General features: G+C 36.5%; 9 protein-coding genes across 15 annotated transcripts in view; 1 reads left to right on the forward strand and 8 right to left on the reverse strand.

The window, feature by feature from the left end:
- Window positions 1-1,907: 1,907 nt before the first annotated feature.
- LOC109099498 (zinc finger protein 180-like) lies at window positions 1,908-5,506 on the reverse strand. The gene is made up of 3 exons (XM_019113016.2): window positions 4,878-5,506; window positions 4,701-4,779; window positions 1,908-3,207 (listed from the first exon to the last, which is right to left on the reverse strand). Exons 1-3 carry the CDS (start codon window positions 5,193-5,195, stop codon window positions 2,387-2,389), a joined length of 1,218 nt encoding a protein of 405 aa, XP_018968561.1. The 5' UTR covers window positions 5,196-5,506; the 3' UTR covers window positions 1,908-2,386.
- Window positions 5,507-5,941: 435 nt separating this feature from the next.
- Window positions 5,942-12,262, reverse strand: LOC109099499 (GTP-binding protein 4-like). Its single transcript, XM_019113017.2, has 16 exons — window positions 12,106-12,262; window positions 11,265-11,435; window positions 11,050-11,153; window positions 10,588-10,724; window positions 10,176-10,276; window positions 9,996-10,088; window positions 9,694-9,885; window positions 9,530-9,595; window positions 8,476-8,565; window positions 8,253-8,363; window positions 8,008-8,137; window positions 7,827-7,927; window positions 7,429-7,626; window positions 7,070-7,135; window positions 6,812-6,946; window positions 5,942-6,397 (listed from the first exon to the last, which is right to left on the reverse strand). The coding sequence occupies exons 1-16, from the start codon at window positions 12,151-12,153 to the stop codon at window positions 6,245-6,247; spliced, it is 1,896 nt and encodes a 631-aa protein (XP_018968562.2). The 5' UTR covers window positions 12,154-12,262; the 3' UTR covers window positions 5,942-6,244.
- An 878-nt stretch (window positions 12,263-13,140) lies between these two features.
- LOC109065750 (solute carrier organic anion transporter family member 5A1-like) lies at window positions 13,141-28,874 on the reverse strand. The gene is made up of 11 exons (XM_042778225.1): window positions 28,471-28,874; window positions 27,874-28,281; window positions 21,804-22,247; window positions 20,568-20,700; window positions 20,265-20,470; window positions 19,564-19,728; window positions 19,281-19,479; window positions 19,028-19,187; window positions 16,097-16,332; window positions 15,954-16,018; window positions 13,141-15,456 (listed from the first exon to the last, which is right to left on the reverse strand). Exons 2-11 carry the CDS (start codon window positions 28,253-28,255, stop codon window positions 15,011-15,013), a joined length of 2,436 nt encoding a protein of 811 aa, XP_042634159.1. The 5' UTR covers window positions 28,256-28,281; window positions 28,471-28,874; the 3' UTR covers window positions 13,141-15,010.
- A 93-nt stretch (window positions 28,875-28,967) lies between these two features.
- On the reverse strand, window positions 28,968-32,665 carry LOC109098797 (endoribonuclease LACTB2-like). The gene is made up of 7 exons (XM_042778235.1): window positions 32,421-32,665; window positions 32,144-32,307; window positions 31,839-31,965; window positions 31,237-31,415; window positions 31,006-31,154; window positions 30,349-30,436; window positions 28,968-30,226 (listed from the first exon to the last, which is right to left on the reverse strand). The coding sequence occupies exons 1-7, from the start codon at window positions 32,540-32,542 to the stop codon at window positions 30,186-30,188; spliced, it is 870 nt and encodes a 289-aa protein (XP_042634169.1). The 5' UTR covers window positions 32,543-32,665; the 3' UTR covers window positions 28,968-30,185.
- Window positions 32,666-35,154: 2,489 nt separating this feature from the next.
- LOC109050187 (receptor-type tyrosine-protein phosphatase N2-like) lies at window positions 35,155-57,481 on the reverse strand. 2 transcript variants are annotated; one of them, XM_042778258.1, is made up of 23 exons: window positions 57,204-57,481; window positions 53,537-53,587; window positions 51,864-51,977; window positions 51,608-51,698; window positions 50,340-50,457; window positions 49,550-49,859; window positions 48,636-48,968; window positions 48,519-48,562; window positions 47,879-48,201; window positions 47,156-47,242; window positions 44,005-44,084; window positions 43,835-43,899; window positions 43,023-43,235; window positions 42,741-42,938; window positions 41,743-41,890; window positions 41,526-41,599; window positions 40,847-40,924; window positions 40,502-40,621; window positions 39,123-39,289; window positions 38,036-38,089; window positions 36,691-36,755; window positions 36,510-36,583; window positions 35,155-36,424 (listed from the first exon to the last, which is right to left on the reverse strand). In XM_042778258.1, the coding sequence occupies exons 1-23, from the start codon at window positions 57,277-57,279 to the stop codon at window positions 36,353-36,355; spliced, it is 2,955 nt and encodes a 984-aa protein (XP_042634192.1). In that variant the 5' UTR covers window positions 57,280-57,481; the 3' UTR covers window positions 35,155-36,352. The 2 variants fall into 2 exon arrangements, with proteins under 2 accessions (XP_042634192.1, XP_042634185.1); XM_042778251.1 differs by having other exon boundaries at window positions 47,879-48,204; window positions 57,204-57,480.
- Window positions 57,482-58,041: 560 nt separating this feature from the next.
- Window positions 58,042-81,471, reverse strand: LOC109049689 (extended synaptotagmin-2-like). Of its 4 annotated transcripts, XM_042778265.1 has the most exons (24): window positions 80,643-81,471; window positions 73,536-73,577; window positions 73,293-73,427; window positions 72,714-72,790; window positions 72,550-72,622; window positions 71,889-71,978; window positions 71,095-71,150; window positions 69,413-69,533; window positions 69,153-69,329; window positions 68,988-69,070; window positions 68,813-68,861; window positions 68,251-68,340; window positions 67,688-67,783; window positions 67,402-67,503; window positions 65,281-65,343; window positions 63,980-64,054; window positions 63,579-63,665; window positions 62,536-62,685; window positions 61,089-61,477; window positions 60,884-60,982; window positions 60,658-60,789; window positions 60,392-60,497; window positions 60,183-60,232; window positions 58,042-59,576 (listed from the first exon to the last, which is right to left on the reverse strand). In XM_042778265.1, the coding sequence occupies exons 1-24, from the start codon at window positions 81,021-81,023 to the stop codon at window positions 59,534-59,536; spliced, it is 2,766 nt and encodes a 921-aa protein (XP_042634199.1). In that variant the 5' UTR covers window positions 81,024-81,471; the 3' UTR covers window positions 58,042-59,533. The 4 variants fall into 4 exon arrangements, with proteins under 4 accessions (XP_042634199.1, XP_042634204.1, XP_042634212.1 ...); XM_042778270.1 differs by lacking the exon at window positions 65,281-65,343; XM_042778278.1 differs by lacking the exon at window positions 67,402-67,503 and having other exon boundaries at window positions 80,643-81,470.
- A 658-nt stretch (window positions 81,472-82,129) lies between these two features.
- LOC109049694 (disco-interacting protein 2 homolog C-like) lies at window positions 82,130-114,224 on the reverse strand. Of its 3 annotated transcripts, XM_042778294.1 has the most exons (39): window positions 113,789-114,224; window positions 103,593-103,664; window positions 103,405-103,509; window positions 102,556-102,681; window positions 102,285-102,464; window positions 101,667-101,801; window positions 101,051-101,188; window positions 100,712-100,831; window positions 100,031-100,228; window positions 98,935-99,026; window positions 98,262-98,372; window positions 97,951-98,074; window positions 97,685-97,794; window positions 96,591-96,693; window positions 96,398-96,462; window positions 96,177-96,270; window positions 95,838-95,957; window positions 95,594-95,708; window positions 94,150-94,289; window positions 93,835-93,971; window positions 92,603-92,811; window positions 91,922-92,036; window positions 91,430-91,631; window positions 91,241-91,341; window positions 90,360-90,440; window positions 90,105-90,228; window positions 89,413-89,534; window positions 87,671-87,782; window positions 87,474-87,583; window positions 87,226-87,356; window positions 86,964-87,132; window positions 86,489-86,659; window positions 86,256-86,285; window positions 85,108-85,169; window positions 84,785-84,842; window positions 84,618-84,692; window positions 84,349-84,523; window positions 84,113-84,236; window positions 82,130-83,318 (listed from the first exon to the last, which is right to left on the reverse strand). In XM_042778294.1, exons 1-39 carry the CDS (start codon window positions 113,865-113,867, stop codon window positions 83,066-83,068), a joined length of 4,788 nt encoding a protein of 1,595 aa, XP_042634228.1. In that variant the 5' UTR covers window positions 113,868-114,224; the 3' UTR covers window positions 82,130-83,065. The 3 variants fall into 3 exon arrangements, with proteins under 3 accessions (XP_042634228.1, XP_042634236.1, XP_042634242.1); XM_042778302.1 differs by lacking the exon at window positions 86,256-86,285; XM_042778308.1 differs by lacking the exons at window positions 102,285-102,464; window positions 102,556-102,681; window positions 103,405-103,509; window positions 103,593-103,664; window positions 113,789-114,224 and having other exon boundaries at window positions 101,051-101,184.
- An 8,068-nt stretch (window positions 114,225-122,292) lies between these two features.
- Window positions 122,293-128,025, forward strand: LOC109071471 (E3 ubiquitin-protein ligase MARCHF11-like). Its single transcript, XM_042778320.1, has 4 exons — window positions 122,293-123,089; window positions 124,460-124,615; window positions 125,628-125,820; window positions 126,673-128,025. The coding sequence occupies exons 1-4, from the start codon at window positions 122,736-122,738 to the stop codon at window positions 126,981-126,983; spliced, it is 1,014 nt and encodes a 337-aa protein (XP_042634254.1). The 5' UTR covers window positions 122,293-122,735; the 3' UTR covers window positions 126,984-128,025.
- Window positions 128,026-129,096: 1,071 nt separating this feature from the next.
- The window catches only part of LOC109071473 (unconventional myosin-X-like), a 38,735-nt gene continuing 23,652 nt past the window's right edge, over window positions 129,097-144,179 (reverse strand). Inside the window, exons 20-41 of the mRNA XM_042778323.1 lie at window positions 141,690-141,814; window positions 140,935-141,049; window positions 140,202-140,308; window positions 139,875-140,099; window positions 139,731-139,770; window positions 137,651-138,583; window positions 136,979-137,099; window positions 136,481-136,724; window positions 136,174-136,269; window positions 135,961-136,054; window positions 135,820-135,875; window positions 135,329-135,471; window positions 134,570-134,761; window positions 134,317-134,474; window positions 134,117-134,240; window positions 133,729-134,029; window positions 132,631-132,838; window positions 132,409-132,545; window positions 131,886-132,003; window positions 130,722-131,177; window positions 130,447-130,638; window positions 129,097-129,820 (exon numbers count right to left, since the gene is read on the reverse strand). Of these exons, the coding sequence (XP_042634257.1) occupies window positions 129,719-129,820; window positions 130,447-130,638; window positions 130,722-131,177; window positions 131,886-132,003; window positions 132,409-132,545; window positions 132,631-132,838; window positions 133,729-134,029; window positions 134,117-134,240; window positions 134,317-134,474; window positions 134,570-134,761; window positions 135,329-135,471; window positions 135,820-135,875; window positions 135,961-136,054; window positions 136,174-136,269; window positions 136,481-136,724; window positions 136,979-137,099; window positions 137,651-138,583; window positions 139,731-139,770; window positions 139,875-140,099; window positions 140,202-140,308; window positions 140,935-141,049; window positions 141,690-141,814 (4,287 nt within the window). The 3' untranslated portion in view covers window positions 129,097-129,718. The remainder of the gene's footprint in view (window positions 129,821-130,446; window positions 130,639-130,721; window positions 131,178-131,885; window positions 132,004-132,408; window positions 132,546-132,630; window positions 132,839-133,728; window positions 134,030-134,116; window positions 134,241-134,316; window positions 134,475-134,569; window positions 134,762-135,328; window positions 135,472-135,819; window positions 135,876-135,960; window positions 136,055-136,173; window positions 136,270-136,480; window positions 136,725-136,978; window positions 137,100-137,650; window positions 138,584-139,730; window positions 139,771-139,874; window positions 140,100-140,201; window positions 140,309-140,934; window positions 141,050-141,689; window positions 141,815-144,179) is intronic.

The raw sequence follows: 144,179 nt of genomic DNA on the forward strand, positions 1-144,179 counted from the left end.
GTGGGTCATGATTACCTTTTAAATGTTTTGACTTTTATTTCATGGATAAAGTTACTGTACAGAGGTGCTTCAGTAATGCTTAAGGTGGGAGGGGGGCTGAGTTGCCCAGGATCTGTTAAGAATGGTATTAGGCAGGGTTGTCCACTTTCTACAGGGATTCGATCGATCTCTACGTTTTCTGCAGCAGGTGATAATGGAGGTGTAGAATGCATTACCAGGAACCTGCAGGGAGGCACTGGAAATTAAATCATCTCAGGATTGTGGGAAAGAGTACCAGTTTTCATCTATCAGTGTTTCTGCGGCAGCAAAGGAACGTTAAGATGCTGATGCAATACTATCTTTTAAAACTCCTGAGATATATTTAGTCATTTAGCAGACACTTTTATCCAGATGAGGACAATGCAAGCAATCACACTTAATGCAGTACACGTAGCAAAGTTTTTTTTAAATCATATAATAAATAAAAAAGAAAACAGAGAATAGAAAAAGAATAGAGCAAGCTAGTGTTAGAGGCCTATTTTGCTTTTGTTAATTGTATAATAAATAAAAAGAAAACACATAGAATACAAAAAGATTAGAGAAGCTAGTGTTTGTTTTTTAAAGAAAACAAGCAGTAAATGAATAGAGTGCAAGTCTAAAAGGGGCAATTTTTTTTAGTTAGAGGGTCAAATAAAGATGGAAAAGATGTGTTTTTAGCCAATTCTTGAAGATGGCTAAGGACTCTGCTGCTCGGATTGAGTTGGGCAAAAGTCTGTGAAAGTGATTCTGTGCCTATTTGGGATGGCACAATAAAGCGACGTTCACTTGCAGAACGCAAGCTTCTAGAGGGCACATAAGTCTGAAGTAATGAAATTAGGTAAAGGGGTGTAGAGCCAGTGGTGGTTTTGTAGGCAAACATCAATGCCTTGAATTTTATGCGAGCAGCTATTGGTAGCCAGAGCAAACTGATGAACAGAGGTGTGGCGTGCATTCTTTTTGGCTCATTCAAAATTTATCAATCGACCATTTATTTATGTATAGTCTTTTTTATTGTTTTAAAGAACTGTTTTGAAGATTTAAGTAAAGATTTGTCTAATATTTTATTAGTGGTCCCAAAAAAATGCATATTAAACCTTTTGTTGGGTGTCTCTAAAATGGCGATTTGGAAGACTCAAAAAAATAAGTTAATGGGTATAGGTACAGTAGATGCAGGAAATGCCTTTAGAGGTGAATGCCAGAATTAAAATGGAATAAACAAATTCCAAAATGATTAATGATATTCAAATGTTTTCTGAAATATGGTCTGTGGGAGGAGTTTTGTAAAAGGTTTTGGAAAATGATATGTGGGTTTTAAAGTTTTAAAGATGTGTGCATGTATAAGTATATAAAGTAAAAATGTATAAATGTGTATATATTATTGTGTTATTATAGGATAATTTTGTTAATGGATTATATTGTCAGATAAAAAATGCGCAAGAATTTTCTAATAATGCAACAGACCGGAGTCAATTATTCCACTTATACTACTCAAGACAAACTACTTTAGCTGTGCGTTTCTCTAAAAATAATTAAAAGGATTCAACAGCCCCATATACATATATATATATATATATATATATATATATATATATATATATATATATATATATATATATATAAACAATTGTTGTTGTGTTTTTATGATTGAAAATCGTGTATTTCTTGATAAACAGATTATTTGTTTATTTTCATCAGCTCACTTTGGATCCAAACCCTGTGAATAAAAAAAAACTTTCTAAAGGGAACAGAGTGATTACTTTGAATCAGTACTGTGGATTTTCCCTCACAGTAACATCACAATAACATACCGTCATATTACACAGAATTATCAGTTTTTTTTCCAACATATCAACCTTGATAAGTCACAAATAAAAGACTCTGAGATGCAATTAACTGTTTGAAACTCAATTAACGGTTTATTTCTATTAAATACAACACCGACAAATCCAGTTAGTGTTTCTGCTGTGACTAGCTGCAAATATAAATGTATAATTATATCTAATTTAGATCATAAACTCTTTGAACAACACATCCTGTACATTTTAGGTACATCTGCTATTCAGGTCAAAGTGAATATTTCATGTTGAAAGTATTAATCTTAATGTGCTCACACAAGCTTTCTAATGTTGGCTTTCATATGGTCTTCCTGCAGTATGTATACATAATGTATAATGCATCTCACTGCTTTAGTTTTGGCAAAATGACCTGTTTAAAGTTTAAATGACTGGACACTGCAACATTACACTTGGAACTGGCTGAACGTCTTGTAGGACACTTGCAAACAACAACAGAATATATAAAATATATTCATACTACTAAAACATCAAAAGTGGTGTCCTGCACTCTCTGTTGTGAGCATGTGTATCTTTCAGGGTAACGTGTCCTGCTGTGTGTGGGTCTGTATATGAGAGAGCGCGTGCAAGTCAGGGTGGTGTTTCTTGGTGTGTATGCGGAGGTACTGTTTCCCTGCGAATCGTTTTCCACAGCGGGTGCATTCGTAAGGTCTTTCTCCGGTGTGGACAGTCTGGTGAGCAGTGAGGTGCCCGGACTGCGTGAAACGCTTCCCACACTGCTCACAGCGGTACGGCCGTTCTCCAGTGTGAATGCGCATGTGTGTTTCCAAACTCTGCGATGTGGTGAAACTCTTCCCACAGATTGAGCAGATGAAGTGTCGCTTGCCGGCTTCACCTGTCCGTAGAGTGCCCAACCGGCCATAGAGACCCAGCCCTGAGACGTTACCCAGAGCAACGAGCCGCTGTGCAGCAAACAATGGAGAATTATGGGATATGAGAGAGTCTGACCCGCCAACCCTCTGTGGAGAGGTCTGCAAGTGTGTGAGCGTGTTACGGACAGAGTGTGTGGCCCAATCAGATACCGGATCCATATCAGCTTTCATGCACAAGTCTTCATGAAACACTCGATGGACTTGGGAAGCGCGTGTATCCGATGAGGTTTGCGCAAGGGAGAAGGAAGCATTATCTGAAGCAGCCAAGTCGACGCTGGAGTGCTGGGACTCATCAGCGCCCGAGTGTGTGTCTGCAAACGTGAGAGTGTGAGAGTGTGTGTCATGGTCAGGGGAGTGTGAGAGTGTGTGAGAATCCTGTCCCGAAAGGTCAGCAACATCTGGTTTCGGAGAATCGTGAGTTACTGCAGAAACACTTTCACCTTCATCCTCATCGTCATCATCATCTGTTGAGAAACACACACAGTATGAACTCATTTTAAAGGGTTAGTTATGAACATTCCTAGTATGCAGTATATTTTCATGTCCCCTCATAGATGCACTAATATATTGGATCATTTTTAACAAATTTGGTTGACAGTAAAAAATTTTTTTAATAATGTAGAAAAGTTATAAATCTTAATTGGTTGCTTCACCATATGCAATAATTATATATTTTACTAAAACAATATTTAATCTTACTGTAAAAGTTGTAAAAAAAAAAAAAAAGGCAAGTATGAATTACTGGAAAGTTAAAGTAACAATTGCCATATATATATTATATTTATAGGGAATAAGCATACTTTAAGTATGCAAAGTAATATGCATGCATATGTGTCACCTTCGGCTTGGTCAGTTGGAACTTAATAAAGACAATTAATATTCAGAAAATGTTATCAATCTAACTGTATTGAAACTATCGGGAAAAAAAACAAAACTGAGCTGAATAATGACAATTGTTTTCTGTAGAGCTGTTTAGTAGCTCTGTTTCATAATTAATTAACTGCATCCTTAAAAGTATTTTTGAACTGAAGCTTAAACTAAATTGGGAAAAATATTGAGACTATTGCCTTCTGTAGAGCTGGTTTACAGCTGAAACTGGAGCTTTGCAACACTGACACTCTGTTGAACTAAATACGGCTGAAATTGAGGTCATTTCATAACTTATGACACTGATATTTCTAACTGTTCCTATTTTTCTGTTTATTATTGTGAAGCTGCTTTGAAACAATCTGTATTGTATAAAGTAAATAAATATGACTTCAGTATGAATTACTTAAAAGTTAAATTATTAATTTACATAGAAAATATGCAACGGTAAATACTGAAAAGGCAATATACATAAAGCATACCTATCTCATATTTGGCTTGGTCAGCTGGGGCTTAAAAGACAATATTCAGAAAATATTAAAAAAATACTGACACTAAGAGATGAGAACACAAAACCTGAACTGAGCCGATCAATAAACAAGCTCTTCTGTAAGGCTGTTTTATAGCAGAAAATGAGGTCGTTTCATAATTGATGAAGTCTGCAGCATCTACACTTTTATTGAACTGAACTGAATCAACACTCAGCTGACTTGAGTTGAATGACACTTTTGTCTTCTGCACAGATGCATCTGATGAATGGAGAGATAAATCTGACGTCATTTCATAATTCATGAACTGCCACATTGATGAACTGAATCAACATTGACCTGAATAATTACAATATTGTCTTCTGAAGAACTGCTTTATAGCTGAAATTCGGGTTAAGTATCAAGTATGCATCGTCTTATAATCTATTCCTTGTGTTGAACCGTGACATTTGTTTGTATTTTATTGCAGTTGTGTGCTTTGCCATAAAGTCTGATGAAGCATTGTATTTCCTTGAATTACAACACAAGCACATTATTATTTATTTTTTTAATTAGTGAGTTTCAGTGGTAATGCATAACAGGAATGACCCGAAGCGCCTCACCTCCAAGCGACGGCTGCTCGAGACCTTCCTCTTTGATCTGCATTTGGATCAAATCTCCTTCCTCACGAAACTCACGCGTCTGGAATCCGAGCAAAAACAAATAATAATTGCTTTTACACACATATTATTTTACTTGCACTATAATCACAAAATACCCAAAACAACTGGTCATCTAACCTCTGCCACTGTACCCCGGCTGCTGGACTCCCCGCCTCCGGGCGTTTTTCTGCCAACTAGCGATTCGAGAGCACTACCATCACACCGACCGTCTCGCGCTACCGTTTTCTCGTCGCTGTAACCCCGCGCCGCAACGATGGACTCTATGAGCTGCAGTTTCCGTCGGAGTTCCTCGTTTTCTTTCTGGTGGCGTGAGATCTCGATGTGTAAAACGGCGTAACCATCGTCCACAAGCTCGCAGATTTCTGCCACCGCCGCACGAGTCAGAGTCTCCATGATGGTCGCGAGCTGGGTGTGAAACGCCCGGTAATTCGCCATTCTTCGCGTTTGGGCCGCCTGCAGGTCCCGCGGAAAACCGTTTACGTTGTTGCAGTACGTGTTTAATGTACGGAGATAACAGAGTTCGTTGTCGGTAAAACAAGACTCTTCTGTGTTTTGATTTTCGGTCTGAACGCTTGACACTGTTGCAAGTGGAGGCTGATGTCGTTTCCGGGGGGGCTTCGCTCAGGTGTTTTGCCAAAATAAAAGTCACGTTAACTATTTTTTTGTGACGTTCAATCTATCATAAATTGCCAATATAATTATTACCGATTAATTGTCTGATAACTGAACAGGTAAGTAGGACAAAGATAATGTACAAAAACATATGATCTAAAAATTTAACCTCCTGAAAAAGTTTTTTTCTTTAGTTACACTAAACAAATATGGGCAAATTGTGGTCCTTTGTTTGTTTGTGTGTGCGTGTAAATGTGTGTGTGTTTATATATATATATATATATATATATATATATGTGTGTGCGTATATATATATATATATATATATATATATATATATATACACACACACACAGACATGCAATTTTAACACAATCGCAGCGGTTCTGATATACAGTAACTTTACTCATGCTCTGAGATTCGCTTAAGTATATTAGAAATGAATACAGAAATCTTAATCCAAGTACATTGGTTAGATGTACATAGGTTCTGGACCCCCCACACGTAAAGACAAACATCACAAGACTAACATGACTCAAATTTAAGAGAGAGACAATTTCACACATGAATTTCAGGTTCAATACTTTGTGTGTGGTTTATTTGACTCCCACTGCAAACAACAGCTTTAGATCATTTCTTTTGTAAGTAATGAGTTCAAAATCATGATCCTGTACATTTCTTTATCATTCTGCATGATACAAGAAATTTCCAATTATGCAAATAACATGCATTTCAATAACTAATTCTTTCATGGTTACAGGTGTATTGTCATCTGTATCAGAAAGAACTATTAAAAGAATATAACATTTATTAATCATGGCATAAGGGCAGGTATGAGTACATAAGACAGAACTAAGTGAATAAGGCTGCATTTATCTGCGGCTGGTGCTTCCAGATTTCCTCTTCCCAGCAAGGAGATGTTTAGGTTTTACATCAAACACATGTCGATCAGATTCACCCTTCCTTCCCTGCCTGTTCATGTCCTTCTGCGAGTTCTTCATCATGGTCTTTACCTTCTTCAACATCTGGGACAAATGAGACATAATAAAATAAATCAGGAATCTGATTTTGATTGAAATAAGTATGAATAAATATATTTATTAAGCATTTATAACACAAGTTAAAAATGGCATGCTATTTGGCGGGTATTGTGTTAAAGTCAATCTTGTTATTCATGCAGTTATAACTGTTTACCAATAATTAACTAATTACTAGTCATTAATGAACACCTTAATAAACCCTTTACGAAGGGAACCTTTGTGTTATCAAAACCTCTATAACCTGCTATATGATTTAACTACCTTTCCTAATTTCACTTCATATTTGTCTTGAAAATTAATTTACATTAATATCCATTTTATTTATAAGACTATCTATAATATTGATTTCAAAATATGATTTGTTAAAGAAGATTATGCATAAGGTAACGTAGGCACTACCTTGGCATCTCTGACTCCTGACTGGTCCCTTGGTGGCCTCGAGGCGCTCTGACTGCGAGTGCGTGACGTTGGTGGTGCAGAGACTTCCCTCTTCCTCTTTCGGACCAGAGAGCGAGATCTCCGAGCATAATGGCTCTAGAAGGACCAGAAATGGATCACCATTATCAAGTGGCATACCAAATCAAGTGAGTTACCAATACAGTTTCAGACAAAAGGAAAATCTTAAAAAAATAAAAATTTATGTAAGAAAATTCTTACATCATCTTTATCGGTCATGTCCAAACCCAGATCAGCCATCTCCTTCTCCAGAGTCGCTCTATCCACCTGCACCACGTATACCAATCAGATCAATCCATCTTTAATCATCTTTATCTTATGATTAGGGTTAGTTGAATGTAATTATGCATACTTTACGTTATTACTACAGTAAGTACATGTAATCTGTAACAAGGTTAACATAAAATAGTGTTACCAAACGTTAATAAAAATATGGGTTTTTGAAATGATTAATCTTAACTATACACTTTACCTAAAATATGTAAGTAATATCTGATATAAAACTACTTGCTATCATTTAAACGTATACAAGAATAAGACCGCTGGACAGAAAGACTGACCTTCTTGGCCGTGCGGGGCATTCTGGATCCCTGTGTGTCTTTCTCTTTGGACGCAAGAATCTTCAGCTTCCGTTTCTCTCGAATCTGACTGGCGAGTTGCCGGATCTCCTTCATCTCTTCATCCTCACTCTCCTCGTCAGAGTCGTACTCTCCAGCCTTCTCACGCAGCTCCTCTTCCTGCTCCAAATCCTCCAGCCTCTGAGAATGAGAGAAGGGACAGAAATTCAAAACATCGTCTGAAACAAGGATGTAACCAAATATTCAATACTGAGGCCACAAAAACACAATTTTGAAAAAAAAAATCCATATGAGCAACCACTAATCTGATTTTCAGGAGGCATTTTTTTGGTTTACACTTTACAGTAATGAAAAGAATATCTAATGCATTTTTTTCATACCTTCATGATCTCTGGGTCAATGTAGTCAGCAATATTGTGACCCTCCCAAATCTCAGGAATCTTATCCTGCTTTTCTTCTGGATTCATCAAGTCCCAGTATTCTGAATACACAAGACAACATATTTAGACGCGTCTGGAATGTATGTGTGTGTACATGTGTATGTGTGTGTTTATATCTTACTCTGTAGATCCAGTGTGTAATCGTCTCCCAGCTCAACCTCCACGTCTCTCTCCAGTTTGCGTTTGGGAGCATTTGTCTCCATCGCCTTCCTACGGAGCAGAGCCCCCTCGGGAATAAATGGAGGCCTTTCCTGCACAAACCAAATCAAAACCTTATACAAATGCAGTACGCTTGCAGGAAGCATTTAAAGGAAATATGCTTATGACCAAGCGGACACTGATCTAAGAAGTGTGAAGAGCATGTACCTTCTGATCTCTCTTGCTGGGCATTGCCAGATGGAGTCTGTTCAAAACATCATGGACCTTCTTGGTTTTCATCTTCGTGTCCACACGGTGAGCCAGCAGCCGATCACATGCCTGTAAACCACCAATCTACATCAGCCTACAATACTCTTACTATCTAAATTGGAACATGAAACGAACAGGCTGATTTCAGTGAGCATGTGTGAGTGACTGGTTGTGATCTTACCTCAGCCTTCACCTGCATCACTCCCTCTTCCGTCAGAGAGCTGGTCTCAATCACTACGATCCCCTCAGCAGTAAGATCCGTAAAGACTTTCTACATTCACACATAGAGCTCAGTTTCAGTGTCACTGCAGAAAGCTTCAACCATTCTCTCAGGATTTCTCCTATCATCCTCTAAACTGTTTGAGATTAAATTAACATACATCTTAGTCAAATGATGAAATAGTACGATTATGAAGCTAGGAAAATGAAAACTGGTGATTATAAAACTTCTGATAAATTGAAACTGAAAATTGCCTCAAAATCTGTGTGTGGTTACTTTGTTAAAAGGTGAATCTTCCCACCTAAAGTTCATAAAAGAACCAAAAGCACCATAAAATAATTTTAAAATGTGTTTGAAAGAAGTCTCTTATGCACACCAAGGCAAGAGCAGTAAAATACGTTTAATACATATTACAATTTAAAATATATTTTCTGTTTTATTATATTTAAAAATAGAATTTATTTCTGTGATGGAAGGCTTAATTTTTAGCAGTCACTACACCCGTTTTCAGTGTCACACGATCCTTCAGAAATCATACTAATATGATGATTTAGTGCTTAAATATTTCTTATGATCCTTAATGTTGGAAACCATGATGCATGTTTTTCAGGATTATTAGACTACTGTCAAATAAAAAGATTTCTGTCCATTTTGATCAATTTAACAGCCCTATGAATAAAAGCATTAGTTTCTTAATACTTAAATAATACTTAAAAAGTACTTAAGAGTCATCCTGTTCTTTAGGACGTTTATTTACATATTGGTTTGAAGTGCTTGAGTTCATCTGTCAGATTTTCATAAGGCTTTAGACTCCTCTGAATATAATGCGTAAACCTGGACCTATGTTTTATGATGCTTTTTTCCACATTTTTGAAGCTAAACAGATGTGTTCACTATGAATTGTCACTGTATGGGAGAGTCTAGTCATACTAGATTCTTAAGAGTAAATAATGACAGACCCACTTTAAATTTCATTCAGCTCCAGGAACTGAATAAGATTTAGAATCTCAGTTACCTGATTCTCCTCTGAGAGTTCACTGATCTTCCTCACGTCACACTTATTGGCCATCACGATCAGAGGCTGCATCACAGAAATACTCATCACTGCCATCCTTCAGCACAACAAAACTATATGCTGTTTTACTGCTTTTAAATTGACATCTTTATATGTGTGCGTACCTTGTTGGCAAACAGCGGCCGTATATTGTTGAAGAGCTCTAGTTGTTGTGAGAGCGTGTGTCCGCACTGCTCTGACACATCCATGACATAGAGGACAGCAGCACGCAGGTGAGCCAGAGCGGTGATGGCCTGCATTTCTATGGTATTCCTTTCTTCAAGAGGATGATCCAGAATACCAGGGGTATCAACCACCTAAAAACACACAGCCATAATTATCAGGTATAACATCAGTTTAGTAACATTTTCATATTCATATGCAGTTAAATATTTTCTAAAAAACCATGCATTTTTCTAACACTCACCTGCCAGCGCAAGTATCTGTAATCCATATGACCCACAAACAAAGATTTGGTGGTGAAGGCATACGGCTGGACCTCAACATCAGCACGGGTCACCTGTACACACATACTCCATTAAAACTTAATATTAAAAACAGAGCACACACTTGACATTTAATCTACAAATCACATGCACAAACAAACCTTGTTGATAAAGCTGGACTTGCCGACGTTGGGGTAACCACACAGCAGGAGGGTTCTGGTGTTGGGGTCAATAGTGGGTAAACGGGACAGATGCTGCCGCACTGTGATGAAATAAATATGCATTTATAATGTGCAAATGTGCATGTAAAATGATGTAAAAGAGTTTGTGCTTATTTTTTATTACATTTATGCTTTGAACAAAGAAGCCAAATATTCCTTCAGAAGTATATAATTCAAGTGTTCAAAAAACATTTGAAAAATTCTTACAGAACCCAAATGTTTGAGCACTACAGTAAAGCATTTTAATTCAATGATTCAGTATCTGTACAACATAATCTGGCCATGGTCTGTGTTTCAGTAGAAAATTGTCTTATGTTGGAAAGTATCTGTGGATCTGTGTAAGTTTTTGTACCTTGTTCTAAATACTCCAGGCTCTGTTTCTGTCGCTTTAAGATGGTGCACATGCGTCCCAGTGCGGCTCGTTTCAGCTGCTTGCAACGATACAGCGAGTCTCCATATTTCATCAGCCGCACATAATCTTTAGCAACACTATAAATGCACAGACATACAGTTTTGCTCAGTTAAATTAACATTTACATTTCATTTAATCATTTAGCAGACGCTTTTATCCAAAGCGACTTACAAATGAGAACAGTAGAAACAATCAGATCAACGAGAACAACAACGGTATACAAGTGCTATGACAAGTCTCAGTTAGTCTAGTACAGAACACGTAGCCAGAGTTTTTTTTTTTTGGGAATATGATAGAAAAGAAAAAAGGTAAGTACAAAAGAACCAACATATTTTATTAAACCAACCACAAATGAATGCTAAAAAGTAATGTGCATGATGTTGATAAATTCAACAGACTCACTTGTCAATAAGGTTTTTGGCGATGTTGATCTGACCCAAAGCCAGTTTATAATGATCTTTATCATACAGCACATTCATCAGATCAGCGTAGAAGGGGTGAATGTCCTGAAACACACACATTGGAAGTCATTAATCTATTAAACAAGGGATGATTAAGGAGGATGAACACATATAACCTTTGTCCTGTGTGTGTTGTGAAGTCAGTGTGATACTTACGTCCAGTTTGGGAAAGTCGGTGAGGATCTGTGACAGTCGATCATGGTAGTTCTGCTGGGTGAATTTGACTTTGCGCATATAGAAATGTCTAATTCGGTGGATCTGGTAGTGTTTGTGTATAACAGTGGGAGTTTTTCGCTGGGTTTTTGATAAAGTCAGATCTATGAAATCCTGCAGGAAGAAAATAAGACAAATAAAGATGTGTTTGATTTTTTTTTAATAATAAAAAAAACTTCAAAGTTACCATTCTGAGACACACCAGGGTTCCCAGATATACAGAGAAAATTACTTTCCATGACATGATTATTCTAGCATTAATGATTACTTTTATATAAGATTTATATAATAAACATGATATTAAATGATTTTAATAAAAGGTTGCACTGACAAAAATCCATTTTAGACAGTGAAGGGCAACTAGAAGAACGTATAGGCCTATGCACTGAATTTCCACTGTGTCTGCATTTTCCATGAATGGAAAGGAAATTATGAAAAAAAAATATATATATATATGAAATTTTAAGGTTTTCCATGATCATGAGATCCTGGTACAACGATATAAGATTAATCAATTAATCAAAAGATCTTAACCACAAGATCTTCATCCCTCTTCAGGTGTTTTATGTTAGTTAATTTTAACATATGCCGCCAGTAAAAACATGTTGAATGTTAAGTGAATAAATAAAATTACAACACATGAGTTAAATGGCTCAAAACCGCGCGCACACGTGTACAACACAAGCAACATACTGTCAATGTCCGTTATTAACACCAACACCAACAATACTTTCTATAACGTTTAACCCCACACATGTGAGTAAAACACGCTGTCATTTCCTACCTTAGCGGTGGGAACCACCATAATCTTTTTAAAGTTGTACAGAGCCATGGTTGCAGCGCACACGGCTCCTCTACGGAACACGCGGAAGGGCCGAAACACGTAGCAGACTCACGTCAAGAAAAGCAACACACGTGGTGCCGCGCTGACGAGTTCACAGCGTCACCTAGCGGAGGGAGGAGCCACACGCCACTGGAACTGCAGAACCAAGTCGCACTCATTTTATTAAAGATAACACAAGTGCAGTTTTTGGGTAAAACATTTTACAAAAAGAAGTCTGTTAGGAATGAAATGATAAAACTTCAAAATAGATGTTCTGGTTGTCAAACATGTTATGAAGAGAATAGAGAAATGTTGCATGAGAAACCAGAGATATTTCCAGATTCTGGACATGACGCTAAACAAATGTGACCCTGGACCACAAAACTTGTCATAAGGGTAAATTTTTTTGAAATTGAGATTTACGTCACATGAAAGCTGACAAATACGTTTTCCATTGATGTATGATTTGTTTGGATAGGACAATATTTGGCCGATAAACAACTATTTGAAAATCTGGAATCTGAGGGTGCAAAAAAATCAAAATACTGAGAAAATCCGCATTTAAAGTTGTCCAAATGCAAATGCATTTACAAAATATCTTAATGGAACATGATCTTTACTTAATATCCTAATGATTTTTGGCATAAAGGAAAAATCGATAATTTTGACACATACAATGTTTTTTTTGGCTATTGCTAAAAATATACCCAAGTGACTTAAGACTGGTTTTGTGCTCCAGGGTCACAAATATTACATTTTAAACTACATTAATTGCACGTTTGGTTCTATAGGATGACCCTGGGTTCAGTGCCAAGCATTCAAGTCAGGTCACCTTTATTCAAAGGGTAATGAAAATTTTGCAACCTTTGGTTTGCCAACCTGCCTGAAACAGTCTGAGACAGTTATATTTAATGATGACATCAAATGAATGCACTTTGTTATATTCAGCATAGACATGTTAAAACAACAACACCAAATCACACAAAAATCACAGCACAAAATTAAAATCATTTTATTTAGGCATTTTATTGACACAAATCATTTATTTGTTCACCAAAACAATTCATATAGATTTTCTACAGGTTTGCCTCTGATTAGCCAAACCTATAAGTAACTTCAAATAAATAATTGTATCAATGTGCCTTCTTTTCGCAAACAGAGCACAGTAACATAGGAAGGGTCAGGAAAAAGTGGGAGAGGCAAATGAAACACAATGTTTCCTCAGCAGTGGTTCAGTACTCGTGTGTATTCTGCTCTGTTTCTACTGAAATCCTGCAGCGATCAGAAATTCAGCAGATTTCTGCTCAGATCTGGTGTTGATAGTCGTCACTTGCGTCACCATCAACACCACTAATACTGGCTCAATGTCAGCGCAAACAGAACACCATCTACAGGGACGTGAGAGCATGTCTTCAGGACTATACATGATGTGTGTGAACATGAGATGACTTGTCTCCTATACAGTATGTGTGTTGTTTTTGTGTGTATGTTATTTACTAAGATGACTATTTACGATCAAGGCCAACAGAAGGAAACATTTCAAATACTGATATGATGCACAGACGTTATGAAAAAAAAAGACACAGAAAGCTTAACAGATGTGTGCACTGCACCAACTGTTGCAAAACAGTTCAGGAGGAGTCAGTACAGCAGCTTACATTGTGGGTGTGACTTAAATTGTTGGCAGGAAGGTTGTTTAAGGGGAGGAGTTCGTAGTTTGAGAGGGTCCACAGCTTATGTGGAGACAATACTGTGGGTGGAGTCTACACTCCAGAAGTGGTCAGTAGAGAGGCTGTTTTAGGGGAGGGGTTTTAAAGTTTGGGAGGGGCTATTATGATTCCGGAGTGGTCAGTGGGAGGAGTCTGCAGTCTGGGTGTGGCCAAAAGAGTTGGTAGGGAGGTAGTTTAATGATCGGCACTGCGCAGGTCAATCGGCGTATGACATCATAGTCCTGCAAGAGCAGTTCAAAAGATTAAAGAGCCGTCTACTCTCTAATCACACTCGTGGTACTTTGATGTCATATGCCGATCGGTCTGCGCAACACCGATGCATCTCGAACAAGCCTAAAGGTGTTTGACTTGAAGCGGCGCTGCGCAGATCGGTCTGTGAATGACATAAAAGTACCATAAGAGTGATTTTAAAGCATAGGTAGTCGTCTGCTCTCTATAGCTCTCGTGGTACTTTGATGACATTCACAGATCAATCTGCGCAGTGCTGCTTTAAGTCTAACACAAGGACCTAAGGACCAAACTGTGGGAGGAGTTTACAGTATGGGTGTGGAAAAAATGGTTGGTATGGAGGTTGTTTTGCAGTGGGAAGAGTTTACACTCTGGGCGTGGGTAGAGAAGTTGTTTTAGGGGAGGGGTTTGACGTTTGGGAGTAGTTAATGTTAGATTCAGTGCGATGGGATGAGTTTGCATGGTAAAGTTTGCAGTCTCTTTCCCATCACTGTTGAAAAATTAATAGATGAATCAATGAGGTAAACAAATACAAGTATCTGTCTGCTGTACAGGAGAAGCAAAAGAGTATGTGCACAACTAACAATATAGATAACTAGATGAGATGACCATGTTATATGTGTTAGAGGATGTTTGCATTTGTATGTGATGATGAACAGAGGTATTCGTCCTGCTGAGGTATTGTGTCAAAAAAAGTTTTATTTCTAATCAGTGCTTCACACAAATTCCGTGATAATGTGTCTTAGAAGTGTGTGTGTGTGTGTGTGTGTGTGTGTTTAAAAAAAAAGGCACCAGCAATGGCTATAAGCGGTGTGGTACGTTTCTATTTACATAATCGGCCCTCATTATTGTATGATGTTTGCATGCATGTGTGTGTGTGTGTGTGTGTGTGTGCATGGCTGCAATCCTCACACCGCCACTTTTTCAAGTGACCGTATGGGTGGAGTTATTGCTTTCAGGCCATTGCCAGGGCAACTGTTACCACGGCTAAGGGCCTGTCCAGTTGTCATGGCAGCGTGGGAGTGTTCAGGTGGGCGTGGCAGGAATACAGGACAGGAGCGTGTGCGGGCGTGGCCTTTGTGACCTCCTGCGTGACAGATGAGGTGGCTCACCGTGTCCAGCGGGGAAAGCGTGTGTGTGTGTGTCTGCTCCTCGCACTGCTTCAGCGAATACCAGGTGAGGAAAATGAACAGGAAGCCCAGGAACTTCAAGCTCGCCGCCAGCCCAAAGTAAACAAAACGGAGGGAAGTGACATCATACTCCCAGCAGGACCCATGGAAACCACAATCCTGCTGCCACAGCATACAGGTGGTGTCAATCACAGCTCCAAAATAGATAGGAGTGGGGATGTAGGCTGAAGAGACAGAAAGAAAGAGAAGATATATAAAAAATGGTTTGAATATTTATTAATTTATCAACCCACTGATTAAAACGCTGTTATAGTTGACAGTAGAGCTGGATGAAAAAAATCAAGATATTTTCAGCCTTTTAAATAATATGTATTCTTGATTTTAACATATACCACCGTTCAAAAGTTTGGCCTCTGTAAGTTTTTTTTTATTTTTAAAGAAAGTTATACTTTTATTCAGCAAGGACACATTATGCTATTATAACATCTTGGTCTTAATATTCTTCTAAGTCGTGAGCCAAAGAGTCTACTGATATGGTCTTTGGGAAATGTAAAGGCCAAATAAAAATAGCATTAAAATCAAGCTTAATTCTTAAAGCTTAATACTGTCAGCAAAACAATCCTAAACATGTGATGAATATTATTCAATACTCAATTCGTCCAGCTTTAGTGGACAATCCAAACAATAAAAGATGAATTCAATAAAATCTGTCCAACCCTACCAAGAGTCCTGAGAAGAACAAACTGCATTCCCAAAGCAAAAGGCCTGTCCTCTTCCTCCACTGACCTGCTCAGGGAATAATCAGGATGAGCAAAACAAAGAGGTAAAAAGAGATGATAGCTGAGTACATGGAGAGAGGCAGACCTGAGCGTAACAATGATGACGGACGGCTGACCACAGGCGGTTATGAGAGTGACGATGAAGAGAAAGATGAGGAAGGTGATGAGCGTTCCACATGTGCGCTCACACTTTCCTGCAAGTGCGTAACCGTTCTCGTTCAGGTACGTCTTCACAATCACCACCTGCAGCTCGTGGTTTCCTCCCGACGGAGTGATCACCTGTCTGCTCTGAACGCATGCGCAGTCCGAATAGTTTCTGATCTGAGAAGGAGAAATACACACGTTATGATACACATGAAAAATGTCAACTATACTGACAGACACATCTCGACAACTATTTTTTTCATATAAATATCTACTATTAAAGTGGGGTCTGGGATCCAAGACTCAAGGACAGGGGTCTGAAAATTAATTTAGGACCTTTGATTTTCGCAATAAGGAAAATATGTACTGAATTACAGAATTTAGTCATAAAAATGTCATTTACTGTATAACACGTAATGTCATGTAATTTGGCACATCTTGGATGAATAAAATGGCACTTTGTTTGTACAAACTACTAATGAACTTAAGTTAAATCATAAATTCAGAAAAATTAAAACAGACACAGAATTTCTTTTAAAAAAAAAAAAAAAACATTTCAATGAGGTCCTAAGATTTTAAAAATATAAATAAATTATTAAGTTTTATGACTTACAATTTTTAGGCATGATTTTTAATTATTAAAATTTAATTAATACTTTAAAACTGAATCCAGAAAAATTAAAACGGAAAATGCTGAATTAGGGGTCTGAGTAGAGTACCTTCTGGTCATTTGATTTTCTACTTGAAAAGAAATAAACAGAAATTATAGCTTCAATTGCTGTTGTTTGTAATTGCGAATGTAAATATGTTACCTGTGAGGTTTTTCTTAGGCCTAGAATAAAATGAGTAGGGTAAAATCACCAGGGCTGCCCACATAATCAAGCCGTTCTCCCGGTTTGATTTCATTCGAAATCAAACCGTTCTATTTATCTCTTTTTAAATAGAAAATCAAATGACCAAAAGGTACACGAAACCTTTGGGAACAATAAAATGGAATTTGAGAAAAATAAAATGAATTTCATATAACCTTAAAAATTTTATTTTTGTTAAACTTTTAAAACATGCTTTCTTCTCATCTTCCCAGCCACCCCATCAGTACAGCACCAGTTTACCATCCAACTGGGCTCATCAATGATAATCCCATCGAGTTCGGCCAGGAATCTTGCGGTGATTCTTGATGATCAGCTGATCTTTAAAGATCACATTGCATAAACCGCACGATCATGCAGGTTTGCACTACACAACATCAGGAAGATCAGATCCTTCCTAACAGAGCATGCAACACAGCTTCTCGTCCAGGCCCTTGTCATTTCTAGCTTGGACTCTCTTCTGGCTGGACATCCAACATGTGCAATCAGACCTCTGCAAATGATTCAGAATACAGCAGCACGTCTTGTTTTCAATGAGCCCAAGAGAGCCCATGTCACACTGCTCCTCATCTCTCTGCACTGGCTTCAGGTTGTGGCTTGCATCAAGTTCAAAACATTGGTGCTTGCCTACAGATTTGCTGCACCCTCCTACCTCTGCTCTCTCCTATGCATCTACATCCCCTCCAGAAGCCTGCGGTCGGTAAACAAGCAGTGGCTCGTGGTCCCATCGCAGAGAGGCACAAAATCAGCCTCCTTGAGTCCACCCAAAATGCTGAATCCCTCAAAATTTTCAAGAAACAACTCATCTGTTCTGTGAGCCTCTAACTGCCTCCAATAATAATAATAATAATAATAATAATAATAAAAATAATAATAAAATGCTACGCCTTCACTTTTTCTGTTCTCTTATTATCCTCCTGTCGTAGCATTTTGAGCGATAACTGAAACATGGTATAATGGGTACTTCTCGTGTTTATTGTCATCTTATGCATCATTGATTGCAGTGATCAACATCGCTTGTTGTATACCTCAACTGTAAAAGCGTCTGCCAAATTAATAAATGTAAATGTTTTGTTTACAACAGCTTAATTAACCATTTATACAAGTCCAAGATGAAAACAGAAAAAAAGTGAATCAGAATAAAAAAGGTTCCAATTGCATCTAAGAGTACAAATTGTGCTTAATCAATATTATAGTTATGAGAGCAGACATGTGCCGGTATTCTGTAATGCGATACATCACAATAATGAACATGCACGATATTGTTATCATGGGCACTTCGAATGCATTTTAAGAATACTTTTCCCATCAACTGGTCACAAAGAACACCACCGCTGCGAACTCTCATGTAAATAAGCACGGATGAAAAGCTCATGAGGCACTGAATGAAAGTGCACATTCACTCTCTGACAGCAGGTGGCGCTGAACAGCAGAAATGCAGCTGTTACCCCGGAAACAAAGCAGCAGTGCAGTGCTACCAGAGATTATCTTACTATAGGGAGAAGAGATTGGATGAGTAATAAGGTCTGTATTACTTACTATTGGAGAAAGCGTAACGGCTAACTTGGATCATGTGTCCCTTAATAACCAATCACATTACAGCCTCGACGTCACTGAATTTCAGTCAGAGGTGTTCGACACTTAATCGCCGTTTACAGATACCATAGGAATGAATGAGAAATGACATAAGCTGAATCCCACCTGTCGCAAAAGTCAATGACTTCTCTTATAAAACTGCATTTTTCCGTGGTAAACTAAAAATGGGTCCCTGGCCCCTTTAGCAACATAATGTAACATTAGGATTCTTTTACAAAAAAATAATGATTCAATTATTTTTAAAAGTAAAACAGCATTCATTTTAAAGTAAGAGAACATGCAATCAGTCGGACAACACAGCAAAATAAACCCCAACATGGTTTTGTCATGCCCTGGATTCACTTTTGATCAACATTTCGGTTGACTACAGCCCTTGTTTTAAAAACCCTTGGTTAAAAATGACTCACTCCTGAGGTTTGGTTGGCGATGTTGCTGCAGCCAGCCAGACACGGGTTAAAGTAAGTAATGCCATCAGAGCCACAGACAGGTGCATACTCATGAATCCTACAGCCACAGTTGACGTTACAGCTTCCTGTCAGGTTTCGGTGAGACAGAGTCAGCGTTGGCCTGCAAAAAAAAAAACAGATCGAACATCATTCAGTGCAGCTCATGTTTGCAGGTGATATTTATAGGCATTTCTAGAGGGCTTTACTCCATTACCCGGTGGTGTAAGGGATATTGATTCCACCGAGGTTGATGCTCTCGCAGCCAACAATGAAGAGAGTTGAAAAGCATAGCAGAGATACGCCGCTGCTGATCATGGCCAGCTTTGCTGCTTCTCTTTCACCCAGCTTCAGTTTCTTAATGATGTACCCACCTAAAACAATGCCGACACCTGCACTGGGTACGATGATCAGACCTGCAAATGCACAATTAATAGACACCCATAGTGAGTACTGAGATCAGATTGACACATGTTTGTGTGTGTGTGTTGATGCTGTACCTGTGTATATACTGGCATTAGATGCTGGAACACCAAATTGAGATTCAATGAATTTGGGAATGAAAGTGATGAAGGCTGTGACAATGGCACATTCCGCCGTATATGACAAACTCACGAATAAAAACGTCACGTTACTCAATATACGCACTGCTGCTTTTGGCAAATCTGGAGAGAGACAGAAACAGACAGAGAGAGATAAAAAAAAAATCAGTGTTGTTACTGTTAACTAAAACTATTAAATATATTTTTTTAACTGAAATAAAGCTGAAATAACAAAATATACATATTTGATACATACAATTAAATATCTAAATATAATTGATGTAAAATAAGTAATCTGAAGTATTGAAATTCAAGATAAAAACAAACAAACAGACAGACCAGGGCCATCAAGATAAAGGAATATTGTTTTAAATAAAAGTATGGAAATTAAATGAATAATAATAAAAAAAAACTACCATGTCCAACTTGCTAGCCATTTATAAAAAGCGACTCTTTGGAAATCCTAGCTATGTCAAATATCTAGTGTGACATGATTCTTCAAAGATGACCAAAAGAATGTTGTGAGTGGTTCAAACTACTACAAATCTGCTCATGTAACTTCCAGAGATGTGGGTTTTATAGATAGCTAGCAAGATGGAAAAGAGTTTTTAGATCTGATCCAAACTGAATCAGTTTTTAGATTTGATATTAGGTCTCACCTTTGATATTTTTGCCAAAACCCATGGAGGAGGAGACAGCCTGGCTCTTTTCCTTCATCATCTCGTCATCGCTGGAGACATCACCTGCACCCTTTTTTACATGTCTTTTACTTTTCTTGTGCCGCGGTGGAAGTTTTTTTGGGAAGGAAAACATGGGGAAGATCACCAACAACATTGCCACAGCACACAGGAGAAACCCACTCCACCTGAGAAAGAGAGCCAGACAGAGAGAGGGTTACAGTGCTGTTGGGTTTACTGAATGTTAACTGATAAACGGCAAATGAGAGACAAGATTTTCCTCACCAGTTTCCTACAAACCGTGGGTCACTCTGGTCAATATTGACAATGGTACCGGGGTCAACATAGAATCCGATCAGAATCCCACCCAGCAGATACCCAGCGGCTGGTCCAAGAGCTCCCATTACATACATGATAGCTAAGCATGCACAAAAATGAGAATAATGGAATTTTTTTAGCTGTCGCATGCTACTGTAGGTCAAATCAAGTCACCTTTATTTATATAGCGCTTTAAACAAAACAGATTGTGTCAAAGCAGCTGAACAACATTAATTAGGAAAACAGTGTGTCAATAATGCAAAATGACAGTTAAAGGCAGTTCATCATTGAATTCAGTGATGTCATGCAGCTCAGTTCAGTTTAAATAGTATCTGTGCAATCATTTGCAATCAAGTCAACGATATCGCTGTAAATGAAGTGTGGTTACAGACTTTGCATGGCAGAATTCAGGTCTGGTATAAACAGCTGATATTTGAAATTTTGAGGTTATGAGCAAGGCCTGTTACCATGACCGCTTGGCTAATTAATAGAAGAATGTCAGTTGAATGTTGACTTTTTATTTAAAAATGTTTCTAGAGTAAATTAATTCTGAGTGAATATTAACTACAAACATGAGGCTAAATGTTTTGGTTATTAAACCTGAAGTAAATCTCCTAAAATATTGTTCCATGCATATACAGCATACAGAAGGTAACTAGTAAGACTAACACCCGAATCAAATCAAATCTGATCATATAGGGTGCACAGACTCTATATAAATGTAATTTTTTTTTAAACATAAAACTAAAACTAAACATAATTTTTATTAATTGGAGCAAAGTTGAAGTAAAATAAAATAAAATATAAATATTAGAAAAAAACCCCAAAAAAAAAATAACAAAAATTATTAGAAATTTACAATTATTCATTCCATAGTGACTTACAAATGAGGAATACAACAAGCAATTCATCATAAAGAGACAAATAACACAAGTGCTCATAATACAAAGTCTATATTAAATCTGCTCATCATATAAAGTGATCAAGTCTTTTCAGAAAATTAAACACTTAATTTATAAGGATTAGTTTTACGATCCGTTTATGAACTTTTTTTAAGCAACAAAGTGGTGGTTGCATAGATCCCATGTAAAAAAAAAAAAAAAAGTGGCCCCAAGCAACACACTTTACCTGACTGATTTGACACAGACTGACCCGGCCATCCAATAACACAACCCCATTAGACAAAGCCTCACTTCGACTCACCCAGGTACAGGGATGCATTCTCCTTCTTCACATTGTCATCCAGGTAAGTTGGTCCAAGGGTGTATATGGGAGTCGATCCCATTCCCACGAGGATCTGAGCGCAGATGAACAGCGCCACATACAGGGCGTGCTCACTCTCCTCCCTGTCCCGCTGGCACCTGGACAGTGCCGGCTTCTCCTGCCCACTGCCATTCCCACTGGAACAGAGCCCCTCTCCTCCTACTGTGCTGTTCAGCTCTTCCAGCTGATATGGCGGAGAGATAAAGTGAGGTAGGGAGAAGAGGGCGGCACCCACGGCAATGAACATGCCCCCTACTGCCAGCCAACGCGGCCTCTGACCCCGCCCACCAAAGTAGCTGATGAAGACCACAATGAGGAGACTACCGATGTCAAAACAGCTGACCAGCAGACCTGACTCTGAGCTCCGCAGACTGTACCGCTTTTCTGGAAAACACGGTTCCTTCATTATGAAATTCATAAACATACTCAAATATTTAAATATGATCTGAGGTGAGATATTGTTGATAGGAGAGGATGAGGACTGAGATGAGATTGAGAAGAGATTAAGATGAGATGAGGTTGCGAAATTATAGACTGGAATGTGGTGAGATGGCAGCTGAGATGAGATGTTGTTGAGAGGAGAGAAGATTTAAATTCGATGGAGAAATTTGAGATTGGGGTGAGATGAAAGGAGACCATATGAGACAAGACTGAAATGTTATTGAGAAGAGAGATTGTGATCAGATGGAGATTAAGAAGTTGTTGTCATAAAATGAGACAACGAGAAACAAAGAGATGAGACTAAAATGTTATTAAAAGTAGATGAGATGACATGAGAAATGAAGAAAAATTATTAAGAGATGCGATTGAATATTTGAAATCGTGAGATTAAAATGATATGGAGAATTGAAGATGATAGAAAAGATTAGACTGAAATGTTATTGAGAGCAGATGAGGTTGAGATGTTATTAAAGTGACCCTATTATGCCTTTTCCAGTATTGCCTTTCATGCAGTGTGTAAAGTAGCTGTATGTGAATGTAAACGATCAGCAAAGTTGTAAAGCTGAAAGTGCACGATAAATGAACTTATTGTCTCCCAAAATAAAGAATCGACTCTCTACAGCCTAAACGGGTCATTAGTCATAAAAATTATCATTATTCAAATGATCTATTACTATTATCAAATTACTATTCATTATCACTTATTCAAAACAAACAAAGAAACAAAGGCATAGTTTGATGACGCAGTGACTGAGTGTGGAATCATGGGAGTTGTCATCTTCATCCCCACAACCGACGCAATCAGAGGGGACCATGTATTAAAGATTTATTAACATCGTAACATGAAGCAGAGTGAGGCGGAAAGTAGGGATGGGCGTATCGATCCAAAGTATCAATATATCAATACTGATGGGAGTATCGAAAGTATCAATACTAAGGTGTGTTTTATTTACCAGTGATTTTGTTTAATTAACAAAAAATAATGCATTGAATTGGACGAATAACCTCTGTTAGTAAATAATAGTGTAGGATAGAACTATTTTCCTGCTCATCTGAACACATGCAAATGTTGCAAGACAGAACCAATTCATCACAGGATTGTTCACTTACTTCTGACAGTGCCTTCAAACAGGACTGCGTTTCACAAAAGTATCATAAGAAAACATTAAAGCTTTTGGGAAGGGCAGCCCTGAGCAATGCTTATCAGAGGACAGAAAAAAAAACATACATAATTGAGTTATTTCACAATAAAAAGATTGAAATTAGCCTACATAATTTGTGCAATTACATTTATTGAAATATAATATTGATCATGTTCTATTCTGTAATGTTAATATAAATCATACATTGTCAAAAAAAGGTTGCATTTTATGCGTGCAACAGTCTGTCACTGGCAGTCACTTATGAAAATGAACCATGGTTTTACTAAAGTGACCATAGCTCAACTGTAGTCTAGTATTTGTAGATTTGAATCATGTGTAAACAAAAAACATATTTGAACCATAAGGTGTACTGAATGTTAAAATGGGTTTTAAACAAAGTTAAGTGGCTTTCAATACCCATTTTACTCTTAGTAATTTAATAATTTAATACATTTCATAATTTAAAAGTTTAGTTCAGAAGTATCGTATCGGTATCGATACCGAAAATTAGGGCTGCACGATAATGGTTAAACTGATAATCATGATTATTTTGATTAAAATTATAATCACGATTATTAATAACGATTATCCTATCCTGCTGAAAAAAAAAAACTGCTAAAACCTGCCTAAATTTAGCTGGTTTAAGCTGGTCTCCCAGTTTGGTCAAGCTGGTTTTAGCTGGCTGTTCCAGCTGGTCTCCCAGCCTGACCAGTTAAGGAAGTGGTCAAAACCCCTCTAAAACCAGCCTTCTGACCAGCTTTGACCAGCAAATACCGGGCTGGATGACCAACTAAAATCAGTCAACCAGCTTAGGCTGGGTTTAGCTTTTTTTTTTTTTTTTTTTTTATTAAGCAGGGAAATGCAATAACATTTCATGAGTCCTTTAACCAACCTCCACTGACTATACACTGACTTCATTTAACCAACTATGATAATACAAACTCAAGGTTTTGGTTAGTGTTTTGTCATCTGTATTCACATTACATTTTCTATGTGACAATTTGTTCGCAAATGGGAAAAAGACACTCAGATCGCACAGTAAATTTGCTCAAAGATCGTTAATACACACTGAAAGCTAACATTGCAATGCCATTTTCCACACGAAAACTGGTAAAAACTTTAGAAACTCTTAATATAAATTCCAAAAATTCAAATTTATGTAAATTTTTTCCCATTGTATTGCCACAGGTAGGAAAAGCACATTTATTCCTCAAACAATAGATCCATTACTGAAACTCAGTTAAAGTTTGATCATGGCACATTTGTTAACACAAACAGTACAAATGGCTTGTGAAAAACACACATTGTCTATATGACACTTGCATGTAAGCAGAATATCGCTGTGGAGGGATCGCTAAACTCGTATGTCTTCATATCATCATCAGTGCTTGTTCCGCCATCAGTGAGCTCGCACAGGGTTGCCAGATTGCACAAATTAAATAAAACACCGGGCAGAAAGTGTATTCTTAAAGGAGAAAAGCTCTGTTTTGGGGATCAAGCTCTTCACATCTGGCAACCACAAGCATGAACGCTAGTGAAGACTTGTTAGCAGTGCAAGATAACGCAAATGCCAAATTAAAAACGCATTTCAAATAACGAGCCGGCCAATATCGTGACAATTATTTTTAATTAATCGAGAAAGGTGGATATCGTTATCGAGATTAAAATACGATTAATCGTGCAGCCCTACCGGCAATACTGCCTTGAAAAATATTGGTATAGTATCGAAAACAAAATAAGTGGTATCGCCCATCCATAGCAAAAAGCCGTCAAAGCGAAAAGGTGCCGCTGAAGCAATTGCTAATGAGAGACGAGAGTGACACACGGCTCGAAAGCAGCGGAGCTTTTATTATGCCACACTTTAGCGCGTCTGCTCCTTCTGGTTGTGCATATGTGGGGTAAAGCAGCGCTGTTTTATTATACTAGATAAAAAGTTTGAAAGTTCTGTTATAATGCTACTCTGTGCGGTCGTCACATGTCTAATAAAACGCACAACATATTAAAGCGTCTTTGGTGTCTCCATGTTTTCTACAAAACAAAACAGAAATCAAGGGTGTATGACGTCATTGGCAGGCGCCACAATGACACTATAGACACTGTCCGTGTCACTAGTTAAAAATGCTTATTTCTCTGGATTTAAGCATTCTTCTAAACATTTGGGATAATGTAAGTATACAAGTCAGCAAAATATATAACACTGTTCTTGTGGTTTTGGGATATTTTCAAAAAAAAAAAAAACGTACATATTGTATGGAGACAGATTAGTCTCAAATATAATTCACGCAAAAAACACGATTCACACATGCGTAAACAATTTCACATGCATGAAACCTAATTCACGTACACACAAAAAGAATTCACGTGCGTGAAAAAAAATATACATTCACAAAAAGCAATTCACATGCGCAAAATAAAATTATATATTCATAAAATACATTTCACAAATGCAAAACACAATTCGTAGATATACAACTGTGCACAAAAACCTTTGAATGTTTAAAATGTACGAGTGTCTGAATGTACAAATCGTCATTTACTACGAATCCACTCGGATTTGTGTGTGTGTGTTTTGGAGACTTTCCTGGCAGAGCTCTCTTCCCACGTGGGTCTGTCGAACTCTTTAGCCAATCAGATGCGAGTTTACCATTCAACCAATCATATCATAAGCAACGAAGAGTGCATTCAAGGAGCACGATTCTGCGCACCTTTTGCGCAATATGGATTAATTAGAATGGAAATTAAGCCTTTACATCAGTAATCCCATAGACAGTAAAAGAAATGGACACAGCGACCCAATTGGAACTCAATTGAGACAAGTGAAGCCCATTTTTAGCGATTTTTAGAACTTCCGTTTCTGACGCGCAGACTCAAACTAAGCTTGATGACGTCAGCAACCTGTCTGACAGATGTAAATCTTCTAGTAGCTGTGCGTGCAAACTGCCATCCTTAATCTTGAAGAGACGGCGAGCTTGAGCGGGGAGTTCTTTGGCGTGAGTGAGCAGGAGTAAGTATTCTGATTAATTATTTTGTATAGTATTTTAAAATGTAACGACAGGGCTTCTATGGGCTTCTCTCTTGACGTCTCCCCGATTGCCTGCGAGCTTCTGAATGCACTCTCAGTGGCTTATGATATGATTGGTTGAATGGTAAGCTCACATCTGATTGGCTAAAGAGTATGACAGACCCACGTGGGAAGAGAGCTCTGCCAGGAAAGTCTCAAAAAACACACACACACAAATCCGAGTGGATTCGTAGTAAATGACGATTTGTACATTCAGACACTCGTACATTTTAAACATTCAAAGGTTTTTGTGCACAGTTGTATAGCTACGAATTGTGTTTTGCATTTGTGAAATGTATTTTTATGAATATATAATTTTATTTTGCGCATGTGAATTGCTTTTTGTGAATATATTTTTTTTTTCACTCACGTGAATTTTACTTTGTGTGTACGTGGATTAGGTTTCATGCATGTGAAATTGTTTACGCATGTGTGAATCGTGTTTTTTGCGTGAATTATATTTGAGACTAATCTGTCTCCATAATATTGCGCCTTTAAATGCATATTTTGAGAAAACAAAAGCTTTTTTTGACCTTGTATGCATGTAATCCTATTGTAGGAGACTCCCAAACCAATATAAGGAACCTTAAAAATGGCATAATAGGGGCACTTTAAGAGGAGATGAGATTGGAAAAACTGAAGATTTTAATGGAATGAACATTGTGAGGAGGTTGGGATGACATGAGATAGAGACTGGAATTAGATTTGGTGGAGACTGGAGATTGAGACGTCATTGAGAGCAGAGGGGATGAGACTGAGAGGAGATTAGGATAAAACTAAATTAGAGACTAAAATGCAATGATACAAGATAAGACAGAAACTGAGTGAAGAGATGTTACTCAGAGAACTTTAAAATGAGATGGACTAATTTGAGTTTGGGATGAGAGGAGATGAGACCCCATGAGAAATGAGAGATGAGGGTAGATAGTTTTGAAAACAGATTGAAAAAATGGGAGATTGTGAGGAGATAGGGAAAAAAATTAGATTGAAAAAAGAGGACAGTCAAATAAGAGACATAAATAGATGATGAGACAAACATTATTGAGAGACAGGGACATTGTAATGGGGGGGTTAGGACGAATCCATGGGCCCTGATGAGATGAGACTGAAATTATATTCAGAGTAGATGACAACAAAATGAGACTGAGAGATTAGGAAAATATGAGATGGTGAAATTAAGAAATTGGGATGGATGGAGATTATAGGGTGAGATGAGACAAATTAAGACATGAGACTTTCTAAGTGAAGAGTAGAAATTTAACTGAGTAGAGAAGAGAAGAGAAGAGAAGAGAAGAGAAGAGAAGAGAAGAGAAGAGAAGAGAAGAGAAGAGAAGAGAAGAGATCTGCCAGCTGTCAAGTATGTTACCTATGGTGGTGATGACACTGCTGAGATAGCCGGACACCATCAGAGACTGAATAAAGGTGAGGTAACACATGCAGATCAGAAAGCAGCGCGAGTCCGATAGGATCCCGTCCACATAGCGCCTCACCGGCACCGGCGGCAGCCGGAATGTGAAGAGCGCAGCAACGCCGCGACCCTCCGGCTCACGACACTCTGTCTTGACGGGGGAGCCGCACCGGGGCGAGCTGTGCGGGGCAGAGAGCAGAGTCTGATCCGCGTCCTGCTCCGGAGCCTGACTGTCGCTGAGCACGGGGAGGCTCTTAGATTTCAAACCCTGAGTAGACTCCTCACACAAGTACGGGAACGGTTTCGTGGGTGCGAGGCCCCGTCCAGCACCGGATGCCATCCTGATGCGCAGCGGCTATCCGACCCCTTTATAAGCGCAGTAGAGACGCAGACATTTTGCGCTGGCTCGTTTACAAAACCCCTTAACAGACACTTATAAACATATATGCTTTATAACAACTATATATAAGCACGCTATTTGTTTGTTTACAGCACCATTTTCATTTTCTATTCGACACATATTCACCAAAACAACACAATGAATCGACGGTCGACCTGCAGCCAAGGGCTCACGCGCCTCTTCTCGGATACTGCAGCGGCACAGCGCGCGCACTCGGCCGCATCACACACGCGCATTCTTTCCCGTTATCTGCGCCAGATAAATAACCACGATTAATTCCATCGGCGCCGTTAAACGATAATCTGTCGCCTTCCACACACCATCAGATCTTGTCCGTGTTATTAAAATATCCTTGCCCTTGGATGGCGGGGGTGTCATGGACTGACCGTTATTCACGGTATAGCTGTGAGCAATATCGCCTCCAAGCGCATTCGGTCTGTACGCAGCGGGTACAAGCAAAAAACGTTAACTTCCGGTTCACGATGAGTGCATGTACGGTTTTCCTCAAAATTGCTTTAATTTGACCTTTTAAAAAATGTAATTTTAAAATCAATTTAAAATTACACAAAAGCTTTTAGGCTGGCTGGCTGAAACAATGCCCTCTACTGACAAATAAAAAATAAGGCAACATTTTAGAAAACAACAAGCAAGGTGTCAATCAATGATCATTTATTTAAACATTTTTTAAAGATATTTGCACATTTTACAGTGATTTAGCAGAATACAATTAATTAATGGAATGCTTCAGCCATTAAACATCTAAAATGAAAGGGGTATACAGCATTTAAAATAAAATGTAACACATTAAAGGTGCACTTGTTATTTTTCTCTGATTAAATAATTAGAGCTATAGAAAGGTAAGCAAATTGTATTTTGGAAAAATATGTTTAGAATCATTTACACCAATTTGATATTCCAGTTATATCATTAGCCTCATAAAAGCTGCTTTATTTTACACTTACATGTTATTGTACAGTCTCTCTTTGAATAAATACATTTTTGTTGACTGATGCGCATACTAGTGTTGGGCAATATGCTCTGTAGTCATATCGTCAGCCTGTGAGATTGCCGATACATGATATTATCGTTTTAATTTAATTATTTACTTCGTTTCATAGCTGGAGAATGAACCAACTCCAGCATAAGACTAAAAGCAGTCTAATGTAAGTGTAATCTATCATAACATATTTTTAATATGACTGAATTTGTATTTAACATGATCACAGTTTAACAAAATATTGTAAGTTACTAATTGTAATGCTAACATTTCCTGTTATTTAAACAGCAGCCATAGAAAACGAGCAAAAAATTTACATTACCAAAAAACATCACTGACTAGCGCGAGTTCTTGCACTTTAAAAAACACTCACATTATAATCAGTGAAGCTGTCTACACTGTATGATGAATAAATATCTTATACTTAGTCGCATGTACAGCTGCATTCATAAACTCAACAGAATCGTGTGCGATTGGTTATAATGCGCAACACTGTAAAAATGTGGAAAAAGAAATATGATGGAACATATAAGCCCTTATATAAATTATATAGTATCACTAGCCTGATGATAATAATAATAATCGTCTTGATATTGTTGAAGGCATCAGCGATACACAATACTATCATCTTCACTGTCTTTATGTGATGCTACATTCATCAGATGCCAGTATACGTCCAAGACAACAGTAAAATTTCACTGGATTACAAGGGTCGGTACATTTTTTCCAGTTTATGAATTGTTCTGTGTTGCATGATTTATTTTCGTTTTTTGAACGTGGTCCTTTGTTAAGGCAATTTGGAAAAATGGGTCTGCTAAATAAATGTAAATAGCCTCATATCAGAGCAGGTTTTCACAGCAGGTAAAAAAATGGTCACAAATTGCTTCTCCATTTCTTTTCATTTGTGCCTTCAGCTGCAAGGAAACAAAAACTAATGTTAACACAGTCAGGCAATAGTGCACATGTGCACACACAGACATGCACAAATAAACACCTGCATGCACACACACACACACACACACACACTCACACATACCCAGGCAGATCTTTCCTTCCTTGTGGAGTTTCTTTAAATGGTGCAGCAAGTTAAACTCTGCAGCTCTGTGCAGGTGTTCAGGGGTCTCCTGGCATACAGAAAACAAACAAGCACATGAAAATCATGTAATGTACACAGTTTAGAAATAATAACTTAACATTTATATAAATAATGTTCTCTCATTCTTTGCGCATTGTCTGTTAAAGCAGTCACCACTTAAACAGAACCAACAAATGTAAAGTTAACGTCACATATAACAGGGAACAAGCATCCGAGATCTCTGGTGAAAATGTGTTTCTTTTGAAGTTTTAGGATTTCATACAAATGTTTTCATTACAATTTGCATTATCAGCATAACAAATCAAGGGAAATTTGAATTTATAAAACAAATACAACTTTCAGAATGCCATGTGGATTGTCCCCCATCTGGACAAAGAAGTTCACAAAGTCACATATTTGTATTTATGATTAATGATCTTTTTTTTTTAATTCAATGTCTTATACATTTGGTCCGCACTGTTGTTTCCTTTTCTCTCCTTGTGGGCTGCAGGTTTGACAATGTCAAAATTGTATTACAATGCATTAAATACTAGAAATGTAAAGGTTTTTGGATTTATTCTAATTAAAGAACTAAGATTATTTAGAAAAGAGTTGAACCTTGTACACCACTTTAACCAGTTCGCTGGAGGTGAACGCAGTTCTGTTGTTCTCCTGCAGAACGTTTAGGATCTGCTGTTCTCTTGCATTGCGGTGAGTTATATACTCACAGATCTTAGAACCAGCATCTTGGACCACTGGACCATGACCTGACACACAAATACAAACATTTCTTAGTGTCACATAAAATTTGATGTAGAAAGCACTCTGAAAAAAAGCACACGCACTTACCTGGATATATGAGGCCAGCCTTCACGCTGAGGAGCTTCTGCAGTGAATTCATGTAATCATGGAGGTCCTCAAACACAGCCGTTCCCTCTCCTAGAATACAGTCCCCTGAAAACACAGCTTGCTCCTCCTCCAGGAATAATGCCATGTGATCATCTGTGTGTCCGGGAGTAAACAGCACCCTACATGCACATAAAATATAAAAACAAACTTGCTCAAAACAAAAGAAACAACTAACTACTGTTTTTCATTTATAAACTTACACACTAATTCACCCAATGCATTTATGTAAATACAGGCTTTTAAGGCTCGGGATGTGTGTGAAATTTTTTTATTCTACATTACCGTTCAAAAGTTTGGCATCAGTATTATTTATTTTCAAAAAACTGATACTTTTGTTCCGCAAGGATGGATTAAATTGATCAGAAGTCACAGTAAAGACTTTCATTGTAGCAAAAGATTTCCATTTTAAGCAAATGCTGTTTTTTCAAACTTTCTATTCATCAAAAATATACTGAAAAAATGTATTATAGATTCCACAAAAAAGCACAAGAGTTTTCAACATTGATAATAAAAAGACATGTTTCTTGTGTGTGTGTATTTACCGTAATGTTGCCCCTTCAGCCTTTATCACATCACCATCACTGAGATAGGAGTATTTCTTCTTCTGGTCTCCAATCACTTCTTCCTGTGGTGGGCACCGAGGGAGTTTACTGACCCTCAGCTCTGAATCTGCCACACATGCAGCTACATTATTGAGGAGTTCTCATAGACACAATGGTTTTCATACTAAGATAATGACATTTACTTTACATTATTAAATAATAGCGAGGAGTCCTTAAAATGTAAATTTCATATATCATACATTATACATTCATATAAATGTAAAAAAAAAACACATATTACTCACCTTTGTGAAAGTTTGTGAGTATATCCGGCACTCCTCCAGTGTGGTCGTGATGCCAGTGTGTGATTATAAGGTGCTGTATGGACGTCTCCTGCTGCTTCAGAGTCTCGCGCAGGTTGGCAATATACTCCGGTACCGCGCGCTCGCCTGCATCAATTAACACTCGCCTGACACACACACACACACGCAGACATTAAACATTCACACACTTGTTACGCTCAATAAATAGGTTGTACGTGGCAAATAACTCAAACAGGCACATTTATCTCATGTGTTGTACCTCCTGCCTGTCCCGACCAGGTATGTGTTGGTGCCCTGCAGTGTCATGGGCCCCGGGTTACAGCCCAAAACACGAACAACTCTCGACGACAGCTGCTCGATACGAGGAATTATCGCGGACATTTTCACCAGGACCAGTCAGACACAACACGAACTTTAAAGGACCCCTGGAAATGCTCCTGCTACAGAGCAGACCATAGACAGTAGGGAGCAGACCGATTACACTCAAACTTCCTGTTCAAAAGTCACAATTTACAAAATAAAAGTCTCTGCCACTCAACGTTTGGATGTTTATTTTGCTTCTATAGTTTCTATATTATAATCACGGTAATGGAGCACTTAAACACTACAGTAACATTATATAGTCCCTGTGTTTTCCCAGTGTAATTAATAGAGAGAGAAACTTTCACTTTGACTTTTAACACACTTTATAAAAATATTAAACTTTGACTTTTAACACACTTTATAAAAAACCACTACATTATTATAACCAACACATATCACATTGCATGTGTTCAGTTTCTGACTATCCCTGCGTCTCAAAGTTCATACTATCCATCCTAAATAGTATGTGAGATTAGAATAAATGTGTCCCAAACATAGACAGTAAAAGAAATGGACACAGCGACCCCATTGGAACTCAATTGAGACAAGTGAAGCCCGTTTTTAGCGATTTTTAGAACTTCCGTTTCTGACACGCAGACTCAAACTAAGCTTGATGACGTCAGCAACCTGTCTGACAGATGTAAACCTTCTAGTAGCTGTGCGTGCAAACTGCCATCGTTAATCTTGCAGAGACGGCGAGCTTGAGCGGGGAGTTCTTTGGCGTGAGTGAGCAGGAGTAAGTATTCTGATTAATTATTTTATATAGTATTTTAAAATGTAACGCCAGTACGCCATATCTCTTGACGTCTCCCCGATTGCCTGCAAGCTTCTCCTCCTGTCTGTACGGTAATTTCTCTACTGTGCGACAGAGAGTCGAGTGGTTATGACGCAATCGTTAGCCTATTTTTACAAAAACTGTTTCTACGGGGCCATAATGTAACATAGAAGGTAATGGAGCCCTTTATACATTGGTCGTGTATCTTTAGAAATAAATAATGGACAAATGGAGTCTTTAAACGCCTCAGATGTAAAGTTATTCGCTGTCAAAGTGACGCAAAAATGAATGGGAGTCAATGGGATGCTAACGCAAGTGAAGTTCTGCTACAAGATGGCGGCACGCGGCCGACTTCAACTTCCGGTCGACTTCCTTGGTCCCAAAGCATAGTATGTTGAAAAGAGTATGCCAAAAGTCCCCGGATGGTCTACTATTTCAGGATGATTTTTGAAGTGTGGATCCATGCACACTCTAATGGCTAAAATTGTCAACAAATGCGCTTTGGCGAAGGAATCGGTCCAGAACTATAAACACGAATAAAACGTATTAGAAAAACTACAAACGTGGCGGATGCGCGAGATAGATGGTTAGGTAGAGAGGTTTACAAAAAGGGATTTGAGTTACTAATAATCAACATTTAACCTGGTAAAAATAATAATTATTTATTGTTATTCGTGTTATATTTCTTCTGCAACAGCAATGTGAACTTTTTATAAACATCCATTTGGTCGTTAACTTTTAAATGCATCATTATGTAGTACTTCTTTTCTCTCCAGTAGGAAGTTAAAGTACATTAAATGTGGAGGATGTTAACTGTGACAAGATGATTGAAAGGCCAGTTTACAGTGACAGGATGCGTGTAACAGGTGCGACGGTCCTTTAAAGACGCTATTGTGTGACGTTATAGCATGTCCCAAAGCTTGCCTACTCTTCAACTACACACTCAAAAGTGTGTACTTTTTCTTCACCAAAAGAGTACATACTTTAAGGGCGTAGTATAAGTAGGCACATTGAGACGCAGGGTTAGTGTTTAATATACGTTATTAAGGAAATGAAGCAATAAAGTAAAGAATATGTACTCATTGTGGTGAAATTAAGAAAATAAAAAGATGAGATATTTCAATAAATACCTTCTTTTGCCAGGAGTAAGGAAGTAAGAAGAGAAAACTTAACAGCTGGAAAATAAAAATAAATTAAATTTGCTACCTATTGGAATTGTTTATTAATGTCTACACCTACCCCAACCCTAAACCTAACCTTACAATAATGCAAATACAGTAATTAATTGTTGTTCAGCATCAGCGTGACAAAAATGACACAATATTGATGTGCCCACAGTGCCCATGCCCAGTAGGACAATCTGGCTGTGGCTGTATCCCATCTAGACTTAACCAGAAAATATTGCTCCATAAAATGCATGTGATGCAATAAACTGTATAGAAAATCCAACAGAAACTTAAATTATGAAAAAAGAAAAAAAAAAATCTAATTAATACATGACAGCATCATGCAGTAACTTGCAGAAATTCCCAAATATATTTTTTTTCCTATCATGAACAGATAAAAACAGTTTCTACAAGCATTTCTACAAGGACAGTCTATGTGGTTAAAGTGTGATCTCTGGTGTTACTGGATCTTCTAAAAAACAGCCTGCTAAAACTATAAATAAGGTCTTCTGTAACTGATGTTTCCAAAGATGGCTTAGCTGTGCTAGCTTGAAACAACATAAGCTTTCACCAATGTCAAATGCTAAAATAACTAGTTACATGATTATGTGTTTTGTGAAACTGTGTGTAAACACATGGTTGAGAATGAATGTGCATATGCGTGTTTAAACACTCAGGACACTCGGGACTTTATGCTTTACTTCACAGACACATGAAACTTTATTATGGAGCTGCACAGGATCAAAACAGATTCAGTTGCAATACGCACTGATAGTCTGTTAATGTTGAATTTAAATATCCACAGACTAAACTTAGTCATACAGATGAGCTTGTTAGTAACGATCAATCTTATCACTGAGGTTTTAACAATGATTACTCGTATTGTCAAAACAGACAGGTTAGAGAAACAAACCGGCCCATCACAAAAACTCTTTTACAGCATATCCGCTAATGAATCTTTGCAGACAGTGCAGGAACAGCCTGCTATAGGTTTACATGTTGATGTAGGAGGTGCTTTTGGGGTCAGGCCACATTAGTATCTGTATTAAGAGATGAATTGATACCCACATAGAGCATCAGGATATGCAATACCTCATTCCCTTGTTTGCTTTGATGCTTCTTATTAAAGTGAGAGAATGTTTATTGCTCTTGTGGTTGTTTATTGATCTGAACTCCTCCTTATACTCACAAAACTTCTTGATAACAGCATGGAGATCATACAGTGTATTTGTAATTTGCCAGAATCACACAATAACAATTTAGTCTTTATTTGTTTACATTTTCTATGCACAAGTTTGCTGGAAGTTCATAAAGCACAACTGCACAAGTCTTGCATGCATTTCTACTTGCTTTGTGTGCACAGATTAAATTTTAACACCAAATGGAAGTGGTAGTACTTCAGAGTTTTAGTCTTATAATAAAGGTTCAGGTCAAGTTAAACATCATGATTTAGTGAGCGTTTTTTCATTGGCTTGGAAAGGCAGCAATTGTCTCCATGCAAGATGTTTTGGCTTTGTATGAGTCTCTAATGATCAGATAAACTGTAGTTGTCACAACTCATAGAACACAGTTCTAAATAACAAAGCACATACAGATTAGTTTAATAAATTCAGGTCCAATTAACTATATATTTAGAACAGATCTGGCCAGTTTTCTGTGCGATATGCAAAATAAATAGCAATGATGAGAGAGTAATTAAAATCTGAAACAATGACAGAGAAAAATAAAATGATTTTGTTTTTATAATTACACAAAACTAAAACAATACACAATTCCTAATTACTATTAAATATCATTTACAGACAAAATAGTTTCTATAGGACATATATCTTCTCAGAAATGGGATCATTTTATATACAACCGAGAGTGAGAAAGAGAAAGGAAGTATCACTGTGGCAGGACTTTGAGAATAGCGTTCACCTCTTCAGCTACAGTCGTCAGTGCAAACTCAAACTGATCCTGAGAAAGACACAGATACAGCATGTGTCAGCATGAAAAGAGATTGTGTGTTTCAGAGTATTTGTGGGTATGTGTGTGTATATACCTTGGTCTGAACCATGCCAGGTCTCTGGTCTCTCAGGTGTTCCAGCGTAGCAGCAATATCAATCTCTTTTGCACCTGTAAAGCCAAGCATTTCGTATCAATATTTATACTGACTGTCCACAATGTAAAAAATAGTACTGAACACCCACTGATATCTGATAATCAGCTTTCTTTGTCTTTACCTTTGGCCATTTTATTCAACACCATGTCAATCAAAATGTACGTCCCAGTCCGTCCAGCTCCATCACTGATAGAAAAAAAAAGCAAGATTAAAAAAAAGTAGAAATAATTACATAAAAAAAAAAAGAGAGAGACAAATTACAGACTTACTCATCCTCAGGCCAAGTAGATGATGAGTTTGTTTCTTCATCAGAACAGATTTGGGGAGATTTAGCATTACATCACTTGCTCACCAATGGATCCTCTGCAGTGAATGGGTGCCGTCAGATTGAGAGTCCAAACAGCTGATTAAAACTTCACAATAATCCCTGCAACTGCAGTGCATCAGTTAATGTATTTTGAAGTGAAAAGCTGCGTGTTTGTAAGAAACAAATCCATCATTACAGCCTTTTAACTTTAAAATCCCAGTTCAGTCTATACCAATCCATAATCCATAACAGCACTTCCTCTAGTGAAAAACTCAATACCCTGTTGTCACATCAAAATCAACCGACCTATTTGTTTAGAACTGTTTAGGAGAGTTTTGTTTTCACTGGTGCATATTTCACTCCAGATTCAGGCAAAATTACTTTTTCACTGGAAAAGCAATATTACAGATTATGGACACTTTAATGATGGATTTATTACAAAAAATGCAGCTTTACGCTTCACAAGACATTAACTGATAGGCTTGAGTAGTGTGGATAACTTGTGGATTATTGTGATGTTTTTATCTGCTTTTTGGACTCTTATTCTGATGGCACCTGTTCACTGCAGATCCATTGGTGAGAAAGTAATGTAACAGTATATCTCTCAAAATCTGTTCTGATGAAGAAACAAACTCATCTAAATCTTGGATGGCCTGAATGTGAGTAGATGCATTTTTAGCTATTGTAATCTTAAAACCATGTTTACTAAGCCAAAATTGCCCTGATTATGGCCTGCTGATTTAAACTTTTGCACTTTGAAGGAGGAACATCTGAGAGTTTCTGTTGAGTTTAAAAAAAAAAAAAAAATGTAGTTTATGTTTGTGTATAGGGCTTTTCACTCACAAATGTTTCCAACATTTCATGGCAACAGAAAACCTCTTTTGCTGGCTTATTTTTTTTTATGTTTTAGTAAAACACGTTTTTATTATTGTGCACTGTTACACAAATATGAAAATTATTTAACATCCTTCTTGTTTTTGTCATTTAGTGAACATTTGTTTTGAATACATTATTTATTTACTGTATTTTACTTCTTGCATAAAATATTTTTATAAAGTTGACAGCAGAGGCTGTTTTGTGGCTAGAAGTAATATTACAGCATAAATGTCAAAAACTATATATCAAATATCACATTACTCAAGTGTGTGTTTGTACTTGCCTGCAGTGAACAATGACAGGGCAGGATCTTCCACGGTAGCATTTGTTTACTTTCCTATTGGAAAGAAGTCATACATACAATCATAAACACACACACATACACACAGACATATGAAACCTGAAAATAGATTTCAGATGCAGCTAAGCTCTATAAAAAAGAATGGAGTGCTAAGTATCTTTTATGTAATAAAAAAGTACATTAATAAAAAATGAAATACACTACTGTTCAAAAGTTTGGGGTCAGTAAGAAGTTTTAATATTTAAAAAAGTCTCTTATGCTCACTAAGGCATTAAGAGAAGGTTTTGGCATCAAAATGATTATAAAAACACCATCATTTGAGGATTTAGGGATTAAAGAAGATTAATCACATAGCACAAATCTCACATGTTCTTTGTTTTTCTTTCACGTTGAGAGCTTTCCATTGTCTTCCACTGACTTTATACTAAGCTAACAATATTTTCCATCCCCAATCCCTGAACCTAACCATAATGCACACCTCTCTGCATTTTTTGAATTTCATTCAAACATTATTCATTATTCTATTAATTAATTTATTAAACAATTCTATTTACTTAGCTGTTTGGTCAGCACAGTATAGATAAAACCTGACCCACACAAACATACAGTCCTATTAGCTGCAGATATGTTTCTGGTTTATGCTTATAAACAGTGCTGCTGGGTTTATTCAGATGAGCATGAATGGGGGCAGGGCCAGGAACAAAACACAGCAATTCTGATTGGAGAAACACTGAATAAATAAGAAAGACAGAGAGAGCAGTGAACTGTAGTTAAGAGGGGAAGAAAAGGAGGAAATAATAGGTCAGATGTTAGCAGACAGAAAGGTTGAAAAGATTTAGGGTGATGAGAGAGAGAGGGGCTGGAATCCCAGGGTGCACTTGGATGCAGAGTCGCAGTTGTCAGTGATCACTTTTGTGACTATGCAACTGGAGCCAGTGAACTAGCTGCACGACCACAAAAATGACACTGGCAACCGCTCAGGAGCTGACACACACACACACACACACACACATACGCTTGCACAATGAACAGGCAACACATGCAAACACTCATGCTTTCATAGGCGTACCTGCGGAAGTCAAGCAGGGTTTGGCTGGTTTCGGGTGTTTGGTCGCTCAGCCACGTGTGATAATGGAACTGCGTGACCGTACGGGTCTCGTTAGTCTGCATGTTCTTCAGATAAAAACTCCGAACCAGGAAATCATCACACCACACATGCTCAGAAACCAGATTAACCTACACACACACATACAAGAAAAAAAGAGTTAATATACCAAACAGTATGACACAGCAGTGAAAATATCCCTACACAGAGGGCAGGATAAAAAAAAATACAGAAAGTGAAATCCAAAAGGTTGTCATGTTTTTGTTTTGTGTCTGTCCCATTACAGTGTTCTGAATTTGCATTAAATTGCAGTTATTACTATGTGCTACTTTAAAAGGACACTCCACACAAAAATTAAAATATGAGACATTTTCTCAAAATATATTCCTTTGTGTTCCACAGAAGAGAAAAATTCTTATAGTTCTGAGTGGGAGTAAATGATGACAGAATTTTCATTTTTTTTTTGGTTAACAATAACATTTTGTATTGTAAATTCTTAATAACCTGAATATTCAAAAGCAAGCAATATAAAAAAATAAGCCTCTATAAGGAACAGGGACTCAGAAAATTGTGCATACATGGCAAAAAAAATGCCTCATTCATTTTAAAAAAATGAATTGGCTTGACAAAAACTGTAAACTGTGAAATTTAGTGAGCTTACCAGTGGCTTTGCATTTAAGACAACAACCTTAAACCCTATAATTTAGCTGTTTCCCTCTATTAATGATGCCATAATGCTATTTATATGTTTTACTTATTGATTCTTTAACAACATATTCTTTACTTATATATTCATTTGAGTCACATGATTTTTTTATGTGTTATCTGCCATATTTATGATCATCAGCAGAGCAAAGTAGCAGTGAATACATACAGTGAATGCATGAACAGACCCCCCACCACCACCACCACCACACACACACAAATCACTGGATTTGATCCATACCAACTCCCAGAAAACATTTCTACAGACTTTTTATCAAATTCAATCTCTTTTCATGTGATTCTGTATTCACCGTCATTACTTTTCTCTGGTGATGCTTAAAAATATGGTGTATGAGCTCAAAAAGTTACGTGACTGATACAGATGAACAATAACTGATATATATTGTTTTTTATTCAATGTGGAGTTTTAAAGTTCAAAAATAGTTAAAACTTTGCTGCATCATGTCAAACGTAGGCTGGTGTAATGAAATCCTATCAGCAGAGCTGAACAAATGTGTCCAAATATGACAGAAGCTAATTCTTTTGTCAGTATTTACAACCTAACACAATAACCACGGAACAAAATCCCACAAGCAGTTATCCTCACTCTGCGAGGAGGATATTTACGTCTACAGTACCTCATAAATGTGGTAGAGGTTGGAGCCTTCATCGGGCCAGTAGTGGTAACACTGCTTCACACCGTTCTCATTGAGAGGAGTCAGCATGACAATCACCACACACCCGCTCTCCCAGACCATCTGCAAGAGAACACACACAACATTATACACACACTGCATGACCATCTGCACGAGAACACACACATTACACATACACATCTTGTATGCACACTTCATGACCATCTGCACACACACTGACTCTCCCAGACCTTGTGTTAGAGATCACATACGAACACACTCCCCAACACGATCTACAAGACTGCCCAAACCATCTATGTAAGCTTACAAACAAATAATGCAGTTTACCTGCCAGAAGTCAGCTACGGTGGAGGGCAGCGGGCCCTGAGTGGCAATGTATGCAGGATTACGAGGGTCATGATCCATCTAAGAGTAAGAAAACAACACAACACAATCAACCCCCACTGCATATTACATATACTCTAGCTGAATGTGGTTTAAATAATACACATGAGAAAGAGAATTCAAACACAAAGAATGAATTATGCCCACTAATAGTCTGCATCGTTATCTTGATTCATTTATGCAAATCAGCTAATGCTGCAAACGTGTTAATAAAATCTGTACTGCATACAACTTCCACCATGCAAATTTACCATATTGCATGGTTCTGAGTGATAGGTTTATGGCTAAATATTCTGTAAAATAACATTAACTGTGACAGCAAATAGCAGCCAGTTAAGTGTCTTCCTCAAGGGCATAGTGGTGATAAAGCAAGTCTCAGGTTTTTAGTGGTAACTGGTCCACAGACAATTAATCAATGCCTTCTATCCAAAGTAATTTACTCTAAGTATTTTCTACAGATGCAGTCTCCCTGCAGCAAACTGAAGTTGAAGTTTCCTACACCTAATGGTTTATCCAGTATGTGATGTAATAGTGTTTGCACTCTATATGTAGTGTGCCGTTTGAGCTATAGTTTTTTGCTTTATGCTGAAGTATTGTATGTATATTGTAAGTTTTGGCTCACAATTGGGCTGGCATTGATGTAGTCCGAGTTGCCTTGATTGTTCTCCACCTTCAGAGTTATTCTGCAATGATCATCTAAATAAAAAACAAACAAACACACATTTTATTGTCAAACCTGAAATGCTCAATTACATTACATAAGTTTAATAATACACTAATGGTTACAGTACATAAATGAACAATGCACCTGAAAGTGGATATGTTTGTGTGTGACTCACAGGCTATGACTGTGCTAGCACGGTTTTTCTTGACGTTGCCGTCTCTCTGGCCAATGGTGGTGGCATTGGGCTCAGCCTGGTAAGCACACAGAGCCTCCCACTCCGACTGCAAACGATTCTTATTTTTCAGGTGGTCCTCCATATATGCCTATGTGTGTATATAGAGAAACATTCAGGATGTTTTTGAGAGTATTGTACAATTATCCAGTGGTAAAAGATAATTCAGTTGTCCCCAATGAAATGAAACTTACACTACCATATAAATAGCTTGGAGTCAGTATGTTGTTTATTTTTTTTAAGAAATTAAAAAAAATATTTCAGACAAGTTTATTAGCTGCTGAAAAATCAGCTTTGCCATCACAGAAAAAAATCTAATTGGAAAATATATACAAATAGAAAACAGTTATTTTACTACTGTAATAACTGTAATTCACTATTGTAATTATATTACACAATGTTTAATGCTTTCACTGTTTTTTGATCAAATAAACGCAGCCTTGGTGAGCATAAGTGACCTCTTTCAAACATGAAAAAAAAAGACTGACAATAAACTTTTAAATTAGACATAAACCACTAACAAACAATAACAATCTATTGCCTTTTTACATACCAAAAATATCTGTGCATTTTCATTTTTATAAAACATTAATGAACTTCATTGGTCATTCCTCGCTCTAATAGCTACTACAAATATGGAAATTGAAATAACAATAATACATTTAAAAAAATAAATTACAAAAATAAAATGTTATGATTTTTTAATGTTAATGAAATTTAAACAAGATTTAAAACTACATTGTAATAACATTTTTATTTTTTATCCTTCCATTGGTATTTTACAAGACAATACATAGTGATACATTCAATAAAAAAAAGGTTTTAATGTTTGTGAGTGAAGATATAAGCTTTGCCATGGCACCAGTTATCACTGAATAAAGGAATCTATGTTGCATTTTCAAACTTTAACAGTGTTTTTGTGTGTTGGTTTATGCATGTACCAGTATCATGTGACCAGTAGAGATGTCCATGTTGGAGTGGGCAGGCTCTTCGCTCCAGGAGGAGGTGCTAGTGCGTGCAGAGGGGCTTGGCAATGGGCCGTCACTCAGCTGAGATGACACACTATTTATACGAGAAGAGTGAATAGGATCCAACTTCTCTACAGGAGGTTTTACTGCCATTCGCTGCCTACACAGTTCCTAGAGAGAGATGGAAATCTCATATATCAATCAAGGAAATAATCTCAAACAAACAGCCCTGCACACACACTCTCTCTTTGGTACCTGGTAGGTAGCAGTGGCGTCAGTGGTGGGCTCAGATCCAAGGTTGGTGAGCTTCTCTTTGAGTTTGTGATGAGAGCGGTGACGCAGACAGTAGATCACACTGGATGCCAGCAATACTCCAGTTATACAGATGATGGAAATCACAGTCAGAATCAGAAACTTCAGAGACTCGGAGCGACTGTACTTAGTGGGAATTTGATTCAGTTTGCTCCTCTTTAAAGAAAGAGAAAGATGAAATACATTTATTTCATATGAATATTTTTTTTTTTTAAAGTGCATTTATTTTCTGAAGTCAATATAAATATATTAAGAAGAGGATGCTACATTTATGGTTTAAGTCAAAATGTGTTATTATTTTGTTCTTTATTCCTCAGACACTGGCAGAACCTTGTGGAGAACCTTTAGCCATTCAAGGTGCGTCAGGCAGCAATGCCCAGCAGGTCGACCATCAGACTGTATTATGATAAGTTTTGAAGGTGACAGATCATATTGTGAACTCGGGTAGCTTTATTTCATGTTGCCTCAAAACCTTATGATGTTACTAGGTGAACCATTTGATGTCTTTAGCTGTCTTACAGGACTTACGGGCTCCATTTTGCAAGTTCCTTTAAGAACTTTTTTAGGGTTCTCCATATATGGTTCCACCAATTTTCATTTTTGCATCGATTTGATTACCAACAGGATTTATACAGTTAATTTTAAACATTCATATTACAGAATTGTATTTTATTCCATTTGAATATTAACTTAACAATGGGAATATCAAACATTGGAGAGAGATGACAATGAAATGTAAGTGGAAAGAATCTTACATCAGTGACTCCAGCCTCTACAATCTTGACTTTCACTTCTTTCTCTAATTCATCCTTCTGACTGACTGATATAAGAGAAGAATCAGAATTAGTGGATATCTGAACAGATACATTCATGAAAAAAACTAATCTTGTATAACATGTGCATAGGTAACTCTCACTAAACTAACCTGCCACATTAGCCACATCCGCTGTAGTGATGTTCTGAGCATTTGTACGGACCTGAAATGTCACAGCTGGGCTAACAACACTATACAAATACACAAACACACAGCAAATAATTTTGAGGAATCGTGTCAGTGTCCAAAAAATATTAAATATACCTAATATTAGTGTTTTAACCATATGTCCAGAGTCAGCAGCATCCACAGCACCAGAGCCCTACACTCTGCCCACTAGGTCCCAGTCTCCATGATGTCACTGCTCATCAACCACACACTATTTAAACCTGCACACTTCAGTTCACCGTTGTCTGGTTCCGTCGTTTACTCCTGGACACTTACCTGACGACCTACCTGCATGCACTTACCTGAGCGATCCACACTGACCTCCTTCAGACTTCAGTTGCCCACCTCCTGCTTCAAGATCCATCACAAATACCATTGATCCCAAACCTGAAACAGATAAGACTGTTATCCACTGACACTACCTCTGCATTGATCTATTTACCCATTACTCACCTGCTACATTCAACCTGCAATACACTTGTTGCTTGGATATTACCTTTGTTGCATTCTTCTGTTTTATGACGTAAGACCAGACCAACATGCAACAAAAAAAACGCTTCAAGTGAGGTCAGCAATCCTCCAACAGATCCCTTTCTGGATTTAGTTCAAGCTTCTGTCATGCACACCGGCCACCTGTCACCACTTCTTCGCCATCTGCCTCCACCAGTCCCATGGCTTGACCAATGAAATACTCAGGAGAGGTGGAGGAATGCAGCGGGTTCCTATTACAATGCTCTCTGTTCTTTGAAATGCAGCCACAGTTGTTCGCCAATTACATAATTTCACTGTTATCTGGACGAGCACTGCAGTGGGCACGTGTCATGTGGGATGCGAATGGGCCCGTTACAAACTCTTTAGTGTCTTTTACCATACATTTCAAAGATGTATTTGGACAAACTGACACTTAAATCTCTGTGCACAATCATCTTTTCCAGCTCTATGCTCTTCAGTTCCACATTCTAGCAGCCGTCAGCGGGTGGAATGAGACCGCATTGATCACAACATGCTCCTCTCGTTGGCTGAAACACTGGAGAACTTCAACAGTGGAGTTAGAACTACTTTGTGAACTTGTCAAGAAGACCACATTCAAATAGTTCCATCAGAAATCGACCTCTTCTTCCAGAAATGTTGTCTGTTCCACTACCACTGAGAATCGTACCACCAACAAGAAGCAAGAGATTCCTCAAGAATACTGGGTGTTCCAGGATGTCTTCAGCAGGCAGCGGGCAACTAAACTACCACCTCACCGGCCATGGGACTGGGACTCACTAAAACCCGTTGCTTGGATATTATATTACCTGTATTGCATGCTTCTGTTTCATGACAACGTATAACTTATAAATACAATAAATTGCATTTTTTAAAACAATCACCCATTAAATTATTCTCAGACCTTAAAAAAGTAATGATGTAAATGAAGCAGAAACAGATCTTTTCTTCTGTATTGTGATGTACATTCAAGTGAAATTAATTATTGAAAAATAAAAAAATGTAGGGTAGGGACTTGGTTCTGTGCATAGGTTGTGTAGAATACAGGCAGAACTGAATGCGAGCTTAGAGTTGATTGTAAGAAAGGCTCGAGTTTAAGTGGACGAAATGAGAAGTCAGGAGAAATCAGGCACCAAAGAAAATAAACTCACTGGCCACTTTATTAGGTACACCTTGCTAGTAACAGGTTGGACCCCCTTTTGCCTTCAGAACTAACTTAATTCTTTGTGGCATAGATTCAACAAGGTGTTGCAAACATTCCTCAAAGATTTTGGTCCATATTGACATGATAGCATCACGCAGTTGTTGCAGATTTGTCAGCTGCACATCCATGATGTGAATCTCCCGTTCCACGATACCCCAAAGCTGCCCCTTTGGATTTAGATCTGGTGACTTTGGAGGCCATTTGAGTAAAGTGAACTCATTGTCATGTTCAAGAAACCAGTCTGAGATGATTTGAGCTTTGTGATGGTGCATTATCCTGCTGGAAGTAGCCATCAGAAGATGTGTACACTGTAGTCATAAAAGGATGGACATGGTCAGCAACAATACCCAGGTAGGCTGCGTTTAAACGATGCTCAATTGGTACTAAAGGGCCCAAAGTGTGTCAAGGAAATACCCCCCACACTGTTACATCACCAACACCAGCCTGAACCGTTGAGACAAGGCAGGAGGAATTCATGCTTTCATGTTCTTTACGGGAAATTCTAACCCTACCATCTGAATGCCTCAGCAGACATCGAGACTCATCAGACCAGGCAACGTTTTTTCAATCTTCTATTGTCCAATTTTTGTGAGCCTTTGTGGATTGTAGCCTCCGTTTCCTGTTCTTAGCTGACAGGAGTGGCACCTAGTATGGTCTTCTGCTGCTGTAGCCTATCTGCTTCAGGGTTCGATGTGTTGTACGTTCAGAGATGGTACATTGGTTATTTGGTGGTTACTGGTTACGAGTGGTTATTTGAGTTACTGTTGCCATTCTATCATCTCTAACCAGTCTGCCCATTCTCCTTTGACCTCTGACATCAACAAGGCATTTTCGTCCACACTGCCGCTCACTGGATATTTTCTCTTTTTCAGACCATTCTCTGTAAACCCTAGAGATGGTTGCGCGTGAAAATCCCAGTAGATCAGCAGTTTTTAAAATACTCAGACCAGCCCGTCTGGCACCAACAACCATTCCACGTTCAAAGTCACTTAAATCCCCTTTCTTCCCCATTCTGATGCTCGGTTTGAACTTCAGCAAGTCGTCTTCACCACATCTAGATGCCTAAATGCATTGAGTTGCTGCCATGTGATTGGCTGATAAGCAATTTGTGTTACCAAGCAATTGAATAGGTGTACCTAATAAAGTGGCCGGTGAGTGTATATGAAGTAAATCATTTTTAAAAGATAAAACATATACATGGATAAATCAAAGAAAAACGGAGAACACAGTGAATTTTAATTTCATGCTGACTGTAACAATGTTTATAAAACTACTAGGATTTAAATATGCCTTCCATTATAACTTAACTATATATTTTACTCAACTTAATTTCTAAATTTACAATTATATTCTAAACCTATTCTATCGTGCAAGTTATCAAAATAAAAAATCATGACTCACGAGAGCTCTGAGAAATCCGTCATTTGAATCTTCGCTTTATGAGCCACCAACTCCATCAGATTCAAACCCTTATCAGTGGTAAGTTTCCTGATCCAGGGAGAAAGAAGAATGTTTTTTAAAAAGAGACCTTAAAAAGCTTTTGATTCTAATGCAATAAGAATTATAATGATGAGTAAAGCACAAAACTATAATACAATATTGGGGACTTTAAGATTCTTTTTAATCTTAATTAATACCTTTATTATGCAAGGATGCATTTAATTAATCAAAAGGTACTGTAAATACTGTAGATTTATAATGTTACAAACAATATTTCAAATAAATGCAATTCTTGCAAACTTTTTATTCATCAAACAATCCTGAATCCTTATAAATGTGTTAGCACCAGATCAACACTTTAGAATGCTTTCTGAAGGATCATGTGACACTAAAGACTGCAGTAATGACTGCTGAAAATTCAGCTTTGCCATCACAGGAATAAATTACATTTGAAAATAGTTATTTTAAATTTTAATTATATTTTCTATTTCACATTACTGTTTTTACTGTATTTATTTTTTTATCAAATAAACATAGCCTTGGTGTGGGAACTGTCCCCAGTACAGTATTGTTTATGAACTGACTGAATGCTTTGGCAATATTTTGTGAAGAAACTGGCCAATAAAATTTAACTGAGAGAAAGAAAAAGAGGGAGAGAGAAAGCTTCACATGTAAATATCTCACTCTGTGTCAGTAATAATGTATCCATAGATGTCATTTTTAGCATTTCTTTGGACATCCAGCTGAAGATCCTGTACTTTCATGTTTTTGCGGTGTGGTACAGGGTTTTCTTTCTGCCCAGAGGAGGGTGCTATAGCTGCTGCATGGACCCAGCCTTCTACCTCCTCCACTCTCTCGATGGCCTTTTTCTGCATCCCCACCTCTCTGTGTGTCGTTCGGCTACGAACAGTCTCCACAGACACGCCCTGTCCCCTATCAACAGGTTCTGGTTCTGAGCTAGAGGTTTTATCCAGGTACTCCAGCAGCTTTCCTAAAAAGCCCACATCCTGCTAAAACAGGAAATAAACACAGGTGAATTGTAAATTAATTCCACATCATATTTATGTTATTTTAATTTATTTAACTGAAATGTAATTTTTCTCATTCAATCAATCCCCTACAGGAAAATCTGAAAACCTGAAAAGTTACCAATTCTAATGAATACCAAGAATATCTTTCTAGGTAGATTCTAATTTTTCACTAAATTGAAAATATATTTCTTTCGAGGTTTACAGATCTAACATTACGAGTGGCCAGAAAACATAATGTTTGTGTATTTGCATAAAGTATATTTATAGCCTAATACAACCATCACTGGTACTACCTTGTTGTCCATAGTTCTCTTCTCCTCAACTACTGTCTGTTCCTCTGAAAAAGAAACATGATCGTTATAAATGCTTGTCTATGCATGAGTGAATGTCTTTGCTTCAGAAGATGTTACCTGTCACAGACGGGATGGTTTGGACTGTCTTCTGAGTGACAGATGAATTGTCCTCATCCTCTTTCCTCTGATTCTGAGCATTGTCTTCAGGGGGTTGATTCATTGCATAACTCTCAGGATGCTGGTCATCATATTGCATGTCTTCTGCCTCACCCTCAGAGCTCTGCTGTGTCTCCAGGTCTCTGGGTGTTTCTCCTTGACCTGCCTGCTGTTCCACGACCTGCAGAGCGTCTGCAATAAGCACAGCAAGCTTATCCAGTTCTGTTGCCTTCAGACTCTTTACATCCACACTGTGCCTTCCCACATTACGCAGAACTTTCCAGATGAAGGATTCTGAGAAAAAGTGAATATTTTTTCACATTAAGATCTGGACAGTAATGAGACAGTAATGATAATGATATCAAATTCAAAAAATTCATAAGACAATTACTATTATTTAAATCTAACTAATTTAGAAACATTTTAAAGGTAAAATAAATATATGTTTTTCTGAGGGTCAATCACCAATGCATTTTTTTATTTTATATTTTTATGTTATTTGCTCCACATGCCACATACCAAGATTTTAAAATGACTTACTGCATTATCATGAGGCAACATCATGCAATAGATGGTTGGATGTGAACTGTTTACTTTGTGTCACTAGTGAAATAGCAAAAAACCCAATTTCTTTGCATTACCTTGGGATAGGAGTATTTTTATTTTTTCTACTAAATTAATTAAAAATGACATACTGAACCATTGAATTCTGGCCTGCTCCTCACATAAAGCTATTGTTGGACTGTAATAGTCTAGTCTGCACTTTTTCTATGGTACTGTTTGTTGCTTTATTGTCCTTAGAGAGTATGGAAAAGACAAGCTTTAATATTCTGCATGTGAACCGGTGCAAGAAGGAAAAGAAAATAACATCATACCATCCACAGGTGTAAGAGAGTCACTGGTGGAAGACTTTGTTGATCCATCTTTTAAGTAGAGTCGGTCCGTTCTGGATCTGTCTCCCAGATCAGGCTGAGACGGTTTGTTCTTGGAGAGATACTTCTGAAGAGCAGCTGTGAGCAGGTCTGACCCCTCTTCCTGCTGGGGAACTTGTGCCGCATCGCTCTGGTATCGGCTGAGGTCAGGGTAGGACTTTGATTGATAGGACACCTCTGGAATGAACTCAGGAGGGGAGGAGTCAGATTCTGGGCGTGGTTCTCCAGAGCGATGATACTGAATCTCCACCCCCTACACAGGATGAATATACACATTTAAACTATTTTCAGCTACTATTATCATTTAAAAAAAAAAAAAAAAAAAAAATATATATATATATATATATATATATATATATATATATATATATATATATATATTATATATTTTAAATATATATATATATTTTTTTTTTTTTTTTTTTAAATGATAATAGTAGCTGAAAATAGTTTAAAAAAAAATATATATATTATATATATATATATATATATATATATATATATATTATATATCTATAGTGCATTTTGTGCATTTAGCAAATTGTCAGCTTTACTATTCAATCTGTCATGTTAATTATTTTGCATATTGTTGGGCCTAAATACAAGATTTCTGTTTACTTTGATTTGATAAACAGTTCTACTACTGTGTTCGGTCACCAATTGATGCCCAATGTAAATCTCTGACCTAATGCAAAACCAATACCACAGCCCTAGGACACACACACTTACTCACCTTGTGTGATGTTTTTGGTAGCAGTCCCAGCTGCTGCAGGTATTTCAGGGTCTTCCTAACCTCAGCTTCAGATGATTTCATTCTCCTGTCTCCAACAGCAGCCCCATAACCCTGCCGCCTGTCAGAATATAAAGAGAAGCCATGACTATAGTAATTATTTTGCAGGGCTATCACAGGTAATAATCAGAGATAACTTACATTCTCTGTAAAGCTTCTTTGAAACTTTATGTATTGTGAAACTATACAACTATAACTATGAATGTATTGTGAATAAACCTTGCTAAACCTCTTACCAAGAGGACAGTTTTAATCGAGAAGTTGCTCTTATATCAGTTATGTGTCATTTAAGTAATTTTTACTCAGATAAACTGATATAACTGAACTGAGAATAGACTATAAAAGGCTGTAAAATTAATGTGGTGAGTATAGTAGATCATTTGGTTTAGGAGGATTCCCATGAAAAATGTTCATATTAAATTCTCACTCTGATATTTGATTAGTTTTACAGCAAATCTGAGCACAGTGTGTTAGATTACTGATGTTCTACAACTCTGTTAGAGACAGTCTTTTTTGCAGGAGAAAAGTAGGAGACTTAAGTAAAAGTCTCCATTTCATTTCTTTTAAAATATTAACGCCACCATGAAATAAAAATTGACAATTCATATTTTTATAGAATATTGCAAAATTAATTATAAATGATTTATCTGTGCACATTATTATAATTTTTTTGTTTAAATCTATGTGCCCTCATAACCGTTAACAAAAACATTTAGTCTCATTCACTAACCATGCATGAAATCTGCCTATGAACATTTCCTTCCGTGCTAAAATTTATTTGAACATTTATGGAAAAATGTAGGAACAACAGTAACCACACATACACAAAAATGCTGAGTAGCGTGTTAAGGTGAAATTTCATACATACATACATAAAAATAAGATGGTGCATTATAGTTCGAGCTGCAAGGTTTATCTGCATAAACAAGTCAAATAATCTGCATAAATCTCAAGTCAATGTACAGCTGGCTAATAATGAAGGTTTTTATTGTCTTTGAGCTGGTTTTGAGGATGGTAGCATGCTTGAGCATCTTACTATTTGTCTCTCAGGCAAGTGAACATCTTTAAAGAGCATTCCATGTTAGATGAAAAGCTATAAAAAAAATTCAGTTGTGTGGAAAGCCCTTATATGGAGCTGGTTTAGGCATTGTTTATGCAAATGATTTTTCATTTGTGATGAGAACTAACTGGCAAATGCTGGTGTGCTTTACCTGAGCTCTGGTAATGGTAGGGAAACTTTGTGTAGTTTTGAGAACTCGTTTGATAAAACTTGTTGTGTGACATCATCTTCCCAAGATAACCCTGTGGGAACAGAATGAAAGCAGAACACACACTCATCTTACATGAACTGTCACACACACAGAGTCTCTGAATTGATCCTTGAATTCTGAGGAGCTCTAGTAGCAGCCTTTATAACCATGGTGACAATGATGTGTGCGGTTGCTATGGTGACATTAATGCACCAACCTCTGTGTGCCAGTTTCTGAAGCAGCGTCTGGAATCTCTGTACCGTTGCTGGTGTGACGTCATACGTGTAGACGTCTGTTAGTGGCGCAGCCTCACAGCGGCCGAACATGGCATCTACAGAGAAAATCATATCAACAGCCACTTCAGAATGACAATTTTGTGCACAACTATACTTCATGCTGTGTCTGTGTGTGTTTACATCTATTAAGAGTTTCAGCTTATTAGAAACAGTCACTAGGGGCAGCTGAGACAGGACCAGCTGGAGTCCCCATCACCTGCCTGATAGTAAGATCACACTGTGTGTGTGTGTGTGTGCACAGAAAATTACATTTGCATCTTTATTTTATACTCACACGAGGGGAAACATCTCTCTGTGTCATTATTCGGTAGGCTATGTAATTGGAGCACAGCAAATTATCCTATATGTCGTGACATGCATAGAGTCAAATTGTCATTTATTGCATATGCATAAGAATAATGTCTTTAATTTTAAGGGTTAGATAAAAAGAGAAGAAAATAGAGGTAAAAACTAAATACTACTTCTTGGTGCAATAATTTTTTATTAAAATATTAAATGGATTTTTTTTTTCAATAATTAAACATAAATCTGATGTGTGATTATGTGTTTATATCAGCTATATATATATAAAAAAACGAGTCTAAACTCATTTTTAACTCAAGTGTTACATACTGTGAAACTGCTTTTGCATTGATACCAGACTAATTCATCTGTTATGAACAAGTTTGTTTTACCTATAAATTTCCAAATAAAAAGAAGGAATCAAATGAGACAAAGAACCTTTCATTTGTACAGTATTTAATTCACTAAATTATCTAATAATAGGACTTACACATATTTTTTAATGCGTATTACTATAATAATTGTTTATATTATTTATACAATATGTTTATATGTAATGATATATAATATTTGTATTATTAAACATTTATATTATTATGTACAGTATGTTTATGATACATGAGTCATTTCTGTTCAATTGGGTTTTATTATCAACATTTTGATAATAAAATGTTATTTTGGTCATTTTAAATCAATTTCTTGAAACTTGCTTTGCATCTCCTCATTGTCAACATTATGAACACAAATCCAAAATATTTATTTTTTCTTTTCTTTTCTTTTTTTTTTTTTAAATTGAACAATAGAGAGTTGAAGAAAAAAGTGATGTATTTTCTCTGAAATAAAAAAGAACACACTCATATGAGTCAGAGAGTAGGTTAAGTCTGATTGGCTGATATCGCCTGACCCACATGTAAATGTGAATGATTTCATTCATATTACCCTCTCATTGACGGAATGTGGGAACATTATGCCAACAAAAAATATTGACTTTCAACCTTTGTGGAGGAGAATTTGGAATGGTTGCTAAGCAACACAAAACTGATATTAAACACAGCATGTGTGTTGGTGTTTGATAGGATGAGTGAGAGTCTGTATTTGTTGTGACATAGAGTTAAAATGCATTGTATTTATGATGATGTTAGACACACAAACACACAGCTGCTAAATCCAGATGAAAATAAAAGCAGAGTGCTTGATCAAACAGAATGATGCATGAGATCTACAGAAACTGCAGGTCCCGAATGTGTGTGTGTGTGTGTGTGTGTGTGTGTGTGTGTGTGTGTGAGAGAGAGAGAGAGAGAGAGAGACTCACCATTAAGACAGACTTCATAGTTCAGACACAGACCCTCCTCAAACAGGCAGCCTGAAAAAAAGAGAGAAACATAATTTTAAGAATTAGAAATAAAGGGCCACAAAAAGGACCATAATTATAACGATAACTCAAAGTTTTAATAAATCTTCTAATTCTATTAGAATAGTGATGTCCAGATCACAGAAATAATGATAATGACCCAGAGAACAATACTGTTATAACCACATTCAGATGGATGAATGATAAATACATTGACAGCCTTTTTAAATGTAAACATGCATTAAAAAGGATTTAGTTTTATTTTTTTATTTTTAAGAAAATATCCCTATCAGCTGACCGATATCACTGAATTAGGTGTCAAGAGATATCACTCCTCTACAGTTTTTTAGTGACCTCAACAGTGTCTCAAATTGTGCTCCAATTTGCTACCAAAGTCTGAAATCAAAGGAAAGAGATCTCAGTATGACCTCAAACATTTCTCATCAAATTTGTCCACAAACTATGCTGTCCACATCAGTTTTACAGATCTCTTCTTCTACTGTATATCAGAGAAAAAAACATCTAGGAAAAATTTATACTTCAAAGAATTACAAATGAGAGCTCCAGAGGTATAACAAAGCAACATCTAAGCAATCAGATTTTCCTCTGGTCTGCATAGTGCCTTTGTACCATTGGCATTGCTGTGGTACAACATCTTTGTAGGTGAGGTTTTAGAAGAGGGAGGGCAGAAAAATGTTTAACATCCCTTCACAGCATTTTTGCTTATATTCAGTTGCTCAATATCCTTATCCTAACAGCTGGGATTTCTTGTTTCTTAATCAAACCAGTTGAGACAGATGGCATGACTCTGCTCAGCCTCATCTCACCTGCATAAAGACCAACAACCAAAAACATCACATAATTATGTTGCTATTACTGAAATCTGTCATGAAAATGACGATGTAACTTTATTGTCAGACAATGTCTAAAATGTTTGTTGCTCACTGGTGATGTACTGATGTACTGTATTACCGAAGAGTGTTTGACATTAATACAAATCATTCATAGTAAATTCTGCTCACACAAACCCTCTCACATCAAGTGTCTCAGCAGAAAATAGCTATTTCCCAGGATCAGAATTGTTGATGAGAGGTATAGCATTATCTGACCTCATCTACTCATGTGTGATTAACAAGCCGTGAATCCCTTCTTCTGGTTTTATTTAAGCCTGATTCTTCTTTGCTTCATCTGATCTGGTTTTAACATTGAATGTCATGATTGTGTGTTAAATAAGGTTTTGATTTAAAAAAGAAAGAGCAGCAACAGAGCCCTAAGATGTTCATCCACATTATCAATTAGAAGTAGCTAAACAGCCTGATGGACATATAGCCTAATGTTCACTTGATTTTTATTACTTAGTTAAAAAAATTATAAATTACTTGTTCAATCACCCAAATAATCCACATATAAGTATATAAATAGCTCAACATTTTGAAGGTTAAAACACACACACCCCTCCCATTTTCATAAGGTGCATGATTGTATTTTGACGCATTCACACAAATAGAGCAAACAGGATGCACCCACACATGACACATATACACATAAACAACGTCATAATGCATGCTTGCTTTTATATTTCTATTAAAACCTCTCTGTTACTATGGAGAGCGGTTTGCGTGCTCAGTTTTGGGGGAGGCAGTGTGAAGCTGCAGTCACAGTTCATCAGAATGATGGTGGACAGACTGTCTCCTCACTGACACTCATGACTCATCAACTCAAATTATGAGCCACAGAGGTGAGTTTCCTGTGTAACCATGATGTCAGCTTCTGCATGAGGCAACATCTGAGGGCTGAGTGCAGATGCTTGATTGATGGACAGACCATAAAATCTGTCAACACTGAAACAGCATTTTTTTATGAGTGTAATATGTGCTCTCTGTAACTCCTTTGGCTGTATCTAATCACTTAGGCTTTTTAAATGAGAATTATTTCCAAAAGGTATACCTTCAAAGTGCTATTTCATTTTACAGTAAAAACCTTTCGCCAAATGTTGTATCACATGAATACAACTGCTACCAGTATATGTTTGGTTTAAATCAAAGATTTAGTTTACACAAAATATACAAAATAGACCAAAGAAAAAATATGGGGAAAAACAAAGCATTGAAGCATATCTTCTTTTACAATTTATATTTTTGTTTATAACATTTTTTGTTTGTATTTTAAAAAAAAGTATATTTGATTATTATACATAATTAAAATCTTTCAAAAATTATTAATATTTCTGTGTATTTAATTATTATTCTTTTTAAATATAGGACAGTTTGATATAATGCAACATTTTCCTTTGCTTTACATTTGGCCCATGATCAAGTTTGATATTTGGCTCTTCAAAACAAAAAGTTTGGGCACCTCTGACATAGACAATAAAATAACATTAATAAAAATAAAACAATAAAAATGGCATAAAGCATAGTTTAAAATGTCACCTGGAAACAAACAAACAAATAAATAAATACAGAATAAACTGGAATTTCACTATTAAATGCATCTATTAAAACAGCATTTTGTGCAACAATCAATCAATACAATCAATAAATTAGATTTATCCGGAACTGCAATATCACCCTAAATTTATATTACTTTTACATAATTCTTAATAAGTCTTTGAGCTGACAAACCTCAAGCATAGAGTAAATGAAGTATACATTAAGACATGAAAAATATTTAATTTCAAAAGTGTTTTCATAATTTTTGTCCCCCTAGTTGTAGTCACACCAGATATCTCAATTATATATATATATATATATATATATATATATATATATATATATATATGAATCTTGGAACTCCTGTTTTACCTCTGAGTCCTGATCTTTTATGACTATGATGTCAGTTTATAATGTACATCCATTCATCTATTTATGTGGTATACAGCAATCAGTTCAATATTAAAATTAATAAAGATGCTGCAACCTGTTGCCATGGTTGCAGATGCTCATGACTGACAGCCAGTATGACCTTTTTCTGGGCTGGGTTTCTGACACACACAGACCCCGTATAAACACTATTATTGTGGCTCATGCTGTGAACAGGGGCGAGCTGCAATCTGTGATGCTTCATTTCCTGTGCTGCTGCTGCACTGACTGCAGAAAGAGGCCCTCCTGAACACTCAAACCATCTGATGTTTAGACTAATAATATGATGATTATACAATATAAATAATACTGTGCATTCGTCAAGATAACAGACCATGTAATCGTTTCTCAAGCTCCGGACCCAGTTATGTAATGACCGAAAGACCAGTGTATGAAGTTCTACAGCTTCACAGGCTCTCATTACATGACTTAAAATCATTGAATTTAGAAAATGAAGCTATTTCAGAGAATGAAGCGACTGTTAGATTTGCCCGTGTTAAAATGAAGCGTAATTATGATATTCCCTTCACTGTCACTTTCTTTATTGGCTCAGTAAGGAAGATCCGCGCATCCGCCGTTAGATTAAACACAAACTCTGTCTACAAAACAGTCACGAACCATCGGAATCGACTCGGAGAGCAGACACTGAGTTCGTATCAGTGCGCCTTTAATAGGGACTATATTGACATGGCGCGCGCTTCATCTCGCCCTTTCCCTACGGAAACGCGCACATACACACACACGCACACACACTATAAAACACTTACCGAAATGTCGACCTGCCGCGGAGGCGAGACTGGCCCGAAGCGCGAGGATTGTGAGAAAAAGGTGAAACGATTCCATCCTTCTGATCACACGTCCATCTCATTTGCTCGTTATTAATCCATTCCAACAGAGTATTTCCTTCTTTCCGCGAGGTCTGAGTTGATGGAGGATGGATGGAGACGGTATGTAGATTGAGGGAGAAACGGGAGAGAGAGTGAAAAGAGAGAGGAGGAGACGTCAAGCGTACGCAAAACCTACCGCGCGCCGCTAGAATCAGCACTGAACAGCAACCCGCCTCTGACGTCACGGATACACTAGCGCACTAGTGGTGAGGCTGAAGAAGACAAAATTACAAAAACTTAGACTGTTTTTTTTTTATTCTTTTCCGTCTAATTGTGGGTAAATAAAAAAGGCTATCTATCTATCTATCTATCTATCTATCTATCTATCTATCTATCTATCTATCTATCTATCTATCTATCTATCAGGGTTAAGCCTATTAGTTAACTAAAAATAAAACCAAATAAAAACATTAAATATATAGGTAGCTGCCGAGGTAACGTTTCATTTATTTTAACCTCATATACTTAAATAACTATAACTAAAATAGTATATTCTAAAAACTATATAGACATATTTTGAAGAAAAAAAAATTACAAACGCACACAACGTAATTACTAAAATTTTAAGTGACTTCAAAACAGAAAAGTAAATCATAATATTAATATAAATTATAAATGATATTTGATATTACCAAGTTATTTCAGCTCAATAATTGAAATGCAAACTGTTGCAAAATATGACATCATCACAAAAAATGATTTTCCACCCATTTCAAACTATTTACTGGTATAGAATAAATTGTTTATTGAAAAGAAAACATTATCAAATACAGAGACTTTACAATCCTATATCTGATGCCAAATACCCTCTAAGGTAAGTATATTGTTGGTCATAAGGCACAGGAAATATATATATATACATCAATAAGGCAAGCTCAGCACAGAGAGGTGCTCTGACTGCATATGTTTGCTTTTTGTGATGAGTATTAATCATAATAATAACCATAATAAAATCTGTCATAATATTCACAATAATTTATACAATAAAACACATTCTTGCTGACAGGAATAAAGTCAAAACAGTTTGAGGTTTGACCATCTGCATACCATAAGCTCAGCTCAGTGACACTGCAGTAGACAAAACCACAACCTTCAATTAATATCAGACAATACATGAGACATTTTATATAACTCTGAGATACACATGTTTGAGGAAGCACAGCTGGGTTGCAGTGGGTGAGAGGTGACCAGGTGTTTTTGAAAAAGGAGTGAACATGTGACTGAGTGCTACAGAAAGGCCAAACAAGATTCAGAGTTATGGCAGCATTAGATATCCAGGGTCATGTGACACTGTAGCTAGCTGTCCATCCATGCTTGAGCACTGACAACCAGTGCTGTGATGGTGGTAGCTGAACCGTACCAGAGAACATATAGCATGTGTGTGTGTATATATATATATATATATATGTGTGTGTGTGTGTGTGTGTGTGTGTGTGTGTGTGTGTGTGTGTGTGTGTGTGTGTGTGTGTGTGTGTGTGTGTGTGTGTGTGTGTGTGTTTGTGTGTGTGTGTGTGTGTATATATATATATACACACAGATAGATATTGATATGAACACTTGGGTGTGTAAAACATTTAGGTGCATATTTGGTTTAGTCACACACTTTTTAATGAGCAGAGTACTTCTTTGGTAAATCTGTCTCCTTAAGGGAGCATCTGTAGACATTTACAGATAATATATAACACTTTCATAGCAAGCATGAGTTCAGTGCATGTTCAACACGAACTCTTAGGGTTAATATTTTTCAAACTTTTCCAAATACTAAAATTCTTTTATTTTATATTTACAGTCTGAGCTCAATTATATATTATATAATCTCTCCACCATTAATTTGTGAATGGCGGATGCTGTTAGAGTTTGCCACTCTTGGTTTAGAAGTCTTAATGGGTAAACAACTAATCAATCCAACAGTTGTCACTGAACCGTATCTCTTTTTAACTTTAAAAATCTCTAAACACTCTCACTCTCTCTTTCACTCTTGCTAAGTCCGTGCACATAACCATCAATAGCGTTTTTTCTTCTTCTTTCACACAGTAAATCTGTTAAAAGTGATAAAAACTGAACATCCAACATTTACAAATTTTGCCCACAGGCTAAAACACATGGCTTAAATATGACTGAGGTTTGGAGTCTTGCGTACGGATTTGTAGTTTTTTTTTTTTTTTTTTTAAATACAGTATGTGTAGGCAGTAAGAAGCTGGTTCCTTTGATTAAGGGGATTGTCGCCTCAGCCCATCCACTGAAAGTTCATACCTGCCAAACACATAAACACACACATATTCACATAAAAAATTCTGATATCATGTTCTCACACACTAAATATTAATGAATTTTTTTTTTTTTTTTTTTACTGTGCCATTTTCACGAAAAGAGGCAAGAAATGTCTGGGTCATATTTTACAAAATTTATGCATATATGGCATAATGTAGAAAATGTAGCTTATAACTCCCGTTACTAAAATGTACACAAATAAAGTAGTATTTAACCTTCTAAAGCATGAATTATTAAATCAGAAAGCAAATAAAAAAATGAATGTTTCTTTTTACTTAAAAAAAAAAAACCTAGAATAATATTTATTATAGAATAATAGAATAATTATTATAATAATCAATTTTTATTTATTCATGATATTTAAATAGGGTTCATTGTGCATCAGGTTAAATTGTAAAGAACCACTGTAAAGCACATCTTATGCATATATTACAGTAATGGAAATATTCTGTATACATATTACTGCAATACACTACTGAATAAACTCATTTGAATATGATGATATTTATCACTGCCATACAGCAATCAATATCATCATATTCATATGATTTAATGGCTTACATTTTGTAAATTACATAAAAATATTACCATTGCGTTGAGCTCTTTGATATATCTTCAGAGGTCAGGTCAACTAACACCTGGGAGAAACACACACATAATTTTTATATATGAAAAATTTGTTCCAGAGAGCCAAAAAAAAAAAAAAAAAAAAAAAAAACCTAGAAAAGAATATTCTATAATATACATTAAGAACAATGATATTAAGGGTGTTATGAAGTTAATGTGCGGGATGTCACCTTCCCCAGCAGCCCTCTGTGTTTTGACAGAATTCCTCCTCCATTCTTCACTGCCACATCTAGTGTTCTTCGGTGCAACTCCACAAGTGACACGCTGAATTCAAACCTATACAAACACATGTGCATGCAACACACAAACACTTTATTTAAAACCAACACAAAAGGTGTATTTTTATTCAATGCAAAATAAGAAAACTTGTTTTTTTTTTTTTAAATGCAAGAGCAGACTGGAAGAGGAAAAAAAGTGGGGGAAGAAAGAGACTGACGATTGATCATAAATAGGATTCACTGTTTTCTTCATCGTGTTTGTTTTTCTGCGTCCAGAGCGTCGTTTATCAGGCAGCAAATACAAACGGACGTATGGATCAGAACCATTTTCAGTAGAAGAGATCAGATTCCTGCAAACACACAAATATGAATACTTTCATATTAAAAACATCTTTCAGAAGCACAGAAATACTTCAGATGAATTAAAAGGCATATGTACTTTACCTGCAACGGTGTACCACGACAATTAGTTTGTTTCTTTGGGGACTGTGTCTGATGGTTAACTGAATTTCACCCAATGGAGCGAAACCAGGTGAGGCTCCACTGTAAAAACAGATTATTTTAAACTGTTGTGGAATTGATGTCTCATGAAAACCATGAATGGAACCAGATGGAAAGGTCAAAATATGTTAAAAATGTTCAAACATACTTCTGTAATTGTTGTATTGTCCTCTGGAGATCTTGGGTGGTGCTGGGATTGGAGATGTCAGAAGCTATGCTGGGTGTCGGCTCTTTGTTGTTTAGGTGTAGCTGAGAGCCAGAAATGGCCAGGTTAGACGTGCTCCGCCCCGATTTAGCCAGATGGGTAGGTGAGTCCTCCAATGGCCTGCTGTCGATCAAGGGTTCCACTCGCGGGGAGGGTGTTGGGGTGGGTTTGCTTCTGGGTGCTGGGGTCGGCTGCTGGGTTTTGGATGTTGGGGTGGGCTCTGAAACATTGGCCTGCTGAGGAGAGGGGTTGGGGGTCGTGCTGGAGCTAGGGTGGTGGTTCTGAATTGAGGACGGCTGATTGGATCCAGACAACTTTTCCATAGACAGAATCTGAAATACACGTGTGTATACAGATGTGCGTTGGTTACTGACTGTGTTTTCAGCAAGTCACACTTCCTGCTGAGATGGACCCTCTATACAGGTCAAGGTTTAGTTGTTTCTTTGCTAGTCATGTTTAACCTGCAAACTGAGGCCTTTAAAGGTGCTGTATGTAGGGTTGACACCATGTGGTTGAACTAGGTATTCCAAATGTAAAATATTGGAGAGGGTTTTTTTCACCCAGCCTCTCTTCCTCAGACTTGAGGCATACGCAGGTTGCCAAATTGACGACAAACAGGAACGAGCACACTTGACGATGAATGGAATGAAATGAAATACGCTGTGTTTTCTGCCAACTGGCAACCCGGGGTGCCGAAATACAATTAGTTAAACTGGCAGTGGATGGGTTTCACAAACCAAATCAGAGATCGACATTCCGTCCCGGAACCTACATTTTCAAAGGAGAGTAACTGACTGTAGCATTGTTTTTCAAATAAACAAGTATGTAAACTTAGCATGCTTCTTAAATATCTGCAAACATATTATAGTATTTTTATGCTTTAGTATAGTCAAAAACTTACATATAGCACCTTTAAGGCATTGAAGCTGTGTGGTGTAAAGCATAAAAATGAAGAAATTGATTAGGCTAAGTTTTAATTGTTTTCAACAATGCTGTGGCCACTTTAGTTTTGATCTCATTTAGTAAACATGTATTCTTTTTTGTTATATTTATCTTAATGTAAGGTTTTATAGTTGAGAAATCTACACAACGCTGATAGAGCTAATTACATGTACAATGGTTAAGACACCTGATTTGAAGATTTGCAAAACCTGATATGTAAAATTTTAAATACTGTACCTTTACATTTGACTTAAATTGTGAATTTTTACTCTATCCATCAATACAAAGAGCAGTTTAGATATTTAGCTTGATGAAAGACAAAAACAAAATGATTTATTGTTTATATTTAATTTCAACCACTGTTTTTAGTTTTCCTTTCCTTTTCATTAAATGATTTAATTTCAGTTAACAAAAATGTGTGTGTGATATGTTAATGCATGTGTGTTACCCTAAGTGCCATCTTCATCTTAAGTGTAGCACCGGGTCCTGTGTTCTTGAGTGGGAATCGCTGACTGAGAGTCATCTGATCTTCCTGCAGCAGCTTTGACAGAGGAAGAGAAAACGTCCCAAGGGAACACTCATGCTTCTCATCCTTTACCTGCACACACACACAAAACATCAGACACACCACTGTGCTGTAAACACTGCAACATCCAGACTATATGTTTAGACTTGTCATGAATAGAGTACAATTGAGTACATTCTTATTAATACCTTGATTTCTATGATTTGTTCTTTTCCATACATAAATAAATACACATAAAAATAAATTTAAAAAGATAACAAAACAAATAAACAAGTACCAAAATGGATAGCAGGGAAATAAATCCAGTCTAAATTAGGGCTGCACAATTATGACAAAACTCATAATTGTCGATTATTCCCTTGAAATTGTAATTGCGATAATTAATTACGATTATCACAATTTACATTGAATGATGTTTATACCATTGTTTGATGCAGCTGCATGCTGTATTTTTATATGAAAATAAACAAGCTGAAAACACTCTAAATGAAAAACTTTGTGCTTTTCTACAGTATTAAGACTCAAATGTCAACTAACTTCTTTAAATTATAAAAAAGTAAAAATATGAATAGTATTATAATGTTATACTAAAACTAAAATGAAAATAATGGGAAAAACCTTTAAGATAACATGTAAAAAAGAAAAAAAACTATCTTAAGCATGCAGAATAACATAAGCGGACTTTGAACGATTAATTACCACTTTTAACCATTACGTAATTGTGGCATCCATAATTGTAATCGCGATTATAAACTTGATTAATTGTGTAGCCCTAGTCTAAATACATCACTTAGTAGGGCATAGCTAGTATAAGACCGAAACTGGGTTTGTAATTATTGTCATACTTTCCTATAATATCAAGAACAGTATTTGCTCCCCCTTGCAGTGTACAAATCTTTCACCTTTCAGGGACTATCACAAATTTTTTAACCATTAATTCACAACACCCCATTTTTGTGCTTTACCTCCACTTCAAGTTCTTGAGACTTTGGATTGTGGATCAGGAATGTGAAGGCCTCCTCCCAAACGGGCTCGTTGGTTTTATATCTTGTCTGTAATGAGAAAAGAATGTTAAACATTGAAAACACATAGGCTAAAAAAATCTGACTTGAGCAAACTTGCAGCATCACTTTTTGCAGTGAAATACTGTATACAATGACAGCTAAACATCTACCGTTAAATGTAAAGAATTTATATATTATATATATATATATATATATATATATATATATATATATATATATATATATATATATATATATATATATATATATATGTTTAAATTTGTACCTGTAAGAATAACACAATATGTTATGCATCTCTAAATTTCAATAAAGAGCAATCACTTGTGTGTGTCAATGTTTACCTTGCTCTCAAAGGATTTGTGTCCCACAGTAAACTGGACGAATGGACTGGGCATACTGGCAACCTTTTTACCAGACTACAGACAGAGCATACAAATTGTTTAACAACCCTTCCATATTAAACATATACTGTACAAATAACATTATCAACCTTAAACACACACTTACTAAAGCAAATAACAAGAGGATTGAAATCAAACAATAATCATGTCATCTCAAACATGTAAGAATCTACAGTATATATTTGCACACTAATGACCTGAAATTATGCTTAGTAGTAACCATATTATATTTACTCCCATCTAGATCTGCAATTACTATGAACCCAACCTGGCATGCTGTCGATTATACCACAGAGTTACATGGAAAGCTGAGCAGGCAGCACTGTGAATAAATGTTTAAACTATGCGATTATCACATTATAAGCATAACCAAATTTAAATATTTCATATGCTTGCATAAGATTGTTTACCAACAAGTCTCAAAAGTCATATTCAAACTCCTGTTATGGACCACAGGGAGCTTCCTGATTATGTAGCTTATAAGCATACAAACATAGACCCTATTTACTCGAATTGGAAAAGTCCAAAATCTACAAAACTGATTTTCAAGATTATGTTTTAATAACATATTTTGAATTAGCACTATAATCGAATTAAATGGTATTTTAAATTCTGCTTCTTTTGTTCAAATCACAATATATTAGGCTGGTCCAGCTAATGCACTCGCACATTTAAACAAAAGGGGCAATTTAAAATCAAGTAACAAGGATTTTTACTCCGCAATACAGGCTAAAAATATTATTGTTAAAACTTATAATAGACAGCATGCTACAGATTTTGTTCAGATGTGGTAGACATTAAAGTTGGAAATATTCCATTAGATAGAAAGTTTAAAATATTTGAAAATATTTAGTTTATTTCCCCTTATGAATGTCGTGTACTATATCAATATCAGGACATTAAACTTAAAAACTAGTTGGATTCAAACAAGTTCTTTTAAGTTGCATTTCTGTACAACTGAGTGTATAATTTTGATTCATACTATTACTTGACATCATTTGGTAAAATGAGATTGGAAAGCCTAAAAATAGCCTAGTCTCAGTGGCATTCAGAGTCTGAATTCAGTGTTTTTCAGACAGTCAGATGCACACACAGGTCTGCATGCAGTTAATCAAAGCACACAAACAGCACACATGGTACCTGCTGCAGATCCTAAACTGACATAAACAACCTTGCCAAGTCCTTCTACATCTGTCTATACTGTATGTGTGTGTAAATTGTGAGAAAACTGGTTGTGTTACCTTTAGCGCTTTATTGACTGTACCCTTCTTCAGACCTGCACTGTTGAATTCTAAAGGATTGCGCATTTCCCCAAGCAGAAAAGGACGAGACACACACACACACACACACACACACACACACACACACACACACACACACACACACACACACAAACAAATACAAATACAGGCAGGATTATTAGGAGGATGGCATGCAGAGTTAAATTCATAATTGCACAAAAAAACACAGACATCCTGAAGTACTCACTCAAGCATACACAACTAAATGAATAATTATGGAATTAATGCATGGTTAATTTGATGAATATGAGTAAAGGGGAGGCTTCATTGTATTTTATCCGTATGATTGTTCAAATGATGAAACAACCCTAGCAGAACACACTAGCATAATTTTATTCATTTGCGTTTGATTAGTGATGCCTGGAGAGGGAGCACATGAGAGGACACGATTCAGGGGTCAAGGACAGTGAAGAAGAAAGAATGATAGAAAGAAACATGAAAGAGAAATATAGACAAGGCAATCCAAAGACAATCAGTCCAACCCACACTTCACTGCAAATCAACCCGCAACATAATCTGATCACAAAACATGTCACACTGCAGTGCAGGACACTACGAGAAGACACTTGAATTTACTTAAACACTTTCACTGACAGATGAAAATTATAAAATGAGGCATGGGCTGATACAGCAACAGTTATACAACAGTTACTGTCCTCGAATTTGATTGGTGTTCCAAATGTGCTGATATTTAATAATTGCACTGGAGCTTTTCATACTTTGGATCAGCACCCTGTTTGACACATGACAGTTGACTCTGTTATTGTGTGGAACTTGTTGTGCAAAGCAAAACAAAGTAGCTGCCTTATATTATTCTAAAATAGTGTTTAATCTGTATGTATAAATAATTTATAAGCTGTTGTATAAAAGCAATATCACACTTGTGATCAGCCTGGATCACAGTCATGATGAACAACACTCTTGTTTGTGTGATATTGTTTAATCATGTATTTCATACAGTGAAGTGCAGAGTGAGACCCGTTTCATTCAACATGCTTCCAAAATTCATATTGTACTACACTTATATCTCTATGTTACACATTACTTATTATTATTAATGTTAAATCTGTTGTGCTACTTCATATATTTGTAGAACAGCATTTATTTGAAACAGAAATATTTTGTATCATTATAAGTCTTTACGGTTAATTCTGATTAATTTAATGCATCTTTTCTATATTCAATAAAATGAAAAAAAATTACTGACCTCAAACTTTTGAATAGTAGTGTATCTCAAAATTTCTCTTACACACAATTAATCAGCAAAAATATTTTGTCCATTTTGAGATTATTAATACTGACCAATAATGACTGTATCCTGTCAAATACTGCTTCATCAATTAAAAAAAACAACAACAAAAAAAAAAAAACATTCTCATTTCAAATAATGAAATCAGAAAAAAAAAGTTGTACTTAGTAAAAAAAAATATCCCAGCTATTTTGTGCATGTCTCCCTTGTTATCCCATGGTATTTAATTAATTTTTTTGTTTTTCATTTTTTCTTATAATTATTCCTAAAAATATTATATTATCATACATACACACCTCCATTATACTATAAGTGATCAACCAACCTTCTTTCTAGATACTGGTATCATCGTTGGCCAATAAAAAACTGTGATCAGCAATATACCCATGACCACATAACCTCATTTAGCTCTCCAAACCGGGCTGACAACTGTGTTCATAGTCAAATAGTTTTCCCTGAACAGCACTTGATGCTCAATATTCAAATACCCTCTTTAAAGGAAAGAGTGCACAAACACACTGAAAAAAACAACTGCATTAACACCTCTAATACAGTCTATTTAGATCTATGCAAAATGCAGGCAGGGCCTCTGTAAACACTTGCATGCTGACAGAATGAACCATGACATAAACAAATCCAAACAAAACAGTCCTCAGAGCTTGAACAGCTTTACAGGAAGATTTTACATGCAAAAGGGAAGTTGAGATGTAACTATGAAACATTTGTAAATGAAATAACCAGGTGTTCATGCACCAAATGCAGGTAAAATACAAGCAGACCAATCTAATGCAAAGTCCAGCAGAGTGACTCACAAACATCGTCCTGTAGAGGGCAGAAGTGTTTTCACAGAACACCAGCCCAGCAGAGCGGCGCTCTCTCAGACACCCACTGCCCACGTGTCCCTCAAAAACACTCTTTACCCAAAGCGACAGGAAACCAGAGTGGGACAACAGAAAGAAACAGAGAATGAAAGGAGAAAAGGCAAGTGTAATAGTAGAAGTGATACCTGATGCAAGAGGCAAGGTGGAGCACAGAAAAATAAGGAAGTAAGAAAGCTAGTGTGGGTGTGTATGTGTGTGTGTTAATGTTAATGCTCACTGGCAGATTTTTGGCTGAGTCCAGATGCACCAACAATAATGCAGATGACAATCCATCATTGGCCTGCCCTTTAGCTGCTTTAATGCTGCTTAAAACCTAAAAAAAAAAGCAACACATAAAACATTAATCAGTGTCGGCTCAATGCTGTGTGTGATCTACATGGTCATAACTTTCTATATATCAAAGAATCCTGAAAACAAAAAGTATCACAGTTTACACAAAAATATTAAGCAGCACAACTGCTGTTTTCAACATTGATTATATTAAGAAATGTTTCTTGAGCATCTTCTGAAGGATCATGTGACACTGAAGACTTGGTAATGGCTGCTGAAAATTCAGCTTTGCGGTCACATGAATAAATGACATTTTATTTCACCGTATTTCCGTTTTTACTGTATTTTTGATTGAATTAATGCAGTCTTAGTGAGCATAAGAGATTTTTTCTTACTGACCCTAAACTTTTGAAGGGTAGTGTACATTTGTTATTTGATCAGTAAAGTCGAAATCGTTAACAGAAGTCATATCATATCACTTTGATGTGTATAAAAGGTGAGTTATGTTACCTCATCGAGTTTATCAGGTGTAGGGAGAAGAGAAAGCCATTCAATCTTCAGGTGAAGCTTTCCTGTAGCAACATCATCGAGTACAAACCACTAAACACACCCAAAACACACACACACACACACACACATGAAACTGGGAGGGGATTTATTACATGAAAACATACGTCTATTTTTAAAACTTCATACTTTATAATAATAACGACACTTTATGTATGTAAAGGTATAGGGCCTAGTTCACTCAAACATGAACATTCTGCTGTTATTTACTCATCCTATGATACCACATGTATGATCATTTTTTGTCATCTATTCAGGTCCCTTTCACTTTCATTTTTTGGAAAAGAGGAGGCATGACATTCTTCAAAAATCTACTACTCGTGCTCCACAAAAGAAATCAAGTCATAAAGGTTTGGAACATCACAAGGCTAAGTAAATGATGTTAAGTCAATTTTTGAGTGAACTAATAGTTTAAGCATTTTTTCTATACAAGTTTTAAGCTCATACAAAAATAAAGCTGGACAGGTGTAAGACCAAAATAAGACAAAAAGGCTTTTTTTTGTACCTCATCTACTTTCTGTTCCTTCTCTAGTTCATCTACGCTGATGGTAAGGCTAAAGAATACAGGAGGAGAAACATCAAACGTTTAAAAACACATCCACACACAGCTCTTGACAATCTTTAAGGTGGAATTCTGAAGTATTATTGCTTGTAAATATTTGATGATTGACAGCCATTACCTTCCCAAATAATCATCCTTATCAGTGTCCTCATCATACAGCTCTATCTCCACATTCTGTCCTGGGTGATCGTACACAAATGCCTAAAACACACATAAACACCTTGGGTTGGTAAATAAAAACATGTCAGAGAAGGACAGATTCAATCACAAATTAGTCCCTTACCTCATAAACTTCGTTCCATTTAGGATTAACTGTCTCTTTGATGATTTTGGATCTGAAGAGCTGATTACCGAGTTGAATGACGCCATACGGGTCTGACTTTCCTTTTATCAGGCCACCCAGAAACTTGTCCTTCCCTACCAGGTCCTGTGCCTCCAGAAAGTGAATCCGCAGAATGCCCTACAACAAAAACACAGATATGACATAAATATTATGGTTATATACATGTATGCATGTGTATGTGAAGTGTACAAGTGTGTGACCTTTGGCATAGGGAAGCGGAGTTTGGAAATCTGTGCTTCATTTACAAGTGGAATAGTGATTTTGTTTGGCAGCACAAGATAACTGTATATGATATCCTGAATAATGCTGTCACACAGACCACTGTGAAAGAGAGAGAAAGAAAGATTAGTGATGATGATGTTAAATATTACAACATTAAAACATATGTGATATTTTTAAGGACAAGACTAAAAACTCACAAGTTGTATAGACCACTTTTATTATACAGTACGTTTTACGTAAATTGAGCTTGATAGCTACAGTTAAAATCTTCTTGCACTTTCACTGTATAGAAAACAGCAGCCTGAACATTCTGCTAAGTAACAACTTCTGTGTATAGAAAAAAGCTTGATTTTTGGTTGAATGTCTGTTTTTGGTATTTAATGCTCAGATTTGAAACAAAACACTTGTCAGTGTCTTTTTGCTTCCACTAAACATACATCTTTAGTTCCATTTTTGCTTGAACCATGTGAAATTAAACATTTGGGGAAAGGCAGTGGTTCTTAAGGTGACCAGGGCCCACTAGATGGCCTCAGTAAACTTCCAAGTGGATCACAGGATGAATTAAATTTATTAGAATACATTATAAATAATTAAATTTATATTAATATTATAATTGAAATGCTAAAAAATACAATAAAGATGAAAACTAAAATAATATTTTTTAAAAACATTTCCCCTAAACAGCTTTTGCTTTTTTTTTTTTTCCACTGTTCCTGAAATTTCTGAAATCACAAAATGAATTGTGGTTAATTCATTCATTAACACTCACAGTTTCTGTAAACAAAAAGCTGGAAAGCAAGTAGCTTTGTTGTAATTGCACCCAAATATATATATATATATACTGGAAGGCCTTAATATTGTGTTGAACTAATGTGGGGCTTCTGAATCAAAAATGATGAGAGCCACTGGGACAAGGGGAAAAATTAAAGCACTAAAATATTCCCAGTTTTAATTTAAGTACTGACATTTATAGTTGTTTATAGTCCCTTCGCCCATGCTATGTTAATGACTGTATCTATAGCAATATTTTACAATTAACTTGCATTTCAGTTTGAACATGCAACACGCCACGATTAATTAATTTATTCTTCAGAGATCAAAGAATTCAGATTGATTTCAGCACTGATGTCTTAACAAAACAAGAGAATGAAATATGACTTTTCTGTGAGGGTGTGTGTATGTGTGTTTGTGTGTGTGTGTGAGAGAGAGAGAATATAACAAAGGACAAGATCTCTCCACGCCTAAACCACAACATCAGCTCCACCTATGATATGACTATAAAAGGAGAAAGAGAGAGAGAGAGATTCCTCTGGGAAAACATAATAAGCTCAACATTTGGATGCACACTGATGGTAGGGGATCACAAGGCGGACTTTAAGATGAAACACACTATTAAGACCCCACCATTTCCCTGCCATCACAAGTGGGTGTGAACGTGGATCCTCTGATGTGGTCTGACAGGAAGAGCAGCATTTCTGAGACTGGAGTGAGCGTGCATAATGTTTGTGTGAGACTGTTATCTGTGCCACCTCCAAATACAAAATAGGTCATGTGACAGCATGTGTGTGTTTCAGAGGCTGCCTGAACCACTTTCCAGTTTTATGAAACTGACATAATAATATGATTACATGATGTGTGATGGCTGATGTGTATCACTCACTTTATTCCAGGGATGTCCAGCATATTTGTAAGACCCGTCCAATTTATATCCAGCAACTGAGAGAGAGAAACAGACCCATGTAACAATATTTAATACATAAAGGTAGTGTATATATATGAAAATGCTTGTGTCGTGTTTGTTTCCTGTAAAATACATCCTTCATCTTTCACAGCAGCAACAAAACCATTGATCAAATACACAGTAACTGCCCACTTTTTAGTGGTCTTTGTTCCGGAAAGATTTTTTAAACAATTACATAAAAACTAAAAAAATAAAATAAAGTACAATAAATAATTTTGACTGTGAATAAATAATTTTGACACAAGACTGTGTTCATATTTTATGAAGGATATAGAATGCCGTAAACATCATAAATTATGTAATCTAATAAAATTATTAGGAGTCTTATATAGATTTCAGGAGTCTTTGATGAATAGAAAGTTCTTTAGATCAATATTTTGGATCAATACATCCAGGTAACATGAAGAGCTGAGAACGAGATGAATGAATGAGACAAGTTTAAGAGGAATAGTTTCAGATCTTATCTGAACAGTTTCTGTGGAGCAGGTCAGAGCAGTGTTCTGATTCTGAGAAAAACTCTTAGTGGAGTTACAAGGGTGTGGGTTATTATTAAATAACAGGCACGTTCTCATTCTTTATATTGTATGATTGCCCGATGTAAGTAATGCCTGGTACGTAGCAGAAAAAAGACTAATCAGACACAAAAGACACAATGAAAAAATGTGCTTCTACATGTTACACAACAGTGTGTGTGTACGTGGTGGTTAACGTACAGGTTTCTTGAGGAAGAAAACAGACAGTGCACCAATCAGAGGCATGTCTCCCAGCAATGGCTCCATGATGACCCTCAGCACCCCATTAAGCTACAAATACACACAACAAACAAATAAAAGGTAAGATTATCATATTTTTCATAATTAATATGACATTTAACCACATTTTTAATATATGTATAAACATATATTGGAAAGAAGACAGGAAATCATACGTAGGAAGGAGGAAGAATGAAAGTGAGAAATGATGGATTCAAACTTCAGCACTACAGCTCAATCTGTTGCAGCATATGCATTAACTACTAGCACAATGCACATACATTATATGTGCAGCTGACCTGAGTTTGAATCCTGCTTGGGTAATTTCCTGATACCACCACCTCTCCTCTCTATAATGTTTCCTGTATCATCTCCACTATCCTCTTCAGTTAAAAAAGGCAAAAAGCTCATATAAATAATTAAAAAACTTCTGCTTGCAAATATGAGAAGGGACTAATGCTTGACTATAATCTAACAGAACACAGAAGCTCTTCTGACATACAGTTCAAACTCATATCAAAGTTCATATGTGGTCGCTCTGATTGTTATCAGGGTAATGGGAACCTACTCAAATGTAAGCAACACACAAACAGGCATTTGTCACACACTCTCTGTTTCTTACCTGTATGCTCTTGATTCCTGCACGGCAGTAGTATTTCTTAATATCCACATCGATTTCAGTGTTTCCGACAAAACTAGACAAATACAACAACACACAAACAGACTTTCAATATCTCAATCCCAATAATGAGTCTCAGTGGTAAACTTTTTCTATGTGTGTTTTACCTGATTTGTAGGTCCATAATAATCTGTCGTCTATCTACATTCTCCGTATAAACTTTCACTCCATCCACCCTGAGAGGCTGCAGACAGATAAAAAAAATACAATTATTTTGTGTGTAAGAAGATATATGTGTGTATGTGTGTGTATATTCAAAGGTAAAAAGAAGGTAATATAATATGTTTTTTATTAGCATTTTTAAATGCCAAAGGTTTTCTTTGAGGGGTAGATTTAGGATTTAGATTAATCTGTTTCAATTATAAATAGCTTTACATAAAACAATCAAAGACTTTGGTATGTCCTCTAAAATAAAAACAGATTTAAAATAAAAAAAAAATTAAGAAGTGCTTTTGTTCATTTATAATAGGTAAATACGTTAATATAATTTTACATATTTCACTAAAATATTTTTTATATACTGTAATTAATAAATTATATTTAAATGATTTGTCATTTATAAATGTAGTCATTTATAATGATCTTAGGTGCATTTCATGTGCATTTTTCTTTTTGGGTTGGTTTAGGGTTTGAGTTAGTCTGTGGTATGTGCTCATTTAGATAGCTAAGTAAACACGTGCATGTACCTTGTCCCCCATGTCTATCTTGGAGAAGGTAAAAGTACTAAGGTGCGCATTGGCTCCCTGCACTGCCGGTTCAATGGTCTCTCTGAAGAGTTTATCTACAAACTGACAAATATATGGCCACATCTGATGCACAGTCTGTTTGAAAAAGAGAAAGAGAGAAAGAGTTAATACTCTTGAGGAGACATTTCTGGGTTAGCATAGATTCAGATCTATTTTTATAAAACCACTCCGCCACACACACACCTTGTTGAGCCACTCCACTCTCTCCACGTCTGGAAAATGAACCTGAAACACAAAACAGACTGAATAGTTAGAATTTTTTTTTATTTTAATGGATATTTTAAACACATTCATTAGTCACAGAACATCACCACTTGACAGTAACAGTTCTCAAAATAATTTAACAAATCAATATTTTTACACTTTACCACAATGACAAATAATGATTTTTTAAATGTACAGCACGGAGGGAAAAGATGCGTTGGGTCATGAGCTGATATAAATAGAGGAGTTCAATTTTTCAATTCTCTATAATGACATAATGTGACTTTTTAACTAGAACATTGTGTTACACTGCTGAAGACCAGCAAACTGAAGGTGCACAAAACAAGCTCTCTCTGTCTTTGTCTCTCCATCTCACTGAGAGCGAACGATGCAATAAAACTAGAGTGTAAAACTAGATCTGTCAACACTATAAAATTTGCAACCTTGTGAAGCAGGATTAGAAATCAGGATTTTTTTTTTATAACAAATGAAGCAAAACCATTTTGTAAATGTCCAGTTAGTGGTTTTTGAGAGTTCTTCCATAGATGCTGACACCACACAAAATATATAAAACAGCTAGCACAGTCCAATTCACAAATGAATGATACAATTTTCTCTTTTTTTAATGCATCTGTTTAAAGAGTTACTCACTTACTGAATCAGTCTAAATAGTTCTTCACTGACCTGACAGTATTTAAATAAATTATAATCATAAACATAGGGCCTTTTGGGAATGACATTTGTAATGGAAATTTTTAAATGAAGGTTGGGATGTCGGAGACTCGAGTTAAAATTAATTTTCTGATATATAGTCAATGTAAATTAAAAGGCAATTTATAGATTTTTTTATTTTACAATAAAATTATACATTATGCATTTACAATTTTTCACTGAACACTGTAACAAAAATATTTTTGAAGTTGCAAATAAAAAGAATATTAGAGAATGTTTTACAAGAGAATACTATTTCACTCATTTTTTACTTCAAAATTTTAAGTTTAATTAATTGTGCAACTTTTTTAAAAAAGTTTCTTTGTAATTAACTGTGAAATTTAATTGGAAATTTGGCTTCTACACCAAATCTTTTCCATTGTTTAAGCTAAATTACCTTACCATATCTCACAGTTAAGTTACAGTTAACTTAAGATTTTGAAGTCTTGTTCTGTAAAAACGACAAACATTTTTACAGAGCAAAGTGAGATCTGTTACTATTTACTCAAAAATAAATTATATGAAAATGTATAGATACTCATTTGTTTGTTTCTTTCTTAATGCCATGCCAGCTTCTATGGAAATTCAATGTGAAATTCATGTTAAATTTTGCTTAATTCACAAATATTTCCATCCTTGTTTTGTAGGCAGTTTCTTTGATTTGAAATGTAATCTTCTAGTTTTTGTTGCATCATGCTGTTCGCTCACAGTGTAGACAACATGTCTCTCTTTGGCTCTTCATCTTACTTTCCTCAACATGGAGTAGTGTAAACTGTGGTAAGAAGAAAGGACCTATATGGAAAGATGTGGCACAAACGCATGTGAGCGAGAGATATGCCAGGAAAACCAAATGTCTTTGGCTCCATTTCTTTCTCATATTTTCCTGAGGGAGAAAGCCAGCCTATGACTCAAAGCTGTGTTATTTCCTGATTATACGCGCAGAGAACAGACAGCAGCTAAAGTTAGCCTGCTAATTCCCATGGCCTGTCAGAGAGCAGCCGATGCTGATCTGATCTGATTTGATATTACAAACAATGCATCTGTACATGTCTTATCTCTGCCACAAACACACACAAACACACATATCTCCAGCCTTCAAAGAGCTAAGAAAGCATTGTTAGGGGTCACAGTCTCATTCACAAACACATTGTAAATATATTTAATATAATTCAGTATCTTTCTGTCTGTTTCTATAACATCACACTAGATTTGTATCTTTGATCCGTATACAGTAAAATGAGAATGTAAATGAGGCAGAAACTTTCATGCAGTAATTCCAGTTTCAATAGCGCAGTTCTGACACGACACAGGCAGCAAGTCTAAGCACATAAGCTGATTCATGAGGACATGTTAACATGCTGACCAAATGCAGTAATGTGTGTGTGTGTGTGATTTATCTGCGTGGGCGTGAACGTGTGCATCTGTGTAAGATCTGATCTGTTAAGCAATGTCATTTCCTAGGCAAGCAAACAACTTCGTCATGTACAATCCTGCTACCCAGTTGAGAAACAAACACACAGACATGCTTATTCTGAAAGTAACTATAGCAACCAGGAAGAACTTCATATAGATTTGACCTCATTTGACCTCTAAATGAGTCAACCAGTGGTGTAGATTGTATTGTCAACTCAATGAAGGACTGACAGCTTGAGCTCCTTAATGATTTGGTGAGATATCACAGGCACGTGTGAGATGATTCAGCAAGACTGGTGAACAGGTCAAAGGGCATATGGCGTTTTTTTTTTTTGTTTGTTTGTTTTGTTTTTTTTTTATCTGAGAAGCATGTACAGTATCAGACAGCCAGCCTGTCAGACAGTCAGTGTGTCAGACTCAAAGCAGGAAGTTGATTGGACGATATTATTTTTGTTGACGGGTGAAGCTGAAAAAGCACAAGACTGAGATTTATGTATACAGAAAATCTCACATATGAAGAACCGCTCTTAAAGTTGGGATGCACTAATGTTAAAATTATTAGCCAATTACCATGTTCATGTTCTGACCAAAAAAAGGCTGAATTTAACATACTAAACTCTTTCGTCTAAAACAAACAAACAAAACCATGCAATAGAAATAGCGATTATTAGTTGTAAATGCTAGTGAATCTTATAACATTATAATGTACTAATTACCAGTGTTATTAAAGTGTAGTAAGTGTCTTGACTACAAAGGTAATCTAAATGTTAAAATAAATGAGAATAAGCATGCACAATTAAACATCCAATATAAGATAATATATATATATTATATATATATATATATATATATATATATATATATATATATATATATATATATATATATATATATATATATATATTTAAAATGGACCAATACCAACAAATTAGGAATATTGGCTGACAACCAATACTTTACTGAAATATCATGAATCAGTCGTAAAGACTTTCGTCAATGAATGATTAGCAGAATGTCTAGGGTGAGTAAATGAATTAAATGAGTAAATGAATGAAAGCTGAATTTTCAGGTTGAACTAAACACAAAAACTAAATCTATTTACTTCTTACATGATCAATAAGAGCTTGATAGGGTTGATAAATGGCAAAGTAAACAAGCATCTCTGCTGAGTGAGAACAGACAGACTGCCACCCCACACCCATTTACAGACAGTGATGACTGGATGATGAGATTAATGAAGCTGGCGATGGAGGGATCTGCTGATATAAGTAGGGTTGGGAATGAAATTTTCTGGTTCCGCCTAATGGTTCCGGTTCCGATTCCAATTCCATTAAAATCATTAAACAACTATTAAAAAAATAGTGGTAAGGAAAAATGCACAATACTCAACTACTCAATACTGCTTATTACTTACTGTCAACTTAATTTAAAGGTTGGCAGTGTCAACATATATATTACAGTATACAAATTTTCCAGTTCAGGTTCCATTTAAATGAACTATTATTATGTTTTTTACTATTTTACCTTCATTGAATGTAGTGTTGCTGAAGGTAGTAAGTAATGTTGAGTAATGCTAGTCCATCAATCAGCATGTGCTTCAAAGTTGATGTTTTTTACACTATCAATAACATTTTGCTTTTCAAGCAGGAATAAGCTGGTCGGCCAAATAGTCCCTTGAGTACTAAGACACTTGTTCATTTCCCTAAATTAATAAAATATAAACTGTTATAAACTGTTATCCATGTATACAGCTGTATACATCCATGTATACCATGTATAAACTGTTATCCATGTGGGGCAGCTGTGGCCTAATGGTTAGAGATTTGGACTTGTAACCAGAAGGTTGCAGGTTCGAGTCTCGGTGCTGGCAGGAGTTGTAGGTGGGAGGGAGAGAATGAACAGCGCTCTCTTCTACCCTCAATACCCATGACTGAAGTGCCCTTGAGCAAGGCACTGAACCCCCAGTTGCTCCCCGGGCGCTGGATATAGCTGCCCACTGCTCCGGGTGTGTGTTCACGGTGTGTTCACTTCTCACTGCTGTGTGTGTGCACTTGGATGGGTTAAATGCAGAGCACCAATTTCGAGTATGGGTTACCATACTTGACAAATGTCACGACTTTCACTTTCTTTCACTCTCCATAAAGCCCCTATTTTACAAATAATAATGCATTCAGGAGATGGTGTGATGCAATGAGTGCTTTCCACATTTTTAAACATTTAAAATGCATGAAAATAAATATTTTTATTTTCAAAACGCCTAATCATCAGAACACCGGCGCAAGGCTGCTCACAGCGCTTGGTCACGTGTCGCACCAGAACTGTTTTCGGAAGCGAAACTTACAAATTGCTCACGGTTCCGGTTCTTTTCAAAAAACAGAACCGGTTCTGAATAAGAACCGTTTCTCGATTCCCAACCCTAGATATAATCGAGTTTATTCGGTCAAAAACAAATGACGAGAGAGAGAGGAGAGAGAACCTAAAGAACACAGTGCTTCCTGAAAGAATAGGATACATTTACTTTAGTTTTCAGTACACACACACACAAATATATAGGTTTATGTAGTATATATATGTTTTCATATTTGACCATATTAAAGAAAAACATTTAGACTTTAGATGCTTGACATTTTATCAGGAGGATTTGGCAAAGCTGCTCAGAAGTAGTGGCGACCAGAAAAGGACACAGAAAGGCTTGGACAAACCAAAAACCCTTGTGTGTACTCTTCATTGTCCAGCCAGCTAATAAAACTCAAACTTCACTGGCTTTTCATTTCCATATTTAATATAATGATTCACTTGTTAGTTATCAACACATGCACAAACACAGACACACAATAGGGTAGGAGCACTGCCTTTATAATATCTGCCCTCCAGGCAGTGTCACAGTATCTGCTCGTCCAAAATATTGTTCAGAAAAGGAAAGTGGTGCACCACAACTGCTTGACAGGTCACTATAGCAAAATTTCCTCAAGAATGTGACTCACTGTGTGTTGGTGATGTCATAATAATAACGTCAAATGTCATAATGGCAGTTACTCTAGCAACAAACCACACCCACTAAGGAGAAGTTTTTTTTTCAGCATATGCAGCCATCGTCTGATACAAATAAAAAATACGTCACAAACACACACAAACAGACCACTTCACTTGAACACATGAGCTAAAAACTAGTGTGTGAAGTGAGTTTCATTTTAGATCAATCCACTTTCACAACTTGACAAGAGAGTTATTACAGTTAAATAAAATAAAGTCATTAAAAAAAATTTTTTTTGCTACTTTAAATTAAATTAATATAAAGTTTACATTTATTTTATTTCATCCAAAGGAACATTTCTCATTTTTGTTTAGTTTAACTTGAAGTACTAAAATGTAAACTAAATAAAAACTTAAACTAATTAAACTAAACTTAATAAATAACAAAATAAAAACTATATTGACATTAAAAAAAAAACACAACTAAATTAAACCAAATTAATTTTATTTTTTAAATTATAGAGAAAACAGGAGAAAAAAAAACAGTATTAGTATATAAATAATACTAAAGTAACACTGAGTCACAATCAAACAGACTATGCAACCAATCCCAAGTCAGACAATCAGTCAACCTGAGTTTCACGATTTACCTGTTCATGTTTCTTAATATTGGCCTAAAACCGAAAGAACAATGACAGCCTGTCCTGGCCATGTCAAGACTGTGATTTACAACTAATGGAGTGAACACTGGAGTTTCGTGTCCCTGAATGCTGCTTTCAGCACACAGGCATGCTAATATGCCAGAACTATGATCTCAGGTTAGACAGCAAACTCATTTATTTAAAGTAACAGAACACCAAAGTCTGTAGGCCAAAAGAAACAAACTCGACAACACAAACTCAAATTCATGAAAAATGATTCTGAATGCAGCCTCTGATTTAATATTTCACGATCAGAATATATTATCAGAGAAGCGCCCACCATAGACACCTCATCTAGTATTCAAAATAGCAGTCGATCAATGCACATCTTTGAATGCCTTAAAAGTCAACCTGGAAAGAGATAGGCTAAGTGCAGAATATATATATATTTGTGCATTTCATGTAATCATAATCAATTCACCTGACATGTAAGCTCATAAATAGTAAAGAATTGTGCAAATACTTGCTAATATTAATATTTATATATGCTCCAAAATAGAAATTTGTTTTCGATTCTGTAGTGGTGCTGAAGAGACATATACAGTATATACATCAAAAATCAAATGTGGATATCACTTACAGGCCTTTATAAATAAAAATAATCTTTACTGGTCGTAGTAAAATTGTGTTTATATATAATAAATATAATTTGTAATATATTCTAATAATATAATAAGTGCTTTTATTAAACCACAAATATTTTGTGAACAGTGTTTTGTATCATAAACATTTTGTCATTACATTTATGCAAAGCTTTAATTTTACTATGACAGATAAAGATTATTTTAATTTATAATGCCCAATAAGTGATATTCACATTTGATATTTAATATAAATATTGTTTATTATTAACGTCATAATAATGTATAATGTTTTATTATGAGAGCACATCAATGTACATTTATGCAAAAAGTAGAAGAGTGTATATGGGGAAAAATTGGTTAACTCCATAATCTATCAAGATCAATCTATCACATACTTCAGATAAAGACTTTAGAAGACATAAATAGTGATTCTGTTTCAGATTCAGATCAGATTGTTTGATGGACGGTTCTGATAACGTAGGATACTTCAGTTTCAATTTGTGGTCTAGATTGGATTTGTGACTTATTCGGGTATGTAAGCCATGTCAGAGAAGTGAATGCACAAACTTTTGTATGAGATTTTAACGACACACGCGCAGAGCAATGACACCCCGTTTAAAATTGACGGTGTCCGTCTGGGGTCGAAGTTCTCCGTGTGAAACATTACCAGATTCAAGCAACGCGATGTTCAGTGTGTCACTCACCCACGGCGGCAGCTCTGAGCTCCGGACGCTCTGACGCACCGCTCGCTCCTCATGCTCCAGAAACGCCAGCGCCCGGTTCACCGGGGCGAATCTGCTGCCCTGGTTCCGTCTGAGCCAGAACAGCACGGCCAGGATGATGAGGACCCAGCTGAAACTAAACTCCAGATATCCCAGCACGTATATGGGGAAAATCAGCAGGAATGTCTTGGCTAACTTAATTCCCATCTGCGTGGTGTCCGTGACCGCAGACTGCGGCTCCTCGACCGGTAGCACCGGCTCGAGTGTGTTGACATCCGTGGGGCTCGGAGGAACAGAACCCGGTCCGTTCTGACTGACCGCTGGTGCGGGTTTGGGTTTTCCTCCGTTTGCTGACGCACTCATCTCCAAAGTACACAAATCAAAAACAAACAACAAAACTAAAAACTAAACAACTAACTTAAAGAAACAAGAGCGCTTCTACAGAAACATCTCAAACGATTAACGTTACAAATCTTTTCAGAAAACAAAACGAGTCGCGTCGCTTGGTTCCGGGCTCTTCCCTGGAGCATAGATGATTGGATCAGCACTGCTCCCTAAACTGCTCCCCCCCGACCTTGCCTTGTATGGAGCGGCCGTCGGCCCGTAATTTTCCGCCCTTCAAAACGAACTTTAACTCGCTCGAGTCTCCCAGCTGTTGTCCGTCTCTGAGTGAGCGCCACGTCTCGCTGTCCCAACCGTCACCGCGCGAGCTGTGAGCGGCACCACCTCTCGCATTCACCACATCCTGCAATAACACGCGCACTCTGCCCAAACCCGCTGCTCAGGGTTACACAGGAAGCCTCTTACGATACTGATAGCATGAGGGTGGCGCATCGAGCTCTCAGAGGCGGTCTGTTAGCGGCACCTAGTGGAGAATATTTAAAATGCAGAAACCCTTCACACTGATTATTATTATATTGTTATATGTGCAAGTCTAACAGGCAAAAAAATAAATAAACAAATTCCAACTCTATCTATCGCAAAATGCTCGTCTACTCTGATTAATATAAGCGCCAAATCAATCCATCAATCTAAAAAAATTGAATTCCAAAGACCCAAACCTTGCATTTATATATGCGCCAATGTGTACGTTAAAACATACGTTAAATATCTATAATTGATACGCAGTAGTAGCTCAGTAAAATCAGTTTGACTCATAAGAAAAAAAACTAATCATACATCACAAAATATTAATACTTCAGCCTTTTCCTTAAACGTGTCCATTCAGCAATACAATAACAGTACACCTCACCTAAGCATGCCCTTCCCTTCATATTATATTTTACTTTGTACTTTATAGTATTAATAGATAATAGATGTGATGCATATTATATTTTGTACTTTACAGGATTAATAGATAATAGATGTGATGTATGAGAAAATACTGACAGGAAAGTGCATTTTGTTCACTAGATGGCAGTGCATGTACATTACGGTCCTTCAAAAAATGTTAACAAGACAAACACGTTTTCTCCATAAGAATAGTTGAAAATAATTTATTGACATATGAAAAGACATTGTGACATAATCAAAGTGCTTTTGTATCACAAGAAATGGAAGCTTCAAAAATAAATAAAGATATAATAAACACACATTGTGCATATGTCCTCTTTCTGTCATTCTTTCCATCCCTCCCTCGCTCTCTGGATATAGACATAAAACAGGAGAGATCAGCTGATGCTGGGCAATGAATCTAGAATGCAAATTCTAGTTCACATAGGTCTATATTTATGCATATGACAGTGCAGATATGATCTTATTCATATACATGATAAAATTACCTTTATGTTAGCCTAAACTATTCAATTACAAAAATGATATTGCAAAAGCTAGACAAAACAAAACTGAAAAATCTTCTGTACATAATTAACAATTATGAAAATGACTTAACATTAGTATCTTTAAAATGATAAACATGCTAAATAAGTCAGTATGTGATACTCTAATACAACTTCAAAAACAAAGACAACAGCAAAGACAAGCATAAAACAACATGCAAAGAAATGTACATAAAAGCACAAATATGACAGGTATATTTATGACCGCGGGTTTAAAAACACAAATAAATAACATGAATTTAATTGGCAACAGCAATATTTATTATATAAAATCCCCAGTTCTTTAAATTAAATTTATTATGCAAGTTAAAAAAAAAAAAACCAACACTAGCAAAATATTGGGCGACACAATCAAAAACTGAAAATAAAAACTTGAAGATATGCTACAGGAGTCTTTTAAGTCCCTCTGTGAATCATGTGAGTGTGTGTTTGCTATTTTGAGGGTGTTCAAGCTACAGTTAGCAGGCTGACAGAAGTGCTGACAGCGAGAAGGTGCTGGAAATCGTGGCTGTTGTGTCTGAGCTCATGAGAATGAGCCTGTATTTAAGATCATCAGCTTGTGTGTTTCTACATGTTGTAAGCCACATATATGGGGTCGAGCTGGTCAGCAAGGAAGCCGTCCCGCAGGTGCATGCGTTGCTTCTCTCCGCGAGAGTTGATGGGAATTACGCCCGTGTCCACCACGACCACCACGCCAACAATCAAGTAGTGTTCCTCTAGAACCACATTAGTTACCATGGGAACCAGATCTAGAGCTTCCTGTTCGGAACCATCCAACTCCACCACCACCACTAAGAGATTCGTCCATGTGAACACCGCACTGAATGAAAGAGAGAGAGAGAGAGAGAGAGAGAGAGAGAGAGAGAGAGGGAGGAGAGAGGGAGGAGAGAGGAAGTTTGAACTTTACTCTATGGAAATATGTGAATGCAAAATAGCTGTGCAAGCTCAATTTCAAACGTACTTGCTTTTTTGAAAAGTTTGAGCAATGCAACTACGCTAGGCATTAGCATAAACTCTTGTTCTGCAGTCAGTTTTCTCTCTCAGGTCAACTACTGTATTGTCAGCAACATTATGTAGAATATCTTGCTGAGCAAACAAGTTTATGGTCGGCTACCTGAATAATAAAATATCTGGTTTAAGGGCACAGACATTTGAAGGAAACTACTGCTTCCTTGAATATTGAGGCTCGTTACTGCTAGTAAAAACATGTTTATGTTGAATGTAGCTCATTTAATTATTTGTACAATTTATCAAAGTGTTAAATATCAAATCATTATATCAGAATTATTTCTGAAGGATAATGTGACACTAAAAACTGCAGTAACTGCTGCTAAAACAGTTATTTCAAATAGTAAAAATATTTCATAATATTACTGATTTTACTGTTGTTTTAACCAAATACAAAAAAAAAAAAAAAAAATTTATATATATATGAAAAAAAAAAAAAAAAAAAAAAAAAAAAATTTTGAACAGTAGTGTATATACTTTTATGGTTTGTCAGAGTTTCCACCCCTAATTAGTGTATTTACATAAGGTATGCTTCTGGCCCCAGTGTGAATATGTGGTTGTTATTGCTGCTGCTGTTGTTGTTGTTGTGTGTGTGTGTGAGCTCACCATTCTGTGATATTCCGGTGTGCCCTGATGATGGACGTTTCAATGTCAATGGGATGGTATTTCATACCTCTCAGCTCCATGACTTCATCTAACGCTCCCACCACATAAAGGGCATCATGCCTTTCTGAACACACACGAGTGAAACAACTCATGAAACAACTCCACTGCTCAATGCAAATCAAATATCTCTGTGACAAAAAGCACAATATACACTGAACCCACACACACACACATACCTCCACTTGCATCAGTGAGGTCAGTCCTGCGCAGGAACCCCAAGTATCCGGTTCTGGCCCACACAGTCTGAGTGTCTCCAAAGCTCAACCTGGCTCCGAAATGATCCGAACGCACATTTTCCTCTCCGAACACAGTGAAGTACCCACTGGCATTCTGTGGACTATGGACCCAGATCTGCACTCATTTTAAAATAGAAACACAAGTGAGACGCTTGGTTATGAGAAGATATTTTTTGATCTGATAGACAAGAGAGTGCTACTGGTCGCACCTCCCCTAAATGAGAGTCTCCGATTGGTCCCTTTGTCTCTGGGTTAGCAATGATGATGCGTACACCAGGTAAAATCTGCAAAAAAATAAACAAAAAAAAAGTTTCTGATTATGGTTTAAGTTTAATTTAAGAAAACAAATAAAGGAACTTTTAACTGTCTTACTAACCTTGCCAGATTCCATGAGAGGTAGACCGTGAGGAGATCCTCTTTCAACCAGTCTCACCCTGCAAACATACACGGACACACTTCAAAAATGGCCAATCAGAAATAAATCATACAAAAATACAATAATATTTAGAAATAGAAATATTGATATTTTAATATTTAGTTTCAGGCTGAAAGGGCCTTCTTTCACAGATTATTTGTTAAAAAGTTTCAGGCACTATTTTGTTCCCAATTTGCAGACTTTTGATTGGTAGTGTATCTGTACTAATTCTAAGAATGGAAATAATGAAATACCTAATGTGTGTATGAGTGTGTGTGCCTTGCCTGTCATGTCTCAGTGCTCTCATGTCCACATAGACAGTCGTAGGATCAGGTCCTGATGTTCCCTACACAAACATTAAATCACCTTCTATAAATGGCAGTCAAATCATCATGCTCATCTGGCAGACAGTTGCTATCAAGGCAACTTGCATTGACAGTGAACAAAGTGATTCAATCAATCAGCGGAACAGGGAAGATAGAGGAACTATAGTATAGCCTAATGTGTTATACTGACGAAAATATTCCAAAAGTAGCATCAACAAAGCACATCTTTGCACTGCAGAAGTGCCATCTGAAGTGTCATTTAGATATATTTACACTGCAATTTACAATTGCATAAACAATGCTATGAGGTTAATGTTTTTAAAATAATATTTTGAATATTGAAATATGTAATAAAATTAAAAATGAATTAAAAATGAAAACATACTTTAAATATGAAACTAAATATTCAGGAAAAACAGCATGCTTGCTGCTTTTGTGATATTGCTTAACTATATCATATAGAAAGACAAGACAAAGACATACAGGGGCATTTTTGGGGGCATTCCAACTGCATTTAAATAGGCTACATCGCAGAGTGAAAGCGAGCACGTTAAATGTATGGTTTTGTTTGTTTTTATATATTTACACATAACATAACTATGGTCAAAAACAGCTTATGCCAAACAGGTTAAACTGTTGGCATCCATCATCCAAAAGGAGGAAAACTCCTGTTCCAGTGCAGCTGTGAGATATTTGTTAGTACAGTAATATGTAATGGACAAATATATTTGGATTTATGCAACAATGAAAATAATGTAAACCATGCTGGTGCTCACTTTTTGTATACTACACTGAAGCAAATTAATGTGAATGTGACATGACTCCGGAGTCTGGAGATATACATGCTTTTATTACCCTCACACACACACACACACACACACACACACACACACACACACACACACACACACACACACACACACCATATCAGTTGTGTGGACCACTCAGTCATTTGAGGTGAGGTTTACACTTTGACGATTAGTTGGCTCATAAAAATGAGTAGTCATGCACACAGGATGATAATTAATAAATTTACTCCCACATCTAAATATGGTTGTAGTAACTGAGCTATAAAATTATGAGGATCAGTTAAACTTAAGTCATACCTGCTCAGCAAGCTTCCCCAACCTATGAGGCTACATGAGGAGAGGAGAGGAAGATGTGATGTATAAGTGTTAAAAAGTAAATAAAAAAATGGAAAAAGAAAACAAAATAATAATAATAAAAAACCAAGACAGAAGGTTGAATGAGTTACATGACTAGTAAAAGGAAAAAACTGAACACTGGGGATGCAATTAGACTATGAAATCGGATGGGTCACATTCTGGCCAATACTGACCTGTAGGCAGACTGCGAGATTGACCCTGCAGCCGAAGGCAGTGCTGACGGCACGCGGGTGCAGCCCCACATCCTTAAAGAGTTTACAAAAGGACTGTGTCAGAGCAACGCGGGGCCTCTCTTCCGCCACAACCACACATGAACGCACACGGGTCAGATCCATCCCACGGCCCTGAGAGAGAGACAAAAATACAGGGGTGAAATAGGAAGCACTGATATTTTAGTATCACTGAGGTACTATTACTTTAGCTTTTGTGTGTGTGTGTGGTTTTTTTGAATATGTCTACATATTTCGCATAAATTTTTATTTCAGTTTTAGTTTTTTTTTAGTACATCAAGTTAAAATGCATGAAAATGAAAAATGCTGCCTTGTTGAAATAAAATAACTTATGTTGTTTCAGTTAACGTTTATTTTATTTAAAGTAACGAAAATGTTGTTTAATGAGATGTCCGTGTGAGTGTGTGTGTGCACATACCTTTAGAGAGTCAGTGAGAGAACTGAGAGATCTCGTGCAGAGCTCCATCACAGAATATGAGCAGAACGTGTCTCGGACTTTAAACTGACTGACGGACTGCAGCCACAAAGCAGGATTCACCTCTAGATCCATTGGAGAGATCAGAACAGACTGCTGCCCTGCATACACGCTACATACACACACACACAAACCAATGAAAATGTCCTTAACATTTGTGTTTGCATCTGTGTGCATCTCAGGTGAGTGCACAGGTGGTCCGTACCTGCAGAGGCACCACAAGACGAAGCCAAGGCCGCAGTATGGGTCGAGACACACGGCCACCTCACGAGAGGGATAAAACTCACACTGCAGTTTAACAGAGCGACACAGGGCACTGGTTGCATTGTGAGACATTTCAGAGAATGAGAGAAAAATAGAATTTTAATTTAATATTGTTAACAATGATGATAATAATAATAACCACATTTGTAGTCCATACATAAAAACATTAGTAACAAGTACGAATCAAACCTTCACTCCAGCGAGCATGCCTGTAGTGGACACACTGAAGTCCAGATAGGCCAATGTGTCTGGGTCACATGGCTTATACAACAGTGGACAACGCCTCTTTGGCAAGTCATCTAATAATTACACACACACAGATAGTTCTGATGAGCACCTGACAGGTGTAACTCTGAACACAGATCTCATGTCCCTCACAAACTCACCTGTTTCCAGGATAGGAGGCCATGATTTAAAGTCCACAGCCACTGACGCATCTCTGGACTTCAGAAGTTTTAAGATTGCTTGGGTGGTCATAACACACACTGAACGACTCACCTGCACACACCAACATTTTTATTAAAAATTCTCATGTTTTGAGAGACATATCTCATTCTATAATGATTCACATTTACAATAATTAACAAATGATTTAACCCTGTAAAGGGTTGATATAATCCTGACATGGAACAGTTTATTGTACCAAATGACAAAACATTAAACAGGTTCTCCCCACTCAGTGATGCACCCAATGAGAAACCTGATGAAAGTGCCCTAGTTATTGGTGATTCTGTTGTACGGAACGTAAAAATAGAGACATCAGTCACCATAGTCCAATGTTTACCGGGAGCCAGAGCACCTGACATCTGACACATTTTTGACACTATTGACCACAACATTCTTTTGAATAGACTAGAAAATTATGTTGGCATTAGTGGAATTGCATTGGCATGGTTCAAATCATACTTATCTAACCATCATCAGTTCGTAGCAGTGAATGAAGATGTAACATATTGCTCACAAGTGCAGTATGGAGTACCACAAGGCTGTGTACTAGGAACATTTCTTTTCACGCTTTACATGCTACCCTTGGGAGATATCATCAGGAAACAGTGTTAGCTTTCACTGTTATGCTGATGATACTCAGCTCTATATTTCTTTGTGGCACTTGACTGCATAGACACTATTGGAAGAGAACTGAACTGACCTGGACAATGACATCACTGGTTTGACACAATCTGTATTGTATAAAGTGCTATATAAATAAAGATAACTTGACAAATGTTTGAAAAATGCAAAAAAAAAAAAAAAAAAAAAAAAAAAAAAAAAAAAAAAAAAAAAAAGAAAAAACAAGAGGTCTGCACGTGTTTTTGTCGAGTTTCCTATTTGATACATCAGGATTTTAATAAAGGAAAATATGGAACTCATACTTGAAGAGGAAAAATTGACCTCAATTTTATTCAGAGGCCTAAACTGAGCAAAAAATGCTATTTGATGCTATTGCTGATATTTATATAGTAAAAAAAAGGATATCTATAACATAGCAAACTACTTCTATAAATTTCATATAAACTTCAGCTGTCACTCTATATTTCCCAATAATATGTTTTAGTAAGATATTATTTTAATGCTTAGTTTTATGACCAAAGCTCTGTAGTTTTATTGTGGTGGACACATTTAATATAACATGTAACATACAATGTGATGCATCAAAACAATGATTATTGAGAAATGTACAATAAAAACCATTTCTCAAAAGCCTGATGTATCATACTCAGATTTTAACATGATTTTTCTAAATGATGTATGGATGATCAAGTAAACCTAAACAGCTATAATAAAACGCCAATCACTAAACAATAATAAAAAAATAAAATTAACACATACATTAAATTTATAAGAAAAGGCCATTTACTCACAGCACAAATCATGTGCACCATGACCTGAAGGATGTTTTTAGAATTATACTAAAAGAACCTTTTACTTGCTAAAAAAGTATAAACTATTAATATACAATATCATGTACAACAGGTTTTCAGCAAAGTTTGGATCATGCTGATAATTTAGAGGCCATAAATTTGAACATTACATATGATTAAGTAGAGTTTTTAATACTTCTCTAATAATTTACTTCATGTAACTGCAGGTGTGGTGGAGATGTTCTGAGGGTGTGTGTGTGTCTCCTCACCTCTAGGATCATTTTAACTGTAGGTAGTGTAGTAGAGATGTTTTGTGGGTGAGGTGGTCGTACAGTTATAGGAATACAGCCTGCATACAGACAGCCGTAAAAGGCGGCGATCAGATCTAAACCTGCAACACAAACAAATACAAACATGAAATCTGTGTGAAATAGAATTATATTTGTAACAAGAAAGTGTAATTCACCACACATTTACTTATTGCCATTCATTGTAATGTGATATTTTTAACTGAAAGTTTCATTAAGCAACTGTGACGTGATTTAATTGAAGTGGGCATCTTCCGAATGTGACTTAAAGAACAGGACTGAAAGCTGTAGCTGATCTGATTTAATGAAATGCTGCAATTAGCACCACCAAAAACAACTACAGATGGGATTTCAATCCTGCACCAGTGCTCAGCATATTGCTGGTGTGAAGTTTATTAACTAGTGCTCTGACAATAAAAATTATGATAATTTATTTACAGCTTAACTTGGCTGAAATAAAGGCAGAGATGTATTACCGCAGACTTTTGGTAAAATTTAAAATCTATTTAGTAACATTGTCTTTGAAGTATATTCATTTGGGAGCTTTTCTGATCAATTATTGAAATGCAATTAATTGCAAATAATTATATAAATTAATTTGCACATCATGCAATCAACACAGTTTACACCGATAGCCAGGGTCTGTGTGTTACCTGGTGGATAAACTAATGCTACATGGTCTCCATCTCGTAGCTGTCCCCTTTCATACAGCAAAGTTGCAATTTTCTCTGCTCTCTTGTGAAGCTGTAGACAAGTCAGAGAGCTTCCTATTGCCCCCTGAAATACACAAATACAATTATAATCACAATAATACACCTGAATTCATATAAATGAGAAATTCTCCTTGTTTTTGATCATTTTCTTAACACTCACTGCTGGAACTGAGGAAAGAAATATATGCCTGTTACCCGTGAGTTAATAAGTGTGTACAATATGTGGTCAGGTGTTGTCTGGGCTCTCCACTGCAGCACCTCTGACAGAAACAGGAACTAGAATTCACACAAGAGAAAGAATAATCAGTCAGAGTGAAAAAGACACACACTTAAACTCACTCATATGCCCTATACAAGTTTTCCTTTATAAGAGGTCACATGAAATTGTTACACAGACATACTTTGTGATTTCATTCCAATTTTTTGCTAACTCTTCCCATCTCCAAAAAAACACAAGAGATCCTAGAGCTGTATGCTTTGGGGAAAAAAAGGAATTGCAAATGTTCAAATTCCAATTTTTTCAAAGAGCTTCAAGTTTGCTGTGCTTTTTTGTAGGGCTGCACAATTATTAAATACTATTAAATAAAATATTAAGCAAAATCAGAAACACTACTACTGCAAAAAACTATTTAATTATTAAAAGAACCAAGAATTAAGGTACAATAATGATAATTTTGTATAATTTTAATAAAATAATTTTGTCTTAATTCCATCAGTTTCAAATGTTAAACCACCAAGACAACTGCAGGGGGCCCTCATAGCTTCTAGTTTCTATAAACACTTGTCATTACAAATTTGGTTAATGGTTGGCGTACATCGCTTTCCCAAATGCATGTTATAAGCAGGGCAATTTCACAACACATACAGAGATTGAGTTTGTGTGGAGCATCATTTACTGCAAACTGAGCCGCTCTAATACACTGAAAACACTGAATCATGAACTGCTCACATATAAATGAACACATTGATGCAGTTCACTCTGAAACACACATATTTATTTTATTAAATCACATCATGATTTTGGTCTTTTTCTGATTAATCATACAACACTAAGATATCTTAATATCTGGATTTACCTGCTCATTTTCCTCCATGTGACTCAGGTCTCGTCCGCTGGCCTGAGCCATTCGCTTTCCTGCAACGAGATTCCCCACCATCACAGAGGCAGGACCCACCTCTGCAACAAATACACACAATATTTACACATTATTTTCTATGTAACACACATGCTCTACAACAAGGCTTGTACACAAAGGCTTGTGTACCGGGTTGTTTCTGTCTGGGTTTGGGCAGGTTGGTGATGCAGGAGTGAGGACACATGAGGATGCTGCAGGGGTGTAGCGCCCCCTCCAGGAACAACTGTTTGGTCTCAGACAGGTGGATTCCACCCAGAGGGGTTTTGGGGAGGGTGTTGGCAGGAACCAATGCCAGGCAGTACACTCCCACCTGATGAATACCATCTATAGCCTAAACACAGACACACACACACACACACACACACACACACACACACACACACACACACACACACACACACACACACACACACAGGTTTGGTCAGATAACTTAAATTAATTAATTATTAATAACTTTAATTGTTTTTATACATTTTTATGGCTCACTTACATAACTAAACATTAAATATAAATATATATGATCTGTTTGGCAGTGACTTTGTTGCTTAGTGCAGCACTTTTGCTTTCAGCAAGGACAGAAAATGCAGAAAACTTTGAGCCTGGTTATGTGTGTATGTATACCTGCAACACTCTGCTCATCCACTGGTAACTCTCTTCTTCAGTTGAATCTGGTCTCTGTTCTGCTACCAGCACAATCCTCTCATCATACAACACATTCACTGAGAACACCACCGTCCTACACACATTGAGCACAGGGATTACTCCAGTGCTGATCCTAGACTTCAGGGGGCCCTACGCAAAACTGCGTAGCATGTGAGCGGAGCGGGGCGGGGCGGGGCGGGGCGGGGCGGGGTATGAGTGGTTATGAACTAATGAATGAAACGTATTTGTCCGTGTTTCACTGCATCTCGAATCGTGCTCGTGAAAAGTGCTTAAGAAACAATGTCTCTTTTGCGGCTTGGTACGCTTTCAACATTTTTTTTTAGTCTCAAGCAAGACTGTACGACATTCACATTACATGATTTGACTGCTTTTTACATAGAAAGAGTGACAGCGTACACAGCATTAAAAGAAATGGTCATTCACATTTTCATAACCGCTGGCCAAATTTAAAAAATGAAACTAAAATTAAAATAATCTTTGAGAGCAAGTGGCCCCCCTGCTGTTTTGGGGGCCCTACGCAGCTTGCGTATTTTGCATATAGGGAGGATCAGCTCTGAATTAGTCAGATGGTTTTAAAACAAGATTCTTTCTAGTGTAGTACTGGTTGGTTATTATTTTAGTCTTCTTTTTTATACATACCTTCCTCTATAGATGAACTTCATGGGCTCAACAGCCAGAGCGGTAGCGATGATGTCATCAGCATTGTGTTTCCGACCCCCGACCTGCATCAGTCCTTCAAGTGTACCAGAGATGAAGATCATCCCACCCGGACCCACAAACCCCAGCAGACCTGACCTCACGAACACGCAATCACTGACAAATCCACCGTCACATGCCACTGGACACACCTGCACCACAGAGACACAAACAAATTTACTGACTGACAGGACAAACACACACACACTAAATAGAAGGATACACACACTTTCTACTTAAAATGTACCAAAATTTTATCAAAAAAGTTTGAACCAGCTAATTACTATAAATGACCAGCTTCCAAGAAACCAGAAACAACTTATATAAAATTTAAATATGATGGATAAAAGTGTCTAGCAAATGCTTAAATGTAGAAACCATGTAAAACCAGCATCAAATGTGCTAAAGTGTTTTTTTTTTTTTTTTTTTTTTTTTACTTTCCTACAGTAAAATAAAGATCTTTTACAATGCTGTTCAAAAGTTTGGGTAGTAGGCTGAAGGATTTTTTAATGTTTCTCAAAAAGTCTCTTGCTCAACAAGACTGCAAAGTTTATTTGTGCAAACAAAAATTATTTGTAAAAAATAAATAAATTAATTTTTTGTATGTAAATATATTTTTGTATTTAGAATATGTATAATACAGTAAAAACAGTAATGTTGGGAAATACAGTATTACTACACTTTAAAAAAATATATAGTTTCCTATTATATATATATATATATATATATATATATATATATATATATATATATATATATATATATATATATATATATATATATATATATATATATATATATATAAAGATGTAGAAAAAATAAATATATAAAAATGTATTTAAGAACACTGAACATATTTTAAAATTGTTCAAGAAAACTGGTGCTCAATTTTCATATTAGAAAAACATTTGTGCTGCTTAACATTTAGGTAGTAACCGTGATATTTTTTTTTTCAGGATTCCTTGAGGAATAGAAACTTCAAAAGAAAAGCATTTATTTGAAACAAAATTCATTAGTAACATAGTAAAAGTTACTTTTACAAAAGTTTGTCACTTTTGATCATTTTAATATGTCCTTGTTAAATAAAGGTATGAATGAAAAAAAGAAAAACTTTTGAACGGCTGTGAATCTTAATGAAACTTGGTGTATATTCAGTCTTTAATGTATTTTCACACCTCGAATGTGTTCTTGCTCATTCCTGAAAGCCCATAATACGATGTTCCCGAGGCAACAGACGACACGCAGATCTCTCCAATCTCATCGGTTTTACACAGTTGAGGAACACCCTCCAGTTTAACAACACACACCATTGCTGAGAAAGATGGAGAAAAGTCAGTTTTACGAGAAACAAAGTTGTTTGATGAGGTCTGTGGTCACATGAGGAAAACAGTGCTGAACTGCTTCTAGGCTGGTTTATGAGGTAAATGTTGGACCTAAATCAAAATGCTTTTGGGTTTGTTCATTTGTTCATGTTTTTGTAATCTATGTACCTCCTGGCATGGCCGTGTCCACATCCTGTAGGGTGAGGACGGACAGCTTCTCTTCCGTGTCCACTCTGATGACCCCATGACTCAGATTCGTCATACTTAGGACTCCTCGGCCTGATGGCTTAGAGCTGCCCTCCTGAGGCCTGACAGAAAACCATGCATACAAATAAATTAAAGACATGTCCATATGTGTTGCCAGAATATTATGTTACCATAGACACAATATTTTCCAGATTTCATAAAAAATACCCAACTGTGTGGTTTTGCATCCTGGAGGTTGCAAAAGCTCTACAACCCCTGACAAAAGAGGTTTGATTGACTGGTGTGAATATTACTTGGCATTCTCACAGTCCTAAATAAAAGTTTGCGCAAGTTATATAATTTATTTTCTACCATCAAATTCTTGCATTTGCACCCACAAAAATCCCAATGAATGCATCATCAAAAGAACACAAAACATAAAAGCATAAAACACAAGGAGCCGCATGGTATTTTAATAAGATTCAACTATAATGCATACTATTATTAATAAGTTTGGTGTTGATACATTTTTTTTTATATTTTCAAAAGTAGTATCTTGTGCTTTTTATGCAACATTTATGTGAAATAGCAGTCTTTTGCAAAATAAATGCATTTACTGTCACTTTTGATCAATTTAATGCACCCTTGCTTAATGAAAGTATTACATAAAGATATCATTTTCAATCTCAGCCTCAAAACCATTCCCACAGCCCATCTAATGCATACTACATACAAAAATGGCAAAAGCTTTCTCAAAACAGCAAGCTCTGTTCTGATTGGTTGGCTTTATGCAACTTCTCTGAGCTCTACCTTTACAAATCTTTTCAAATCTCCTTTATCCAGTCAAATTTAAGAATATCTACTATTATGAATGCTTCTGAGAAAAAATTAACCATTTTGCCTAAGTTTGTCTTGCAAAAGATATCCGATAGTTTCATTTGAGATTTCTACAATCACACTTTCTATAGTCCATTTTGCACTTTTGGGAGTATGTCATTTCAAATTTACCAGCCTACAAATGGCACATATAAACTGAAGAGTGGTTGGTAACTTTACACTTCGGTCAGGCGTCCTTTTTTGTTTATTCGGGCAATACTCGGCAATTTATGGTGATATTGCAAAGTCTAGTGCAATATCCATCCAATAACACTATTTAAACTTAAACCACACACAAGCACAATTAAATGCATTTTAATGATTAAGAACCAATAAGTTTTCACTACATGACATTAAAATTTGAGTCAGATGCATATCTTAATAGTTTTGTGTGTCTGTGTGTATGAGTGTGCATGGGCCTGGTTATGTTGTTTGTAATGTGTGACCACAAAAGACAGAACCTCCCATTTTAATGAGATTCCTGAGGACACAAATGACGTGTGCACATGTGTGTGCCTCCTGGGCAAAGAGAGTGTGAGTGTATTTATACCTCCTCACAGCTACAGTTAGGGCCTCGGGGGAGCCAGCACACGGGCATATGACCTCTGACCTCAATCCCACGCTCTGAAACACGTTCAAGAATGCGTCACAGGAGGATATCGACCCTGGGAATGAAAGACAGAGAATTTACATACTTTACATAGAGGCTTGATTCACAAAGAAACATGCTCACATGCTTTGATTCATCAGTAAAACACACTCAAGGGGGTTTGATTCATCATTAACACACTCACAGGGGTTTGATCCATCAGCGATCAGCAGCATTCTCAGAGAACTCATGGTGGTGTCACTCTGGTCTTTGTAGGCCATCAGAGCCCAGTGCAGATCCCTACTCTTCACACAAGCCACCTTAGCTGCACACACATAGAAAGAGACTGATTTTTTTAACAGAATGTGTAACACTATGTGTGCCCTTGTTTTGTACAGCAGACTTCGCTTCTGATTAGAACGATAGGTGATCTTTGAACACGTACGAGACAGGTACACCATCTAAAAAGCCAGGAGATCAAAAGTCTGCACATCTATCACATACTGATGTAACTGCGTGTGTGTGTGTTTGTATGTGTGTGTACCTTTGTACTGGCAGACTTTCTGGATCCAGGACAGAGGATTTACTTTCATAAGTGCATATGGAACACTGACCACATGTAGCATATTCAACACACTCTAAAGAGAGAGAAAGAGAAGACTTTTTCAAAAAAGATAGGCTAAAAATATCTAGTGTAGGGTACAAAAAAAAAAAAAGATGACATAATAAATGACAACATACAGTAAATAGAGTCAACTATCTTACTGTATGAACACTGTGCCAAAGGCCAATGCCTTTCTTAAAGTCCAACACATTCACCATAGTCTCAGCTGTAACACAAACAAACACAAACCACTTAAAAATGAAGTCATACGGTTTTGGAACAACATGACAGTTTTTTAATTTTTGGGTAAATTATCCCTTTAAGAATCTGAAGTATGATATTTTGATATCTTACCCTCCCTGTATCCGCAGGTATGCGTAAGTGTTTGGCAGTGTGTGAGCATCGCCATTCTTGTCACAGTTATTCCCAACACACTCCCATCCTTACAGGTCTTATACTGTCAATCGACCACAAAACATGGCCACTCTGATTATAAATGCAATGAGATCCCTGTATTGTCAAAGAACTACAATACAAACCCCCTTGCATATTAAGCAGCCTTGAACTTGGGAAGCTATATATATATATATATATATATATATATATATATATATATATATATATATATATATATATATATATATATATATATATATATATATATATATATATATATATATATATATAAATATATAACTAAATAACTAACTAACTAACTAACTAAATAAATAAATAAATAAATAAATAAATAAATAATATATATAAATAAATAAATATATAAATATATATATAGAAATACAAAATAAATAAATATATAAATATATATATATATATATATATATATATATATATATATATATATATATATATATATATATATATATATATAAAAACACACACACACACACACACACACACACTACTGTAACATTTGTAGTACATTTTTCATTTTTTATGTTTTTGAAAGAAGTCTCTTATTCTTGCCAAGGCTACAATTATTTGATCAAAAATACAGTAAAAACAGTTATATTGTAAAATATTTTTATAATTTAAAATAACTGTATTAATATATTTTAAAATGTAATTTATGTGATGCCAAAGCTGAATTTTCAGCATTCATTACTCCAGTCTTCAGTCTTCACAAGATCCTTCAGAAATCATTTCTAAAATGCTGATTTGGTGCTCATGAAACATTTCTTATTATTATCAGTTTGATACGTATTATACTTTTTTTTTCCAATTATTTCATAAATAGAAGGTTCAAAAGAAAAGCATTTATTTGAAACAGAAATCTTTTGTAATATAATAAATGTTTACTGTTTCTTTTGATCAATTTAATGCGTCCTTCCTAAATAGATGTATTAAGTTATTAAGTAAAACATCTTACTGACCCCATATATATTTAAGAAACAACAAAATGAATTTGACACAATCACATGGTCTGTTACCTCTATGTATGCTGTGTCATTGTTGGCATCTTTAATGAGAGGAAACCATTCTCGTGGGGGTTTAGATAAATGTTTGGAGTCAGTCAGCACCCAGAGCAACTTCGGCCAGCCTAAACACACACACACACACACACACACACACACACACACACACAACACAAAAATTTAAACTAGAGGAAAAAAACACATGTATGTTTAACATATAGCAATGTTCATATGAAGACTCATATGCAGGTTTTTCTAACAAACATTGTGAAGTCTCTGACCTTTAAACTGCATGACATCACCACTAGCACTCTTGGGAAGACCTTTATGACATGCATCACTTGTTAATGCCACAGCAACTCCACAGCTATTCAAAAGGAAACCAATTTGTTGACTCCCAGCATCCTTTAAGGGGAGGAAACAGGAGGGCACACCTCAGGCATATTTTGTTCTTATAAAATTGTTTGTAAAACTATAAAATGTTTTTTGGTGAACTATCCATTTAATAATGACTTATTATTTGATCTTTGAATATATACAGTACTGCCTAAGCTACTACTGTATTTCTGGAATTTTTTGCAGTAGAATTTACCTTCTTTGTAAGTGGTACTTCAATTGGGACAGGAACAACTTCAGCCAAAAGACAGCCATAAAATGCCACCATGAATGCTGCTGGGTCATTATTGGGGTAAACCAATGCTACCTACAGTAACACATACACAGTCTTCATTCTTCATCAGTTTTTGAATATATGTCTGTATAATGTGTATATATCGGATTTCTGTTTTTATAATGGAGTTATACATGACCGAAAACCAAAAGTTTGGAGTCGGTAAGATTTTTTAAAATTATTTTCAAAGTCTTTTATGCTCACCAAGGCTGTATTGACTTAATCCAAAATACAGTAAAAACAGTAATACTGAAAAATATTATTCAAATTCAAAATTTCCTATGTGAATATATTTTAAAGTGTAATTTTCACGTCACATGATCCTTGGTTCTCAAGAAACATTTCTTATTATTATCAATGTTGAAAACAGTTGAGCCGCTTATTTTTATGGAAACATTTTTTTTAAAGGATTATTTGATGAATAGACTATTCAAAAGAATCACATTTATTTTAAATAGAAATCTTTTGTAACTCTACTGTCACTTTTGATCAATTTAATGTATCCCTGCTGAATAAAAACTTTTGAATGGTAGTGTGCATTTTAGAAAAATACTGTACATAAGACAACACTTAATTACAATTTATCCACACTTACCCTGTCTCCAGGGTGAATGATCGGCTCTTGTTTGGATCCCAGTTTATGGAGAAGGTTATAGGCCAACTTCAAACTCTTGGACCAGAGTTTACCTACACATAAACAAAGAGATATTAACATGCACCCACCAAAAAGACAATAAAATCCAATTGATGGCTATGAATTAGGGATGCAACAATACAGCTAGCCCACGGTTCAATACATACCTCGGTTTATAATAATAATAATTATTAAAATTAAAAATATTAAATATTACTAGTGTAATAACACTTTCATTATTTAAAAAAAAGACTCCTGTAAAAACCCCTGTACACTTCTGAACAAAAACATGGATTATCATATGTACACATCAAATTTCTTTTGAGATAAGTATTATTTTTCCTATTTTTACCCAATATAAGATGGAGTGGGCATTACTGAGTGCTGTAGACACATGTAATATCTGTTTCATTCATACCGGAAGCCGAAGGACACACTTGCACAGAAACTCCAAATATGCATTACAGAAGTAATAGAACTCATGGGCACTACAGGAAATCCCTAATATGGACAAGCTATCACTGTAACTGAATAAAAACAACGGTTTGAATGATGAAACATGAAGGCAATAAACACTCGACTGCGACAATATACAGTTTACCTGTTCTTCAAACCATCTCGGGTATTTTCAGAATAATAAAGTATATTTATAATCCAATGCTAATCGACATTACCTTCATTACAGTATAGAATATATAGTGTCTGCCTCAGTCTGTGATAAGAAGCCACATCAGATCAGAAAAAAAGAAGTTGTTATTTTAAACATTCGAGTGATGATATGGAGCAAAAAAAAATTATTAAATGTTCTCTTTTGTTGGATAACAGATATAGAAACGCTGTGAAGTCATTGCAAGTGAAGATGTTTGCAATGTGTTACTTTTTCAGATGCACGTTATAAGTGACTCAAACTCACAGTGTGTCCCGGAAATTACTTAAACACAAAACAGAAAAACCTGCTATTCACAAGCTCGTATTGAACCGTGGATGTCGTACCGAATGGTGTAATGATATATTGAGAACTGAAACATCCCAACTATGAATTTACATGCATGTGTACCATATGTAAGTGTGTACGGTTGTTTGGTATTGCTGTGCGTAGTGGTCAAACAGGGGGCTTTAGGTGCAATGGCTCCCCAGCGTAGAAGGGCTGCTTCCAGGGAGGCGGGGCAGTTCTTGAGTCTGTCGAGCTCTTCTCCTTGTATAGGTGTTGACTCCGCCCCTTCTGGGCGTGGCAGAGAAGGATCAGGCTGCTGCACTGCACGTGGCAAACGTCAAGAGAAGGTTAGCAAAGCATTTGCATGTTGATGAGACCTATGTTTTACATCATCATGATTCATATTCATGAATTTTAAGGAATAGTTTACCAAAAACTCTTCTTCCATATAATTCTGTCATTATTTACTCACTTTCATGACATCATAGATGTCAAAAAAGACAACACAAGGGTGAGCAAATGATGACAGGATTTAGATTTTTGGTTGAACTATCCCTTTAAGCACTTCACCTCGATCTCTGCAAAAATAGCTGGATCAAATTAACTTGTTCTGTGCAGGGTGTGGAGCATTTAATCTGAGAGTAATGAATTTTAAGACCTTCGACCTATCAGTAACTGTAAAAGTGTTTCTGTGAACTGGTGCAGGATACTCAAACATCTGTATTCATAATCATTGACGTTTACAGTTATTTTCATCTTCGAAATCAAACAAGGAGGCACAAAGAGAGGGGAAAACATTTTAACCTTCCAGAAGTTCTTCAAAATCCTCCACAAAAAATTCTCTCAGGGGTCTTCGCTTGGGTCGCTTCAGTGTGTTAACTAGCTGCTGGATCTTTGCTGACACACGGCTACTGACAGGCACACCTACATACACATATATGCAATTATACTACTAATATAAATTCTCACAATGGTAAAAATGAGAAAACAAATCTGGATTAAATAGAATTTGTTTTTGTTTTTCATTTTAAATTAACTGAATTCCATGCGTACTGAATAAAGTTTCCAAACAAAACAAATACATGGCAAACTTGATAATTTCAGAATAAATAAACATTTAAAAACCTCTGCACACACACTCACCATCTCCTGTCTCCATCAACTCAGCATTGCCATATTTGGGCGGGGGCCTGGTTATCATGGCGACCTGTGGCCGTTGAACAGAGATGGGGGCGGGGTCTGCCATGTAGCTGGTGATGTCAGGAGGGGCCGTCAGACTGTCTGCAGTACACAAACAAACAGGTTAACTAATCAGTATAGTAACATTTACCCCAATAAATGTGATGATTCATTACCAGTCATTAGAAATGAGATGCAAAAGCATGTGCAGATAAAATGAAAGCGTATACATATCAAACAGTGCTGTGGCTTACGCCTTTTAACTAGAAGCAAATGCCATTATTGACACTGATATATAATATGTTGATAAAATACACAAGAGGACCCAAATGCAAATGCACACACAGTAAAATTAACTCTTGTCTGCTTTCATCTTAAAGGGACATTTCTCCCAAAACCTAAAATTATTACATCATTTGCTTAAACCTGATGTCATTCCAAACATGTATGACTTTCTTTCTTCTGTGGAACAAAAATAAAGATATTCTGAAGAACGCTGGGCACCAAACAACACTGGAGCTATGAACTATCCCTTTTATGTCAGACAAGTCTTTAGTCCAAAGAATCATGAAATACTGACCCTCAGAATCCAGAGATGACCAAGGGCGATCTGATTGGTAGTCACTGGAGTGCCTGCCAACTATTCCATTCTCAGCAGAAACACCCATTTCTCTTAAGCCCCACCTTTTCAGAGACAGATGAGACATCGGACCAACTTGGGGGAGAAATTAAAAGGGATAAATTAGACAGCTAACCTAAAGCAGTCATATTAGCAGTAAATATTCAAGTAAATAATTATTTTTACTACACAAGAAGCTGACTGGCTAGTTTGAGTTAAGCATAAGGAGCTCATTTGCTGGAATAATTTTAAAATTAGAAGCTGGATAAAATTGGTTGGGCAAATAGAACTGATTGGCTAAATTTAGTTGAGCATGAGAAGCCAACTGGCTGAAGTGAGATGATCTTGATAAGGGAGGTTTAAAAAAGGCCCAGATCAGATACAAAAAAAGACTGTAATGAAGTGAATTAAGCGTGAGAGGCTTGTTTACCTACGCTTACAGTAATGTTCAATATGTGCCAGATATTGATGAAAGCAAAATCTGACTTGGTTGAAAGTGACCTAAACACTAATTTATAACATGACTGATCAGTAGCTGTATTTATTGGCTGCCATGTGAATATTTGCACATGTTCTTACTGCCGTATGAGTGCATGTTGGTCTCTGCGAGTCGGGCTGCGTTGGCAGAGCTGTTGCTGTGCGACGATGATGACGAAGATGTGGAAGGTGAGCCATGGAGAGCTCTGCTGATCCAGGAGTCCATGCTGACACCCCCTGCCCTCCCCAGAGACCCCTCAGCATCAGAGCCGGAGGACGAGTCTACAGAGACACAAAGAAAACAGTCACACACACACTCACAAACACACTTACTCACTGGCTCTTGCACACAAACACATGCACATACACACACCTGGAGGTGTATACGTGTCCATGGAGGTTTGACCGATGAGCGACTGCCGCTTGGATGGCAAGAGCACAGCCATCTTTCTCTCACTGTGTCGCTCCAGCGCAGCCTGAACAGCTTCTGAGTGAACATCTGAGAGAAAGAGGCAGAGTTTTTAGAGCTGTTCAGAGATTTATTTAGGAAGGTTATTTATTCAGTGGTTTATCCATTGAGGAAATACTGACACTGGCACAGAATACATCTAAGCCCAATCACATGTTCTGAAGATACAGGACAACCTTCTGAATATTTCTTATTATAACAGATGGAAAAAAAAGTATTGAAAGACATTCTTTCATATTGATATTTTGAATTATAATTAGTAAATAAATATATTCAAAATTAATCTAATCTAATGAAAAGTTTCAATTAAAACTGTATATGCAGATGTAAACTGCATAAATATTGTATCAACAATAAACATCCAAAATAAATAATTCAATGAGTCAAATTCAGGAACTTGTAATTGACAGTACTAACATCACATCTATTAAACTAAACTATAAAATAAAATCTATATTGTATTTCAAATTGTGATGATACTCTTGCTCATGTGATACTGCTTAACTATCACATTATAAACATAGTAACATAAAAACAAAAACAACTCAATGACAGCGGTTTTCATAATCAAATTTAGAAATAAACAAAAAGCGAAAACTTAGTAACATCACTTTCTGAATATGAGCTGGTGCTGCTGATCTGTTTGCTGGAATTATGGCATAAACTGCAGAGAGCCTGTATTATGTCTCCTGGAAGTCAGATTGTGTCTGTGTGTGTGCGTGTTTCTGTGTAAGTCTGTGCCATTTATCTCACCTGAGCGGTAACGTTCATCCCTTGTGCCAGTGGACCGTCGGCGTTGGTAACGGGAGGATGATGAAGATGATGAAGATGGTGTGACAGGGATGCAGCGCTCTGCCCCTACAGCAAACATAGAGGGACAAATGTAATCTTGACACAATATAAACTGTATGCTGCTTGGTAAAGTACGGTATGCGTGTTACCTGGTGTGTGAGGTAGGTAAGCTTGTAAAAGTTTGGATCTTTTTTTCTCGTAGCCCTTCTGGGTGATATCACCTGAAAAAAAATGTATAAAGTTAGGTTAATCAAACAAAATCATCATTTCCACTTTTCATCAGGCACTGTGGTTTTGAATGGACTTAAAAGCCGTGGCCAGTAAATGCCCTCCAAGATGAATTCAAGGTGGACAGTCACCCAGTTACTCAAACCACTTCAGAAGGTGGTTTTTAGACGCATGAAAAATATGACTCAGGCCATGCATGTAAACTTTACTCCTACCAAGCAGAACTATGTCACAGTACAGATATTTGGGAGCCCTGCAGCTGACACATGAGGAACAATTATGGATGAGACACATGGATAGAGCAACTAAAGTATGGGCTATAGATGGTGATCAACCGAAAATGTCATTGCCCTGCACTAATTAGCATCATATCTGCATATATCACACAGGAATTTTGTGAAGGGCTGTATAATTAATCGAAATAAAGCCGAAATCACAACATGACTTGATTTCTTTTATTCTACAGTATTATATATATATATATATATATATATATATATATATATATATATATATATATATATATATATATATATATATATATATATATATATATATATATATATATATATATATATATATTATATTATATATATATATATAAAAATAACACATCCCTACCTTTTTTCCCCCGAATCATGCAAATCCTGAAAGATATTAAGGTGGCCAAATGAAGTATAAAAAGTTGAATAGCGATCTAATTTATACATTTTATAATACTGCATTATAATATAATCTCTTGGCCACAGTCAACAAAAATTGTTTCAAACAACTACGCAAACACAGAAGAAAACAGAATCACTTATGGAAGCTGTAATGCTTCTCAAACTAGTATATAAAACTTTTCCCGAAAAAGTCCATGTTGAGTTAGTGTAGCTGAAAGATTCTAGTAAACAAACACAAGTCTAAGCATGCCTGCATCCCAAAAAATATCACAAATGATATCCATGGCAACATAGGTGTGGTGGCCCCCTCAGAGACCCGCAGGAAATGAAGACATGGAGGCCCGTTTTTCATGAGACTACCCTGCCATTATGGACAACAGGGAGAAAAAAAAAACTGAACTTTAAATACATTTCTGCATTCAACATAAAAGGAAGATTTGATTGTACACACATGCACAGACCTGTAGGGCAAAAACAGAAAACGTCACGCCATAAAGTGGGTCACTAGGTCAGTCTGCACTGAGCTTTACATAATATACGTGCATTCAAAGACAAGATAACATATGCTTATACTGAAACCTGAGCAAATGCAAACATTCATAATCAAATCAAATCCAAGATAACACATGCATGTCCATGAGAGCTTACGCACACTAAACACAAGCTCAGTGGCCACTTTATTAGATCTGGCTGATTGTCAAAAAAAGCCAGATGTGGCTGTGAACCCCATTTGAAAAGCATGCAGATATCATTGCGATGGTTTAGTTGCTTTGAGACTATTGGATCATTAGAATTGGCATGGTATGGCACGTGATCTGAGCAAATGAGCTTGGGAGGATCATTGATGCAAAGTTTCTCAGAAACAGTTGACCCTGTGGGATTTAGGCTAAATACTTGGGTTCACAAAGAATGCTGTATGAATTCACCCAGATCTGTAAGAGAAAACACCTTGTCAAACAGAGCTCAAATAAGCCAGCAGTACAGTTCTCTTTAAAACACTGTGCAAAAGAGGGGTTTTTCAAACGCACTATAGGTCAAAGTTCAGCGCAATAAAGAACTTTTAAATGACACTGAATCACTAAAATTAGCCAATAAAGATACATAAAAGAGAAAATGTCTGACAAAAGTTTATAGTAATAGCAGTAATAAAGGTTTTAGAGAAATTCAACTCAGCAAGGATGCATCAAGTTGATCAAAAGTGACAGTAAAGACGTTCATAATGTTTCAAAAGATAAGAAATTGGTGTTTTTAACTTTCTAACAAAATATTTAGCATGGTTTCCACAAACATACAAAGCAGCACAACTGTTTTCAACTTTAATAATAATAAAAATAAATGTTTCTTGAGAAACAAATTAGCATATTTTAGCATTAGAATGATTTCTAAAGGATCATGTGGCACTGAAGACTGAAGTAATGATGCAGAAAAGCAGGAATACATTACATTTTAAAATATGTTAAAATAGAATACAGTTATTTTAATTGTAATATTATTCTATAATTGTTTTGTGAAACTTTTGATTTCAGACTTATTTTGGTAAATCTGAGCTCAATGTGTGACATTTTGACACCTCTTCTAAAACTCTTCATTCACAAATCGTTATCACTACTTCTCTCCCATCAACACCGCTAGAAGAGGCAGAGCACAAACGTCACACTTGAAATGGATTTTCATTTTGCCCCAAGGAGTGCTTCCAACATCTTGCTTAATCCAGGTTATATTCAACATCTAGGTTTTTTGGGAAGCTAGAGGGGGTTCTACCCAGCAGAAGGACCTCAGACAAGCTTTTAAAATCTGGTATAGACCCACACTCAGTTTCTGACCTGCTGTTCCATCAGAGAGCTCAGCTTGCTGGCCTGCAGCAATGATAAAGACAAGGCGGCATGATAATATCAGTACAATAGTCGTTTATGATTCTCTGAAACACATGCCACATTGTTCAGACCTTCACTGAAGGTGTGAGAATCATCTGACCTGAAACTGAGACTGATTACTGATGGTTGATTATTAATACCATACAGATTGCTTCCTCTTTGATTTTACACGTATATCACTCTAGTAATGATAACAGAAGAACTACAGAGAATAAAAGCACACATGGACATTTTGGTCTGGGTTGTGTAACAAAATGATTAATTTGAGTATAACGGGAAAAGAAGATTTAATCACTCTAAAAAGGATGACCCTCAAGCAGACTATCTGCAATCAAATCACTGTGATAAAAACTATAACATTTATTATTACTACTTATTTAAAATCGTAATGATCCCCAAATTAATACATTTTAGGAATCCCGTAATTCACGTAAAATCATGATTTTTCTGTCGGACAAAAGTTGACCGCTCTGAACTTCAGTATCTTGCTGATGTTCTGCAGGTTTCCTGTTTAGAGATGTAAGACTAGCAGGTGAGAGCTTAAACCAACCAATCTAATGGCAACACCATCATAAACAGCATAATAAAACTTTATGTAGGTCACGTCTGACACAAACACACACACACACACACACACACACACACACACTGCTCTAAGATAGCCTGGAGCTCCAGATGAATGCAAAAGCATGGAAATTAGGAGAGAATGGAATTTTTAGAGACAGAGTATAACATTCCCTCTATAAAACAACAATATTTATGATTACATCAGCTCTTATAAAACTCCCATTAATAATTAAATAATAAAAGAGAAATGGCTGGTGTCTTTGAGGCAGTAAGCTGTATATTTGTATATATGCAAGTGTGTGTTGTGTGTGTGTGAGGGAGAAAGAGAGAGAGAGAGAGAGAGAGTGAATAAAAATAGCATCATGACAGGCTTTTGGACAGCTGCAGTTGTGGAAAGAGTAACTTCCCATGACAACCCACCAATAAACATACACACACATTAAGTATTAAATGGGTTATATGACGTTGCTAAAAAAAGAACATTATTTTGTGTATTTGGTGTAATGAAATGTGTTTATGCAGTTTAAGGTTCAAAAACATTATTTTCCACATACTGTACATTATTGGTTCTCCTCTATGCCCCGCTTTTTTTGAAACACATCGATTTTTACAAAGCTCATCGTTCTGAAAAGTGAGGTGTGCTCTGATTGGCCAGCTATCCAGTGCATTGTGATTGGCCGAATGCCTTAAGTGTGTGAAGGAAATGTTACGCCCCTTACCATACTGTGATGCCGTGTCCCGGCATGACGAGACAAAAAAAAAAAAAACATTACAAACGAGGCATTTGTTGCATCCATTGGACACATAATTACTGATTATAATGACTTATACCTTATTTTTATGCGTTGCGTATCAAACCATGTCTGCATTTGTGATTACAGAATGACAAACAACAAGCGCTACTATACACTGCTCAGAACTCGCGTTTGAATCGTCAGTGGCAAATTCTTCAAATATGAAAACATACTTACAGGCTGTGAGTCAGAACAGCCAGCATTGTAGGCTACTCTCCCAGGTTGAGGAAACAGTCCTGAGTCCTCCGTAAAATGCGTTGCACACACATGAATATTTGGGTTTAACTTTACTGGAACAGTGTTGTAAAAACAACTTAACCACGGATTTCTAGTTGTGTCCTCTTTTGGAAGGCACAGCGTCTCCACAAGAATCAAAGTTACGCCTTCTTTCTTTGCGCGAACATTTGAGCGGTGTTATGCAAATCTTCCCACACAGTGACATAGATGTGGGGTCGTGTTTAAACAAAGCATTTTAGGAAGGCGTGGAGGACTCTTAACTTTTTTAAAGAATATCTCTTTGGGTTTGAGACTTTAGTCTTTGCAACTTTAGGGATCGTATCTATTCACGAACAGCTTGTAACACACCAAAAAGAAAGGAAAACTTGAAAATGCATCATATGACCTAGTTGTTCACTTAACAAGCAAATCTAAATAAAACAAACAAAAATTTTTTTTTATTTGTTTACCTGCATATCATGTGACCATTAACCAACCAATGAGGGAACCGTGAACATGCAAGTGGGCTGTTCAATTACTGAAATGTTAACTTGAATTCTTATAGGGTACTTTAAATTTTTCCACTAGTAAATATTTTAGGTCAAAGGGGTTCGGTCAAAATATTTGGAAAACCCTGGTCTGGACAACATAATAGGCAAAATAAAAAGCTGCCTAAACAAGAAACATCCCTTTTGAAGATAAATAAAAAGCAGTTTTGCAGCCAAACAGACCTGCTTCACACTGAACAGTCCACCTGCTAGACCAGCCATAGAAACTACAGAACAACAAACCTTGTTTACTGACACCTTGACATGCACAGAGTCTCTGCACATAAACATTCAAATTCATGGCAAAAGCCTTTCTTACCTAAATGAGAGTGTATAGAGTGCAATTATTGAATCAGGCAGCAACATTTTTTAAAACATAGCACTACACCTCGGAAGAATGTTAAATTGTAAACACAAGCATAGCAACAGTGCCAAATAAAGACAGGTCAAGCTAACAAATCTTGTTTTAGGCTTCAGACTGCCTTGGGCTCATCAACACAGAACAACTCTGTTTGTAAAACAAGTAGAGAGTTGGTTATGAAAGCAGAAATAAGGATGAAGGGCTTACTAATAGTTCACTCAAGGTGAATACGACTCCTGGAGATGGTGAATCTAGGGATGTAACGATTCACTCAACTCACCATTCGATTCGATTCACGATTTTGATTTTGATTTTTAAACAAAATTATATTTAAGACAAATTATGAATTAAATGTGTCCTTTTATTATTGTTTGGACAAAATGCTGTACATTTCTTTGTGAAATTATAATAACTATAATATACTAATATAGCACTTATTCATTATTGTTCTTTTGTTAATTTTGATTGCTTCTATTGTTCTCATTGGATAAAAGCGTCTGCTAAATGACGAAATTTAAATAGAATGTAAATGTAAAAATACAACTTAATTGACATTTTAAAACAAATCAAATAAATAACACAAATAAAATAAATCTCTTCATATAAACAAAATAAGGCCTTGTCTGTGCTCTTTCCATTTAAAATTAGAGAAAGGCAACCACTGCATTTTAATCATGATCCAAACAAAGATGCTGCATACACGCAACATGAGCAGTTTTTAATTTAAATTAGATTGTATAATTTAAAGATTTGGAAGCAAAAACAGAATGGTTTGACTTTAGTTTTGTGAAACTATACATAAAAACATCTGCATGAAACAGCAGACCGAATGAGACACAGATGCACTCTCTGCCAGCAAAGCTTTTCCTTGGTTTCTGCTGTGAACGAAGCAGCGCTGCACTTGAAGTTAAATGAAGTTTAATGAAGTTTAATATGCATTATACAGAGGCAAGATGAAAAGAAAAAAAATAGTATGCACTTCACCTTTAAAGTGATATTTCACCACCCAATTCTGTCTCTCTCTGAGCCACTAGTGAGGCTATGAAAATCTGACCTACCTGTTCAGGGTGACCTACCAGAAGTTTAAACTGTCATGTTTACTAGTACAACATGGATAGCACATCTTAGCAGATAGAAAAGTAAGGCTGTACTAAACCACAAATCTCATTCTAAAATTACACATATAATGGCACCAAGAGTCATTTCAAAAAAGGCTTTCCTATCAACCATTGTTTGGTCAAACAGGTAGTCCTCCCTCAAACTTATGCCATTGTTTGAGCTAATGCTGCTGTCAGGCCACTCAAACAAACAGTATAATGTTTTGATAGAACCACAGTGTCTACGCTCTTCAGCTAGTCAACCCACAAACGGCTGGCTTACTTAAAGTTGTTTCAACACATTCATCTGAGAAAGAATTAACATAAAAAAAGTCACCTTTAAAGGGATAATGCACCCAAAAATTAAATTCTGAAAAAAATCATTTACTCATCCTCATATCATTCCAAACCTGTATGACTTTTTCTGTGGAACACAAAAGAATGATCATGCTGCTCTTTTCATTCAATAATTGACTGGGAAACAGAAACTATCAAGCTCCAGAAATGACAAAACAGCACCATAAATTTTAATCTTTTTTAAGTCTTCTGAAGCCATACGAAAGCTTTGTGTGAAAAACAGACCTTCATTGTACGAAAAGGCAAGCTTGGAAATTCTTACAACAACATTCCCGTTTGTGACCAGGCGTTTGTCCCACAACTGAAGGTGGAAGATGTTAAAAAAAAACACCTATACATTAAACCTAATAATCTCTCTCATTAACATGAATGTACAATAACTTATTAAACACAATATACACACAATAAACACAACTGATAGTACAATGTGTTGAGATGCAGTGTCTACACTATAAAAAAGGCCAAAAAAGGGGGTTCACAGCGATACCACAAAACAGAGGTCTGTCCTGTAGTTTAGGTACAACCCTAATCAAAAACACCTGAAGCAGCTAATCAACCTTCTCAGGATTGCTTGAAAATACACAGGCAGGTGTGCTGAAGCAGGTTGGAAATAAACTTTGCAGGACAGTGGGTCCCCAGGAGCAGGGTTGAAGACCTCTGCCATAGAAGAACCATTTTTGGTTCCACAAAGAACCTTTCAGTAAACAGTTCATAAAAGAACATGCTATCTAAATCTAAAGACCTTTTTCCACTACAAAGAACCTTCTGTGGAATGCAAAGGATTCATGGATGTTAAACACTATTCTAGCCTACATGCCAATAAAGAACCTTTATTTTTAAGAGTGTATAACGTATATTTTCTTTTCATTGCTAATACAATGAGTCTTGCTGTAACACCTGATGCCCTGCAGAATCCTATATGTAAACAGTAATAGCGGTGGCAGTGCTGACACCTGTACACACAGGTGACAATGTCATTCTAACACACACACACCCATATTTACACACAGATCTCCTGTTTGCAATCATTACAATAAACTACTCACCGAGTGAATATTATTAGAACGTACAGAACCAGAATTATTTTGTTGCATCTATAATAAAACAGAAACAGCATCATGTTAACAGTTTGTTTACAAAGAAGTCATACTGTATTATCGATTTAATAAAACTATGACAGACACTCGTCAGTTATCAAAATCAGATCACATAAATACACGATTATATTCTGCATGAGTGCATTAGTGTAAGTGTATGTAACTCTGATCAGATGAAGACCCTAATCCTCCAGAATGACTTTTCTGCCCCCATAAGCCTTTGTCCGCAGAGCCAATCCCAATACAGCATGAGAGACTGTGAACCAATGAAACAATTGCCTGTGGCATGAAAGCCAATCAGATGACAGTATGCGAGGAAACTAGGCCAGAAGCCAAAGCAACAGAACAGTGACAACAGATGCCCCAATCCATACACACAAATAGGATATTGTAATATACAACAAGCTTATGAATACACATGCCACACATGCTAATTTATTTAAACATATCTAATGTATATATGTACATGGAAATATTGTAGTCTTAAGTATAGAGTAAAAAGCTCCAAAACATAAGGAATTCTGGGAAACATTTCCCCCTTAAGCATCCTACCCCGTTTCGCTGGACCGGGTCAGGAGTCAATGGGAACATTCTGAACTCCTGAAATGTTTGTGTTGGAACAAACAACTTGATGGATTATTTAATTTCTGATTGAAGTACACAAAATAACAGAGCGCTGTCTCATGCACACAAGGACGGTGGCAGATGTGGCCTAATAAGGGGAATCATCCTTCTCTGGGTCTCTCTGTTAGAAGAAATGATGCAATCTACATGAAACATAAACCACAAAACACAGACACCCTTCTGCACTAACTGGCCATGTGGCACCACTGTCTTCATGAACCAGGTTAAGTCCCCTCTCATTACAGCAACTGTGTGACATGCTACATTCATCTGAAACTATTTTAAACTATTTTCCCATTCTTGTATAATTATTATACAAGCAAGTTTTTCCTTGTTTGTAAGCAGCATAGAAAAGAGAAACTACATGAAATATTTGTGCTTGCAAAAAATTTATTTCTCACATTGCAGGCATAACATATACAAACATCTCTCCTTGATGCTGTTCAACAAGTGGGACCGACTACTGAACTCTGTGGCAGGGGATTTCCGACTGGGGTCCACAGCCCACAAGGGGCTGCTTGGAGGTCAGTGAAAAAAAATGTAGTGAAAATGTTTTTTTACAAAATGCATTTTCACATAATTTTGTTATCAGTCTCCATAATTCTCATTTCTCCTTCCTTTCAATGTACATGTGCTCAAAAATAGTTTTGACATTTAGTTTGCTCTCTAGTTGTATGAGCTTTTCTGTAACACTACTTTGAAAATATATTTATTATGCAAAATTTTATACAAATAAATTATTATTATTATTTTTATTAAAGATGTTTGTTTTATAGTATCTTATACATATACAGTTAACTTAATACAATAAAATATTTTGCAGATAATATTTTAATAATTTTGGCTTTAAAACAGTGACTTAATATCATACTTAGAGTGCTGTAATTTTATGTAACAACATCCTGCCCAGGGACTACAGATGCAAATTAGCTATGTTGCTAACTCTGGCACAACATTTTTGTTATGGTCCCTGTTAAATAAATGAAATAAACTAAACTAAACTTTTTTTTAAACTAAACTTTTTTTTCACACACAGAATAAACAGATCTGTTTATATGAAGATATAAAGCTTCATTAAACATTCAATTCAGAAGCCTTATATTTTAGGTCCCTCACAAGGAGATCCTTATATTTTGGGGTCCTTAGAATAAATGCTTGAAAACCCAGGTCAAGGTTAGTCAAAATTCACGGTGGTCATAAAACATTTTCACTGGCCCACATGAAAATGCTGTTTTTATGACCATCACAAATATTCTGAATGTTTGCTTGCATATTTACATTTACTTACATACTTACTTGTATATTTAATATTCATCCCAAAATGTGTGACCAGAAAACTATCACAGGATTATCTCATATCACATGAGTTTCTCAAGTAATATCATGGGGTGAGAGAAAGAGATGCACTGAATGTTTAAAACTTTATGACCAAGCATATTACTTGAAAAATGCACAACAAAGGAAAGGCAGAGAAATATCCCAATGCTTTACAAATGCACTTATAACTGATTTACGTGCCCTATATATTCACAAAGGCGGTGGCCGTGTTATGAACAGTTCAATGGAATGGAGAATGGAAACGGAATATATGAGAGAGAGAGAGAGAGAGAGAGAGAGAGAGAGAGAGAGAGAGAGAGAGAGAGAGAGAGAGAGAGAGAGAGAGAGAGACTTTAAATTCCAAAAGACACATCTTCCTTTATACATCCCAACAGCAACGTATCAAAAGTGTGTTATACTGTCTTAAAATACACATTTCTGTCCTCATCCAAGGTCACCGGAACCGCTCTGTCCAGTTTTGCAAACGTAAACACGCTCTCACTTAAATCTGATACATGTATCGAGCGCGCCGACCGCGCTGTCTCTCCTTCTTTCGTTCACTTTCTCCCTCTCTGACCGGACAAACGGGCATCTACTCACCTTCCGATAGCTCCAGCTCGAGCTCCGCCAGCCGCGCGCGCACCTCCAACGGCAGCGGTAACGAATCACGGTCTGCCATTGGGACTCCAGCACATCCGAGCCTCGGTGCCTCTCTGTGTTTCCCGAGCACACGGTGTCAAACGTGTATTTCACGGTGCAAAAATAGCCCGCATGAGTGTGAGCGCGGATGGACAGCGAGCAGACGCGTTACTGGAGACCCGTCATCACCGGTCGGGTTTTCTCGGTTTTCGGTTTCCTTCTGATCCTAGCTTGTAGTGGTGCACAGGAGCGAAGCTGCCCGTGTATCCACTGCGGTGCCACCGTGCCCGCTGTTGCCGTCTTGCTCACGTGACCTCGGTGCTCGTTTAAACGCACTAGAGAGCTACGGCGCGCGCGCGCACTTGCTGTAACGAAAAGCGGCAGCTGTGTGAAAATAAAACGACCTACAGTGCCACCAAACACGCCCCGGGTGAATGCGGGGGACACACCAGCTATATACGTCAGTTTTTGAAGGATAATCTAAAATAAAGATTCTCACCCATTTTACGAGCTTTTATAGGCTAGTGTAAGCAAGTGAATACCATTGCAATTAGTTCACGATTCAGTCACATTTTTCACTCATTACAGTACAAAATATTTTTTTTTATTATCTAAACAGAGAAGCAGGCTGTTCAATCTATGCAGGCCTAATGTTATACGTTTTATTACGTTAATATTTTTGATTCATGAGTATTATATATTATTTGTCAATGTAATATACAATACAATTATATATTATTATTATTTATATATTTATTATATAATATTAATTTGTTCTCTTTTACCAGTTTATAAAGAATATTACTACACAATTGAAGAACTATCAAAATGTTTATAGAGTGGTTATGATGCCTCCTGCTGGTGAGCGCTGGTATGAAAGAAAAGCTGTCAAATCTACAGTAAGAGCAAATAATTGATAGCCAACATGTGCATCTTTAACTCAACTTGAAAACAATTGTTTAATTTAAGCATGGATATTGAAATTCACGTCATGATACATTATCATTTACAGATATGGCACTGATTTATCTCCTGTCTTTGTCTCTCTGCACTCAAAAAAATGATTTTTGCTCTTTGTTCAATTTCATTAATTAAAACGAGCTCATACAACACAACTCTTGGGAAAAATGGTCCCAAACTTAATTTTATTAAATTTAAACAATGTAATGTAAAAAAAATTAGGTTTACACATTTTTTTTTAATTGCGTCAACAAGAATATTTTTCGTTCGTCTTAACCGGATGTACGTCATCAACGGAAACTGTGATGCAGCTGGATTGTTCAACGGTGAACATGTGAGGTGGGTAAGTGGTCATTTTTAATCTATCACCAATCCATCTAATTTAATTAACAAATTAATTAGAATATGCTTTGTTAATATCTTGTTGCATACCAGAAAGTAATTTTTCTATAAGAATTGTATGAAAATAGCTCTTAAGCGTGTCATTCGTAGCTGATGTTAGGTTTCAGGACTCAGCACGTGGTGCAGTCGTTAATATGTTCAATCATTCATTTTTTAATAAAAGTATCAAATAGCATGAAGACTCGCGGAACAGAGAGGACAGAAAACCCTGGCAGTATATTCAGAATGAATATATATATATATCTCGCTCGTCATTGTCAAAATGATTGAGATGCCAATCAAAGCGGGCAGCAGCCAATCAAAGCCTTAATTAGTCACCGCTTGTTGATTTCGCGTGCTCGTGACAGAACTAACGTTACGTTTCTCCAAGCGCTTGTAATGTTATTCTATTAATCGACATTAATATATCAAAAGGAAAAATCGACAATAATGATTTCTGTCATAAATAAATTGGCAACCTGACTCTGTACTAAATACTTTTTATTTTTATTTTTATTTTTTTTTGTTCCTTTGTAGAATTTATATAGCATTTTTAAACTTTTTTTCTCTTTGCTGAATTGCCCATAAACAAGACCTCTGTAACTTGTGTCTTCAGATAAATGCTGAATTTCGTCGGATCACAACCCTTCCTTTACAGTCCAAATTCCTGTCCCAACTGAATCGGTTCTCTGATGATCTCCTAAAAGTGTGTACCAAAAGGGTGGAGTGTTTAGAAAAAGGATTCAGGATGTGATGGTGCCAATGTCTCAGGTTGTATTGTTACTTCATTTTTATTTATTTTTTTATTTCATTTTTTTTATATTGCTTTTTAATACAAGCTATTGATATAGTGCTCTGTAATGCATAAGGGCTCAGAGATGTGTATTGGAGGGTGTTGTGTCAAATGTATATATATATATATATGTATATGTATGTGTATACTTTATATTTTGATATATTTTAATATCAAAAGAAAACTGCAGACAGCGAAACAGTTAATGTCAATTTTTTAGTTTTAAAATATTGAGTAAATTGTAAAGCCAAGATGTTAATTAAATGACTGATGTTAACTTCCCTTTAAACCTTTGTACTCCACACAGCCACTGGTTTAGGTTTACGTGATATCATCACTTTATACAATACAAATTGTCAAAGCAGCATAATTAAACAGGAAAATAGTTTGTCGATAATGCAAGAGGACAATAACAATACAATATATATATATATTTTTTAATATATAGCTAAAGTCAGTTCATTGATTATTCAGTGATGTCATCATCCAGTTCAGCTCTCTTCCAGTAGTGTCTGTGCAATAAGTCAAGCATCCCCAACTAAGCAAGCCAAAGCTGGCAGTATCAAGGTACCAAAACTCCATTGGTGACAGAAATGGAAATAAAAACCCTTTGGGAGAAAACTTTACTTAGTCAAGGGGCCAGTTCTCCTCTGGCCAGATGAAACCAGCAGTTTAATTCTAGGCTGTAACACAAGCCAGATTGTGCAGAGGACTTGTCTGGTTCCAATGGTCTTGTCCTGATGACTGACAAGTTGACGTGGTCTTTGGAATGGGATCTGTCTCTGGGGCGCATCTAGTTGACATGATTTCCACTGACATTCAGGGCTGTAGAGGTCATCTCTAGGATGACCAGCATATTTTATTTTCATTTTAAGTACAGTATAATTTATATTTTAACATGTACACAATATTGCCTACATTTAAATTTGTATAACAAACATTTTAGAAGTAAAAATTTAATATTTAACAGTAATTCAGGTATAAGACCTTAGACTGCCATCCTGCTGTTAGCTCATAGATGAAAGATGCTGTGACTAAACCTGCCCATAAATAAACAGTATACAGTTCCGAGAACATACGGTAAAGGGATATTTCACCTAAATATGTAAATTCTGTCATTACTCACCCTCATGTCATTCCAAACCCGTAAGACCTTCTTTAATCAACGGAACACAAATGAAGATATTTTTGATTGAAATCCAAGAGCTTTCTTACCCTCTATAGACAGCAACACAACTAAGAAGTTCCCAGGCCAAGAAACACAGCAAGGACATTGGTAAATTGGTAAATGTGACATCAGTGGTTCAAATGTTATTTTGCAAAGCTACAAGAACACGTTAAATGGACTATTATTGTCCTTGCTATGTTTCTGGGCCTGGGAACTTTTTAGTTGTGTTGCTGTCTATGCAGGGTCAGAAAGCTCTTGGATTTCAATCAGCAATATCTTAATTTGTGTTCCCATGATGAATGAAGGCCTTAGGGGTTTGGAATGACATGAGGGTGAGTAATTAATGACCTAATTTTCATTTTTGTGAGAACTATACCTTTAACATACAAAGTAATTACATTAAGTTTGTTCTGGAATATAGTAATTTATTTTATGCAAGGCGCTCGTTTAGGTGAATGGCATTGCATCCATGTATGTTGGTTTGAAAATAAAGTGACTTACAGCATAATGATTTTATAGATGAAATTAAACATACACAAACCTGTATTTTGGCAAAGAGCTGCACCAATTTGGCGGTGCCAAGGACTGCGCTGTTCTTAAGAAAATGGAAAAAAAAGATTGTGCTCAGTAACTCAACCGCTGGGTTGTCAGAGAATGGGGGAGGGGTGTGCTGTCAGCGATTGTTTTAATTGTCCAGCTTTTTGTTAAAGATAAGTAATATTGATTTGAAATAAGAAGTATGTATGGCTCTTGAAACTGATTCATACATGTTCTTCATTCTCAAATATTTTGATTGAAATCGAGAGAATGTGGATTTTAAAAATCTAATTTGTTAATATTGTTAATTTGTCATTAATTTCTTTTCTTGACAAAAAAAGTCTAAATTAATTGTTGAATTTTTAATTTGGAATTTACAATTTAAACAGACACTGAGTGATAGTTGGTGATTTTCAGGTAGCATAATTATTAATTATTGTGATATTTACAAAGCCACTGTATTATTTTCCTTTATGAAGTGTAACTCATCAGTCTCCCAAAGGTGTTGAGTTGGTTTGTGATCTGGTGACTGAAGGCCATAGCATTGTTTTCAAATGGCTCGTTTCAAGTGGCTGCATGAATGTGCTATGGAAGTCGAGTAGTTCACTAAAAATAACTTGGTTGTTTCTCTCCAAAAATGTGTATTTTCAGTGTCACATTATATTACATTTTATTGCAATACTGTACCGTTATTTATTAATTTATTTAGAACTATTCCATTGAAGTCCACAAGTCTAAAACAAGAAAAAAGATTTTACATTACAGACTGACCATTAGAATATGAGTCACATGCTGTATAGTAACGGCATAATTTCTGCAAGTGTTAATTTTTTTTTTTATATATATGCCATACATTTACAATTTTTTATTTTTTCCCAAAGGATGTTGACCCTGCGAGCACTGAAGCGGACATCAAGAAGACCGTTTTGGGGATCTGTGTTGTAAAGCATGAATTTGCTGATGCAACAGAAGACCTGAAGATATCGGCATTGTACTGGAAGGAGTGGAGGTGCTCTCTGGTTTAGGTAATGTAGTATTGGCTACAGCCATGCTACTTGGACTAATATACTTTTTAAATCTTACTTATCCACAGGAGTTCCATTACACTTTTAAGGTGCTCCAAAAATGATTCTGGAGCTGGACTCACATAAACTGTCTGCCAAAGCACAGGCACTGAAAACAAAACTCTTCACTTAGAAGGTGTGAGCAGTGCTGTGTTTGAGGATCCCTTTGTTGAATGCTGTGTTTTATTTTCTTGTATGCTTGTGTTCTTGTTGTATCGCATTTTTGCACTGTGAGCAGAGGTGATTAAGTCTCTCAATCTCTCATTTAATTGGCTCACTCATTTAATCTCATGTTTAAAAAACAAAATAAAATAAAATGCTGTTATATTTTCTTATATGCTCATGTTTTAATTGCATTGTCATTTTTGAACTTAGTGAGCATGTTTAATTGCCATATATGCAGTTGTAAGCAAGAAGACATGCAAGGTTAAATGTTCTAATATATTAAATACATATTTTTACAAAACGTATCGACTTTAACATATTGACTTTTTCTTCACAGTAGACTATAGGTATAGATTAAAAAGGTTTTAATTTAATAGAACACAAGTATTTCACTTTCATTTGGAAGTAAATGTAGAGTCAAGTTAGATAAGTGTAATGATTAAAATTTTTTCTAGTAGGCAGGACAAAAATGTATGTAGTTGACATTGCATTGTTAGATATAGTAGACATGACCAAATTTTAATGTAGTTAACATTGCATTATTTTATATAGTAGGCATGACAAAATTCAGAGTAGTTAACCTGACATAATCTTCTCTATTAGGCATGGCAAAAATTTATCTAGTAGGAGTGACCAATCTTTTTTTTTGTAGTCTTGACTAAAGGAATTTAAGTTAATACAACAAGATTACAACAAATCATTTCAAACTAATTCGATTTTGGTGGAAAAATTTAATTAAATTTCGTGGAAAAGTTTACTCAAATTTTTTTAAGTTCGTTCAACAACTTTTTTTTTTGAGTGTGTACATGTTATCACTTACCAAATATATGTATTTATTTACTTTATTATTCCGTGTTGTTGTGTCTCCCACATTACTGGTCAAACTCATTTTGTGTGTTTTGTGGTTTATGTTGTGTGCTAGCATAGTTGGTGAATAAAGGTCATACATTCTGATTCATTTGTTTTCCATTTATTTCTGCAAAACACCTCTGCACCTCTCATCTTTCTCAGGACCTGTTTTTCTACTTTACCAGTTGTGTTACACTGTCAAAATTCAAAAACAATAATCACATAATGTTTTGCACAGACTACGGAAGTAGGGTAAACTTCTCCTGACATCTGTGCACTGATCCCAGACAAGCAAGCAGTGATGACTAGACCTTTTAGGACTGTAAAACACACAAATATACATTTGAAATTCATTATGTGCTATACTGCTTTGGTTAGTAAGATTCTACTAAACAACTGAACATCCATTTAAACCACAGCACCTGGGCAGGAGTATTTTCTTCTTTAACAGTGCAAGCACTTTTGCTGATGCAGACTGATTCCTTTTTCACCTATAGGCTTTAGTCAGGGTTGATGCCACATCCTGAATTTTACAAGGATGAAACCAAGGCTGCGAGGGATATACTTAAAGTCTTTACAATGACATGCACACGTATAAAGGTCCTAGTTCTCTTAATTTCACCTAAACTCACAACTTTCAAAATTGTTTTAGGAAGTTTTAGTCTACTGAAGGTTTTTTTTTCCTGAAAGATGTTTCGTCAGCTAAACAACTGGCATGTTAAACAACAGTGCAATTCATTAAACCCATACTTCTATCACCTCTTTTTTATTTCAGTCAAAAATGAATAGGGCATGCTTACAGCAAATCATAACAGCAATAGCATCTTTAACCTTTAAATAAAGACAAATCCAAGCAGGCGTTGGATCTATACAGTTTTATTACCTGTGCTAAGCAAGTTATGTACACGTTCCATAAGGCCTACCTAATACCCTTGAGAGAAACACACAACATAAAACCAACAGCCGAGAACCAGACAGTAATTACAACCTCACATAAACCATAAAACACTGCACACATATGCCTGTGGGACAGAAACACCACATCAGATGAACTTTAAATCTGGAATCAGCACTGTATTTATATCAGTAAATGTGACAAATGCACCCATGGAGATCTGAGGCAAGATAAAATTAAACCTTTGAGGGCATGTTTGATGAAAAAAGGAGATGGCTCTTCACTTACAAAGCATCTTTGTACAGTTTTAGCAACAGGAAATCCAAAAATAAAAAGACGGTAAAATCACAACAGAACACGATGGTTAAATCAGTAAAATTGTAAATTATGCACAGATTAAATGCTTAGATCAAAAACGAAGCATACACCTGAACGCAATGATTTGACCAATCACAGAGACTTTATTTACATATTTCCACCTCGACAGTTTTACTGGAACAGTTTCCATCGGTTTTTTAAACGGAATAATGCCATTAAATTGGAAAACATATAAACAACATAGGTCTAAAAGTATGCATTCTTTATATAAATTACATTTTTATTCGTCGGGTTTTTTGTTCTCCTACTACCAACGAAAAGTGTGACTCACTGGAGGGGCTGCATAACGATCCACCCAATATCTCTCCCACTAGAGGCGGTGGGAAGTTTATTGTAGAGGTTACAAACGGAGTGTTCAGATCACCTCGGGGAAAGTCTGAGACTGGAGCCAACTGTCCTCACAGGACATAATCTGAACAGATGAGCGAGCGCACAGGAAAAATGGGTCAGAACCTCAGTCTATGGTCAGAACGCGGAATTCTAGCGCGAGACGTTTGAACACAAAATAAAGAACCAACTGATGCTACCGCCGTTGCCTTGGAAACACTCGCGGCTAGCGCATTGAGTTCAATGTGTGAACTGCACAAGATCCTAGAACCCAATTCAGACTACTCTCCTACCACTCCTTTTATCTGAAAAATATAACATACATACATACACACACACACACACACATATATATATAATATATATATATATATATATATATATATATATATATATAATAAAGTGACCTTGAATTTACCAAAGGAATATAATCTGTAGCCTAGTTATTTGTCTATATTTTATCTTTGTTATTTGTGTATTTATTTATTTGTTGTTTGTTTCTTTTAAAACGTTATCTACCATATCAACAATGCCTTTCTAAAAATATATATTTTTTTTTTTTTGTATAGATTGTTGAACTATATTGAAATTAAACCGCTTTTGTAATAATAATTTAAAAAATGCTAATATTTAAATATCTTTAAATTGTCAAACTCTGTCACCAGTTTAAAGGCTAAATATAAATCTTAGGCTATAATATTGTTTAGCTTTAGATGCCATTGATGGCAATTCATTACTGACAGAATGTTTAAAAATTCACTTGAAATTGAAAATATAGGCTACCGGTATCATACACCAGTAAGAACCTTTCATTCTTCCTACTTTGTTTCATAGTGGTGGCTTTTATTTCATATTAAGCAAAATATCAAATGACCACCGTTTCACCTAGTGGGTAAATCTTGGAAAGGGCAATAAGCGCAAAGTGCGCGTGGCTCCGGGGCGGGTTGCTCGCGGGTCCATCATATATGATACTTTCTATAGAACAGTTACCCAAACGACTTTCCCGTCGCTCATCTTTACTCGCTCTCTCAACACTCATACACTAGACCGGAACATCTGATTCTTTGTGAACGTTGGCTGTGTGGTTATGCGTGTTTCGAGCCCTCTCTGCTCGGTGTTCCAGCACCGCGCCCGGATGGAAATGTGTCTTCCGGGGAAAAGCTGCTTTCAGGCAACAAGACACCGAGCACAACACGCCGCACAGCCTGGACATCTGCAACTTTCAACAGAAGCGTGTGCCTTTATAAGAACGCATGCGGTTTGAGACGCAGATCTATGGCCAGACCTATGCATCCCAGAGGGGAGAAGAGCCGTGGAAAATCTGATAGAGGCCCGTAAGAGCACAAACCCCATCATTTTGCTATTTCATTCTGATTTATGTGCCGTCATTCATGGATGTGCAAGCAGAGGCGGGTCCGCTGAACGTGCAGACGGTGGATGAACCTCCGGGAGGCACCACCGTTACCGTCGCCGCCGCAGAGATTCAGGTCCAAACGGTGCTAGGGAGCGATGACGAGCTCGGTGAGGATGACCTGCGGTCGGGTGCTGGAGCTCAAACATCGGCAGCGGGTGATCCGATCACAGAGATCGAGAGCGAGGATGGTGCGCGGGCAGGGACGGACACACCGGCCGAGGACATCGTCGGTCAGAGCGCAGGGAAACCGGAAACAGTGGGCTCCAGTTGCAGCAACGAGAGCTGCATCCCGACTCCAGGCTGTCGGATTTGCTTTCAAGGAGCCGAGCAGGTGAAGTCGGGCCGTTCTTTCGTTCCGTCAGCGTTATTTATGGTCGGTCTATGTATATATGCGTCACACCGACGTCTTTGGTTGTAGCCAGGATTGTGCGCCATTCAGAACTGAGCTGAGAATGTCTTTTAAACTCCAATTCAATACCTGAACCTGAACGGAATTTGAACTGAGTTAGTGAACAGCAAACGAATCTGAATGTCACGAATTTTTTTAATTCATTTTACCAGATGCTTTTATCCGGGCGACATCACAAGCATCGAAAGCGTAAACATTAATAGTAGCTATAAAATAAACAGATACCACAATAAACCGTACACAACTGTAATTATATATTTTGCATAAATTATAATATATTAAATAATTCTAAATATATAGTGTTATATATATATATATATATATATATATATATATATATATATATATATATATATATATATATATATAAAACTATAATAATATGTATATGTTTCATCTTATTTAATAAATTAAGTTTTGTGGAGCAGTGATTCATTTCCTACAATGCACTACCTGTGTTGAATTTATTTGAATTACAAGTTAAGTAAATTCTCTTCCTATCATTCGAATTCAAATTCAGTTTCAACTTTCTGTTGGTCAGTCAATCAATCAATCAATCACTGAGAATCCTCCTAGGTTCATATACTGAAAGTGATCCCAACACAAGTGGCTTTCTGAATTTGGTTGTCCCATCCTGGTGTTGGTCTTATGCAGGTAATGGCGGTCAAAGCAGTTCACAAATAAATCCAGCTGTTGACAAGTGGTTGGACAATCTGAGAAATATAAACCTTGTAAACAAACATTTATTTTAGGCCTACATAATTAATGGATTTATTAGAATATTGGAAACCTTGATGATTCTTAATGCTTTAAACCTACAGTGTGGTGTGTGTGTGTGTGAGATGGTGAGATCCATTAGAATACCTGCTGCGCCATTCATGTCTAATGCTCTACACTTCCTGCGGCTAATGCTTCCTCGAGGCGCCTTGTGTTTGTAAGTGTGTGAATGTGTTCCATTCTCTTTCAGACTCATTATAGTTCTAAATGAGGATGTTTCTGAAATGAATCATGAATGCACAGATGAATCATCTCCCGACCACTCACAGAGATGTCAATGTCATTATGTGCATAGTGTTTCGTTCACTCTAGATGTTCTCCTCATTTAGACAAAACCTCTAATCTGTACCATTGTTCATGGTTCCACAACCTCAATGCCCAACTCATCTGCAAAGGCACACAATAAAACAATGATACAGCAGTGAATCATCAGCTCAACTGAATCTGTCTTTTATTTTGATGTGTTTGATTGGCTGATTGACACGTCTGTTGGTGTGTGTTGTGATTGGCTGCAGGGCGAGCTGCTGAGCCCGTGCCGCTGTGCTGGTTCTGTACGACATGCTCATCAGCAGTGTCTGCTCAAGTGGATCAGTGAGAAGGGCTCCTGGAGCTGTGAACTCTGCAACTATAGATTCAACATCCTGCCTATACACATCAAACCACCACAACAGGTAAACACACACACACTGGGATTTATGATATATCCTTCAGGGCTCCGGACTAAGAAAATGACTCCAAAAATGATGCATTTAGAAACATTTTTGAACAGAACATTTCTGATTCAAACTAAAATTCCCATTCACACCAAGAATGATAAAGATAACTATAACAATAACTATGTTAATGTCCATAGCAGCAAACTATAAAGTTAACTTTATTATAAGCTTGCACTGCAGTTTCGTCTGCCACTTTAAATGCACAAACTCTTTAAATTCGGGTGAATTGTTTGATCAGTCATCAGCAGGAAAAAAGTGATTCTAAAGTGATTCCAACAACAACACTCCTAGGTTTTGTTATTGTTATAGTTGTGGTTTGGACTTCGCTATTTCGTTTTCACTAACTCAATAAAATTAATCAGATCAGAATAATTCCTTTTTGAATCAGACACCACAGCTTGTGCTGTGTTTGTTGTTATTTTTGACTGTCACCAATGGTGACTGGATTTTAAATTAAAAACAGCATTTTTATGACATTTACGATCAAATTAAGGCTGGAATACATTACACAACTTTTGCCCAGATTTTTTCTCCGATTTACAGTGTGGACAAATCAGTGCTAGTTGCCAGAAGTAAGAGCCAGTCTGCATATTTGAGTTGACAGATTTAACAGATATTCATAGAATGTGTGAATGACAGATATTTTTCATCAGACTATGATTTCATGCAGTCGGAGTTTGAGACATACATTTAACACATATTATTTTAATTTCTCATGCGTCTTCTAGCAACAAGGCACATGTTTCTGCCTGAATTTGTTGTTTTCAGAACAGCTTGAAAGTCTGTTATTGGTTAAACCTTAGTGCAGGATGCCCAGTTTTTTTCTGTGACCATTTACAAAGTTGTTAAGTGTATGGTTCAAAATGTTTTTAAAATCTGTTTTGAGATTTGAAGTCACATAGTGTATTTCAGCCTTTAGTCTCAGCCTGGAGCTTGAATCAGTGACTGTGTTTGTATGTTTTGCCAGTGGCAGACTGTCACTATGACTCTGGTGGAGAAGGTTCAGGTCATTGCAGTGCTGCTGGGTGGCATCTTCCTGTTGGCCAGTGTATCATGGCTGCTGTGGTCAGCACTGAGCCCGGAGGCACTTTGGCAACGCAGTGACATCCTGTTCCAGATCTGCTATGGCATGTATGCAGTCATGGACATTGTGTGTATTGGTGAGTCACAAATATATGCCTGAAAACCACATTAGTCCTATACAACGCAATTTTCTCAAGCTAATATGCAGATTTTGTGGGTTCATGTCCATTTAACTATGGCTGACAAATCTAAGATACCCTGTAAAGTTGGGCCGGTTTGACAATGACGGTTTATCGATTTTAATCAATCTTCATTTCGATGAATGATAGCGATTCTCAAGTCCCAAGATGGACTTTTCAGTCTATGCCGTTTTTGGCTGATCCATTAAAATAGCATTAAAACTTATTTGTAGTGCCTTCCATCTAATAATCGCACTAAGCTTTGTGCTTTCTTACTTTTTGATTTGAAACAAAGTTTCATCTTTCAAATTTGATTAATTATATAACGAAATCCAAACAATACACCTGGTTACAAATAAATGCACTATATTATATTTTCATTATTTTTACTTAACCAGTTAGTGATATTTAATGTATGTTTGTTTTTATGACAGACACCAGTTTTAAGGTTTATATTTCATCAATTAATTGGAGTAAAAATATATAATTATAAAAATTGCCTTATGTGCAATTTAAATGTTTGTATATAGTGTTGATTATTATATCCAAAAATAAATAGCAATTAAATGTAACAATTTGAACTCTGTTGTTAGTTTGAACCTTTAATAATATACCAACTTACAGGATTGTATAGTTCACAGCTTAAGTAAAGATTTTTTTACCTTAAGGAACATCGATATGTGTTACACCATATACATACAAAGAACTAAATCAATGTCAAATCAAATTTGTAATCGAGCTTGTGAATCAAGTCAATAAGCAGCCCTATTAAAAGTGTTTACAAGTGCTTATAATATGCTTGTGTTTCAGGTCTGATTGTTCATGAAGGTGGTGCTGTGTACAATGTGCTGATACGCTGGCGGGCTGTTAATCTCTTCTGGGACGTCCAGAACTACGATAAAAGCCGAGACCTGGAGAGCACGCACAGCCCGCACCGCAACCTGTGGCTGCCTCTCACACAAACACATACAGTCTCCAACACACACTCACAAACCACCCGACTGGAGTCATCACCTCGATGCCCCCTCTGCCTCCTCTCCATGTGCCTGAATGTGACCTCTGACCTCTCCCCACAGGAGCAAGGCTCAGGCGAGGTGGTTGTTAGGGTCACGTCAGTTTGACATCAAATGAAACTCTTTCAGGGATCAATCTAACGTCCTCTGTGGGAGTGGCTAACCAGTGGGAGGAGCCTCAGTGTTGGGAGGAGCCTTACTTGAAAAGCACTTTAGAAGATACGCAAACTGAATTTAATATAGTATTAAGTTGTATCGTATACTGAACAGGTGTTTCCAGCCTGAAGTTCTGGATCAGCCTAAGTAAGACTGCAAAGCTCTCCGCACACACACAGACTAATTCAAAATGATAATGCACACAAAATGTATTACTGCTGTTAGACGAATGAATGTTTGTTTTAAACCAATTGTTTTTATGTTAAGTTTTTTAATAATTTCAGTACTGATAAACTACAGCTTATCACTGCTGCTGTTCATCATGCTTCACCTGCCATATTGTACAGGTACCACAGTTACAGGCTTTTTTACATTAAGCCGCACTCCCACTTTCTCCGACATATGTGTACGATCTTAACATTTTGCCCCCTAGTGGCGGCTGCATGAAACTTTCAAATTGGTTGTGAAGCAGCCATTCACCATGGTAAAAATAAATAATTAATGTATATCCAAACAAAACAAATGAGCGCCAATAACAACAAAGGTGCTGTAAACATTAATTTCACAAGTAATATAGAAAATTAGCAAAATGGTAGCAAAAGTCGAACAAATGTTCAAAAAATGCTAAAAAATAAATACCAACAAATGACTTTTAGATTTATGCATCTAGCAGACAATTTAATCCAAAGAGACTAAAAATGCCAAAGCATAAATATTTATATACCATGGCAGGAAACTAGATTATGAAATGAGCTAAATCAGAGGAGAAATGCTATGGAAGCCTGTTTCTGTCAAAGAATATAAAAGTAAATATATAAAAACGGTAATTGCGACTGTTTGTCTCACAATTTAGAATTGCGAGACAAACTTAGAATTCACATTTTTCCCCCCAAAATTCAGAGTTTGCAGCTCGCACTTCTGTTTTTTGTTTCCACCAAGGACTTTTTTATGTCACAATTCTAAATTTTCAACTTTCAAATTGCAAGTTTATATCCCCCCCCCCCAAAAATGTCAGAATTGTGAGATTTAAAATCAGAATTGTAAGAAAAAATGTCTGCATTTTGAGCTGCAGTTACCTTTTTTTATTCTGTGGCAGAAATGGACTTCCATAAAATGCAGAGAAGAAAAAAAAAAATCAGTGCTAGGGTGTTGTGGGTGGTTGGGCAGGCGGCCTCATATGTTCTAGATGCAAAAGTTCAAATATTTCAACACATCCGAAGCACAAATCGGATCTGAAAATTCTGCATACAGTCAGAACGCCACACAGATCCTGTACTACTCTCTATTAGAAATCAAAGAATTCAAAGATTAATGCCACGCCAGACAAGGCTGCAAATAAATTGATTTCACAAGGAAGTAATGGAGAAACACAAGAGATTGCAGAAGTTGCACAAACATTGAGAAAACGTTAACTTTTGCTGCAATGCATTCTGTTTTAGGCATCTATAGCAATAGAAAATTTGGTGTCAATTTATTTTATTCCCACCTAATTTTAAATGACCCCCAGAAAGATCTTACACATTGTCATCTGCCAATGCTTTAGGGCATTACATCTCATGTTGCTTGTATTAGAGCAGAAACTGAATGAAATGGAGTTGGTGGTTAGATATTTTGATGTTTATAAGCATTTTAACCATTGTGCCCTTAAGATACCAAACCCTAGCTGAGCAATTTAAGAAGCTATTTAAGACTGATATACAAGTAATATAAAATGTTAGGAGTGAAATAATTACAAATATGTTTTAACATCGTAAGCACATTAAAAATCTTCTTAAGCAGCTCAAGTCTACACCGACAATGCAAATATATCTGCAGATTTTCATTCAAAATCAGCACAGAAAATATTAAAAAGTCCACTGATTCCATCTGGGCACATTGTGTTTCTGTCCTTGACAGCTGACCTGCGTTCACGACTTGGTGCTAGCTGATTAGCATAACCTACAAAAGATTTCATTCAGATGTCCCAGAGATGTAACAAGTGTTAAATGAGAGTCTTCTGTCAGAGAAACCCATTCTGTACTGCACAGAGCCAACATGAATGAACTTTTTAATGAATGTAAGAGTCTTTGAATTTTGTTATATTTATTGCCTATAAACGAATGCACAGTAAAGATACAAAATGAGAAAGATTTTTTTGTTGTTGTAGTGTTTTTATAGGCTTACAGTAGAAAAATAACAGGACCAGCGGGAGTAAATCCAATAGTATTATCACAATCCTGCAGTTCAACAGAAAAGGTTTATAAAATATACAGCTCCTCAGAAATATATAACATACATTATAAACATTGTACATATAAAACAGACAAAAAGGGCACTCTGTGTGTGTTAGCATATGTGTGTATATTTCTGTGTGTTTTAAAGGCACTGGATTTGAGTGCTGGTTATTTCGGACTGGACTTTCTGCCTGCAGAATTCCAAAGAAATGCAACTGGACTTCACTTAAAATGTTAATACAACGTAAAATTTGGGGCTCAGTGAACAGAAATGTACAGAAATGTTCCAAGCACAACAACTCAATGTGTGGGATCATGATAGTGTCTGTTGTCAAAGTGTCTCATGATATTGTCTTTGGTTTTTTCGCACTCAGCATTAAAGAGTCACTTTTTTGTGAATTTGTAAGAAAACTGTTCCGCTGATGCTTAACCTCAAAGGCACATTTATGAAAAGTGTTTATCAGAAGTGAGAGATCACCAGTTGCTCCCGTGGCTGCTGATGGATTGACAAGTGCTGAAACGTTTCTTCACTATTAGACTGATGTAAGCCTTCATGAGCTTAGCAATGCCCATCACCTACAGAGACAAACACAAACAGGAATCTAGTGTTATTTTAGTATCATTAATTTACTGTTATAGTTTTATTGATATTTTGAATGTTTTCATTTTTTATATTTAATTTTTAAGTATATTATATTTAAATATTTTTATATTTAAGTAATTTTGTTGTGTTTTTGTCATTTATTATTATTTAATTTTTATTTATTTTTATATAAGTATTATTTTTAACTAAACAAAGTAACACGTTTAGAAATAAAAATGTTAATTTTTTTATGTATTTTATTTCAGTTAATGTATGTTGTATTTAACAATTTTTTTAAATAAATAACGCTTTTGTTAATTTAAATTTTTTTTTATGGTTTTAGTTAACAAAAATAATAATCCTGGAAGAAACATATGAACATTTAGGCCTTCATAATGACCAAAAAACAAAACACACAAACAATAAATCAATAAAATAAAACAATTGCTGTTTTTAATATTTTCTGAAGTAATTGTGAGGAGTGTTCTGTGTAAAATTTGGGTGTGGTTATGGTGGTTGCTAAGTGGCAATGGTGGACATTGACGAAGCATTACTTTATTACTGTATTGTATTACTGTATACTATACTGTATATGCAAGTAAATATGGAAAGTTTGTACCATGTTGGTGTTGAAGAGCAGCTCTCGACCCTCCACGCTGATCTTGTAGATGTTTGGCTGTGGTGCACCGAAGGACAGAATCACCTCGTAGGGAAACACCTCAAGAGGCCACGCCTCCCCACGCTTGTACACACACACCCCCTTACGACTCACGCCCAACCACAGCTCTCCAGGATACACACCGTCTACACACTGACGAACAGAGAGAATTTATTCAGCAACTGGCTGATGGATCACGTGTGTGTGTGTGTGTGTGTGCGTGCATACACGCTCACCTCCACATCAAAGAGGGTTGATCCATATCCCTGCCATTCCTTGATGAGACTCATGTATTTTTTCATGGCTTGGTCCTGTTCCATCCCCTGCAGTTTACGCCATTTTTCCACCAAACAACTTCTCAGCCCCGCCTTCTCGTCTTGCAGCCACGCCTCTATGGCCGCAGGTCCCTCCCCATGGCGCTGTCGCCCTAGTGACCCTCGGAAGCTCCGCCTCAGCGTGCCTTCAAGAAAACTGGCCCTCTTTCTTTCTGTGGATGGTGTGGCAGATGCAAAGCACCGTACAGACTGCTGTACTCGAGCATGCAGACGGTCCATAGGGAACACCTGCTCCAACTCAAGCAAGGCACTCTGGGTAGTGTAGTCTCCCAACAGATACTGGAGCCGAAGAGCAGCCAGAAATTGCAAAGTCTCTTCTGGAGCGGGATACTGACCCCTAATGACAGCTTCATGGGCCTGAGAGAGAGAAAGAGACATTGAAATTGCATTTGTTAAATACTGACAGCAAAGAAATCACCCTAAAGATCTGTTAGTTTCATTATTAAAAACTATGTACATGCATAATTAAAGGGTAGTTCATCCAAAAATGAAAATTCTGTCATCATTAACTCACCCTCAAGTTATTCCAAGCCTGTATGAGTTTCTTTCTTCTGTTGAGCACAAAAGTCGCTCATCAGTTAACTATGGAAGTCAATGGTTACCGTCAACTTTTTACGGTAAATTGATTACCAAAATTCTTCAAAATATCTTCTTTTGTGCTCAACAGAAGAAAGAGACTCATACAGGTTTGAAACAACGTGAAGGTGAGTAAATGACAGAATTTTCATTTTTGGGTGAACTATCCCTTTAACAGAATGCAGGGAACTCATGATACAGTTTTTACACTTATGACACATAATATTAATAAATGTGGTGCTACAGATGTAAGATTCTGAAAACAGTGAGACAACACAGTTGTTTGCATGTGCACACACATCAAAAATAGACAATATATTTACTTTTAAAGCCACTTTTTGTAATGACTACACATTTTTTTCAGCTGCAACAATGTTCTCTGCAAATATTTGTGTATGTGATTAAACAATTAATGTGATTAATTAAATGAATTCAATTGGAACTGGTCAATAACCCTGTTTTTTATGTGTTTCAGAAGTGAAATCAAACCTGTTCAAACATGAATGCAAACTCCACACTGTCAGCAGGGACACTCTCAGGCTCTGAGAAACAGAAAAGCTTGAAATAAAACTTCCAGCCCATTCCTTCCTGTCCTTTATTTGCCAACCTAAATGAGAGAAACAGTGAGAGAGAATGTCACCACATGTTATCCCATATAATTAAAACGAATATAAATAATAAAAACAAATAAAATGTGCTGTAAACAATGATTTTCTGTGTAACATGATGCATTAATGAAATCACACCAGCCTTAAACTTTGAGGAGCAACCCCCTTTTTTTTTTAGCCAATCAGAAAGCGCTCACTGCCTCTCATGTATTTATGTTTGCTGACATATTTTTAGAGGGCAAAGTTTTAAATCATTTTATAGCACCTTTAAATCACTTTCCATCAGATTAAGTGTTCTATGGTTGTAGAGTTATGGTTTTAACTGTATGCATTTAGTATTTTGTATTTTCTCTTTCTATATAATTCTATAATTGCAGGGGATGGTAATTCGAGGGGAGACTCACTTCTCAAACTTAGCGAGGACATCAGCCACCACAGTCCTGCTCTCTATGGCTCGGTCTGTTGTGTCGTTATGTTCAAACAAAGCGAACATGTTCTTACAGTCCTCCATTGAGAGACCCTTCAGCAGCTTCTCAACCACCTGGAGACCATCAGACACACACACATGTACAGGTTAATGTGGTTCTGGAGCTCCCATGCGTATGTGTGTGGATGTGTTTACGTACCTCTCCTGCGGTTGTATGTGAGTTGATGGTGATTTTGCAGGACCCGCCACCATGGCAGTAAACTGTGGATGTCATTTCCTGTCTGCTCAGTATGGCCCTCAGCTCCTCCTGTGAAGGAACACACTCGCGTCCACGCACATGCCGCAGGGCTTCATGAGAGAAGGCCGCATACCGTTCCATCTCGGTGCCAGGGTACAGCTCTCGTGTCCTGAGCAGAAAATCAGTCACAGTCTAATCAGTTGTGACATGGTTCAGTCTCCCTTTTCTCTAGGCATGTTCATTCATAATGGCATAATTAGCCATGATTTTTCATAGGGATGCCTAATATTTAAGAAAATTGTCATTCATTTGTGTATTTCCTCGATTTTTTAATTTAAACTACTCTTGTTGTCATCTAAGGCTCACTTTAGGTTAATCTTTAAGAACACTACAAATTTAATGACACTGTTAAATGTAATCTTTTGCAAAATAATTATTAATTTTCTTACTCCACATTGTGATGTTGAGGCCCAAATTCACTTGTATCACTTTAACATTTTTTTATGTTGGTCCTATATTTTAAGGCCTTTTTTGACTGATTATTTAATAAGACTGACAAAGGTTTTTGAATTCATTTTTAAAAAAATATATGTACATTTAGAAGACTATACTTTGTATTATATTACCTTTGGATCAAATTACAAAAAAAACTAGTTAACGCTAATGAGAGGGTGTTTCTAATACAGCGTCTATGAGATTGATGGTAAATTTGACAACGTTCTCTCTGACCGCTGTTATTTTTTTCCCCTTTTTTCTGAAAGTCATGAAAACTATCATGGAGCTTTTCTTTTGGTATTTGAGCAAATGAATACGCAAAAAATATATCTGTGGTAGTCTCCTATTCACTGCTATAGAAGGTTACCCAACTATGACGACTTCTGCTGCTGAGAAACCCGGAAATGTGAAAAAGGTCCATAGAATAAAAATAAAGTAACTGAACCTAAACTGAATGGTCGAGTACTGAATTGATCTTATATTATCTAATTTCTCTCTTTTAACCATCTGTCAGCCTGACAGAGCAAAATGCTCCACATACACACACAGAAAATTCTCACTGACCTCTTGAAGTGAAATTTCAGGTATTTGAGAATACTTCTGGAGGCGGGGCTAAATGTGCAGCACATACAGGCTATTATTCGCCAGCCACAGATGTGGGCGGGGCCAGCAAGCTTTGGGTGGTGTGTTGTCTGTTTGATGAGCTGGCAGAAGAGTTCATCTCTTAGGGGTCGTAGGTCATGAGCAGTCTGCAGGAGCCCCTGGATGTGAGGGATGGGATTGTCCTCCATCTCTAGCTGATGAAGAATATTGAAGAGCTTGAGGGCCTCAGCCTGCAGCGTGCTGTAACTTCTCCCTTTGTCGGCTAAAAACATGCATATACAGAGTGTTAATGAAGAAGGTTAGTGTGTATTTAAGCATATGTGAGTGAGTGTGTGTGTGTTTTACTCACCGCTGTGCTGTGCATCTCCATAGGGTAAAGGCAGGAGGGCTGTATGTAGAGGATGGTGTGTGTAACGCAGTATTGGGTTCCTCTTGTAGATCTGCTCCACCACCTCCAAATTCAGACAGTTCTCCTGAAATCAAACGATTACAACAGTATTTCAATGTTACAAAAACATGAATGTACGTGCATATATGTGTGTGTGTTACCTTGATGTCCTGTATAAGTTGCTGCGTGGGTGAATCGATGAGCGGTTTGCTGTCGATGACAGTCTGTACAGCGCTGGCCCACCGACTAGCCTCCGTCTGCAGCTTAGAGTACAGCCTATATGAATGCTTACGACCAAATACGCTCACGTTCCAGTAGCCTACACACAAACAAATATAAGTTAGAGTCTGAGAAAAATGTAAAGGTTGGTTGGTGTACTAACTGTTATTTATGTGTGCGTATAAATGTGCTGACCAGTCTCTCTGAAGACTCTCTCATCAGGAACGATCACGGAGCAGAGGCTGTTAAGCACTAAAGAGCCCAGTTTAAGAGCGTTTCTCTCTGAGCTTTTATAATAATCCACAGAATTGTGAGTCAGCACAAACCAGCGCTTCTTTAACTTAAGATTTCCACGACTGCTGCCCCGAATCTCTTTATACAGCCAACCTGGATAGCAAAAGAGAGAGAGAAGCAGACAGGAAGAGATCTGAGACATTTTCACATCTGAAATTCACACTGAATTCAGTTTGCAGTTGAAGGCATCCTAACGTGGTGGTGTTTTTTGAAAGTTTGAAATTAAACATTATGACATACAATTTTACTCTTTATTTGTCCAAATATAAAATAATCCTTCAAATCCAAATCCTTCAAAAAATCACTGTCAATTATATAAAACATATTATGTATATAATTTGATCCAAAAAGGAGATAAAATGTTCTTTATAAAAAAAAACATTCTCAAAAAATTACAAATTAAATAACATTAACATTATATGATTTTGTATATTAAGCATTCCAAAAATGCATAAAATATAAAATTTCTTAAATAATCTTAATAAAAATGGTTTCACTCTGATTCTATGACTGACTAGGAAGAATAATGAAACATTCTCAAACAATAACTGTAAGTGCATTATTACATGAATGAACTAAATGTTAAAATTATTTTCAGACAATCCATAAATAAATGAGCTCGGATTTTGAATTGTTGAGTAGGTGACCTCAGGCTCTCACCCCTGATGATGAACTCTTGTCCCTGCACACGTGTGTCTCCTTTCGTGCGTTGGAGCAATGTGATCCAGTGATGCATTTCTTCTGCTGATTCAGCCATGCAATGTAGCACCCGATGAGCTGTGATTATAACAAAGGCATTTGGCCTGGAAAGAGAACAATAGCATAAACATTTAAAATATTTTAATGTCTGTACATGACTGTATGGTTTCCCCCAGAAAAAAAAGGTAAAATTAGGTAAGATTTGGTTTAAACATTTACATTCATTTAGCAGATGCCTTTATCCAGAGGAGCATCACAAACAATTTGTGATAGAGCCAACAATATTCATAGTACACAAAGTGTAGTAAAAAACAGCTCTTAGATAAAATGTTGCAATAAAGAAATTAGTTAAAAATACAGTATATAATTATATAAAATGTAAAAAGATCACCAATCCACTAAACTGCCAGGGAGAGAACAGAGTGTGCATATAAGTATGTGTGTGTTTGTACCTTTCTGGGTTGTCAGAGGCACATACAGAATCAATCATTCCCACATCCAATGTGCCCTATAAAAAACACAAACATCTTTTCTAATTATCTTATGTACTGTCCGCAAATTTGTCAGTGTATTTGTGTGTGTGCAATACTAACCACAGCATTCTGAGGATTTGCTTGTTCATCATGCATCTCTCGAATTTCCTGTTCTGTCGACATGTGCACCTGACTTAGCACGCTGAACCAATGACTGCACACAACACAGAGATTAATTAAAAAGCTCAGTTCAATGCTTCTACACATTTATGAAATAAACATCAAGGCTTGAAGTACATGTTTTAAAAAAAAATATATATATAAAATAAACACCTGGAATCTTCTGCAGTTTCTGCAACAAGGTGGTATGTTCTCCCTGGCATGACAATGTCAATCCCATTCTCCTTCCCTGTTACATCAATTATCTCTCTAACAGAACCACACAAAATGAAAGAGAGAAATAAATAAATAAATAAACATACACAGAATTAATTATGCTGCTTTGTGTACCATTTCGAATCAAACATTTCTACAACCAAAAAAAAGTAACCTTAGAGTGAACAGGCCTTTAGGCTACAGTTTTTAAAAGAAAATAATAAAGTTTAGCATGACTGACGTGAAACACTTCCTGAGGTCTTACTTGGCTTCATGCATGTCCAGCATGCCTTTCATCCGCTCCTCTGTGTCGTTCTCGTAGTAAATGAGTTTGCTCTGTCGCAGGACGAACCAGCGGCGTCTCCAGTTGCGACGAGAGAGTGTAGAGGAGCCTCCTCCCTTCTTCAGCAGCCAGCCCTGTTTGAGCGCCTCCTGTCTGCTCCTGAACCACAGGAAAGTTTCATCCTTCAGCACACACCAGCGACGCTTCCAAGAGTTCAACAGGCCACCTGCAACATACATGTATCGATGACAAAGTTTATAGGTACGTCTAGACTTTCCATTAATGAAATGCAATGATAGGCAATGCACCTATAGCTGATATAAGCAACAAAACTTGAGTTTGCACCTACAAGTTAACTGCAGAATTGTTTGGAGAAAAAGAAAAAGTGATATGTATTTCATTACATTGCCTCGCAAGCTCTGAAATCAAACAAACATTATAAAGAAAGAGGTGTTGAGAGAGGAGTGGGCAACTATTTACCTTTAATATAAAGGAAACTGTGGAAGTAGGGGAGAGTGACACAGCTATAAACAGAATCCCGCCTGTAAGATGATTCATCGTCAGTGTCAAACCTATCGAAGTCATCTTCACTGTCTTCAAACTGAGGGAGAGAAACACAGAAATACACATCAGCCAAAAAAAAAAAGCATAAATGCATGCTTTTGAAGTCATGATATGGCATTCATCTCCATTTAGAAGTTTGGGATCTGTAAGATATTTTTAATGTTTTTGAAAGAAATATCTTATACTGACCAAGGCCGCATTTATTTGGCCAAAAATACAGCAAAAACAGTAATACTGTAAAAGAACTGAGACTTACATTGCATTTACAGTATATAATTTATAATTTCATATCTTTTCTGGGACTCAAATCTGTGACCTTGGTGTTGATCTCGCCATACTCTACAGCATTCCCAAACTGATGAAAATCTAATAATTATTGAAATCATTAAAAAGCTAAATTGAAAAATCTAATCAAATTTTTAAATAACAATAAAAACATTTAAATAAAAAAGGTGAAACGTTTTATTTGTATTTTATTTGTATATTAAGAGCAGTCAGCTGTCAAAAATGTTCGGGAATCCCTGCTCTGCAGGAACACTTGAAACTGAAATTGACTCATTAACCCTACAGAACGTGTAAAAAACTCACAGAAGACTGTGGCCCTTCTGAGCTGAAGCGATACGCCCCTGAACTAACACTGGTGCTGGTTGCCAAAGAGCTGCGGTGGTCACGTGACCAGTGGTCATTGTGAGGTGGGAGGCTGGGAGGCCGCATGATGATACCTCCTTCATCACAATCATCTGCATCATAATCCGAATCTTCATCTGGAGGGATTAGCTCCACCTCCTCTTCCTGAACAGCGTGAGAGTAGGTTGAGCCACTGCTGAAGGGCAGAGCATGATAGGCTGAGGGTATGATGATGGGCAGGGCAGGGGGCAGAGGCATACGGTCGTTTGCATAAGGATCCTCCTCTGAGGAATCATCGCTGGTGCGGATTCCGCTTGTACGCTGTCCGTCAGAGTGGCCGTGCTCACTGGGGTTAGGAGAGTCTTTAAACCCGTCTTCGTCCACTCCCAGTCCTTCATCCACCTCATCTTCCTCACCTCTGGCTACCTCCTGCTGTGAGCCTCCAGACCCTCCCAGCGAGCTTTCGATGTTACGCACACACTCGTCGATCTCATCGAAGTTAAGTGAGGTGAGGAACTGCTGCGCAGCCTTGCAGGCCTCCTCTTCTAGCCTGCGCAGCTCCTGATCACGCAGCCACTGCAGACGATGCAACGACTGTGTGGTTAGACTCTGCTCCTGAGCCTCTTTTTGTCGCCGCAGGCCTTCAATCTCACGTTCCAAACGCAAGATCTCCTCCACCTGTGATGCCTGGTTTGTCTCTTCCTCGAACACCTCATCAAACACCTGCTCCACTAGTGACTTCTCTGCCATAGAGAAGGGTTCTGGGTTCTCAGGTGGGCCGTTCTGAAGTGGGCTACTATCTGGTATTATACTGACTGGTGTGGCACTCTCGGTTAAGATATTTTGAATCTGCTCATTTTTATTTTTTTCCTCTAATCTTTGAGCTTCCTCTGCCTGTGTTGAACACAGAGAAAAGACAGTGTTACCCAACTTTCTACATAAACAGACTATCACTTGAATGTCACATGAATGTTGCACTGAAACCAAAAGTAATTAACTCTTTCCCCACCATTGACGAGTTATCTCGTCATTTAGAAGACAACGCTTCCCCGCCATTGACGAGTTTTTTTACAGCTTTCTGTGTTTTCACTGTTATACACTCAGGGGCGCTATTACACATCTTCTGAACGAGTACAAAGCCTACAGAACAAAAACGTCATCATGTGAACAGGACGGAAAAACTAGCGATCTCTTATGTAAACAGACGCATATGATAAATAATGTGATCATCAGCAATAGACAGCATATAAATGAAAACTGCATAATGTTACAGAGTAAAATGATGATCCAGGAAGTGGTATATGGCTATGGAAGCGATTTACTGTATTTATGGTTTGATAATCATTCTGAATATTATCCAGGTGTAGTTTTTGATAAAAATGTGATTTTCTCACCTTTTTGCTCAAAATTATAAATTTTTATGAAACCTACCTATTTTGTATTTGTATATATTTTTTAAAAGGGACAATACACATTAATTAACATGAGTAAACAAGTCTTACTATGTAAATGTGCCAGATTTAGCCATTCAGGCTAATTTTCATCTGCAGTCCCTGGCAAGTTGATGTAAGAACCATAATCCACAAGTACACAAAGCAAAAACAAACATATTACAAAAACCAGAATATATATAATACTATAATATAATACCTATATTCAAGTGTTGATAAAAAAAGAATGTTTTAAGCTAGAATTTAAAAAATCTTTAAAAGTAGGGGCTTTGATCTTTATTTTGGTGTATTGCATATTCAAATATTCATACAGCAAAAATACTATAGGCAATCAAATTTTAGTGAAAATCATCCAAATCGCTGGCGGTGGCAACTTTTTTCAAAAATGCTGGCGGGGAAAGAGTTAAAATGAAAATTAACCCATTTTTAACCAAATTAACTAATAAATAATCATAAACATTGCTGTCAATGGCAATATTTCATAATTAGAAAACCAAGATTGTTTTCATCAAAAATAATAAAACAGTATTTTTTTAATATAATTTCTCCACAGACAGACAGATAGAGTGATAGACAGATGTTTCACTAACTGCTTGTGCTAGGAGCTCCAATTCCATGCGCTGTCTCTCTCTGGAAAAGAAAAAATACATCACAAGAAAATCAGAAACTTTGAAACAAACAATATAAACATAAACGTAGGTATAATTGATAATACAGGCAACTGAACTGCCTACCTTTCTAGCGCTTCCTGCTCTTCTCTTCTTCTCTTCTCTTCTTCTTCCCTCTTCCTCTTCTCCTCTAAAAGGTGAATGTAGAGCCGTCGTGCCCTTTGCCCTCTGAGCCTCTTCTGCAGGGTGATGGTGGCCCAGCGCATCATCTGGAAACGTCGCCGCCAATACAGTGCACGGTAGTTTTTCTGAATGACAACAATGCACTGCAACAACTGCCTGTACTGCCTCCTACAACCAGCAGACGGCAGAGAGAGCAAAACAGAGGGAGTACATGAGAGATGGCACCAACTGGAAGTGAGTGTGTGAATAAGCACGTGTAAGTGTGTTTACCGTGCTCTGTAGCCCAGTATATGAGCTTGAATAATTGAAGCCGCTTTGAGCACTTCTGTTTCTCTTTGTTTCTCTAACCGCAGCTCCAAACTTTCTCTCATAAACACCTAAAAACAACCGATATATAGGCATCATTCACACCAGAGTACAAAACCAATAAATTAAGTTTAGATGTACAGGTATGTATCTCTCAAACTATTTTACTTGCACAAAACCTATCCTATTCAACATTCTGGTTAGCTGGTGCATTAAAATAGTTTATAGACACTTTTTTAAAGTTAGAATTTATACAAATGTAAAAGGGAGATTGTAATCTCAGGACTAAGATCACCACTTATTTATTATTTTAGTCACCTTCTGCCTTTATTAACTTATTTAAAAAAAAAAAAGAATTCAAATAACAAATATTCAGTGTAAATTAAAATTAAATTAATTAAATTTATGCATTTAGCAGACGCTTTTATCCAAAGCGACTTACAGTGCATTCAGGCTATCAATTTTTACCTATCATGTGTTCCCGGGGAATCGAACCCCCAACCTTGCGCTTCGTAACGCAATGCTCTACCACTTGAGCTACAGGAGCACTGTAGTGTAGTGTCTCTATAGTTCAACTTCATGCATAATAATTGGAAAACAATATGCAATGCTGCGTAACCTGTGTGATTAAACTGTATTGTGAAAATTCTAAAGTATTTAATGCCAGCTACCCACAAAGTTACACATTGTTGCTCACTTTGGTTTTTCCCAGCTGCCATTCAGCACTGCTGTTGTCATAGAGCTGCAGCAGAAGGAGGCACCGCCCCTTTGGGTCATCTGACATAACCAAACCCCTCATCAACACATAGTACCTGACAAATAAAAAATAAAGCAGTGATTAAACTGTCCTGCAAAAGTGGTTCACTATAAGACATGAGTGTAAACTGTGAATCTATTGATTTCAACAGAGATAGAAAAATTATAAATGGTGCGAAATGTGACCAAAAATTGGGAAATGTTTTGTTGCACATTCGTGGATCAGTGAGAATTTTAGACAAATCAAATTCTGCATAATATCAGACTGACCTGGCTCTATCCACTGCCTAAAAACAGGTCTTAGTTTTAAATGCCAACATTGTGCTTGAATTTCTGCTTGATTATAATGCTCTTATCCATCATTTGATCATCGTTTAATGATTTACTGCTACCATGAACAATAGAAAGTGCAGGAAGTGTGGAAGTAATAGCACAGTGTTAATTCTGGGTGTCAAATAGCTCTGAATTTTGGGAATAAGATGCATTCTAGTCTCATCTGCATAGAAAGAAGGGTTGTTTCGATTGAAAAGAATGATAATGACTTAATATGCCAAAAGTGGTGTTGTAAAAACTTAAATAAACTTGAATAAAATCTCTCTGCATTTTCACTTAAAAAAGGAAACCAGAATGAGAAAGTTTCAGAACAAATACGTTTTTAGCAGGAATATGTGAGTTTGTTGTGTTTGGGGGACAAACCTGGCACAGAAATCCTTGAACGTTCTCCGAACCGGAAACCCAGAACGTCTGATTTTAACTGTCTCCAGCATCCCAGAATATCTCAGCTGGTTGAGGACTACAGACTGCTCAAACTGATTGGGCATCTGCAAAAGAAAGACAGAAAAATTTTAACAATTTAAATTCTCTACAGTTTCTTCACTGCTCTATCTAAAAAAAAAAGTTCTAAATCTAAATTAGCTGAATTAATTCTGCTTTCAAATATAGCTTGGTTGAGCTTTGAGTGGATTCATTCTTCAAGCACACTAAATAGGCCATCATCACCCCCTCTCCTCCTGACCTCTGACCCTGTGTGGGGGTGAGGTCGGAAACGGGGCGCTGTGATCCCCACTTCTAAATGTCATCTCTGTGGAAGGAGGAATGAACCAGAATGAAAGTGAGATGAGTGGTGAATGAGCTCTGTGAGCGCAAGGTCAATACCAACACACACACACACTCACACTCGCACAATCATTCATTATAGTCAGAGGCACATTAACATACTGATACATGCAGCACAAGTCACAGAAAGCAGACAGGATCAATGTCAGAGCGCTTCATGGGGGGAGGGACAACATCTCTCTTTAATCGTCTCCCAGAAAAACAAATACTACCAAAATATAAAACATATTAAAGGGATAGTTCACCCCAAAATGACAATTCTATCTTCATTTACTCAGCCATGTTGTTCCAAACCTGATTCTCCTTCTTTTGTTTGTGAAACACAAAGTAGTTACTCTGAAAAATGTCAGTGTTTTTGTGCAAACAGTGAAAGTCACAGGGGTCCAATGTTGTTTGGACCCCACTGGCTTTCACTGTATGGGCAAAAATAGTTCTTCAAACTGTCTTTTTTTATGTTTCACAGAAGAAAGTAAGTAATACAGAGTATGAACATATTAGGACAGAATTGTCATTTTTGGCTAAATTATCCCTTTAAGAAACAAACCATCAGAATACTGCAAACAGTTTTCATAAATCTCCTCTTTAACAAGCAAAACTTTGAGAAGCATCTTCATTATCCAACAGGTAAAAAGATATCTGACCACTCATATAATTGAAGACTATGTCACAGTCAAATGGATATTCAAACATCTGGAAAAACTCTCAGCATCTGTCTAAACATCACTACATCAATTCTGTTTTTCAACAACTGGCTGAAAGTTTACTTTAATGATATATGAAAGCTTACTGTACAGTAACGTGTCCTTTCTCATCCTGTGACCATCAGCAGTTCTGAGCGAGTGTATGTCCTCAACGAGCCAGTGAACAACTGGTCAGCTCACACACATACACACCCCCAACCTTTCCACTCTCATTCACACACTGCTGGTTGCCATGGAGATCAGACCCATGCTGGGCTAATTTGTGTTCAAAGGGGGAAGGGGGTATTGGAGAGAAATGCATTGTGGGTAGAAAAGGGGCAGAAGCCACCCCAGCTGTTTACATTCAAATAAAGTGGGGGAACAGCGGATAGAGAGATAGACATAGACATACAACTAAAATATAATTGACAGAAAGACAGACATATAAAGAGATATCATACATAATTGTAAATTAGTTCATTAACAAAACATTGTGTGTGTGTGTATATATATATATATATATATATATAATAAATATAAATAATATTTATAATAATCAATTTTTCCTCAAGAATGATTTTAAATATTATTTAATATTAAAAACACAGATAAAAATAGAAAACAGATAAATTGATAGATGCTATACATGATAGACATCTTTTTTTTTTAATTATCTACATTTTTATTAAGTTTATTTGAAAAGAAAAGAAGGAAAAAATAATTAAAGTCAAGTCAAACTTATTTGAAGACAAAAAAGGAGAAACAATTAACAGACAAGTGTCTGTTTGATTTCTCTTGTAATTTCTTAAATGATTTTTAAATAATATTATGTATGGTATATAGATAAACAAAGCAAACAAACATGGCACATAAGTACCTTTGCATTAGTTAATTCAGTTTTTAACTATTATAATTATTATTCTATGTTATTATTATTTTGGTTGGTGCTTTTTCTATAAAATATCATTTAAATAATTTATACATAGTAAATATAAATTTGAGATATAGTATTTACTTGTGACTTCTGCATGAGGCTGAATTTGCATATTGATTTACTTCAGCATAAATTTGTTTATGCATGATCTGAAAGCAAAAGTAGAATGGAACAGAATTGATGCGTCCCATTAACGCACTGACCTCAAACAAATGAACAAAGAGTAACTAACATACACAAAACACACATGCAGTCTGACATCTGCTGTAGAGTTAATAGGCAGCCTGCTAAATGGCCTCGGGTCCAATGCAGTCTGAATAGTAAAGTGTGCAGAGCATGTGTCTGTGTCTCTCAAAGAAGACTTATATCTTCACCTCAAGTTTATGATGTGTTATATCCTTCTGTTGCTACTGAATGAAAAAACAGAGAGATATAGAACCATACACAGAATCACCA

The sequence above is a fragment of the Cyprinus carpio genome, chromosome A2 (genome assembly GCF_018340385.1).
Source record: "Cyprinus carpio isolate SPL01 chromosome A2, ASM1834038v1, whole genome shotgun sequence".
Classification (NCBI taxonomy): Eukaryota; Metazoa; Chordata; class Actinopteri; order Cypriniformes; family Cyprinidae; genus Cyprinus; species Cyprinus carpio.

Bases quoted from the DNA above. Each gene is read 5' to 3' on its own strand.
- LOC109099498 (XM_019113016.2), bottom strand. From the start codon at position 5,195: ATGGCGAATTACCGGGCGTTTCACACCCAGCTCGCGACCATCATGGAG. The intron at 4,780-4,877 runs GTTAGATGACCA...CTCGGATTCCAG, and splicing joins GCCGGGGTACAGTGGCAGAG to ACGCGTGAGTTTCGTGAGGA. The intron at 3,208-4,700 runs GTGAGGCGCTTC...GTTTCTCAACAG, and splicing joins CGAGCAGCCGTCGCTTGGAG to ATGATGATGACGATGAGGAT.
- LOC109099499 (XM_019113017.2), bottom strand. From the start codon at position 12,153: ATGGCTCTGTACAACTTTAAAAAGATTATGGTGGTTCCCACCGCTAAG. The intron at 8,566-9,529 runs GTAACTGAGATT...GTGTGAATGTAG, and splicing joins AACTCTCAGAGGAGAATCAG to AAAGTCTTTACGGATCTTAC. The intron at 8,364-8,475 runs GTAAGATCACAA...GGTGGTTTACAG, and splicing joins TGATGCAGGTGAAGGCTGAG to GCATGTGATCGGCTGCTGGC.
- LOC109065750 (XM_042778225.1), bottom strand. From the start codon at position 28,255: ATGGCATCCGGTGCTGGACGGGGCCTCGCACCCACGAAACCGTTCCCG. The intron at 20,701-21,803 runs GTGAGTCGAAGT...GTGCATGCTTAG, and splicing joins GAATGCATCCCTGTACCTGG to CTATCATGTATGTAATGGGA. The intron at 19,188-19,280 runs GTAATGGAGTAA...TTTTTTTTGCAG, and splicing joins AATATCCCTTACACCACCGG to GCCAACGCTGACTCTGTCTC.
- LOC109098797 (XM_042778235.1), bottom strand. From the start codon at position 32,542: ATGTCCGCGATAATTCCTCGTATCGAGCAGCTGTCGTCGAGAGTTGTT. The intron at 32,308-32,420 runs GTACAACACATG...TGTGTGTGTCAG, and splicing joins CTGGTCGGGACAGGCAGGAG to GCGAGTGTTAATTGATGCAG. The intron at 30,437-31,005 runs GTTCAACTCTTT...TCTGTATGCCAG, and splicing joins TGGTTAAAGTGGTGTACAAG to GAGACCCCTGAACACCTGCA.
- LOC109050187 (XM_042778251.1), bottom strand. From the start codon at position 57,279: ATGGAATCGTTTCACCTTTTTCTCACAATCCTCGCGCTTCGGGCCAGT. The intron at 53,588-57,203 runs GTAAGTGTTTTA...TCTTTTTTTCAG, and splicing joins CGCGGCAGGTCGACATTTCG to GCTGCCTGTTTGAGGAGGGT. The intron at 48,969-49,549 runs GTATGATGTTAT...ACTTTTTCTCAG, and splicing joins CTCTCTTACACCTGTGGATG to AATCCTTCATCTGGAAAGTT.
- LOC109049689 (XM_042778265.1), bottom strand. From the start codon at position 81,023: ATGAGTGCGTCAGCAAACGGAGGAAAACCCAAACCCGCACCAGCGGTC. The intron at 60,498-60,657 runs GTCAGTCTCTTT...GTGTTTGTATAG, and splicing joins AATCCTATTTATGATCAATC to GTTTGAATTCAGCGTGTCAC. The intron at 60,233-60,391 runs GTGACATCCCGC...TGTTTCTCCCAG, and splicing joins ACAGAGGGCTGCTGGGGAAG to GTGTTAGTTGACCTGACCTC.
- LOC109049694 (XM_042778294.1), bottom strand. From the start codon at position 113,867: ATGGCAGACCGTGATTCGTTACCGCTGCCGTTGGAGGTGCGCGCGCGG. The intron at 95,958-96,176 runs GTACACACACAT...ATGTGTGTGCAG, and splicing joins GAAAGTCTGCCAGTACAAAG to CTAAGGTGGCTTGTGTGAAG. The intron at 90,229-90,359 runs GTAACAGGCATA...TGTGTATTTCAG, and splicing joins ACACACTTATTAACTCACGG to GGGGCAATAGGAAGCTCTCT.
- LOC109071471 (XM_042778320.1), top strand. From the start codon at position 122,736: ATGGATGTGCAAGCAGAGGCGGGTCCGCTGAACGTGCAGACGGTGGAT. The intron at 124,616-125,627 runs GTAAACACACAC...ATGTTTTGCCAG, and splicing joins ACATCAAACCACCACAACAG to TGGCAGACTGTCACTATGAC. The intron at 125,821-126,672 runs GTGAGTCACAAA...CTTGTGTTTCAG, and splicing joins CATGGACATTGTGTGTATTG to GTCTGATTGTTCATGAAGGT.